At 40.9% G+C, this 144179-nt stretch overlaps 1 long non-coding RNA gene across 1 annotated transcript; it reads left to right on the forward strand.

Moving 5' to 3' along the window:
• Window positions 1-7054: 7054 nt before the first annotated feature.
• Window positions 7055-101829, forward strand: LOC147914018 (uncharacterized). The gene is made up of 3 exons (XR_015555932.1): window positions 7055-7191; window positions 100846-100927; window positions 101623-101829. It is a non-coding gene; the product is annotated as an uncharacterized LOC147914018 (long non-coding RNA).
• The last annotated feature ends 42350 nt before the right edge of the window (window positions 101830-144179 follow it).

The following is a 144179-nucleotide window of genomic DNA, read 5'->3' on the forward strand; positions in this document are numbered from 1 at the left end:
TCCACACGTGCATAGCCTCCCCCATTATCAATATCACTCACCAAAAGTGGTACATTTTTTACCAAGGATGAACCTACATTGACACATCATAATCACCCAAACTCCATAGTTTACCTTAGGGTTCACTCTTGGTATACTCTCTACAGATTTGGACAAATATATCCATAATTATAATATCATAGAGAGTACTTTTACCACCCTAAAGATCCTCTGTGCTCTACCTATTCATTCCTCCCTTCACCCCTAACCCCTGGCAAGCACTGGTCTTGTTACTGTCTCCATGGTTTTGCCTTTTCCAGGATGTCAAAAATTGAAATCACACAGTATGTAGCCTTTTCAGATTGGCTTCTTTCACTTAGTCATATGCATTTCATGTTCCTCCACGTCATTTCAGGGCTTGATAGCTCATTTCTTTTTAGCACTGAATAAAATTTCATTGTCTGTATGTACAATAGTTTATCCACTAACCTACTAAAGGACATCTTGGTTGCTTTCAAGTTTTGACAATTATGAATAAAGCTGCTGTAAACATCCAAGTGCAGGTTTTTGTGTGGACATAAGTTTTCAGCATCTTTGGGTAAATACCAAGGAGCACGACTGCTAGATTGCATGGCAAGAGTATGTTTAGTCCTGTAAGAAATTGCCAAAATGTCTTCTAAAGTGGCTGTACCATTTTGCATTCCTACCAGAAACAGACGAGAGTTTCTGTTGCTTGACATCCTTGCCAGCATTTGACGTTGTCAGTGTTCCAGGTTTTGGCCATTCTAATAGATGTATAGTATCTTATTGTTGTTTTAATTTGCATTTCCCTGATAACATATGATGTAAATCTTTTTGAATATTTATTTGCCATCTGTATATCTTCTTTGATGCAGTGTCTGTTAAGGTCATTGGCCCATTTTTCAATCAGGTTGTTTGTTTTTTTATTGTTTTTTAATTTAATTTAATTTAATTTTTTAATTTTATTTATTTTATTTTTTGTTTATTGCAGTAACATTGGTTTATAACATTGTAAAAATTTCAGGTGTACATCATTATACTTCTATTTCTGCATAGATTACATCATGTTCACCACCAAAATACTAATTACAACCCATCACCACACACATGTACCCAATTATCCCTTTCACCCTCCTCCCTCCCCCCTTCCCCTCTGGTAACCACCAATCCAATCTCTGTCCCTATGTGTTTGTTTATTGTTGTTATTATCTACTACTTAATGAAGGAAATCATACGGTATTTGACCTTCTCCCTCTGACTTATTTCACTTTGCATAATACCCTCAATGTCCATCCATGTTGTCACAAATGGCTGGATTTCATCGTTTCTTATGGCTGAGTAGTATTCCATTGTGTATATATACCACATCTTCTTTATCCATTCGTCCCTTGATGGGCACTTAGGTTGCTTCCAAGTCTTGGCTATTGTGAATAACGCTGCAATGAACACAGGGGTGCATGTACCATTACAAATTGGTGTTTTCAAGTTCTTTGGATAAATACCCAACAGTGGAAAGCTGGATCATATGGTAGTTCTATCCTTGATTTTTTGAGGAATCTCCATACTGTTTTCCATAGTGGCTGCACCAGTTTGCACTGCCACCAGCAGTGTATGTCAGTTCCCTTCTCTCCACATCCTCTCCAACACATGTTGTTTCCTGTCTTGTTAACTATAGCCACTCTGACGGGGGTGAGGTGATATCTCATTGTAGTTTTGATTTGCATTTCCCTCATAGTTAGTGATTTTGAACATCTTTTCATGTGTCTGTTGGCCATCTGTATATCTTCTTTGGAGAAATGTCTGTTCAGGTCTTTTGCCCATTTTTTAATTGGGTTGGTAGTTTTTGTTGTTGAGATGCATGAATTCTTTATATATTTTGGAGATTAAGCCCTTATCAGAAGTATGGTTTGCAAATATCTTCTCCCAATTGTTAGGTTGTCTTTTCGTTTTGTTGATGGTTTCCTTTGCTGTGCAGAAGATTTTTAGTTTGATGTAGTCCCATTTGTTTATTTTTTCTATTGTTTCTCTTGCCCAGTCAGACATGGTGTTTGAAAAGATGTTGCTAAGACCGATGTCGAAGAGCATACTGCCTATGTTTTCTTCTAGAAGTTTCACAGTTTCAGGTCTTACATTCAAGTCTTTAATCCATTTGGAGTTAATTTTTGTGTATGGTGTAAGGTAAGGGTCTACTTTCATTTTTTTGCATGTGGCTATCCAGTTTTCCCAACACCATTTGTTGAAGAGACTTTCTTTTCCCCATCTTATGTTCTTGGCTCCTTTGTCAAAGATTAGCTGTCCATAGATGTGTGGGTTTATTTCTGGGCTTTCGATTCTATTCCATTGATCTGTGTGTCTGTTTTTGTGCCAGTACCATGCTGTTTTGGTTACTATAGCTTTGTAGTATATTTTGAAATCAGGGAGTGTGATACCTCTAGCTTTGTTCTTTTTTCTCAGGATTCCTTTAGCTATTCAGGGTCTTTTGTTGTTCCATATAAATTTTAGGATTCTTTGTTCTATTTCTGTGAAAAATGTTGTTGGAACTTTGATAGGGATTGCATTGAATCTATAGATGGCTTTAGGAAGTATGGACATCTTAACTATGTTAATTCTTCCAATCCAAGAGCACGGAATATCTTTCCGTTTCTTTGTGTCTTCTTCAATTTCTTTCAGAAATGTTCTATAGTTTTCAGTGTACAGATCTTTCACCTCTTTGGTTAAGTTTATTCCTAGGTATTTTATTCTTTTTGTTGCAATTGTAAATGGGATGGTATTCTTAATTTCTCTTTCTGCTAGTTCGTTGTTAGTGTACAGAAATGCAACTGATTTTTGTATGTTGATTTTGTATCCTGCAACTTTACCATATTTGTTTATTACTTCTAAAAGTTTTCTGGTGAATTCTTTAGGGTTTTCTATATATAAAATCATGTCATCTTCAAATAGTGACAGTTTCACTTCTTCCTTTCCAATTTGGATCCCTTTGATTTCTTTCTCTTGCCTGATTGCTCTGGCTAGGACTTCCAGTACTATGTTAAATAGGAGTGGTGAGAGTGGGCATCCTTGTCTGGTTCCTGTTCTTAGAGGGATAGCTTTCAGTTTTTCACCATTGAGGATGATATTAGCTGTGGGTTTCTCATATATGGTCTTTATTATGTTGAGGTACTTTCCTTCTATACCCATTTTATTCAGAGTTTTTATCATAAATGAATGCTGTATCTTGTCAAATGCTTTCTCTGCATCTATTGAGATGATCATGTGATTTTTATTCTTCATTTTATCAATGTGGTGTATTATGTTGATTGATTTGCGAATGTTAAACCATCCCTGCATACCTGGAATAAATCCCACTTGATCATGGTGTATAATGTTTTTAACGTATTGTTGTATGCGATTTGCTAGTATTTTGTTGAGGATTTTTGCATCGATGTTCATCAGTGATATTGGCCTGTAATTTTCTTTTTTTGTGTTGTCCTTGTCTGGTTTTGGTATCAAAAATGTCAGCTTCGTAGAATGAGTTAGGGAGCTTCCCCCCCTCCTCAGTTTTTTGGAAGAGTTTGAGAAGGATAGGTATTAAGTCTTCTTTGAATGTTTGGTAGAATTCACCAGGGAAGCCGTCTGGTCCTGGACTTTTATTTTTGGGGATGTTTTTGATTACTGTTTCGATCTCCTTACTGGTGATTGGTCTATTCAAATTCTCTACTTCTTCTTGATCCAGTTTTGGAAGGTTGTATGATTCTAAGAATTTATCCATTTCTTCCAGATTGTCGAATTGGTTGGCATATAGCTTTTCATAGTATTCTCTTATAATCGTTTGTATTTCTGAGGTGTCTGTTGTAACCTCTCCTCTTTCATTTCTGATTTTACTTATTTGTGCCTTCTCTCTTTTTTTCTTGGTGAGTCTAGCTAAAGGTTTGTCAATTTTGTTGATCTTTTCAAGGAACCAGCTCTTGGTTTTATTAATTTTTTCTATTGTTTTTTTGGTCTCTATTTCATTTATTTCTGCTCTGATTTTTATTATTTCCCTTCTTCTACTGATTTTGGGCTTTGTTTGTTCTTCTTTTTCCAGTTCCTTTAGGTGCATTGTTAGATTGTTTATTTGAGATTTTTCTTGTTTATTGAGATAGGCCTGTATCGCTATAAACTTCCCTCTTAGAACCGCTTTTGCTGTATCCCATAAATTCTGGCATGTCGTATTTTCATTTTCATTTGTCTCCAGGTATTTTTTGATTTCTTCTTTGATTTCTTTGTTAACCCAGTCATTGTTCAGTAGCATTTTGTTTAATTTCCACGTATTTGTGGCTTTTCTGATTTTCTTCCTATAGTTGATTTCTAGTTTCATACCGTTGTGGTCAGAAAAGATGCTTGGTATTATTTCAATCTTCTTAAATTTATGGAGACTTGTTTTGTGGCCTAATATGTGATCAATCCTGGAGAATGTTCCATGTGCATTTGAAAAGAACGTGTACTCTTCAGTTTTTGGGTGGAATGCTCTGTATATATCTACTAGGTCCATCTGTTCTAGTGTGTCGTTTAAGGCCAATGTTTCCTTATTGATCTTCTGTTTGGATGATCTATCCGTTGGTGTAAGTGGAGTGTTAAAGTCCCCTACTATTATTGTGCTACTGTCTATTTCTGTTTTTATGTCTGTTAATAATTTCTTTATATATTTAAGTGCACCTACATTGAGTGCATACATATTTACAGGTGTTATATCCTCTCGTTGGATTGTTCCCTTGATCATTATGTAATGCCCTTCTTTGTCTCTTTTTACAGTTCTTGTTTTGAAGTCTATTTTGTCTGATATGAGTACTGCTACCCCAGCTTTCTTTTCATTGCCATTTGCGTGGAGTATCTTTTTCCATCCCTTCACTTTCAGTTTGTGAGTGTCTTTAGGTCTGAAGTGTGTCTCTTGTATGCAGCATATATATGGGTCTTGTTTTTTTATCCAATCAGCCACCCTATGCCTTTTAATGGGAGCATTTAGTCCATTGACATTTAAAGTAGCTATTGATAAGTATGTACTTACTGCCATTTTTTAACTTTTTTTTTTTTCTCAGTGTTATAGTAGTCCTTCTCTGTTCCTTTCTTCTTCTATACAGAATTGATGGTCACTTTAGTTTGACCTCTGTCTGAAAGCTCTGCTCTTTAACTCCCCTCCTCCCTCCTTTTATATTTTTGATATCATATCTAACCTCTTTTGTGCATTTGTATCCACCACGTTCTTATCATGGAAATAGATAATTTTTCCTATTTGTGGTCTTCTCTTTTCCCCTTAAATCAGTCCCTTTAACATTTCTTGCAGCACTGGTTTCTTGGTGACAAACTCCTTTAATTTTTGCTTGTCTGGGAAAATTTTGATCTCTCCTTCCATTTTGAATGATAACCTTGCTGGGTAGAGTATTCTTGGCTGTAAGTTTTTTCCTTTTAGCACTGTAAATATATTGTGCCATTCTCTTCTAGCCTGTAAGGTTTCTGCTGAGAAGTCAGCTGATAGCCTTATGGGGTTTCCTTTGTATGTAATTTGACATTCTCTTGCGGCTTTTAGAATTCTCTCTTTATCTTTAATTCTGGACATTTTGATTATGATGTGTCTTGGTGTGGGTCTCTTTGGGTTTATCTTGTTTGGGGCTCGCTGTGCTTCCTGTACCTGGATGTCTGTTTCCTTCCTTAGGTTAGGGAATTTTTCATCTATTATTTCTTGAAATAGATTCTCTGCCCCCTTGTCTCGCTCTACTCCTTCCAGCACACCTATAACACGGGTATTAGTGCGCTTGATGTTGTCCCAGAGATCCCTTAGACTGTCCTCACTCTTTTTAATTCTTTTCTCTTTTACCTGTTTAGCTTGGGTAATTTCTTCTAGTCTTTCCTCCAGCTCACAGATCCGTTCTTCTGTATCCTCTACTCTGCTTTTGAGTCCCTCTAATGAATTTTTCATTTCCAGTATTGTATTCTTCATTTCTGATTGGTTCTTTTTTATATCTTCCATTTCTTTGTTGACATTCTCACTGAGCTCATCTATTCTTCTCCTCAGATCAGTGAGCATCCTTAACACTCTTAGTTTGAACTCTCTGTCAAGTAGGTTGCTCATTTCTGTTTCACTTAGTTCTTTTTCTGGGGTTTTGTGCTGTTCCCTTACTTGGAATGTATTCTTTTGCCTCCTCATTTTGCCTCTTTCCTTGTGCTTGTGTCTATGTATTAGGTAGGTCAGCTACGTCTCCTGCTCTTGGATAGGTGACCTTATGTAAGTGATGGCTTAGGAGGCTTCCAGTGTGCTTCCCTCAGTTCTCAATGTTCCAGGGGTGACCCCTATGTGGGCTACATGTGTCCTTCTGTTGTGGCCTGTTTGCCTTCCCTGTAGGCACCAAGGGAGGCCGAGTTATGCTCCTGGCCATCTGTTGTAATGCTCAGCAGTTTGTAGTTGTTGTGGGCCCTTCAGTCTCTTTATCAGGTGTGGGGAGCCCCAGCACAGTTGGCTGCAAGTTCTAATACCACATTTGTGTTGCAGTATTTCTTTTAAGTGAGTAGGCCCCCCAGCATGGCAGGTTGTTAGGCTCAGGGCCTTACAATTGCTGTAAACCTCTAGCCTATTAGGTCTCTTGTCAGTTCTCTGAGGATTGCAGCTGGGTGGGGCTGGCCTCAGGCACAGGAGCACCCAATTGTTTCAGGCTTTGGAAGGTGGGGCAAACCCCCTATGTGGGTCTTTGAGAAGCACAATTCTTCTGCAGCTGACAGGCCCTGCCGCCCACAGGTCCAAACACACAGTCAACACAGTCCTGCCCCAGGTGCGCGCCCCGACCACCCCAAGTAGACCCAGTCTCTCCACGGCGGGAGCCCCACACACTCTGCCACTGCCCCACACTCGCCACCCACACCTTGTGCACACCCTGCCCCACTCAAGTCGGCTCAGTTGCCAAGCTGCAGAGAATCCAGTCACCAATCTATGTAGGTCCACAAGTTGCCTGAGGGCTTGTTGTTGGGTGGAGCCAGTCTCTAGGGTGGGCTGCCTACCCTGGCTGAGCTGGATTAAATCAGTGCTCTAGCGGGTGGGGCAGACCTGGGCTAGCAGGCCTCAGGGAGAACTCCAATGGCGTCTGTGTCAGCACGCTCACACCAGGCCACAACAATGGCCGCCGCCAATGTCCCAGTCCCTGGAGAGGTCTCACCTCTCACCAAGATGCACTCAGGCCCTATTAGGTGAGTCTCTTTTCACCACAGCACTGTGCACCTTTCTTTCTGGTGATTTTAGGATGCTTTCTGAAACGGGTGAGTTTGCGCGCGGGCCCTTTAAGAGCCGGTTTTAGTTTCTTTGTGAACCGGGTTTTCTGGTGGTGCTCCCCAATGTTTTAGTAGCAGGCAAAGTCAGATATTATGCCGCTGGTCTCGATTGTGCTGGGTCCACAAAATGCCCACAGCGGGGGTGCTCCCCGGCTCAGAGCCCTGCTACTCCAGGGAGGGCTGGGGACCTGTGCGCTGCTCCTGGGCAGCCATGACGCTGGCGGCTTGTGAGGGCAGCGTTTTTCCTCTCCAGAAGGGAGTCTCTGTCTCTTCTACCTCAGTTAGGATTGTCCGTTGTTGCAGGATTTCCTCTTATCCAGTTTTCAGTTCTGTCTCAGGGGTAATTTTTCCACGAGTAGTTGTAAATTGGCTGTGTCCACGGGAGGAGGTGAGTTCTGAGTCTGCTTACGCCGCCATCTTGACTCGAGATCTCTGTTTTTTTATTGTTGAGTTGTAAGAGTTCTTTATATATTTTGGTTAACGGTCCTTTTTCAGATGTGTCTTTTGCAAATATTTTCTCCCAGTCTGTGGCTTGTCTCCTAATTCTCTGACATTGTCTTTTGCAGAGCGGAAGTTTTTAATTTTAATGAAGTCCAGCTTATCTATTATCTCTTTCATGGATCATGCATTTGGTGTTTTATCAAAAAAGACATCATCATACCCAAGGTCATCTAGGTTTTCTCTTACGTTATGTTCCAGGAGTTCTATAGTTTTGCAATTTACATTTTGATCTATGACCCATTTTGAGTTATTTTTTGTGAAGGGAGTAAGGTCTGTGTCTAGGTTCATTTTTTTGCATGTAGATGTCCAGTTGTTCCAGCATCATTTGTTGAAGAGACTATCTTTGCACCATTGTATTATCTGTGCTCCTTTGTCAAAGATCAGATGACTATATTTATGGGAGTCTATTTCTAGGCTTTCTATTCTGTTCCATTGATTTGTTTGTGTATTTTGTTATCAATACCTCACTGTCTTGATTACCATAGCTTTATAGTAAATCTTGAAGTTGAGTAGCATCAGTCCTACAACTTTGTTTTTTTCCTCAACATTGTGTTGGATATTCTAGGTCCTTTACCTGTCCATATAAGCCTTAGAATCAGTTTGTTGATACCCATAAAATAACTTGCTGGGATTTTGATTGGGATTGAATTGAATCTATAGATAAATTGCAAAGAACTGATATCTTAACAATGTTTAATCTTACTATCAATGAAGATGGACTATGTCTCCATTTACTTAGTTCTTCTTTGATTTCATTTATCAGAGTTTTGTGGTTTACCTCATATAGATTTTGTACATATTTTGTTAGATTTACATAAGTATTTCATTTTTGGGGGGTGCTAATAGAAATGGTATTGTGTGGAGGAAGATGGGCATGGATGTTAGCTCAGGGCCAGTCTTCCTCAGCAAAAAGAGGAAGATTGGCATAGATGTTAGCTCAGGGCTGATCTTCCCCCCGCCCCCCTCCCCCCCCCAAAAAAGAAATGGTATTGTGTTTTTAATTTCGTATTCCACTTATTTATTGTTGGTATATAGGAAAGCAATTGACTTTTGTATATTAACCTTGTATCTTGCTGTCTTGCTATAACTGCTTATTAGTTCCAGGAGGTTTTTGTTGATTCTTTGAGACTTTCTATGTAGATGATCATCTGTGGACAAAGACAGTTTTATGTCTTCCTTGCCAATCTATATACTTTTTATTTCCTTTTCTTGCCTTATTGCACTAGTGGGGACTGCCAGTCAATGTTGAAAAGGAGTGGTAAACATTTCATTACATTTTCAACAATATCTTCTTAAGATTTTTTTTCATAATATCTTCTCATAATCTTTTTAATGTTTTATGATGTTCCCCATTTCATACCTAATATTGGTTATTTGTGCCTTCTCTCTTTTTTCTTGATCTATTTCATGGAGAAGATTATCAAATTTATTGAGTTTTATAATGAAACAACTTTTGGTCTTGTCAATTCTCCCTATTGTATATTTGTTTTCTATTTTTGTAGTATCTATTCTTATCTTTTTAGATTTACTTACTTTATTTAGGTTTATTTTACTATTCTATTTCTGACTTTGTGAGATGGATGTTTAGCTTATTGATTTCATCTTTTCTTCTTTTGTAATAGATATCCTTCTTTTGTAATGAATACTGCACATTTTGTTCTAAGAATGGGCCTGGCTGCATTCTGTAGTATTTCAATCATTGGCAGTTAATCATATAATAAGTTTACTTATTAATTCAAACATATATGAGGATTTTCTAGGTTTTTTTTTTAATGATTTCAAGCTTAATAGGACTGTGGTCACAGAACATATTCTGATCATTTAAATCTTTTAAAACTTGTTGAGTTTTCCTCGATGGCTCAGCATATGGTTAGTTTTTACTGATACATAGTGTGTGATGGAGAAGAATGTATATTCTGCAGTTGTTGAGTATCACTTTCTACAAGTCAATTAGTTTGTCTGTTAACCATGTTGTTCAAATCTTCTAAATATTTACTCATGTTTTCTCTACTTCTATCATTTACTGAGAAAATGGTGATTATGTTTTCCACTGTGATTATTGGCTTTTCTATTTCACCTTGTAGTTCTGTCTATGTTATCTTTCTATATTTTGAGGTTAAGATATTAGATAAATGCAAATTAAGAATGGATTAATGTGCTTGACCCTTTCATATGATGTTTCCCTCTTTGTCTCTAGTTATGTGTTTATCTACTTTATCTGATATTAGTATAGTTTAATCAGCTTTTTGTTTAGTGTTTGCATACTGTATCTTTTCTTTTTATTTTCAACTTTTTGTTTCCTTATGAGATATATTATTTATAATCAGCATATAGTACATTTTAAAAGTTCAATATGACCATTTTTGTCTTTTAATAGGAACATACAACTGCTAATTGTGTTTAAATCTCCCATTTTGTATTTATTTTCAATTTAACCTAACCTTCTTTATTTTCCTATTTTCCTTCTTTCTTGCCTTGTTTTTTGATAGATTATCTCTTAATATCCTATCCTTCTCCCCCCTGCCCATTAACATGGGCTTGGTAGCTATACAATTACTATTCTTTCAGTGGTTATCCTGGAGAATACAATGTCTATCTTTAAATTATCAAAGACTAATATTGCTTGGTTCTTTTGTCCATTTTCTTGACATTATAATGGTCTCAAAATACTTAAACTCCATTTATTCCCCTCTCAACTTTTATGCTATTTTTTGTCTTGTATCTCAATTCTATGCACTGCTCTTTTGCCTTTCTGTGTTTCATGTTTATTATTTTCTTCTTACCTTACTTTCAAAACCAAGAAAAAGCCCTATTTTTACAGAACTTATATTCCTGTTGGGGAGACAGTCAGTGTACAAATAAATAAGAAAATGTATAGTGTATCAGATGGTAATAAGTATTTCAGAGAAAAACAAAGCAGGGAAGGTGGATAGGGAATGTTGGGAAGCAGGGTTGGAATTTTAAATGAGAGTGATCAGGGAAGACCTCCCCAAACAACTGAGGTTTAAGTAAAGACCTACAGGAGTCGAAGGGGCAAGCCATGAAGAAATCTGGTAGAAGAATATTTCCAGGCACAGGGAGCCGTAAATAAAAAGGCTCTGAGGCAGAATTGTACCTGACGTGTTCCAAGATCAGGCAGGAGGCTGTTCTGACTGGAGTTTAATGAGTGTGGGAGAGCATAAGTGGATGATATCAGAGGGGTAGTGAGGTCTTTATAATGAGGTAGTGAGATGGGAGTAGAGTAATGCCACTAGGATCTTGTAGGAGGATTTTGGCTTATTATTATGACACAAAACACAATTTAAGAGAAGTAATAGCAGTTGAATGCAAAATACAACTTTTTTTCTTTTAGCTTACATCTTTAAAGGGCTTGTTATATGGCAGGCACTGTATTAAATAACTCACATGCAAGATTTTATTTCATACTCGACATATAAGAAGCACGTGGATTCCACACAGGTTATTAACTTAACCCCAGCTCGCAGCTCATGTGCAGCAAAGCTAGGAGTGAAGTCCATGTGGTCTCTAAACTGTAGTTCTGTACGTCTCTGGCTCTTGTCATCTAACGGCAGAAAATTTACCAATTTGGAGAGATATAGCTCTGCACTCTGTGGATGAGATTTTCTACTTCCTCTTCTTTCAGTACTCACAGCATCAGCAAATGATCCCAAGAGACTTGGTTGGTTTGCCATGTGAATCATTTACCTGTCCTACGTTTTACTGACAGATGTTACACACCTAATTCTGGGCCATTTTTTTCATAAGTGCCTATTGCCAGTCCATAAGGAGGGAGAAAGACACCATGAATGTATATATCCAAATTAAATAGCATTACTAAAAAAAAAAATCATGTCCCATAGGGGACATATATACGAGTCATTTTAACCTACTATAAGATCTTTTGTTTACATCTGAGTGACCAATTATGTTCCTTTTTTTATATAATATAAAATAAAAAATTAAATGGGTAGACTATAAAATAAAACCGTGTACTTAGACTAATCCAATGTTATACTTGTAATGTCACAAATGAGTAGTTTATACATTCTTTAGTTTATAACCTTTAAATTCATGCCTGATTATCCCTCCTCAGAAGGAGGGATGTTGGCTAACGCAACTCCTGTGGAACAATCAGGAGGTTGGGCAATTCATTTTATTTTGTACACAATTTGGCTAGAAAGCTGAAGATTTATTGATGCAATGTAAAATATTAGCTGGCAGGTAAAAATAAGCCTGTTAATGAACGTGATTAGAACAGCAGCTGGAATGAATTGAAGGGTTTGCAACATCAATAGAATTAATAGACCTTAAAATATTCAGGGAATCAATTAAAAGTCTTCTTTGGGATTCAAAAAATGTGTGTTCATGTGCTTAATTTTAAAATGAGCACCGGGAGAAGAAATGGCCAAACCTTCTGTCAGAAAAGCGTTTAAAGATTCAAAGGGCGTCTGACTGTTTCTGGGCCCAGCCAGCTTCTGAGGGAAACCCTGGTGGGCTGAATGGTAGGCGTCTTGGAACATAGGCTCCAAACCGTGCTTCCAAGCATTAAACAAGAGAAGCACGTGAGAGCAATTGCAATGGGTGTCTTGGCCACACTCCCTTAAGGTTTTGCAACCTTGTTAACCTTTGAGAAGAGCACAGCTTCCAACCAGGATGAAAGAATAAAAGAAGGTGATAGTTTCTTAAGTAAGTTCTTCTCTAATGGTCACCCTAAAGACCTTGAAAAGTTTTGAGCCAGAAGTTTTGAGCTAAATAGTCTTGTATAAAAGTCCTTGGGAGGAATTAGTTGGACAGCATAATGTACAAGCAACTGAACATAGATGTTATCTAGCATTCCCAAAACTAGATTAATTAACCTCCATTTCCCGCCACTAACAAACAAATTAAATAGGCTTTTTAAAGCTATGCCTCTGTGCTTTTACCTCCAGGGAAGAGCCAAGGGAAGCATCCACTGTCTTCGTAATTGTTGTATAGTACAAAGTTGAAGGTTTCTCTTCAAATTAATATAAAATAGAAGCATACAGTAATAAAGCTGGGGAGATGATTTAGTTCAGGCTATGGTTGTCTAAAACATCTATTTTAATTCTGGGGATATATTCATGCCCTATTTCATGTCTAAGTCCAAAAGATGGTACTGTTCATAGGTTTAATATATCCTATACAGTTTTTGTGATGCTTTTTTCTCATCATATCAGCAGGAAGCTGGGCAGAGTCAGAAATCCTGCAGTCACAACTACTGGTTTTGTGAAGATGACATCAGGGTTCCCTACTGGTTTCTTATTGCTTATATGGCTTAAGCTTCAAAGTCACCCCTAGACCCAAGCAGCTAGGGTCCTGCCTTGGTCCCACACTACTCTTGGACATCTTCTGGCTCTTTCTGGGGAGATGAGACAGTGGGGAGATGGCTAAGGGGATGCGCCCAACCAGAGCCTAGACTCCTCTTCTAGACCATGCTTTGGGGACCTGGGACCTCAAAATTCCTGCTTAAACCTGTGATCTGGCTTTCAAGCCTACAGTTTGTGCTACAAGAGTGGACTATAGTGCTGTGGGTGTGTGTATCCAAGATCTAAGGGGTAGATAGTGGATGGCTGTTTATGAGGGGAGAATGAGCACTAGCGGTGAATGGAGCTTAAACATATAGCATACACCCAGGCCTCTCAGGGGACCAAATGATGGAGGGGCACTGGGAAAACTGAGGCTGACCACACAGTCAGGGAGCCTCGATTTGTATCCTTGTACCCATTGGCCTGCCAAGCTGCTGCAGCCAGTCCCAGTCATGGCCACACCAGGAGATGAGCTGTCTGTGTCTTGGGTCCTTAACGAAAGGCACTGGAGACACCAGTTGCCTTCTCACCAATTTTCTCTAATTGTTTTCTTCAGAAATTGAAACACCTACTTCATATTTTACTGCCGAGGTTATCAGAAGCACCAAGGGATGACCTCCCTGTTCATTCTACCTTAGTTCTAGTTTCAGCAGCTTGTTTCTTATTTTGGCATTTCCTAAGGCTCCTCCTGTTTGCATATTCCTTTTCTGGCGATGTCCCCCCTTTGCAATCCAGCCATCATACAATACCTCTATCCCCTCCAATACCCATTCAGGTTTTTTCTTGTGGCATTACCTCTGATGATCTTCTGCTTTGGCCCCACAAAGGGCTTCTGTTGTCTTTGCCTTAGTCTAATCCACTAGTGCTTGCAATGGTGACAATTTCAGGTGGAAGGAGAGTGTGGTGTCATCATACTGTGTATATGTGTGTTTGTGGGTAGCAGAGGGAGGAGAGAGGAGGGGAAAGCACAGTGTATATTCTGCAGTGGATACCTTGAAACCACAGAATCTTGAGGCTGCATGTTCTTCTAGGGTTTATGATATTTGTCAATCATTTGAAGACTCATAAAAGGAAAAATGCATTCCCTGTGAAGAGCAGTAAGGAGAGCAAATAATTTTTTTCAGACAGAAAATGAAGAGTTAACATATAAACATCTTAACCAAGAGCTCAGATCCTGATCTGGGGACAGGAGGGATAGGCAGGTAGAGGATAGGTCTAAATCCTACTACTTCAGGGAAAAAAGAGACAATTTGAGGCCAAGAAAGTACATGCTTTTGAGTGGTGAAAACAATACATTGAACTATCACGGAGTAGGAGGACTTAATTCTGTCTCTTATCGCCAACTACCCATATGACCTTGAGCAGTTTACCAAACTACTTTCACCTTCAGGTTCCTCATTTGTAAAATCAGCATAATATCTTCCCTGATTCCCTGGTTGTGAAGATGAAGAAACAATGAATGTGAAAACACTTTGTCTAGTGGAATATGCTGTGGACACATGTTTGAGCCCCAAGTTCTCTCCTAAGCCCTAAGATCCAGACTGGTCAAGGCTAGCAAACATGGCAGTGCTTGTGCTCTTTGTTCCGATTGTCCCATAAGCCACTGTCCCCAGGTAATACAAGTTTGTTGGCTAAATGAAAATAATGCAGGATAATGTTCTTCTGCTTCCGTGATGCAGTCTTTTATCTCATTTTGTTTGTTTGTTTTGTTTTGTGAAGAGAGATCTACGTATATTCTGGTGAGCCAACAAGAGCGTGCCAAGGATCCCCCAAAGAGCCCCTTACATGGGAAGGGTAAGCTTTGTCTCCCCCAAGGAGCCTAGTTCTCTGAGATATCAGTGGTTTAAGGGTTAGGACACGAGCTGTGATGGACCTTGGGCATCATATTACTTAGCCTATTGGAACCCTAGTTTCCTCAGTTGTAAAAGTAATATTTTCAATAACATAATTTCTAGGATCTTTTCTAGCTCTAATTTCTAGGATTGTAAATCTACCACACACACATGCTCAGCTTTTCTTTTTCTTTTTTGAATGATGAATAAGTAAAAGCAAAACCAACCAGAACCTAAATAATCAGAATAATTAACTGATTAATTAAGGATTTTATCCATTCAACAATTGTTTCTTGAATATCAACGTTATGCCTGGTCTAGGTACTGGGGACACTGAGGAAAACAAATAGACACAATGCCTGCACTTATGGAGCTCACTGCTTTGTAGGAAAGACAACAAAGAAGCAAATAAATAAGAAAGATGTTGAATAGAGACTTGGGCTATAACATGAGAAATTTTACGTTCACCAAATTAACCATACATTTCCTCTCCCCCAAATCCCAAGATTTCTGATTAAGTATAGTCTTTTAAGTAGATTTGAAGCATTTAGTTTGTCTGCATGGAAACGAGGAAGAGAAAATAAATTCAAAGGGGCTTAGAAAATTCTGAATCTTTGAAATGGTTAGCTCTCTCAATTTTGGGGGCAGAAAATCTAGACACAAAAATGAGCAACTCTTGGTCTTAGATATAGCTTCAAACAGATGAGGTTTGTGTATGGGGAAAACACTAAAGCATATATTTATGGACTTATGGTGGGTCACCATTTAGACATTCATTTGTATCTTGATTGAGTATATTGATAGGAAGAGATCTCAAATGTGATGGAACTAATTTGAAAGCTCACAAAGCCTTATTAGTGTAATGAAACTAGTCACTATATATTTAAAATTAAAAAAAGAGAGAGAAAACAATACGTGTACAAAGCTAGTAAATAAACAAAACAGAAAACTTAAAAATAGGTAAGAAATAGTTTTGAATTTATTTTGAATGTCAGCACTTGAAGCAAATCGGTTAAACCAGAGGAACATATGATACTAAGTTGGAGAGAGAAGTCTTTGCGGGTGTTTTGAAAGGCTCAGTGGTGGAGGTGATAGTCTGTTATTACGCCATGTTTCACTTCTAAGCATATGGCTTTCCTTTCCCTCGGTTTACGTATGTCATGGATGCTATGCTTACGCTGTTTGGTCATGACTGTACTCATTTTATTTGACTCATAAATGGGACAAAGTAAAGAGGAGAAAAAAGAACATAAACATTTTCCGAAGTAATAGAGAAAGAGTTGAAGGAGGGTTGGGAAGAAGGAGGGGATTGAGGGAGATAAGCGTGTGTGGATACTTCAGAAAGAAGACCTGACATGCAACGAGTAGATTAGTAAGTCCTGGAGATCTAATGCACAGCATAGTGATTATAGACAATGATATTGTATTATAAACATCAAACTTTCTAGGAGACTAGATGTTGATTATTCCCACCACAAAAGAGAAATGATAATTATGTGACATGATGGAGGTGTTAGCTAATGCCTCAAGGGCAATCATATTACAATCTATAAACGTATGAAATCGATGTGTGTACACCTTAAACTTACTCATGCTATGTCAAACTTATTTCAATAAAGAAAGAAAGAAGACCTGTCTAAAATCTGCCAAGTTGTGAGAGGTGAAAGGCAAGAAACAGGAGAGTGGGGAGAAGAGGTTGGGGAAATAAGGGTATTTATCTCATGGGCAGGAAGGAAAAACCAGAAAACTGCAGCTGGGTTGGGGGAAAACAACTCTGAGCAGTGTAATGGTGCTTGGTGCTAGTGACAGATTGCAACCTATGACTTATATTTAGGAATCTTTGTAAATCAGATATTGGCATGTTGAAGTGTACTTACTTTTTGAATATTTGCCTTGGATCTACCAGTGTTTTTAGCCACACTGCATTTTCTTTTAAGACAAATTTAATGCTATGCTATGTCATTCACCAAATCTACTGTCAGATGTGGATGATTTGCTGACATTTTAGCACCAACTACAATCTATTTTTCTCACTGAATACTGAATTAGAGACTTGATGCACACAATATGGATTTAAGAAATTTCCCTGAAGAGGTTAATGTGCTTAAAGGTCAATGGAGTGGGGTGTGTTTTGGAAGAACATAATATAGAGCATTTAAAAATATGTAGATTTGACAGGTCTTTTGCAAGCTTTATTGTCTAAAATGTAATGCTTAGCTTCTGTGAGATTAACATACCCACAAAAGAAATCATTACTGGTACCTTGATGGACTGAGTTGTTTCTGAAGCTACTGTAACACCACATCCATACTGAGTACAATATGCATGGGCAGCAGCAAAGCTATAACTCAGCCCTGTGTGATTATGATGTTTAAGTAGAAAGCAAGATTCAGGGAAAGTGTTTTGCAACAATGTCCCCTCCAAATAACAGAGTATTTACTGATTCTCCAAGAAAAAGCCAGTGCTCAAAATGACTGCAAGTTTCACAAGCAATTAGCGTGTCTATGAAGGATCTTCTGCAATTCCCAGAGAAGACAGGAAAATGTTATAGAGCATGTGAAATGTAGGGGTCATTTCAAAAGTAATGGATACCGACATGGAACTACAAACAATTTTAAGGTTTACACATCACTCAAAGAAATTGGATTAGAGCCAGAGAAAAAGATGTTTTATACTACAGTTTCAAAAGAAAAAAAATCTTAAGGGCATTTGGTACAAGACAGCATAATATTTACCTTCTTTTGAAATGTAATGTACATGAAGGCAAAGGGTTGTATGATTTCTAAGGTAAAATGTTACCATTTTGAGCATATTTTGTTCCAAAATACTTCACATCAACAATAGTCTGTACATATTAAAATAGTTTATAAGTGGCATGTAAATAAAGTACCCAAAGCCTAGTGTTCAACAGTGTTTTTATCTCCTGCTGAAAGAATTGCTCGTCAGATGTTTCACAGCCATTGTCTAAATTCTCAAATAGGAGCAGACTGCCATTTGCTTTTCTTGGAAACACATTTAACAAGTTTAGTGTTTTGACTCAGACTTGGAATAACATTTGTGGGCGCTGGTTGGCTTGGGAGAGTGATTGATTCTCCGAGGCAGGGCTCTGGTAGCCATCATGGAAGTTACCTCTATTTAGTGGGCATTATAGTGCTTTGAATGGTGGTGCCCCAAAAGATGTATTCACATCCGAATTCCTAGATATATTGCACATCCTGTGGACAATACCTTATTTTGAAAAAGGGTCATTGCAGATGTAAAGTTAAGTTAAGGATCTTGCGATGAAAAGATCATCTTAGATTATCTGGGTGGGCCCTAAGCCCAATGACAAATGTCCTTTAAAAGAAAGGCAGAGGGAGATTTGAAACAAACAGAAGAAAAGACACAGAGGATAAGGCAATGTGAAGACATAGAAGAGATTGGAAGGGTGCAGCCACAAGCTCACGAAGTCGAGAAATGCCAGCAGCTACTAGAAGCTGGAAGAGGCAAGGAAGAATTCTCCCCTGGAGTCTTTGAGGGAGTGTGGCTTGGGGGACACCTTGATTTTGGACTTCTGTCCTCTAGAACTGTGAGAGAATAATTTCTGATTGTTTTAAGCCACCCAGTTTGTGGTAATTTGTTACAGCAGCCACAGGAAACTAATACAGGAACCTTTAACTCCTATGGTTCCTACATACCAAAGACCATAACAGGGTGCCACGTAGAACATGGTCTAGACCTGCTCATCCTGTGTGTCTCATTCTGCACTCATGTGAGGTGACAGTAACACACTGGGAGGTGACAGCAAAGATGGAGAGGGTAGTTCTAAACTCCAAATGCCAGATTGTTAAGGTATCTTTAGTTTTCAGGTGAGGAAAGATAGGAACAATTTCTAGTCACATGCTCACCACAATATCTCTCGCTTCCTTTTTCCTTGCCTCTGGTCCACCATTTTGGCCTTGGGAAGAGGACAGGAGAGACACAGGAAGAGATTAGGAGGAAACAAGGAATAAACTGAAAGTAGTAAGAACTCTTAGTTGACAAGAACGTACAGTTATGGTATATTGATTAAGAAACCTTGAAAAACAAACACATAAACAAAACAAAAGAGACACAAAGCCGGGAGAGATATAAACTAACAGTGAAAGAATAATATGACTTTTTTCACAACCTTAACATTTGATGTAGATAGATGATACCATCAAATTGGGAGATAAAATATTTCTCTGTGTCTTGCCAAAGTTACTGTATAAAGATACACAACAATGACTGTACATAGTATCATTTAATATTGTACAGATTATTTTTCTGTCTGGAACAGTTTGGAGTTTAAGTATAGTGTTTTGACCTTTATTGAAGTCAAAGACTTTGTTCTTGGTCCCTAGTTCTCTGTTCTCTTTCTCTCTCTTTGTTTTTTTTTTCTCTTTAGCCATACCTTGGAGGTGGGGTTCCTCAGAGTTTTCTTAAAGGGAAGGAGCCTTCTTGATCTTATTTCTAGGTGTCCTCAGTCAATTCAATTTAGGATATTAGTTCAGCCTATTCACTTGTCTCTTAACTAGTGCATTTTAGCTTTTGACCCCATGGATTTAAGTAGATTACATATTGATGTGTTATTAGGCAAATTTGACTTCATATAGGCTTCATAAAACAGCAGCCCTGTCCTCTAAAGTCTACAGCAATGGAGCTTCCCTAAGTGAAAAGAAACACACATCTAGACACCCCTGCAGGCTCACTTGGGCTGGCTCGTATCCAGGTACCATGAGGGGACTGGTCAAGTTTGAGGATGCACGAAGGTACTTGCTCAGAAAGCTGCTGCTTGTGAGGAAACTCTCTTCTTCTTTCGGTTAATAAGAAGCGGGTAGTGCTGTCAAAGTGAAGACGGATTCAATTTGCAGTTGTAGGGATAATTCGCTGAGTCAGTACACTGTAAATGGCTTTGGGTAATGCCCTCATGGTGACTCACAGATGCCCCAGCAGATGTCTGCTTAAACAGCTCAGCTGCTATTGCCTCACCCTGGATCTTAAGGTCTCCCTGATCTGTCCACCATTTTTCTTTCCTCCACTATATTCCTCTGCACACCTGCCACTTTGACCAAGTCTAGCCGCTCAACAGTGATATGAAGCCCCTGGGACTTTGTCAGAGACACCTCTGCCCTCATCCCTGCGTAATTGAGATCCTAGTCATTTCAAGGCCCTGCCTAACTCAGACTTCCCAAACATAGTCACCTACTTCTTCCTCTGCCGTCATGCATATCATACTGCCGGAACCTCTGTCTTGCCCCCTCCCTCTTTCATCTGCCTTGTTTCACAACTGATGCTTTTTCTGACTGTCTTCCACTGGACTGTGACTTCCTGGGGGCTTATTTCTTAGTCATCTTTGTATAACTCGTGGTAACTGATTGGGGACTTTTTCTCTTATAGCTGTTCGATAAACATTATTTAATGAATAAAAAATATCATAAGGAGCTTCTAGAGAAAAAGATGATTTGTACATTCACAAAACAATTTTAATTTCCCAGAGTTGCTGGAAAACTCTGAATGAATAGTTGCCTGGAATACCTAGAAATCAAGTAAATGTTTGAGAATCAAGAGAGCAATTCGTTGTTCCATAAGTATATAGACAAAAATATTGGAATTAGCTCAGGATTTAACTTGTGCAAGTTACTTTAGATGGGGAAACCAAAGATCATTGTTGCCAAACTCTTAATGGTTTAGGGTGTCTTGCTTGGGTTGTGGCAACAACCTCCTAATTTGTTTCCATCTTCCATTGGCATTACCTCCAAACCACAGTCTGCACAAAGGAATATTTATAAAATGGAAAGCTGACCCCGCCTTGAGCTGCTATCAGGACGAAGTCCAGATGCTGTGGCCTGGCGTGTAAGGCCTTTTATGACCCGCCTCGCCTGCCTTTTCAGTCATGTCTTTACAGATTGTTCATGCTCTCATTTCAGATTCATTGCTTATTCTCTGATCCCATGCTGTCTTAGGCCTCTGTACCTTGGGATTTTGTTTTTTCCTGGAATTTTCTACCTTTTTTCATCCTTCAAAATAACTCCTTCTTTCAGGATCAGTTTAGCAAATTCTTCAGGCTGAGTGTGCTCCATGTGCAGATGCTATCATAGCACTTTCTAGCATAGCATTTCCTACACTCTGTCATCACAATTGATACTTTTGTCTTGTTACCCACAGAGGGCCAGGATCATGTCTTATTCATAAGTCTGGAGCTTTGGGAATCCTCAGCACAGAGGAGCAGTTTCAGGCAGCGATGCAGATAAGGGTCCCCAGGAAGAACATGTAGACTAAAAAGGGCATCAGGCTGAGAAAGGAGACCCCAGGAAGACCAGCCTTCAGAGTCAGCAGAGGAAAAGTACCCACCAAAGGAGCCTAAAAAGGAGGAGGAGAATCAGAAGCGATCCATGTGTGGAATCCTAGGGAGGAAAAAGTTTCATGTTAAAAGAATGTTCAGCTGTGTGAAATATTGGAAAGCAGTCTAGTAAACATTGAAAGGTACTCGTTGGATTTGGTGCTTAGGAGCTCATTGGTGGCCTTTGTAGTAGATCACGGGTCTTTTTCAGGGATTTAGCATGCACGCAAATACCTTCCCACACCAGATACATACCATATAATTCTGCCTTAAGACTCTGGAATACCTGGGTTGGCATGTCTACTACACTTTTGTTGTTACGGACATAGTCCAGGTTCTCAGCACAAAGAGATATTTGGCAAAAGTTGAAGAAGGAGGATATACTTCTGTGCTTTGGATATGATTTTAATCCTAACTCCTGTAGTATGCTATGATCTTATACATCTCATCAGATTCTCAAAGCCTCACCTGCTTGCCAGGCCCTCAGCTGCTGCAGAGACTGATTGATCCTCTGTGGGCCTGTGCAATTTTGACCTGAGTCTGGCCAGCTCACTCCTGGGTCTCCGGCTCCTTCAACCACTTCCCGGCTTAGATGCAGCAGGACACTGCAGCATGGGGATGGGCTTCTTCAGCAGCTATTGAGGGAGTGGGTGACATGACTTGGAATTTGGGAAGAGGAATTCCCTATGTGGTGAACCTAGGAGATTGGAGATGGGAAGGAGCCATGCAGATAGATTCCCTCTCCTTCCGTCTTGGAGGAACTGCTTTGAGCAGCTTCTCTGAACAGCCTGTCTGGAGACATCCCAGGTGGCTGAGTGGCTGCACCTGCTGAGCGGCCAGCTGTGTGTCTTTGAGGCTTATGGTAAAGCAGTGGCCATTGCAATGACATGCTATGGCTATCCACCCTTCCCTGTCACACTCCTCCTTTCATTAACTCGCACTGCCTTGGGACTCCACCTTCAAAAAAAGCATGCCTGTCAAGGCTCTGCTTTCAACTGAACCTAGGCTGAGACATTTCTTTGTCTTCCACGTCTACTTAGGATGCTGGTGATTGTGGCAATACCAACAGCAAAGTCCAGACTTTTCCAGTCAATAGCTGACCTGTCTCTCCCTCCCAACTGCATGGCAATTGATAAAGCAAGCATGTCACATGATTTGAATGACATGAATAATTGGCCAGGATTCATTTTGACTGACATCCTGCCTGTTCTGCACAAGTTAGAAAACCGACTTGAATAAAGAAATTACTGTCCATTTTGGGAACCAGAACCCAAGATCTACACGCCAGCTCGTCACTGGGGCACCAGGCTCTGACTTACCTTTCTTGGCTGCATATGAGAGGAGAATGGGGCTATTCACACATCACAAAGAAGAAGATGATTTTGTCAAGACTCCAGCAATCTGGTGAGTCCACTGTCAGCTGGGCCCCATCTGCACAGATGTGAAATTGTATTCCTGTTGAAATTAGGGTCCTTTCAGTTAAAAGCAATAAATATTATCTTAACTGAGAGGTTGTTAAGATTGTCACTTAGGCTTTTGGCAAACACCCCAAGAGGAGAAGTGAATTCACATGTCCTGAAGGAGAGGGAATAAGTGAAATGCCAGGATCTGGAGCAAACCCCCGAGCAGCTGGACGAGAGCTGAGAGAGTGGGGAGATCCTGGGTAGGCCTTCCCGCATAGGGCCACAGATCGAAGGCAGAAGACAAAATCAGAAGTGCCAGATTCTATTTCCAGAAGTCTGGTTATGAAAGTTAGATTACATAGGACGGTAACTAGAGGCAGAAGCTAGGTCAAGGTTTTTGTCTTCTTGTACTTCACTGTTTCAATATTGGGCAGACTTTTGTTTATTTACATGCTGAAGGGAAGGAGCCATCTGTTGAGTTAGAGTGTAGCCACAAAGAGAAAACGTTTCCCTTGCTATCCAGATGACTCCTGGGATCTCATGTGAGATCTGAAATTTTATGGTCATTTTGCCTCTCCAGGCCTCAGTTTCCCTTATTTGTAAATGAGGACTCTGCACCAGGTGGTCTTCAAAGTTGTTATGATGAATGGAAGTTTCATGCCCATTCATTTTGCCATGTAAGCTGTGTTATGGGGCCTGTATTGACTTGTTTTCAGGTCCCCCACTGTTTCCTCCATCCCTAAATTTCCGAAGCAAAAGTACACATACCACTCACTATCCTTATTCTGACGTCAAAGTTACCATTCTGAACACTCCACATGAGGAAACATTAGGGTGGGATAGTAACAAAACATTTTTAAAAAAGAATACTTTGATAGATTGGCTGCACAGATTCAGAAGTCCTGATGTGCCCAAGGAAGATGGCTGAAGTGTAGATGAATAGAGGTTAGGCCAACTGGAGAGATAGAGAGGGGTGGGGAAGGAGAGGGGGACAGAGAGAGAGAGAGAGAGAGAGAAAGACTAATGTCTTTACCACAGAGATAACAGCAGGAACCACAGGTTCTGTTCCCAGCTGGGCAAAGCTACACTAACTCCCAGACCTACCAGGCCTCTCTAAAACTCAAGCTGTCACATCTCCCTTTTGTCTCTCTGCAGCTTGGTGGGAAAGCTATGCATAGTCAGAGCCTTGTAACTTTTTCTTGGTTATTCTCGTTCATTGTCCCAAACAGTTTCTGTGACTGCTGGCTGGCTGATGCTGCAATGGCTAGGGACACAATTGAGATAACCTCTCAAATGGGTCAAAATCACCTATGATTTGGGTGAGTGGGGGTGGTAGGGTGACTAGCTTGGTTATATTTGCTGACAGCCCACAATATATCAAGCTCTGCACCCCAAGCTGGCATACAGCAGTGAACAAGACTAACGGGCTCCCCGTGCTCATGGGGCTTCCATCCCTGGATCAAGCTTTCTCTTGGGCACCTTATCACATATTCTGTGTAACATTAAATAAATCTTTCTCATTCTTCTTAGATAATTTAGAAGAATGATGCAGATTTTATTCATTCATTGAATGAAACTTTGTTGAACACATACTATGTACTAATGAACTTTCTAGATGTTGGGGATAAAATGTAACAAGATAAACTCTTCCTGCCTCCTTGGAGTTCATGCTTTAGTGTGGAAAACAGAGATTGAACAAATAATTCTATGTGGTTTGGTAAGCCTTGTGAAGAACTACAGAGTATTGAGAGGCACACATGGGGGTGTTTAACTGGAAAGTGAGAGAGCAGTTTCTGAAGAGACCACGTTCAAGAAGATTAGAGCTTATTCTCAATTATTTGAGTTTGTAAAATTGAATGCAGAGTAAAATTTTAATCTCTCACTTGACTTCCTACTCTTCCTAGTTCGGATATGGGTCGTCTCCCTCTAGATCAGTGGCTGCTTTCTAGGGAGCTGCAGCCTCATTTAAATGTTAATATAAGCAAAACATTATGAAGACGGTAACTTTGATGTAAATAAATAAATAAAGGGTTCTAAAGCCAAATACTAATTATTTAAAAATTATCTCTGTCTTCGATTATCTGTGCCACTTTTTATGAATACGAATAGTTGAGATCTGACTGTAACATACTATTTCTAGCAGCTAATTGATCTCCTCTGTAGATCAATTTAAGTTTTCTTATTTGTGCTTAATTCTTAAAAGAGAGTTAATGTTTTCCCAATTACTTTTCTGTGTATCAAATTAACCATATCCTATGATGTTCTATGAAAGCATTTCTTAAATTCTGGCTTGAGATGCTAATGACTCACTTTCTGTGACTGTTAGCTGGCTGATGCTGCAATGGCTGGGGACACAATTGAGATAGCCTCTCAAATGGGGGGAAAGTACCTATGATTTTGGTAAGTAGGGGTAGTAGGGCTACTAGTTTGATCAATACGTGATGCTTTGAGCTAGCATTACCTTTCAGGAAGCAGCTAGAACAGGCATCACCTAATCTAATTGTGGATACCAGATAGAGGCCACGACCTTGGAAGCCCAGGAGCCAGAGATTGAGTATCAGGAAACTAGACCACTTGGGCACGCATTTTATGTCAAAACACAAGTTCAAAAAACCTGTATATCACAATTCACTGAAAAGAGTTAAAATATAGTCAGAGCAGAGGTGACCTCAATAAGCCACCAAGTTCTTAAAAAATGTAAGTTTCTATAACCTAGAAAACTATATCCTAAATCTCAAAGCTAACTTTTATCTTCTCCAGATCTAAACCATTCATGTCCTAGAACCATGTCTAAAGGCCTTTCTGAAGCGTGGTTCAGTCTGTGTCCCATCTCTCCGGTCTACTTTAAGAAAATCAGCTGGGTACTGACCAATGCTTCATCTGGAAAAGACAGAAACCCGATCTAAAGTCAAAGTCTAAGATTGTCCTGGGCTTCTAGAAGTTCTCTGATTTGGGAATAATTTTAACTTTTTTTGTGACTCTAATAAAAACTGTGGATTCTTTCCTCAGAAAAAGGCACCTGTCCATATAGACATAAAATGTTGCTTGTTCTTTTTAGATGACTGTAGACCTCAGGTTAAGAACCCTTGGCTAAGAGGTAAAATGGAGCCCAATCACTCTTATTTGGACTGGAATATTCTCCAATTCAGTCTTCTTTGGTATTGACCAAACAAGTCTTGAATCATTTGTGGAGAGTTCATTTTCCATTCTATTCACTTTGATATTTATAATTTCCAGTCAGTTTAAGGTGATAGAAGTTCCTGTAGTCCCATTCAGTCCCAAACACAGTATCAAATAAATTCATAATATATCAAGCCTGGTGTTATAATAATAAAAAAACTCTGACCTTGATTTAATGTTAACTTCTTTCCCCTCAAAATGTGGAACTGGAGCCTGGGTCTGTTTCAGATTGGAGGCCCAAAGTTTATGACTAGGCAAGGGTTTTGACTGGTCTCTTTTTATTTTCCTCTGCATGCTCATTGATTCTCCCTGATCTTGTCAGCTGTGATTTCTGAGCCCTTGAGGGTTGGAACAAGGTGAAAAGAAGAGGAGGAAGGGAGTCAGGAAAGATCCCGTTGACAGGTTAGCTGGCTTCAAGTTGATGGTACTGTTGCTTCTCTACTTTCCTACAGGATTTAGTAGACTCCTTAGGAGTAGAGTGAGGTAATTTTTTGACAGCAGATGCTGCTGCTAGAGGTTTGATGAATTATTACCCACTGTGGTTAAGAATCAATGAGCTCCACGAAGAAAAGGAATCCTTATTGATGTCTCTGGCTTGGCTTTGCTGTGTGGTTCGGAAACAATAGCCACTCAATCCTCTGGCTAAGGCATAGTTCAGCATTTTGAAAGTGAAGAGGGCAGGCATCTCCAAGACTGTGACAACCTGACATTATTTGCCTCTTGATGTGAAATATTGCTGCCTCTTAACACTTCATTTTTAGGAGTTATTTGCTGAAGTATTTAAGGGCAAAGTGTCATGATATCTGCATCTTTCAAATGGTTTTCCAAAATAATACACACATATATACACACAGGGAATGAAAGCAAATGTGTCAAAATGTTAATGGTAAATCTAGGTGAAGTGCATATTGTACTATTCTTTCAATTTTCCTGTACATTTGAAAATTTTAACAATAAACAGTTGGGCAAAAATTAACCAAAAAATTCTTACAAGATCAAAAAATATGTGGGGAGGGTAGGTACAGAGTAGGTACTATTATTATACACATAAATGGTATGTAGAAATGGGGGCACAGAGATATTAGGCACTCATTTCAAGGTTATCCAATTAATCAGCAATGGAATTGTTATTTACTATTAACAATTAATAGGGAACCCAGGTCTTTCTGACTCTTGGTAGTTATTCTTACCATATTTATAGTCATCCCATGAGATCCCCTACAGCATCAAGGCAAGGTGAATGATAGAGTCTTCTCTCTGCCTCTCAATTCCCACTTCTGTTCTTGGGGGCTTTTCTTGAATTTTTTAAGGAGAGTCAGAAATGTTTATTTTAACCTGATTTCATTCACATAAAAGTGGACTCAGGATATGGAAAATCTCTGTGCTTTATCCTAGACTTACATTAAACGGGGCTTGCCTAGTGTAAAGGATTCAGATCCTCTCTTCCCAGAGAGTGGACATGTGTTGGTGGCACATAAGATACAGTGAATGACACAGCCCCTGGCCACACTCTGCCTACTTAATGGAGTTGAGCAAATCCAGGGAGTCAACACTCTTGTTGCTTTTAGCATTTCTAGATCAATGGGGAAGAAAGCATAATGAGCAGGAGGACTGTAGGCTTTGGAGAGAAAAGAAACTGTGTTTGAACCTACCTTTTCCCTTTACTGGTTATGGAAACTTGATGAGTCATTTATTATTTCAGCGGTTAGTTTTCTCATTAGAAAAATGAGCATAATAATAACCACTCACGGCCACACTGGATAATCAGAGATAATGTTTATAAGGTGTCTGACACTTGGTAGGCACTCAATGAATGGTAACTATTAAGACTCTTTTGAAAATACATCCTAAATCCTGTTAGTGCAGAGGCTTATAAGCACAGCACATCCACGTCCTTTCTCAGTCTGTATCAAATATTCAATGTGGCCTCTAACACATTTACTACTTTGAGAAGAAAAATAATATTCAAGCTGAGGTTATTTTTCTCTCCCACATGTGGTTTCTCATAGTTCTACATGTGTGGCTTGGTTCTTGGATTCCACTCAATCATTATGCAACATCCTGATGTTCCAAAGATGCTGTGTTGGAGAGAGAGGTACATTTAAAACAGACACAAGTAACAGAGTCAGACCCATGGTGGTGGTGGGAGATGAACTTGACCAGATGTTCCCAACCTCCCACAGGCTGTGAGTCACAGGTGGCCCCTGGTGCCGTGTGCAGCAGCTCAGGGGGTAGCCTGTTCTCCCAGCTGAGTTCTCCATCATGGTTAGGTCAAAGCACAGATTTATGAGCTCCTGGCAAGGTGGAGTACAGATGGAGAAAATTTCAACTTTAGCTTTTGTGAGAGGATCAGGAAGTATCTTTAGGAATTGTCACTGCCATGCCTTAGAGAGTTTACACTTCTGAACCCTTTCTCCTGCGAAGCTCCCCACTGTTGCTGACTTCTTCCCCTTCTGCCTCGCCACAATCTCTAATTATGCCTGCGGACTGAACCCTTATACTTGACGTCCTTTGCTTTTGTTATTTGCTGGAGGCTTCTTTTATCTACCCTTCTGGATGGATCTGAAATTCCACATGGACACACATATTCCCTCTTGATGGCAGAACTCAGAGTATGTGATTGCGTGACTCAGAGAGCTTGCAAATGGAAGTTGTCTTAGCTTTCCCTCCCTTGGAGGTCTTGACCACGGTCTTAAACCAAGTGAATTGCACTTCTTGGGTGTGCCTTTCAATGCTGATGAAATGTCCTGGTATTGCACAATGTATCTTGCCATGCATTTCTTTACCCTTGTTCTGGAAAAAAAAAAAAAGAAAGAAAGAAAAATAGGAAAAAAAGTTAAAGTGAGTTGCTTGTTTTTAAATGGGAAATAAATTAAATATTCTAATAGTCCGTGAAATAAAAAAAGGCTCAGATTGGGAATTAGAACTCACTTTCCACAAAATTCTGACACATCTTCTAGGAACAGTCCTGTTCCACTGCTAGCCTTTTTGGTGTATGACTCCTCAGCCTCTGTTCTAGCCAACAGCTGCTGGCAATTTTGCAATGAATCTCCCTTTTAATTAATCAATTGGGGTCCACACAGAGGAGGTCTGTATTTAATATGTCAAAATTTTGACAAAAGCATGCATGCAAGGAAATCAGGCATGCACAGAAAATCCAATTTCTTTTTGACTGTATTCAAATAGTAATCTGAAAGCTGCACACAAGAAACATACAACTGCCTTTGCATAGATAATGAATGTGTCATTTTTTTAAAGGGGGGCATTCTTCAGTTACTAGAATAAACATAACGGTACTATAAGATTAAGAACAGAATAATATGTTTAGGGAAGAAAAACCAAGTTCATAAATCCAAGAACTGGAATAACTGAGCATTGTTAGAGAATAAGAATCATGGAGGAGAGGGAGCTTTCCCATTCTACCCCAACATAAGCAGAAACATAAGCAGAAAATATGTCTTGTTCCAGAAGTGCTATTAACATGGGACAGTTTTGCTGACAGAGAGTGAAGGACAGTTGGGGAACAGGAAGAATATGAAGCCCACTTCCTGACATCCTGGAAGGCATGTGGAATATAGGAGAATGAACACACTCATCTGCAAAGGCAGCAGGGGACGGGGTGGTCTCATGTGAGAGCCAGATTTCACTGAAGATGGGCGGGGAGAGGGGTGTTCAGTGAGGGAGTTTAGGGTAGCAGGGCGTTTGTTACCATGGAAAAGGCTTCCAGAGGGGGCAGCTACACCATAGAATGCATTGTCCTTTGTTATTTGCCACATGCCCATGTATGTTGCCATATATGTGTGCCAATACATATGTTGCCAATATGTGTGTTATAACCACATATAACCAATATGTGTTGCCATATCCTTACTGCTTTATCAATTTTATTAAAAAAATAAAGTTTCCACAACCTCAAAATATTTGGAAAGGCTAGAAAATCCCTTTTGCCAAGATAATGTTTTTGATCATAAAATAGCTGAATTAAAACAAACCAACAAACCAAAAACGAAAAAAATAACTGAATATGGTACAATATACTCTCTGGATAAATTTTATACATATCTTATATATATTTATATATAAATTGCATGTACTCCCTCTCTATATAAATTTTCATGTATATGTATATGAAAATGCTGGACAAAATAAAATAATGGACCTCAGGAAGTAGATGGGGTTGAGCAGCATGTATCTAGATTTCCAGCGTTTGGCAGTTACATGGTTTCTGCTTTTTCTAATCCTTGGCCTCCAATGTCCATCAGGGCCCCTCCAGGACGTCTCGCTGCCACAGGGAGTCAGGAGGGGAGAAAGGGCGCAGACCCCTGCCAGGATATTTAGGGTCCAGCCCCTTGGGTGGGTTTTTGTCTTTTTCTTCTGCTTCATATGTTGTTTCCCCCTCGTTAGAAATGACATTGCTGACAGTGTTCTTTCTCGGCAGTGTACACGCCGCAGAATGTGCTGAAGGTGTCTGGCAGCGTCCACAAGGAGGGCAATCATCCTCGCAGAGGCCGGTCCTCCAGCACCAGCGCTTGGCCCAGCGCGCAGGCATGCAGGGGCAGGGGCAGCGGGTCCTCACCCCCGGCCCCGCTCCTCCCCGCTCACCGCGAGCTGGGGCCGCTTACACAGCTCAGCAGCAGGCTGGCTGCTTACTTCCCACACGGGAGTGTGCAGAGGCACTCGGGAGAAGGGGCGGGAGACCGAGGCTTTGCTTATCACTGTGCTGTTGCCTCCTAATATACTGGGTTCCTGGGAGTGCGTGAAGGCTTCTTATATGAAGAGGAATGGGGCTATTTTACACAGCAAGATGAGAAAACACTTAGCTCTCTAGCTAGGGAGGACCAGAATCCAAGTCAAAACTACATGGTAGGAAGCACCTTTCGTGTGCAGGCACTAACTTCTGTTTCTTGTGGAATGTTCTCAGAAACATCACCAAACATTTATTCCAAATAGGGAGCGAAGTTGTTGCTTGAAACAGAGAGGTAGTGCATCAAATGTAACAAGTAGTTCTTGAGTCTCCTGAGCGCTGTCTCATCCCAGACACTGCCGGGGAAAACCGGCTCTTGTTCCAAGGAACCATCCACCGAGAATGTTGGAGACAAGATCTTATTTTCTATTGTTATAGAAAATACGCGCTCTAAGAATTAAGGGGAGGGTTCACTAGCTGAGTGACATGGGTTAGATGCCAGAACCGGAAGGAAAGGTAGGATTTACATAGATTCAGAGAAGGAAGGATCATGAAACAGGCAAAGATTTCAGAATCTTCCAGCCCCTTTCAGATGCTCTTGCAGTTAGGAACCAGTACTAAGTCACGGGGTATCTTTAACCGAACAGAATGGGAAGGGGCGAGCACTAGGAGGTCTTACTATATAATACATTTCCATCCATGTAAAGACATTTCAGACGGTGGGAACAAATACGCCGTGGGAGAGGGAGAGGTGGGAGAGGAGGAGACAGAGAGATGAGGGGGTGGGGGTGGGGGACTAATCACTCCAAAAAGGAGAAAATGAGATTTTGAGTTGTTCTTGAAAGGCTTGAGAAAATGTAACGGTAGTGTTTAACAGGTGTAAATTCACTTGCTTAACAACTGGAAAGAAGCATGGAAAAGGAGTACCTGTTCTGGACTGCAGCTTGAAAGAAAGAAGGTAAAGAAAAGAGAAAATGAGGGAACTAGTGTTGTTGTGAATGGCATCAGGTGTCTGCCCTCTTTGGTTCTAGGACTTTATTTATTTTTTTAAAGATTTTATTTATTTATTTTTTCCCTCCAAAGCCCCAGTAGATAGTTGTATGTCATAGCTGCACATCCTCTAGTTGCTGTATGTGGGACACGGCCTCAGCATGGCTGGAGAAGCGGTGCGTCGGTGCGTGCCTGGGATCCGAACCCGGGCCGCCAGCAGCGGAGCGTGCACACTTAACGGCTAAGCCACAGGGCCGGCCCTAGGACTTTATTTTTAAACTACCTGGAAATTGCTTTATCTTATTTAGAATTTTTAAAAGTTAACTTAGCTACTTTATCGTCTTGTTCCAGTAAATAATACCTTTCCTTATTAAAAATGCTAGTGAATAGGCTGTATGGTGTAGAGCTACCATTGTTTTGTTAATGAAATTTAAATTTCTAGGCCTGTTTTACAGAAACAGGCACCTGAAATCATTATGGTAACAGGCAGATGGGAATGCATCCTCCCAGCCCCGCAGCTGCCATGTTTTACTTTTCCTTTCCCATTGCCTTGCATCTAATGGGGTGTCCTCACAACATTTCTCCTCCTCTCCATGCCCATGACAACTGTCCATATGAAATACCCCTCCCTTTCCCCTGGACATCAGCATATCCTCATTCATTCCAAACACCACCATTTGAGCTTTAAGGTAGGAGCTGGGATTGCAACTATGCATGAGACACAGTCCCTGCTTTTAAGTTGCCCTTAGTCTAGTTATGGAGCAGGACAAGCCAGCTGACTACGTAAGTGCTATTTTAGAGCAAAGAAGCCGAGACATTTTCAGCACACAAAGACGGGCCGCCCAATGCAGGCAGACATTTGGGGTGATTTTCTGGAGAAGGAAAGGATGCCAAGCTAGTCAGAGAAAGCTGGGTGGGAAGAGAGTGACAGTGACCTATGCACTGGTTTGGAGGTGTGAGCAAGCATGGCACATTTAGGGAACTGCAAGGAGTTCAGAATAATGTATCTCTGGGAAAGGGAGATAATAGTAAGACAATAGCTAAGCAAGTAGACGGGACCAGGCTGTGTTGGGTCTGTGTTTCATTTGTCATTCAATCATTCATCCTTTCATGGTTTGAGAGTTTACCATGCACAAAGCAAGAGATTAAGCGCTATGTGTTTAAGGAAGCTGAGAATAATTTCAAAAATTTGTTGATGAAAGAGGTCTACAGGTGAGGGGTAGTGTGGCACTGGATGTAGAGAGGAGAAGGGGGTTGACGCCTGACTAATGTCCTGACCAGCGTTGTCCTCACAGCCCTGCTGTTTCCCAGACCCCAGCTGCAGAACACAGCTTAAGTGACACTCTGCAACTAAATGTCAGGTTAACTTTGCTCTTTCCTTGACTGAAAATATAAATGTAGGAAGGATGATGGGGCATTCAGCAGTGAGGAAATGAGTCAGGGATTAAGTAGAAGCAAGCTAGATGGTTGAGCAATTTTCTTAAATGATATATGAAAGGAGAATCTTGAAAAGGAATAGGGTTTGACTTGACTTTATATTCAGAACTTATAAAAATGCCAGGCAACGTGCACTCAGCAGAGCATTAGTGCATTAGGAGCCATAATCTAGTTGAGTTTCTACAAAGTAACTCCAACCAAGAAATGAAAAATGAGGGTGTTCGATTTCTGCAGAATCAATTTTTGGGAAAAAAAAGGTAGTGAATAATGGATGCAATAGAATGGAATAACTGTATAATACAATGGGAAGAAATTAGGAGCAAAAAGGGAAAAGAAAGTGCTCAAAGAAAATCTGATCCATGGCAAAGGGTTATAAACTACCATTTTTAGCAATAAAGGTACTTTGGGGCCTGGGAAAAAAATAAGAAAAATAAAAAGTAATTTAAGATGAAAAAAAGAGAAACGTGAAATATTAAACACTTGGGCCATGCAATATTGAAAAGACAGAGCAAAATTAAAATAATATATAAACTTTGACAGTTTCCACTTCTTTCAAAAGCCATGTTGCCTCAGCCTGGCTCCCAAACTACTGCCGCCTTCCTGGTGGCCCTTGCTCAAAGCCCTGGGGGAACATGAGTACTGCCAGCCTCTCCTGTACCTCTCTCTTGAGACAACTCAGAGTTACCCTTTCTCTCTGCATCTACCACCCCAGCCACTCAGTTGGATGAGTTCCTGTTCAATTTCAGGTGCTGTGCCCAGTTCTTGGGAATCTGGGGTGAAAGAAAGTGCCTACTTAAGACAGCATGGCCAAGGTTCTGGAGACAAAATGATGAAGTGCATTAATGGAAAGTGAACTCTAAAAAGAGATGTGATCATCTTCTTCTGGAACCTGTGTTCTAGTGCCAGCAAAGTCTCTTACCCCTTTGATCTTTTCTCTACCTCAGTGGCCCTTGAAGTACAGTTCTTGGACCAGCAGCATCAGCCTTACCTGGGAACTTATTAGAAATGCACATTTTTCAAGCCCCATCCCAGACCTACTGAATCAGAAACTGATTCTGCACGAGGCCTAGAAATCTGTGTTTGGACGAGCCTCCAGCCGATCCTGATGCACGTTCACCTGTGAGAAGCCGCGCTCTGTCTTTTGGTCCTGATTATCTTGACCATTCCTTCCCCAGTGCAGCCCAGCTGGAGCTAGAGGCTTTCACACACATTCTCTTTTGTAATCCTCAAAACAACCTTACGGAATATTTCTTTGTTACTTGCCCTTTCCACAGAAGACAAAACTGAGGCTTAATTTGATAAAGTTACTTGCCCAAAGTCTCCATGACAGTAAGTGCTAGAGCTGGGATTTGAATCCAGGTCTGGGCAATTCCAAGGTCAATGCTCTTTTCTCTATATGTTGTTATTTTTCTCTGAGCATCACAACCTTTACTATTCAACTTTTTATTTTTCAATCAACAGTTTCTCCCTCTGTTGAGTCTGCTGTACCCTACCTCAAAATCTGTCTGTATTTGTCCACTTTTCACTGACTCCTGCTTGGAGAGAGAGAAGGAGGCTCCTTTCTAAGGATGACTTCCAGGCTCTGCTCTTCATTGTGGCTCCTCTTCCTCCCTCTTCTCTCTGCCATTTTCCATCTTTTCCTCTCCTTTACGTTCTTTTCATTAGCCCTTCTGATCCTGTTTATCTCTTCCAAAAATTAGTTGTCTCTTTCATTTTTAACCGTCACTCGCCCTTGTCTTCCCTTGTTTCATATTCTCTCACTGAGTATCTCACCCATTCTCAGGATTTCCCTTTAGATGAAATCCAAATCTGAGCCTCTAGTCTTGGCCTCTTTCTCAAGCTCCAGACCCATGGGTCAAGCTTCTTGCTGGATGTCTTATTCAACCTTAGCTCAATGTGCCTGACGCAAAGCTTAGTCTCCTCCCCAAATCTGCTCCCCACTTGGTTAGTGGCATCATCTCCATCCAGTCTTCCAGGAGGAAAAACCTGGCCTTTTCTGTACTCTCCTCTCTCTTTCACACTGTATCCAATCCCTGTGACCTGATAATTCTTCCTTAATTTATCCCTCAGATCTGCTCCTCTTGATTATATCCCCTACTAGATTACAAGCTCTTTGAGGGATGGACTGAATCTTATTCCCCTGATGTCTCTACATGTAGCTCATTGCTTTGGATGTTATAGGTGCTCAAAAATATTAAGTGATTATATAGAGACATTATGAGGAACAAAAAAGTAACAATCATTATTCTCATAGGATTGGGAGAGAAATAGCAGATACTCTAAAGGCAAGTTAAAATAATTTATTGACAGCCAAGGTGACTGTTAAAATGCTTGCTGAATTGTTAGTCCCAGAGGAGCAAGAGGATGGAGACCTGAAAGACTTATCAAATAATGAATCAAAGGATGGTCCCTGTAGCCTCCTGTTAAGAGGCAGAGATATTTCAACATCTCAAGAATCAAGTACTACAATCTTTTATGAGACTAGAAAATCATTGTAAGTCTCATAAATTTCCCTCTTCTCGTTGTTCCAAAGGCTTAATTTAGGATGAGTCACTCCATAAATCTAGACAAAGATGACTAATGATTATAATAACAATATCATAAATTATATAGTGCTTTTCCTCCAAAGGAAAACTGTATCTAATTTATTCTCACAATATTCCTCATTGGTTGCTAGGGCCAGGGATCATTATCTCTATTTTTCAGCTACCTGGGCATGGAAATGTGCCTACCCATTTATCCTCATTGTCATGCCATACCCTATGGCTGCATCTTCATGTCTAGCCAAGCTTACTTCCAAGTGGATTCCTACTCCTTCCTCACCTTCTTCAGTCTCCAAGCTTTGCTTAGTTTTCTTTCCTTCTACTTGTCATACCACATTCCCAACCTTATATAAGAAAATTTTGTAGCTTACTCATCATCTAATTCATTGCCCCAGAAATTCGGAGAACCTAACCAAAGGGGAATAAAAAAGGTAAAAAACTATTAAAAATGAATTTTAAGTCAATGTCCTGATAATAATTATAATGCTAGTTAACTCTTTTCCCATAATGGATATTTAAAGCTACTGCAATTGCAAGTTTCCTTTTCGGTATAGTGTTCGTTTCAGATAGCCCAGCCTACTCTCTTCTGTTGGCTGCTAACTCCAATAAAAGAGGAAATATGCATGTTTTAAATATATCCTCAATCACTGTTTATCAAATTACACAAGATGGATATTAAACACTTAGTTATTTACTAAGTGATTTGGTTAAAGTCACAGGTTCAATAATAGTGTGATCATGGTATTTGGGTCATTAGAACATGAATCCAGATCTTTTGATAGTAAGTTTTTTATTTGGTCCATAAATCTATTATTGTGTAAAGATTTAATTATAACTTAGGATTTTTTTTTCCTAGTAAGACTCTATCAATGAGTTAATCTATGAACAATTATCTTAAGAATATAATGGCAAAAAATAATGCCTTGAATTTTAAAAATTATTTCCTTATGAATTCAAATTGCTTTGTATGTATTATTTTAAATAACTTCATAAGATGGTAAGGAAAAGAACACTGATATTCTTGTCTTTCCCTTCATAGATGGAGTTGACAATAATCTTCATTCATCCATTCATTTATTCAATAAATATTTTTTGATTGCCAGCTGTACGCCAGGAACTCTGCTGGGTGCTGAGTGTATATTATGAACAAATCAAACAGTCCTTTTTCTCGAGGAGCTTGGAGTTTAATACAAGATACAGACAGGAAGCCAAGAGACACATAAAGGGATGCACACTTGCAGATTATGTTAAGTGTTGTGAAGCAAAGGAATTGAGAGGGACACAGTTTACAATGAGGAATCCAAGAAGGCCTCTTTGAGAAAGAGACATGTGTTTTGAGATTGAAGGGTAAGAGTTACACAGATGAATCAACACGTGTGAATGACTAGAATGCGACTGAGAACCAAAGCAGAGAGTGCAGCCTGATGGTAGCGAGAGGGGAGAGTGTTACAAAACGAGGCAGGGGAAGGAGCCAGGGAGGGCCCCTGCCAGCTGGTGCATCATCTTATTGTCTACATTAAGGATTTGAGATGTTATGTTTTTATTTTTATTTTTTACAGAGAAGGATTGCCCTGAGCTAACATCTGTTGCGAGTCTTCCTTTTCTTTTTCGCCCCGAAGCCCCAGTGCATGGTTGTATATCCTAGTTGTAAGTCCTTCTAGTTCTTCTATGTGAGCCGCTGCCATAGCATGGCTACTGACAGATGGGTGGTGTGCCTCCCCAACTGTGAAATGAACCCGGGCCGCTGAAGTGGTGAGAACGTCAAACCTTAACCATTAGACCATCAGGGCAGGCTTGAGATGTTATTTTAAGTGCAAAGGGAAACTGTCAGAAGGGTTTTAAGCAGAGGAATAAGAAGAAGCAAATTTTTATTTTAAAACACTCCCTCTAGCTATTCTGTGGGAGTACAGGTTAGAGAGATACAAGAGCGAAGGACCTGTTAGGAAGCTCTCAAGTTAGTCCAGGTGAGTAAATATCAGAGTGGCCCCTGTAGAGGTGAATGGATTTAAAATGTATTTCAGAGTCAGATCAGTAGGACTTAGTGGATTGGATGGAGCTGGGGTGAGGGATGTAGGAGAATGAGATGCTCTAAATCATTGGGTCTCTGTTAGAGCTAGAAGGAACCTTAGATAATACCTGATTCAATTCCCCGTTTTAGAGAAAACAGAATTGAGGTTTCGAGAGGTGAGGTGATTTACCCACACAAATAGTTACTTTACTATAGGTAAAAAAAATGAATGATGTTCAAGGCCAAAAGGATGAGCCGATGGAATTAAATATAGTGTATTTATATTTAATTCTTACCTCTAAGAAAAATACAGGAATAACTATTATGAGGAACTTGCCATTTATTTTATAAATATCTGCAACGGGTCTGAGCACGTGGGAAAAGTTTTCAGTTCCTTTTCTTATATGTGTAAGTGACTCATCAGTTGGGAGAGCCACCTCCTCACCTGGTCAGTTTCGTGGTCTAATGACACTGTAAAATGATTCCTTGATATTCAGCCCAAATTTTCTGCTTGTCTAATGTTAGACATTATATTTCATTTGGAAATACAGCCATGCATCGCTTAATGATGGAGATATATTCTGAGAAGAGCATCGTTAGGCAATTTCGTCATTGTGCAAACATCATAGAGTGTACTTACAAGCCTAGATGGTAGAACCTACTACACACCCAGGCTATATGGTACTAATCTTATGGGACCACTGTTGTATATGCTCTCCATCATTGACTCAAATGTCATTATGCGGCTGCATGACTGTATAATAGAAACCAATGTTTCCTGACCTGCCCCTAAAAAGAAGATAGGGAGCTTTATTTTTTGTGCAGTATGTTCATGCATGCAAATTTTTATTTTTTTGTTTCTTTTTTACTGATTCAACAAGAACTGACTGCTGAGAAATGAATCCTAGTCCTTAGCCCTGTTTGGTTGATGTGGCATATTCTTTGATTATTTGTTAAAATAAATGATAATTTTAATCATTCTCTTGGGAGAAGTAGGCTTGTATTCAATGATAATAATAATAATGTTTTAATGATGATAGCTAATACATACAGACCTATTTCCTATATGTTGGGTACAGAACCAGGACTGTTAACATGCACTATATGCTTAAAGTCAGACAGCTAACTGTGACAGAGCTGAAATTCAAGCCCAAGTCTATCTGATTACAGAGCCCGTGTTCAAAGACATTCTCCTGTATGTTCATTTGTCCATTCAATAAATGTCAAGCAGTTGTATGCCCCAAGTGTTGCAGGAGCTGGGGATATAGCAGTGAATAAAATGGACAAAAATCCCTGCTGTCATGAACTTATATTCTATTTTGGGGTGGGAAAGGGTAAGATAATAAAACATGATAAGTAATGTATATAGTGTGCTAGAAAGTGATAAATGCTGTGGAGAAAAATAAATCCAGGTTAAAGGATGTGTTGCAATTTCAAGTAGAAGGGAGGGGCAGGCATCATCGAGAAGGTAACATTTGAGCAAAGACTGCAAGGAGACTAGGGTCTGAGCTCTGTAGCTATTGAGGGGAAGAGCATTCCAAGCAGAGGGAATAGCAATGCAAAGGCTGTCCTTCAGGAGCTGCCTGGCATGTTTGAGGACTAGCAGGGAGGCCGGTGTGGCGGAGCGAAAGGAGCAGGCTGGGGCGGTGGGTCGTAGATGCAGTCAGTAGATCCAGGAGGCTGGATCGGCCTGGAGGGCTTTTCAAGCCAGGGTGAGTGTTTTTTAATATATAAGATACGCAGTCGTTAAGTCTTGTCTAGGAGCGCCGTTTGTCACGCTATCACGTGTGCACATCGTGCAGGGTGTCCCTGAGAATTGATAAAGGACAGTGTCGCTGCTCTCTGGGAACGTCTGACCCACTGATGAAGCGGGGCTGACTCGGGAAGTCAGTTGTGTGGCTGAATTTTTGGTAGCCAAGAGTCAGATGGGTTTTGCTCAACTTTGCAACTAGTCTGTAAATCCATTTTTATAGTGCTTTAGAGCGGTGTTTCTCAAACTTGAATATGTCCATTAATTACCTTAGGGATCGTGTTAAAATGTAGGCTCTGCTTCAGCAGGTCTGAGGCGGAGCCCGTGAAGCTGCATTTCTAACAAGCTCCCAGGTGAAGTCTGCGCTGCTCGCCTGTGGTCCAGACCTGGAAAATCAGGGCTTCAGAGTTTGCGGAAGAATTTCCTATACCTCATCTCACTGCAGTCTGGCTCTTCATCAAACCCTGAGTTAATTGGTTCAGATAGTATCATCTTCATTTACAAATGAAGAAATTGAAGCTCAGAGGGGTGAGATGACCTGGCAGAGGTTGTCTGGCCAAATGACAGAGCTGTGACTTGAATTTAGTTCCCTGGCTTCTAGACAACAGCTGCCTTGATGGCTTTTAAGCTCTAATACACAAAAGCACGCTAATTAATGTTTTCGGCTGGTGAGTGCATGCGCGCACACACACACACACACACAAGCACACACGTACAAGGCTGTGGGGTGGGGGGTGGGGACAATGGTAAAGTTTTACTAAAGCTGCAGCTACGAAGAGGCCCGCCTTGGCAGTTGTCTCTGGAAAGGATCCAGTCATCACAACATGCCCTGGAAATCTCTTCCCGTGTGCCTTTCTCCTGCGCAGCGCGGGCCCCCACCCCCGATGGGAACCTTTTCTTCACGTTTACTCTGCACATGAGCTAAACTGCATTTCATCTACCTCTGAGGTAGTCTGGCCCCGTGCTCTTGCCCAAGTCAGAAAGTTATTTACTGTCAAGCTGGAAAATACTGTTCTCACCCAAGGAGAGCACTGTTCCCAGAGATGAAGCACATCACTTCACACTGAGCTCCAGCTTTCCGGGACAAGCAGAAATCTTTGAAGCGTTTCCAACCAAATCCTTGGAGAGGTAAACATATTTTTCAGCTGCAGGATTCCAGGTTAAAGAAGTGTGTCGCCCACTTGTTTACAAAGCAGTGCAGCAGCTGTTCAGAGGCCTCCACCCCCTGGATAGACACAGGCATTTGGAAGATGCACGGAGCCCTACCAGACAGTCTGCTCAGGCCCGCCTCTCCGGGAAGCCCTTGTCACCATCAGCCGCCGCAGCTCGGGGAGCTCAGTACGAGAATGGCACAGGAGACACACCTGGCTTCTCTGATTCAGTTCTGCTGTGCTCTTTTTATTAACGTTAAAAGAAATCATGCCACCTCTCAACTTTGTCTACAGAAGATGGTCAAAATAAAGCTCCTACCTGGACCCTCTCCTAGTGAGAAACACGGCTTCAGAGACGTAGGCATGAGTTTCTTGGGCACTGCAGTGAGAAGCGCTCTACTTCCTTCCCTCTGCCTGTGTGCCCATGCTTAAAAACTCAGTCATGTCCTGTGTTCTCTGTGACATCCTCCGGGGACACACCGGTTCACAGGGATTGCTTGCTTTCCTAATTCCTGGAGCACAAGGTGTTTTCACTACTCACTGGACGTTTCTCCGGTACTGCCTTGGATGGTTGATAATGATAACAGTGAGAACAATAGCTAGATGTCTAGTGTGATTACTATTTGTTTCACACTGTGCTCACCACTTTACAGACATCACTTAACAACAGGGATGTGTTCTGAGAAATGCATCGTTAGGTGATTTCGTCATTGTGTGAACATCATAGAGTGTACTTGCACAAACTTAGATGCTACAGCCTACTACACACCTAGGCTATGTGTACTAATCTTATGGGACCACCATGGTATATGTGGTCCATCATTGACTGAAACATCATTATGGGGTGTATGACTGTGTATGTATTGTCCCCTTTATCCTCAAAATGGACATCATAATGTTGATATTATTATCCCCATTTTCAGATGAGAAAATTAAGGCATAGAGAAATTAGGATTAGAGTTTGCCCAAGGTCATTCAGCTCATACGTCAGAGTCCAGACCAGAGCCAGGTGTGTTTGGACACTTATCTTTTAAATATGTAAAGATAATGTCTCTTCTCCTATTAGGCTTGGACAGGAGTCAGTAAACTCTCTGTGATGAATAGCAGTCCTTAATAAACATCCCTGTAGTTCAGCAAAAACCACTCTGGAGGCACTTCCACCTTGGTACTCCCACCTAATACCACTACTATTGTTAGAAATGATAGGAGCTCCAAATGATCAGGCAGGAGTGTGTGTGTGTGTTTGTGTGTGTGTGTGTTTGCTTGCTTACTTCAGATATCTTTGGAGGACCCACCCTATTTCCATTCTTAATCCATGTGATTGGGGGAGCAAGAACTTCCCCTTGCCCCCTCACTCCAAACCTGGCACCCACTCCTTGCCAATTAGAATATTACATACTACTGGACATAGGGATAGATTAGGGTCAAGCCAGTCAGAGACTGATATGCAAGGTGAAATTTGAGATTGTGGGTACTAAGAATTATATGAGCCTGAATCCACCCGGGGCCACCTATGCCCCATATGAGTACAACCAGCATAAGAAGAAAGCCAACATAGACGAGAGTAGGGGTGAGAGATGCAGAGATATAGCTTTAATGAGAGATTTGAACTCCTGGATCCAGCTGGCCTTTATTCCTAGATTTTTCAGGTATAAGAACAAGTAAATTCTCTATTTTTGCTTAAGCTGTTTTCGTGTTGGATTTTTTTCCCTTGTAATTGAATGAGTCCTGACTGATACAAACCATAAGAAAAAAAAAAAAAACTCACATCAAACTAACACTAAAATCGAAGCACATGGCCCCTTTTCCTTTAAATAAGAGTTATTTGATCAGCAAGGGTTTGCTTCTTTATCCAGACTAGCGCTACCTGAGATGACTGAGATGTTCAAGAAGTGGTCGGGATCTGCACTGTCTAATACAGCAGCCACTAGCCATGTGTGCTATCGAGCACTTGTAAAGTGGCTAGCGCAACTGAGGAACTGAATTTTTAATTTTATTTACTTTTTTTTTTTTTTGAGGACGATCAGCCCTGAGCTAACATCTGCCAATCCTCCTCTTTTTTGCTGAGGAAGACTGGCCCTGGGCTAACATCCGTGCCCATCTTCCTCCACTTTGTATGGGACGCCTCTACAGCATGGCTTGCCAAGCGGTGCTTCGGTTCGCGCCCGGGATCATAACCAGGGAACCTGGGCCGCTGCAGTGGAGCGCGCACACTTAACTGCTTGCGCTACCAGGCCGGCCCCTATTTACTTTTCATTTAAGTTTAAATAGCCACATGTGGCTAGTGGCTTTTGCATTGGGCAGCAAAGATCTAGATCATCTCTGCACTACGTGGATGAATATAGGAACACCTGATGACTCCCCTGTAGTAGACGGAATGGCCAAAGAATTATAGCTTACTGGATCTGTTTCCGGTGGGTTCCCAGGAGTCCTTCTATCTGTCTGTGTGAATCCCAGACTCGTGCTCTTTCTCCTGAAGGAGGCTCAGAGAGGGGAATAACTTGCCTAAGTCTTCTAATAGCAAATGCCGTAACAGCTCTGTTTGTGCAATGGCAGATGAAGGAAAACTCTTAATTTTTGAACATGGCTATCCCACTGTGGTCTGTCCACCCTGAGACCTGGTGTGAGATGGGCCCTGGGACGTCGTCGTCGATGGAACTTCTCAGGGTCTAGATTATGCTAACACTTGTGGTAGAAATGAATAAAGAAAAACAGACACGGCAATAACCAGATTGCTCTTATTATTTTCTAAGTCTTCATCTAAGTTTGCAGAAAGAAGATGGAGACAAATCCTAAGATATTACTTAACTAGAAACTCAGCTAGTTGTCAAGGGCTTTTGGAATCAGGCAGCCTGGACGTAAATCCTGACTGCTTCACTTGGCACACGTGAGACCTTCGTGGAGCCGGTTATGCTCTTTGAATGGTGAGTTTTTGCAGTTGAAAAAATGGGGATAGTAGTACTTGCCTCATCGTGTCTCAGTGAGTGTTAAGTGAGACAGTACCTGTGAAAGAAGCAGCAGAGTGCTCTGTGTGTTCACTGTCATTATTGTTTCCTACTGTTATTCGTATTCATGGGGTAAAAAAAACACGTTGACGGTTCTCTCACCACTGTCCACGGTAGGGCTTTCATGACCCTGCAGCACCCTTTCAGACGGAAATTGAGCTGCAAGTCTGAATGAAGTTCCTCTCCACAAAGTACTCAGTCTTAACTGAGGTAAATTAAATGAAGCCCCTGGTCGGAAAGAAGAGTGCCTGCCTGGCATTCTTGCTGCTTTCCACTGCTTGGCCTCTTCCTTTTCATCGTGCAGACATCTCGAGGGTTCTTGCTGGTGGGGTTTGAAAAGAGTCGTTGCTCTTCCTTTCCCGAAGGCCACCGTGCTGAATGCCCTGACAGTGACATTAGGTGGCAGCTCTCCGAAAACCCTGGTGAGGAGGCCATGTCCCCACCCAAACTGCCTGCCTAGGTACTCTTGAAACTAATTAGACTGGAGTTCAGGAAGCACTTATTTTAAAAATATTTATTGCATACCTCCTACTTTCCAGACACTGTACTGGCCATTGAGGATACAGTAATGGGCAAAGGAGACACAATCTACAGCTACCCTCATGGAGTTGATAGTCTAAGGCTGTTGCCTGATGAGTGAGACTGGGGGATGTTTTAGTGCCTTGTTTATAGGATACTGGTCATGTCCACAAAATCATTTTTCTCATTAAGAGACTACTGTTGATGAAGCCTATGGGTATGTATAAATGCGTTGAGAGAACATTATTTTTTTAGATGCTGAAGCATCTCTTTAGTTTTCTGTTCTCATCATGCAAAGGAAACTTTGTTCACGTTAAATACTTGAATGGCTGGATTCATGTATAATGACACAATTCCATCCATTAGAGGAAGGAGGAGCCTTGTAAGGTCATATTTCAGTCCCACAAACTGTCAGCTCATTTTATCCAGACTTGTCTTTCATACTTGCTTCAAAATAGAATGGACACATCTCAGCATATAACCACTGGGAAGCAGATTCATCAGCATCAAATATCTCAATAGCTGGAGTAGCCATTTAAAGTGTTCTTTCTGAAGACGTTAACGCAGCACTCATGTTATGGCAGACCCTGGCAGGACTTTGGAAGCATCGAATCTTCTCGATTCTCCAGGAGGAGGCTATTTTCAGTAGCTTGAGAGCAGTACAGTTCTGTGAATTTACACGATCACAAAAAATTCTTTTAGTGGGATCCTGTTCTTCATTTCCAAAAATGCTGTATTGGGACTGCAGTAAAAAACCAAGGAATCGATGGGCTGAAAAACCAGGCTTTCATGTCTCATGGTCTATTCTGACTTCACTCCATCACAGGGGACTGTGTATGCAACTGCAATCACTCAAAAGGGACAAACACGTGGAAGTTGTGATTCACGTTTGTTCCTGTTACTCTAGCAGACACTTATTTAGTCACGTGCCCCATGAAGTACCATTAACTATAGAGTACATTTACAAGGATTATCTTGTTCCTTCTCACCACATTCCTCTACAATAGGTACCATATTTGTTGCCATTTTACAGATGAGGATATTGGGAGTTGTAAGTGAAAATGACATGCCCAAGATGAGGCTGCAAGGAAATGATAAAACTGGATTGCATGTGGGTGTATTTGACCCCAAAGCCCATTCTTTAAAGCACTATTCCTGAGGGCATGATTGCATTTTCGACTTCTTTATAGTCCCTGCAATGTTTTGTCTGTGGTTAAGTTCTCAATAAAACGTACTGGTCAGTTATAAGTTTGAGGCTCTGTGGCAGAGTGGGGTGGAGGATGGGAGGGTTGAGCTTTAATTCAAATTTAAAAATGTTTCTTTTCAGTACCTACTTGATCCCGCTGTGACCTGCCATTTCTCTATACCTTTGAAATTCAGATAAACTGGTGTGGAATCACCACCTCCACATCCTGTTTAGTCTCTCTTCCGACCCCAGGTTTCCTTCTCCTGCCTCCATGCGGATTCTGTTTCTGAGCTGACTTGATACAACATTTACCCTCTGTAAGTTTCCAGAGGACATCTAAGCTCTCAATGTCATGTTTTTCTAGTACTTTTCCTGAAGGTTTGGGGGTCACACTGCACAGTTAACAATATTTTGCTAGTATCCTGCTAGCAGTTGACCCTTAAACTCACTTTCCCCTTCTACTGCTTGGTAGCCCCAGACCCCCAACATTGCACACACACTTCCTGAGTCTTCTACAAGTCCAAATGTGAGCACCCACTGGGATACCCTCTTCTTGCAGCTTCCTGAGGAACGGCATCATTCTCCTGTTTTTCTTTCTTTGGAAATCTGGGAATAAACTCTTGTACATTTCTACACTAATAGGTGCTTAACAATTTTATATACGTTGTCATTTAATATTTACAATAACTCTATGAGTTAGATATTTTGTCCTCATTTTATGATGAAAAAACAGACTCAGAAATGTGATTTGTCTCAGTGCAGCTGTCACTGGGGGAGCTGTGTCGGGAGACTTCGCCCTCTACCCAGACTTGGATGCTGTTTCCATTCCATCCTGCCTCCCTAGTCTGACAGAGGCAAGCAGCAGAGAGGGAGAAGGGCTCTCTCCTCCGGTAGCCAGCTCTGCCAGTGCTTCCCAGTGGAGTGCTGTTGACATTTTGGGTAGGATGATTTGCTGCAGGGAACTGTCCTGGGCATTGCAAGGTGTCTGGCACCCTGGTCCTACCCATGGAATGCTGGTAGCATTCTCTAGTCATTGAGGCAACCAATGAAATGTTCCTATTCATGTCTGAAGGTCACCTTTTGGGGAGGGGTGGTACCTCCCCCATGGAGAAGAGCAGACGATCTCTAGAGATCAGTGGACTGATAAATCCTCATTTCCATACTATTCAATTAATTGGAGGGCTGGTATGAATATAGCAGCCCCTACTAATGTTAAAATGGCATCATGAAGCAAATTAGGGAAGAAGAGAAGACAGCAGGAAAACAGCAGCCCTCCTCTCCGCACATTTAACACACGGATCCCGGGGAAGGCCCAGTTGACATGGTCATTCTTAACCCTGGTATCAGGCTGTGGGTATCAGACAGCAGGGAAAGCAAGGCCAGAAAGTGGTGCTTTGGGAAGCAGCTAGAAGGCAGGAACCAGCATTTAGTGGTGGAGAAAACACTGGGCAAGCAGCAGGAAGTCTGGATCAAGTCTTTGCTGTGTCATCTTGAGCACTCTCCTCCTGACCTGCAGAATGAGAGAACTGGATCAGGGGATGGCTAAGAGTCCTCTCGGCCATGTTTCTCAGTTCGGGGACCTAGCGGGACCAGAAATGCTGGTCATTTTGTTTACTGAGAGTTCTTAATACTTTGGTTGTTGTGTACAGTTTGGCCTCCTAATGATTTCCATATTTCTCAGCTCCTTCAGCCTGAGTCATTCTTATCCCTTAGGAGGAAGGAAAGTCCCAGTCCATGATTTGATTCTGTTCAGAAACCATAACCCTAGGGCCCAGGCTCAGGGCCTGTGCTGTCCTATTTATGCCTGCCAGCAGGTCACAAGCTCTGGGTTAGGAAGATACATGATCTTAATCATTAGCAGAGTCACATGTGCTCAACAGAAACAGTCTGGCTAATTCACAACAGATTCTCAGCCCTCTTGGCTGTCCTCCAGAAAAATCATGTCTAGTAGGATCTCTGCAACAGATCTGATAGTTGCTGACTTGGGGAACTTGTAAGCTGTTTGTGAATTCATGGTGAATGGTCCTAATTCCAGACACAAATTCCCATCGATAGTAAAAGACTAGAAATGTACAGAAAATGCATTGAAAGATTATTTATGAAATATGTGTATCTCTGTGTGCGTGTGAATATGAGAGAGAGAGAGAGAGAGGGATAGTGTATGTGACATAAAAATAATCTAGGTTGGTGGTGGCTGGATAACTTCTAGAAGGAATATTTTGTAATGATGCCTATGTTGGGAAGGAAAGTAGATTGGAAAAATGAACTCTAAAGATTTTCCTAACACAGAACATAACTGAACCTCACAAGACATTCTACCAAAACATAGCATGCTCTACCAACAGGCTAGTGTATAACATGATAATTGAGAGAAACAGGGTAGGCAAACATAAGATATAGGAGAGTTGATAAAATTTACCAGAATTTACAGATTGGTTTTGTTTATTTTGTGTTATAGAACATCAGACAAACTTTTTTGGTACAAGATCAGATTCTTTTCTAAGGATTTTTTTCTTTTTTGAAGCATCAATGACTTTTTGTTTTTTATACATATTTCATAGGGCCTGACTTTATCCCAGATACCATGCACACATCACTTTCATGTGTACGAGTTTGTGCATGTATGTGTGGTGCAGATGGTAATTTGTGGAGTTAGGAGGATAGGTGGGAACTGGTTATTTTAATATCTTATGTAGATTTTCTGCTTGTCTCTTAAGTAAGGATTCCAAAAGAGCAGAGGAAAAATAATACTAATACCTGGTAATCTATTGTGTGCCTTACCATCCATTCATCAGCTTTTTGCTATTAACTTCTCTTGAGAAACAACTTCTCAGGGGGGCAGATGCATGCATACAGTTGCGTGGACAAATACATCCTTGCTTCTTTGAAGACTAAATAGAGTTTGAAGAGACATCTAAATTCTTACTATGAGTCTAGAGAAATGAAATTGTGCGAGTCTACTCTTAGATGGGTGTTGCTGTTAAGTTTGGAGAACTAGAACTTAACTAGGTTTACTGGTAGAACATCTCTTCCCAGATTGTGTTACTTGAAGACTATGTTAGGAGCCTTTAGAAATATGTTAGCTCTTTCAGATGACTGGTTAGCAGTGAACACATTTATCTAGTACTAAGTTAATAACATCTAAATGGAAACTTAATGGCCTGAAGGAGTTAAAATAACTCCTATTGTTCTATCAACTGACTTGTTAACACACAGGCTGACTGCTCTTGAGTCAGTAGGAAAAAGTCCAGTAAAAAAAAACAAGAATAACAAATCAGGAATCAAATCATTTGTTTGAGTGTCTTAATACTTGTTCTGGTTATCTAATGTTATGTACCAACCATCCCTAAATGTAGTGGTCTAAGATAATTTATTATTCTCTCTCATGGCTCTGTGGGTTGACTGGGCTCAGTTGGATGGTTGCTCTTGAGTCTACTCATTTAAAGGCTTGGCCAGGCTGACTCACTCACATGGCTGGCAGTTGATGGTGTCCGTGGGCTGTGAGTTTAGCTTGGATTGTCGACTGGAGGACCTACACGTGTTCTACTGGCCCCTCCATGTGGTTTGAGCTTCTCACAGCCACGGAAGTTGGGCTCCCGAAAGAAGCATCCCAAGAGCTAGCATTCCAAGGACAGTAGCTGCAAGTCTCCTTCTGATCTCACCTCTTAGGTCCCAGGATGTCACTTTTGCTGCATTTTATTGGTCAAAGGCAAGTCAGTAAGGCCAGCCTAAATTTAAGGGGAGGGAAATTAGATTGCACTCCATGATGGGGTGTAGCAAGGTCACGCTGCAGAAGAACATGTGGAATGGGAGATATTGTGGGCATCTGTGGAAAATACAATTTGTCATAACACTTATAACTTGGTATTCAATAACTTGGTATTCAAATTGTTTTATACATATGAATGAAGTCTTTATTTTCAGAAAATCACACTGTCACTGTTAAGTCCTGCTTGGAAAAAGGATAATGGTAAGAAGATGTAACACAGCAAGATAAAAGCAGAATGGTGGAGTGGCCTGGTGTCATGCTGACTTGCTTTTGAATTCTGATATCACTCCCCTAAGACCTGTGGGACATCGGTCAAGACCAGCTACCTAATATGTGGGTCCGGTGCAAAATGAGCTGTTTTTCAAAACTTAGGAAAAATTTTCAGATGGAAGCATCAGACCATTAAACTTGAAGTGCAGGGCCTGGTGTGACTACACGGGTTGCACACCTATGAGGCACTCCTGGTCATGGTCCAGAACCCCCCGGAGCCTCAGTCATGTATTCAAATGGGGAACAATACTATCTACCTTGCAGGGTGATTGTAAAGAAAATTTGAAACCATATTATGTGACAGTGTTTATCAAGCTTATCAATATGCTTATCAAGCTTATTAAGCTCACATTAGGTGCTTAATAATAACAATATTAAAGTGTAGTAGCAATAAGTTGAATTAATACATAAATGAGAATTTATTTGTAGGTTTTATATCAAGAGTTTTTTTTTTTTGGTGGGGTGAATCATTTTGCTAAATAATCTTACTTTTGCCCATGATTTTTCTTTTCGGATTAATTTATTTCCCATTCTATTAATTTCCTGTTCAAAGAAATAAGAGCTTGGTTGCAGGCCACATGTGTGCCCCAAATCTATCCTTGAGTAAAAAATACATAAAATTTAGAGAAATGCTTGACTTACATGCCCAGTCATTCACCTTATAATATTTGCAATCATAAAAATGTCTACTCAGATACTTTCAACTTGAGTAGAATTTCTTTTTCATGAAGTACCATAGACAAGCAAGGTTCCAGGTTCTCAAATTTAGATGCTTTAGTTACTTGAGCTATTAAAAAGAGTGTTTTATATCCAAAGCAGAAATTGAATATTTCTCTTTAATATTTAACAGCTGAAATGATTTAAGCTCAAATCTCAACTTCAAACCCCCAAAACACCTTTGGGAAGAGACAACAATAAGAACTTTTAAGTCCTAAAGGGCATTTTAAAAAGTTACATGTTAATGAAAATAGGACCATTCATTTTCTGAAAAAAATTCCTTTGATATATTTTCCTTACCTGGAAAACAGTTGTTGAGAAGTCATATAGTTTGAAGGTGAGATATCTGTTATATTTCCATTTTCCTAGTGAGTTATCAAGACAATATTTCAGAAAAAAATAACTAAAAATCTAATATTTTATTTAAATTTAGTTATTAGGGATAGAAGGGGATAAACCCTAGGAAGTGATTATATTTTCTTTCTTTTCCTTGCAGTTGTCCTCTTTTTTCCCCCTCCTCCCTCCCTCTCTTCCTCATAATTTAGGGGTTATAAGTTATCTCCAGAGTAAGAGTTTCAAATGTTTCTATGGTGATATCACCCCTAATTCGTAATGGTACTGTTAAAATCTGGTCAAGAATCCAAATATCAGTCTTTTGCCTTCTGCCCAGGAAGGCCCAGAGGATGAATACATCCATGAAGCTAATCTTGAGGATTTGAAGGAACTTCCAGCCAGTTCATGGAAAAGCAGGTCCTCCCAGTAAAATGCCCAAGCCCCAGAGGCACTAACCCCAAAGACTCTGGGTAGGTAAGGACACGCTGTGTCCTTAGTGGGGTAAGGACCCCACGCTGTGGGGTCAGGGCCTATATGATCAATCCTATCTTTTAAGGTGTTGACTAAGGAAGATCTGAGTCAGGGTAAACCAAAGGGTATTAAAACACTCTGATCTTCATCAAAAAAGATTCCTGCGTCTTTCTGTGTTACTTCAGAGCCTAGCTCCCAGCTGTCCACTGATGCTATCTGGGACCGCAAAGTCTGTCTTCTCAATTGCTGGCCCCTCCTTCTGTTGCCTGCTTTCATTTGAGCTCTGCCAGCAGTTTGTGCCCTCTCACGCCTGGTCTTGCCTGTGTCATCATGCCTGTGGACATCATATCCACCTCTGCCTCACATCCCTGGCAGTCTGCCTCACGCCACGTCCTACTGACCTAACCTCCCTCCATGCAGCAACACCTGGTCATTTCCCCTCTGACTAGTGAGAGCTTTTTCTTCCCATACACACTCGGTTAGATAGATTCCTCTGGGCACCTATTATGGGTTGGATTGTGTTTCCACAAATTAATACGTTCAAGTCCTAATCCTCAGTGCCTTAGAATGTGACCTTGTTTGGACATAGGGTCTTTGTAGAGATAATCAAGTTGGAATGAGGTCCCTAGGGTGGGCTTTAGTCCAATATGACTAATGTCTTCAAAAAAAAGGGAAATTGGGAGATAGACTGACATACATGGAGAATGCCATATGCACATAAACGTAGTCATCTACAAGTTAAGGACAGAGTCCTGGAACAGATCCTTCTCTCACAGCTTTTAGAAGGACCAATCCTGTGGAGGACACCTTTATTTTATTCCAGCCTCCACAACTGTGAGTCAATCAATTTCTGTTACTTAAGCTAGCCAGTTTGTGGTACTTTGTTATGGCAGCCCTCACAAACTAATATAGGGCCCTTTCCAAAGCAGCTCTCGACTCCTTTTCTGGGTTCTCCCACAGCCTTCAAAGCGTCAAAGCCTGTGTGGGGACAGTCACTCTTTCTCTGCCTGAGAGCATGTTGCCATCCACAGGGAAGGTGTATTTCCATGTCCAAAGCACACAGCTTTCTGAAATGTGTGTGGCCTGTGCCCTGCAGGTCTCTTTGCTTTCTTGAAACCATATTTCTGAAGGGGCTCCTGGACTGATGTCCACATCTCTAGTTATATGTCGGACCTGGTCTTTCCTTTGAGTATAAAGCATTCAGTTAATCTCTCCAGATCATCTTTTCTCCCTTCACCGACTTCGTCCTAACTGGAGTGAGTGAAAGCAAGTCAGCTCTCACTTCCCTTCCAGCGAGAACAGTTGCCAGTGTCTGGCTCTGCTGCTTCATCACGGACGGTGACACTGGGGCCAGTCATGCCATCAGGGCCACTAATCAAACGTAGACGATTCCTTGCAGTCAGATACAATATTGTTTTCTCTGCCCTCCTTACGAGCAAGTGGTCAGAGCCATAATTACTCCTGATGGCAGGTGGCAGGTCTACATCACATCTTGACATTCGCTTTTAGCTATTTTTTTTATAGCTGCCAGTGTGCTCAGTCAAATACCTGTCTGTCATCACAATCAGACAGGTCTTAATGTCTCTGCATTACAGAGGAGGACCTCGGCTCCCTTCCAGCCCATTTGTTATGGTCCCAGCATAGCATTTTATCACGTATTCCTTACGCATAGCCTCCTCTCCACCTCCACGGAAATCTTCCAGGTTGGCAGCTTTAGTGTCTACTGCCATTAATCTTCACTAGGCTGGGATCATGGGGCAAAGGATGATTTATTGCAATTACCTGTTATAGTGCAGAGCTCAGGTGAGCTGGGCTCACACGCATTTCCTGGGCCCCTTTCCATTCTCCCACAGTCAAGGAGTAACATGTGTCTGCTTTGTTTCTATGTATATCTTCTTGCATTTAGCTCATCGAATGTTAGTTAATTAACAGAGAAGGGGGGAAATAGATTCAATAGTGTTAGGGTCATGTACAGACACGGTGAAGCCTGGCTGTTCAAAGCCAGAGCTGACACTGACATTTGACAGTCCATTTAATTTCTTTGTTGTTTCTGCATTTTAAGAAACATCCAGGGCCGGCTCTGTGGCTTAGCGGTTAAGTGCGCGCGCTCTGATGCTGGCGGCCCGGGTTCGGATCCCGGGCGCGCCCCGAGGCACCACTTCTCCGTCCAACGCGAGGCCGAGTCCCACGTACAGCAACTAGAAGGATGTGAACCTATGACATACAACTATCTACTGCGGCTTTGGGGGAAAAAAATGAATAAATAAAATCTTTAAAAAAAAAAAAAAAAAAAAAAAAAGAAACATCCAAAGGAAATTCGAAATTGCACTTACCTGCCACGTTCTGCACCATCTGTTCCAGGTGATTAAAACCAATCTGCATATAGTGTGTTTCACTTCCAATTTCTTGCTCCCTGGGACGGCAGGGGGCAGTGCATGAAGTGGGGATAATGTGTGCTTGGGTTCTGCTAGAGAGGGAGAAAGAAGGGGTGGGGGTGGGATACAGGGGAGAAGACAGTTCCGTGATAAGCGCCTTGCAGCAGAAACAAATGTGTTCCTAAACGTGGCCCATTGTTTTCCCATGACCTGCTCTGATGGCAGCTTCTTGTCTGCTGTAATTGGTGGGAAAGTGACAATTTTTAGGATAAATTAATGGAATTAAAAAGATTTTTTGCTCTTGTATCTGGGATCTCTTCATTCACAAGTTGGATATAATCTGTAGGAGACACTATTTGGTGTCCCTACTACAGACAATAAATCATATGTTTCCTACTGGACCAGGGGTTGGGAGGGGTGTGTGTGTGGGGGTGGGGATTTGAACTAAATGACCTCTCTCCCTCTCCCTCTCCCTACCTCCTTCCCCTCTCCTTCTCCCTCTCCTCATTCCCTTCCTCCTCCCCCTCTCCCTCTCTCTCTGATAAAGGTATCTGCCATGTTGTGAGCTGCAGAGAGGCCCATGTGGCAAGGAACTGAGGGTGGCCTCTGGCCAACAGCCAGAGAAGAGCTGAGGCCCTCTGACCAAAAGCCTGTGAGAAACTGTGAATCCTGCCAACAATGTGAGCTTGGAAACAGACCCCTCTCCAGTTGAGCTTTGAGAGGATGGCAGCCCCAGCTGGTGCCATATTGCAGCCTTGGGAAAGGCCCTGAGCCAGAGCATCCAGCTAAGCCATTCCCAGATTCCCAACTCACAGAAACTGCAAGACAATCACTGTTGTTGTGTTAAGCCATTATATTTTGGGGCATTTTGTTATACAGCCATAAATAACTAATACAACATGGAAAACTTAAACACACAGGAGCAATTTGGGAGAATGTACATTTGTTTTGGAATCCTGTAAAGGGTACTAAATGAGACCAATGAAGAGATAATGATAAAAATATTTAACAAATCTAGTTGGCACAGACACCAACCAATTAGAAAGTAGCTGAGCAAGGTGCTGCAGGCATGCCGCCATGCCAGGGCCATGGTGCTCTTTAGTTGTTGAATTGTGGAGGGCTCTAGGTGGTTCTGGGAGAAGAGGTGGGGCAACATACAGGTACTTGTGGGGCTCAGAGGAGGGGTTAATTGTCAACTGGGATGAGTATGTCCCTATTTTAACCATCAGCATGCCCATATTAATACCTGCCTCCTGGATATCAGCCCTGGGCCAGTCAATAAAGCTCATTTCAGGTAGTATCATCTGAATCAGAAGGCACAGAGCCTGGGAGGGGGTGGGGAGGCAAGAATCCCTTTCTGTTCTTCCCTCTGACTTCCTGAAGAGACAGTCATAGGTCCAAGCCTCCAAAGAGCCATGATCAGCTGCCTCTTCCATTTGTAGATTGGTAAGTAGTCTATTACAAGCCCAAAGGTTTCAGAGAACATCCCCTCCCACAGCTGGAAGCCCAGGTTGGCTCTGACATCCTTTCTTCAGTTTTCGTGCATTAGTGAATGTAATTCTGCAGTATGCAGGGGCCTGGGCAAAGGCAGGTCTTTTCAACATTCAGCTGTATGCTTGAACTGGGGAAATCACAGCTGCTTCTCGCTTTTGATAATGCCAGGGAAACTGGTAAATAAATAAATAACCAGGGCCCAGGGTTCATTTACTAAATACCCCAATATGTGCAAGCAAGCCGCATCAGGCACATCAAAGGAAAATAAAAGCATAATTTAGTAATAACATGGTCTCCTGCAGCCTCCTGCTTAACTCGTGTTAAGTTAAAAGAGGTAAATCAGGGGTTTTGAAGCACAATTTTATACTTAGTCTTCTTTTTCTTTTTTTAAAAAAAGAAAGGATCTGGGACCACTTCCTATGTTAGCAGGATCTGGCACATTTTCCTTCCCATGAAAGGGGAGACTTTTAAAAATAATTGTTAACAATTATTCTTTATTTACCCTTCAGCTAGGGAATCCCCTCACATAAGAAGTGTGCCAATGTTTCAAGTGTTTGCAAGTATTTGAGGGACTTCACATCCCTCACAGCAGGAGTTGGTTTTCAGTTTGGAAGAAACAGTGCAGAGCCCATGCCCTTTTTTTTTTCACAAGGGAAAAAAGGACACGTGCTTGGGGAGCGAGATAAATGCAGTGTCTCCTGGGACAGCTTCCAAGTTGTCTGCCTATTCCCAGGGATGTCCAAACCTTTGGCTACCTGATGTCAGGGGACAGACGGCATAGAGACAGCAGTGGAACACCCGCAGTCAGCCTTTAGTTCCTTCTAATCAGCCACAGTTGGTGCGCAGTCACTCCCGTCACGCTGCCCTGCTCTCCGTCCTCCAGCTTCTCACCTCAGCCCCAGAATCCCCCCACCCTGGCAAGCCTTCCTGGATTCATCACCCTCCAACTTTGTGGCATGATCCCTCCCTTGGATCCCACTTGCTTAACCCTGGCCACACCCCTGTGATCAGCTCCATTTTGCCCTGATTTCTCACTGCCTGCCCTCCGTCTGGGTGCGGGGTCTTCTCACTTCCAGAAGACTGCATGGTTCAGTATTTAAAACTGTTCCCTCTGTACCCCCTCCCAACTGAAATGCCGTCTTCCTGCCCATCACGTCCTTCCCTGAATGCACCTGCCATGTGGAGATGCATGCATTCTCGAGTCAAGCTTCTGGGGTTCAAATGCCGGCCTTCCTACTTATTAGCCGTGTAATCTCAGGCACATCACTTGAATTTGCTAAGCCTTGGCTTCCTATGGTTAAAATGGAAATTTCTCCAAGTCTCAACTGTTTTCTCCTTAAGATGGGAATCAGTAATCCCTAACTCATAGGGTTGTTGTGAGGATTAAGTGATATAACCCGTGTAAAATGTTTCACATGCTGACTGGCCACATAGGAAGCCCTCAGTAATTGATACGTACATATATGATTTCATACTACTCACTACCATTGATGTTTCTTTGAATATTAGATTATTTTATCCTCTTAACCCCCCTACTAGGTAAGTACCATTTTTATCTTCCTTGCACAGGAGGGGTTAAGTAACTGGCCCAAGTTCATACATCTGTTGAGAGAGGTTTAACTGTAGGTCTGAATCCAGAACTTGCCTCCAGGTTCTTTTAAAATAAATGATTTGCTTTCTTTCTTTTACTCTTCATTTTGGCCAAAAGCTGATGAAGTGTTTATGCTTCAAATGGTTTACCCATACAAAGGGATAAATAGAGAGAGCTGAGAAGTCAATACAGGTGTAATTAGGCAGATCATCTGCTGTTGATAGCGACTCTCCCAGATGTCAGCAAAACAGGCTCTTAAACAGAGTGGATGCTGCTAGTAAACTTGACAGCAAGCCGTGTCTTGGAAGATCAAGAATCACTGCTAATGGGAGGGAGCAATAGCAGAATTAATTCAACACATGAATAAATGGGAATTTAGATTTAGATTTAGAATCTATTTGATACCCATATTGGTTCAGGTGGAAATGTTTAACGCTTCAACCAATTGGAGAAACCATAGCACAAAGATCACATCTACCAGGCTGGAAACCTCTCCCTCCCGTGTTCTTCCCACCTTCACACCAGAGGTGATGCTACATTTCTCGTTAGGGAGGTTCCCACTAAGTTTCACGTCTTCCACATACCTTCTTGGTGATTGAAGGAAAGAAAGAAACTTCACTTCATTTTCTCTTAGAACACATCTGAAGGGGCTGCCCGAGGGCCTGGCGACGTCCTGGGCTTGTTCTCCTGCTCAGTGCAGTGGGCTGGGCATCAGGTGCCTCCTCGAGATCAAGTTGCTCTTGACCTCAGTTTTGTCACAGAAAAATGAGGAAGTCCAAAATTCAAAATCTCTTTACTTTCTAGATTGTGCTGGGCTGCAGAAGGAATGTGCAAACCAAAAGAGAATGAGAGAGTAAGAAGAGTGCCTAGAGTGACAAAGAGGTCAACAGGCAGAGTCCATAAAAAGTCACTGCCAGGTCAGAAGGTCTTGGGTCATGTGTGGGACGTGCAAACCAGAGGCATGTAGATATTACTAGGTTTTAGTTTGTTTGGGCTGCAGATATTTTTAAAAATAATTTGAATTGCATTGCTAGTATTATAAATTGGGAGATTTCGTATGAAAATCTGGATGTCTGCTTTTGCTGGAAAAATAGGAAATTCAGGATACAGTGGGCCTGCATTTTCATGGACAATGATTAGTTGGGACTGAGCAACAGCTGGCCCCTTAGACAGAGGCCGGACTCCCTGGTTCCACCCCGTCCTGGGTAGGGCACTTTCTATTGTCTCCTGGCTCTCAGGATTAGTGCGTTTGCATTCGCTTTATTGTTTTTCTTACACTATATTATTTTTCATGTACTTGACTCATTTACATTACTGTAGACCTCTTACTTTGTGATCTCTGCTCTAGATAAATATCATATAAATATAATTCAGAAGTTTAGAATTGGCATACCCAACCAGGAAGAAGATTCTCTATGAGGAGGGTTACTTCCTGGTCTACCGAGTCTGGGTACCAGAGAAGTGACTTTAAATGCCATTTGGGTCTATCTAATTCAGCTATCTCTCCCAAACACCTGAAAGGGTTCTTTTAATTTAGGACTTTATAAGGACATGTGTATGTACGAGTGGAGAATGCTAAACATGGTGCATGAAATGGAATGGCTAGATAGTTCACTTGAGTATTTATCTGTCTGTAATACTTAACATTGCTCTGTGCCTAGTAGTGTACTCAGCACATCAAATCCATATCTCATTAATTCCTCATAATAGTCCTATGGTAATATTGTGATAACTGATAATATTAATATTGGGTAGGACTTGATACTAACTAACATTTTATAGATGAGGAAACTGAGGAACTGATAGCATTAGTAGTCGCCCACATCACCCAGCTGGCAAGTAGCAGAACCAGGGATCCCAAGCCAGCAGCTGGACTCAAGAGACCACTTTCCCTTTTTTTGTGTGTGAGGAAGATCAGTCCTGAGCTAACATCTGATGCCAGACCAGTCCTCCTCTTTTTGCTGAAGAAGATTGACCTTGGGCTAACATCCATGCCCATCTTCCTCTACTTTATATGGGATGCTGCAACAGCATGGCTTGAGAAGCGGTGCGTCTGTCCACGCCCAGATCCGAACCTGCGAACCCCGGGGCCACTGAAGCAGAGCATGCGCACTTAACCGCTATGCCACCGGGCCGACCCCAAGAGCCAGCTTTCTTAATCACCACCTTCCCCACCCTCCTGTCTGCCTGGGAGGAGGAATTGATAGGGGCTCCCTGGCACATCAGGCAACCTCCTCAGGTGGGGAATTTGTGAAGAGTGAGAGGAGTATCACACATAATACCTATCTGAAGATCCTACGTTAAAGGTGGAAAATATCAGCACGTTGCCTCCCCTGGTAAATTAGATTCTGCGTAAGCCCTGTGGACTCTCACAGTAACAGGTAGAGACATGGGCTGAGTTTCCAGCTGCTGTCTGCATAGCCATCTACAGTGAGACACTGGGTGAGACTGAAGCAGTAGACGCCTGGGTCCTTGTGGGACTCGAACACCACATTATCTGGCAGCTGTTGGTGTTTTGTGGAGTGACGGTTTGGCCTCCTCGGCTGTGAGGTTTGCTGGTAACGCTGGTGCTCGCAGCAGCCCTGGCCTTGCCGATTAGTGGGCAGCTGTGCTACAGTGGAGGGTATAAGATCTCGCTAGGCTTTACTCGCTTTGTGCTACAGTGCTGATCATGCTGATGGATAGCTTGTTAGAAACCTCACCACCACTGCCCCACATCCTGCTGTGAACGCAGAAGGCCTCAAACACTGTGTTGCTAGACCAGGAACCGGTGTGTTAATGTGATCAAGAACATGATCTCAGGGGCTGGGTGGACCTGCATTTGAATCCCAGCTTTGACATTTAATAGCTGTGCAATTTGGGGCTTGTTAATTTACCTCCCTGAGTGTCAGTTTTACCATTTATAAAATAAGGACTAATGTAAGTACCCACTCTGTAGTATTATTTTGATGATGATTAAATGAGGTGATTTAAATAAGTTACTCAAGGGGGCAGGTCCAGTGGCACAGCGGTTAAGTGCGCCTGCTCTGCTTCCGAGGCCCGGGTTTCACAGGTTTGGATCCGGGTGTGCACTGACGCACTGCTTGTGAAGCCATGCTGTGGCAGGGTCCCATATAAAGTAGAGGAAGTTATGGGCATGGATATTAGCCTAGGGCCAATCTTCCTCAGCAAAAAAAAAGAGGAGGATTGGCATGGGACGTTAGCTCAGGGCTGATCTTCCTCACACACACAAAAAGATTGCTCAATATAATATCTAGGTATATAGTAAATACTTTGTTGGTGGAAATTTTATTTTAAATATGATTAGGAGCAGATGGAAACAATTTGTGGTCTCTTATCTAGTACCTTCAGAGGAGCTGTTAAACCACACTTCTTTGATTCCAAGTCACCCCTGATCGAAACATCATCAAATTCGTAACTTTTGGGGATAAAAAGAAATACTAACACACTGAACCACTTATAGAGTGCATCTTGACTTCAGGCATGAAACTATGAAAAAATTTCTATCTTAGAATCACATAAATGTGACAGTAAATCTGAGATGTAGCTGATCAAAAAGACTTTGCTTTATTATTCTTTCCAAAATAATATCCAAAGAAGTTGAGCTAACTGAAGACTTTGTCTTTGTCATTTCTGTCACAAAGCCCTTGATGTGCACTTGTCTGTTCTGTTTCACACACTGTGGTACGGCTGAAAGAACACGCACTCTTCCTGTTTATGGATACTTTCTCTCGATGAGCCTCAGTTTCCCCATCCATAAAATGGGATACTACCCCTCCTGATAGGGTCGTTGTGAAAATTAAATGAGGCAAGATGGACGAGTCACCCGGCCTAATTCCTTCCACAGAGAACGAGCTCCACGTATTCTTGTCTGCTGCTTCTTGTTTTCACACGACACACTGTGTGCTACGTGAATTAGAGCCAAATGAGCTGTACTGGGAGGAAGTGGCATGAGATGACATGGAACATTTCTGAATCTAAAACAATTTGGACCGTTGAGAATGCTCAGCCTGTGTATTTAGCCAGCACTCATTGTGTAATGAACACCAACGTGAGAAGCTGGCTACAAAGCCCCCAGATTAATTACACTACCGGATGGGAGGTGGCCTAGAGACTGTCTCTAGCTGGGTCAGCAGAAGGGGGCTCCTCTGATGCACCGATGAGTCTGTGGAGGCTCTGAGAGGCCAATGCAAGCACGAGAAATGGCACCGCTCTTCTCAGAGTCAGACTTTTCATTCATTTGTTCAACTATTTTTTTATGTTGTATAATTATTTAGTGAATATGATTTTTTATTTTGTTTTATTTTATTTTTTTATTGCAGTAACATTGGTTTATAACATTATCTAAATTTCAGGTGTACATCATTATACTGCTATTTCTGCGTAGATTACATCATGCTCACCACCCAAAGACTAATTCAACTGTTATTTTTTAGAGCGCCTCCTTTGGGCGAGGTATTGTGCTAGGCTGGGTACACGTGGGGGGATAACAGAGACACGCGGCCCTTGCCCTGTGAGGCTTGGAGTCTAAAGGGGAAGACCGGCAATAAACAAGAAGACAAATTAACATAGAATTATAAATTGGGATAAGCGCCACAAAGGAAAAGAGCAGGACTCAGGGAATAACAGGAGAGCGTGGGATGATCAAGGAAATACTCTCAGTGGGGCTGACATCTAATCTGGAAGGAAGGCAGGGCGAAGCACAGAGAGAAAGGTGTTCCAGGCTGAGGGAACAGCACATCTGAAGTCTCTGGGATGAGAAAGAGCTTGCTGTGCTTCAGACCTGGAAACAAGCCACTGGGTAGGAGCACGGTAACCAAAGGGACAATCTGTTCTCAAACAACTGATTTCTTATTACTTCAGTGACATGTTGAGCTGAATCTAAAAGAACAATTATAATCTTACCAAAATACTTCAACTTCCAGGGAGAACACGCAGGAAACGGGTAATGCTGGGAAGCTGCATTGTTTTCCCACAACAGACAGAGGGGGATCGGTCATCTTTTTCTTTGCGTGGTGCCGTATGTTAACACGTCCTACGCATGTCATCTCTGCGGCGATTCAAGTGAACTTTGCTCCTCCAGAAGTGCAGGTCCAGAGAGTGAAGTGGATGCTCACGGGGTTTGGTTTCTTCTGCTGGTACTCATTTTATCCCAGCTGCACATACTGGTACTGGCCACTGGAATTGAACCAGATCATTCTGGAGGCAGTGAGTTAAGAGCCCAGCAGAGTATGAGAAGTTTTTCTCTCACTAGCAGGGTATTTGAAAATAGTTTCTTTTGCTTTTCCTTGATGGATCAGTGCTCCTAGAGCAGTGCATGTTTTAACAGGTGCGACAACCTGAATGTTTGTGTCCCGCCAAATTCACATATGAAATCTTAATGCCCTATGGGATGGTATTAGGAGGTGGGGCCTTTGGGAAGTGATTAGGTCACGAGGGTGGAGCCCTGGTAAATGGGATTAGTGCCCTTATAAAAGAGGCCTCAGAGAGCTTGTGAGCTCCTTCCACCATGTGAGGACACAGTGAGAAGGTGCCGGCTGTGCACCAGAATGAGGGCCTTCACTAGAACTCAGCCATGCTGGTGCCTTGATCTTGGACTTCTCAGCCTCCAGAACTGCGAGAAACAAATTTCTGTGTTTATATGCTGCTCAGTCTGTGGTATTTTGTTATAGATAGCAGCGCAAACAGATTAAGATCCTAAATGTTGGATGAAAAAAGGTCTACTAAAAAAAAATAAGTTTAGGAAATCTTGAGGGGTGCTGAGGGGTGGGAGGTGAACAATGGCAAAAATACTTTATTTCAGGACTTTCTGGAGCCTTTCATAGTCTTGAATTTCCTCAAATAGTGTAATAAATGTTTATATTTCTGTTGGGGTAAATATTAATTAAAGGGAAAAGTGTAAAAATGCTGTTTAAAATTCCTTTAAAATAAGATATTGAGAAAAGATCCAATTTATTCTAACATATGCCAGAATAAGATCAATAGCATTAGACAATTAGGAGTGTGAAGCAAATATGTGCCACAATATAAGGAATTAATGGAATGGAATTTAAACTAGGACATTAAAGGCAACCATATTTACATAGGTTTTAAATTAATTTCCCTCAGAAGTGAACTACATAAGCCATCGTCAGCAAGACACATACCAGTGAGTGTGTGAATGCAGAGGAACCTGATGTAACTGGAATCATGGGTACATTTGCAAGAACGGGTGGTGTGAGGGAGAGTCTATAAATAAATGTCCTCTGTGAAAATAGTATGAGTTGGACAGTAAGAGAGAAGGAATTATTAAGAGAGAGGGTGGAGTTGAGCCTAGCCATATGGTCAGTGCCACAGCTGGGCAAGCCTGTCAGGGGTAGGCATGCTTGGAATGCAGGCGACAGGAATTGTCCTGCAAGAGCCACAGACATTCCGCCACGAGGAAATGAGGCCAGAGGGCTGTGGGCAAGAGTCCGCTCCTGACTGACACTTGCGCTGATCGGAGCCAACACTGGATGTTGAATCATGTCTACGCAGAGGTGATTAGGATGGATGGGAGCCTTCGAATGCCCTGAAAACATTCAATCCGGGACAAACCAGACTCATCTCAAGTGCAGTACACAAGACTGGCTTCTGTTTTGCGATGTATGTAACTAGATTTACTCAACTGATTAGAGGAATATAAAGAGATCTTCCAAGACAGTACTCTTCCTCTAACCACTCCCCATCCCAGATGTCTCCCTATAGCTATCATTTATCCATTTAAAAATGTTGATTATATTAAAACTTCAAGTTTTCTAGATTAGATGGAAAAAAATGTTAACTTTAGATATGTGACTCTGCCTATGCAGATCTGTACCTTGTTGCTATGAATATGTTAGAATTTGCTAATGATATTGGTGAAAAAACATTGTGAGCCATCAGCTTCCCATCCTGTCAGTAGAGCATGAGCATGGGGTGGTTACAAGAGACTTGGCAGTTGATCATCCCTCTATTCTCTATCATGCTGTCTTTCTGCATGCAACACCGATGAAAATGCAACCAGATAGCTGGACAACTACAAAGGACATACGCATAACTGGGTATTCCAAACTAAGTCGCTCTCTTGGAGTAATAGGTGCATATTGATTCAGACTTCTAACTTAAAAAGAAGAAAAAAGATTCTAGCTCATTCAAGTTTTTCTTTGCCCCCTACTTACCCCCCCGCCCTGCTTGACATGGCTCTTTCATGACAAATCACTAACCCCCGAGATTCTCAAGCTAACCTAATGGGCTTAGCATTGTTAGAGAATTAGTCTCACTTGCACACACTCACACATAATCACACACATACATTATACTCTTCTAATGTTCTGCTGGAAGCATTACTTGAAATTTTTGCACAAAAGAATAATTATCACAGTTATGGTCATATTATAATATATACAAATGACCTTAATGTCATGTAAAAATGCATATGCCTAGGAAAACTCTGGTTTCAAATCCTAATAGCAAAAATTGATATTATGAAACAAGGTGTTTTATAACACAATAATGGATTAATTTCCTCACAACGTCCTATAAACAGTTGCTAAAGGTAAATCATCCTTTCACTGCTGCCAGTGGTTTAAAATATCTTGCCTAAATATGTTTTGTTGTACTAGAATATGTAATATCTGGTATAGTTTCCTAGAGACAAATTGTTTTCTTTCATATATAGGTAGCAATGAAAATATTTTTTCACAGTAAAATCCAGTTCTTCTCTTTGTACTTAGGATTTTAACATGTGTGGTTCTCAGGGGATGGAGCATGTTATTATACTCAGTTTTCTCCTGTAATGTCTGTGATGTCTTCTTAGTAGACCCAAGGAAGGGAAGAGTTTGGTGCAGAGTCAAGTACTCAAAATGACCTTGGGTGATGCACTCAACTCTCTGGTTTGAGGACATAATTTGCGACAGTAGATGATGTTCTGGTGTTTGGACTGGATGCCAGAGCACTCTTGGATGGTGAAGATGTGTCTCCTCTGTCTTACCTGTATATACATCTTCCTTCTGGTCAAGAAGCTGTCTCCTATACTTTCTTGTTTATCAAGTCCTTCTGGATCTCTGCTGCTTTGGCTCTAGGAGACTTGACCCAATTTGCCTAACATTGATGCTACTATTCAATTTTATACTTGTGTCTGAATAAAAATATTAAAAACTCAGCAGCATAAAGCAGGTTCAGGCAAGCATATCACTTAATCAGTGCATAGCCACACATGAAAATCTGGGATTCCCATTTAAGCCCATACAATTCCTTGACTATAAAAGGAAAAAAAACCCAACTTTTCTGAGACTGTGACCTGATTTGCATGTCACTGAACCCGGTAATTTGTCTACATTATAGTGGGCCTAAGAATTGTAGTCTACAATTATACAACTGATAAACTTTTTGAGAAATGCTCCAGTAATTTTTAGAAAAGCACATCTCTCTTCTTTTTTTTTATTGCAGTAATATTGGTTTATAACATTATATAAATTTCAGGTGTACATCATTATATTTTTTTTTCTGTATAGATTACATCATGTTCACCACCCAAAGACTAATTACAATCCATCACCACACACGCGTGTCTAATCATCCCTTACCCCTCTCTCTCTCCCTGCTTCCCCTCTGGTAACCACCAAACTAATCTCTGTCTCTATGTGTTTGTTTGTTGTTGTTTTTCTCTTCTACTTATGAGTGAGATCATACGGTATTTGACTTTCCCTCTGACTTCTTTCGCTTAGCATGATACCCTCAAGGTCCATCCACGTTGCTGCAAATGGCTGGATTTCATTGTTTCTTATGGCTGAGTAGTATTCCATTGTGTATATATACCACATCTTCTTCATCCATTCGTCCCTTGAGGGACACCTCCTCAAAAAATTAAGCATAGAACTACCATACAGTCCAGCTATTCCACTGCTGGGTATTTATCCAAAGCACACGAAAACACAAATGCGTAAAGATACATGCACCCCTGTGTTCATTGCAGCATTAGTCACAATAGCCAGGACTTGGAAGCGACCTAGGTGCGCTGCTCCCTTCTACGTTATAGAAGCTGCACTTTTCTCATATTTATTTCTGATGTAGATGTCTAAGATTATTGGTCTTGAATGCCCCATCGAGCATGCTTTTTTTCTGGCTATTTTATGTGGCTTTATGAAAGTGCCTGTTAGGAACAATAATAATTAAAAATTAAAGCTCAGGTTCTCCATTTATTCTTTATTCCCAACCTACAATCCAGAAGTTTATTGCTGTTTTACTTTGAATTATTCAATTCGACTTGTGTTTGTAAAGCGCCAGCTGTGCAGGCAGCCCTCAGTGGGGTGAGCAGTTCCCAAAGGCATTCAAAACTCTGTCTCTGTTTGGAAATTTACGGGACAGTTGGGAGGCAAGACTCACTTACATTAAACAACCAAGAGATCATCATTGTAATGTGGTGCCAACACATACGATATAGTGACCTCCGTTCTCCAAGTGGGAAACGTGGACCAGCAGTATCAGCATCACCTGGGAATTTGCTAGAAAGGCAATCTCCATTTTAACAAGATCTGCACACTAAAGTTTAAGAAATTCCCATATGAACAGTGAGCAGCAGGGAAAGCTGGCTCTGGGAGAGGTTGGTGTAGACCGGAGCTGTGGGGAAACTTGAGAGAGAAGAACAGCGATTCCTGGACGGGGGTGGGAGCTGAGTAATGTGGACCACCGTGCCTTAAGTTGTCACTCGCATGAAGGCCACGCCCCGGGGTGCTTGTTTAAAATGCCAATTCCTGACCCTCCCTCCCCGCTCCTTACTGAGGGAGAGTCTGTAGGGTGGGCCCTAGGAAAATGTGCTTTGAGCAAGCTCCACGAGAAACTTTCTGAACTAAATTTGAGAAACACAGATGCAGATGAAAGGGAGTGCGTTCAAGGTAGGGGAAGTTTGCACGTTGAAGCCACGCCAGTTTTGCTGGCTGTGTTTCTTCCCTACTGCCCTTGCCCGCGTCATTTCTCACCAGTCCCCATTCTAGTTTATCCTCCTTACTGTTGCCAGAGTCAAGTATCTAAAGACAAATTGGAACACATATCTTGCCAACTGCAAAACTCTGCTGTTGCGTAAAGCTAGATTCTTAGCGTGGCTTAGAAGGCCCTTTGAACGCTGGCCCTGCCTTTTCCTTCCACCTCTTCTCCCAGCACTTCACTCCTACGTCCAGGCAAACTAAACTTCTCCCCCTCCAGAGCACAATGAGCCTTTTATGCCTTGTAATGCTCTTCTATTCTTTCTCTGTCTGGCGAACTCCTTCTTATCCCTCATCCTCAAAAGTACTTCTGGCAAGGATAAAAATAAGTTGTCTTTTTGCAGAGCTGTTTGCTCTTCATATTCTAAGGTTGGCAACTGAATTCAGCTTTGGAAAAGATGGTGCTTCTCTTGCAGGGGGAACATAACTTAATGGACTTTTGGTTATGCAAAAGCCTGGCGTATTCTGGAGGGGAGAGTGGGAGCACTCAGGAGCTAACCTGCTTTTTTTTTTGGTGAGAAAAATTGGCCCTGAGCTAATACCTGTTGCCAATCTTCCTCTTTTTGCTTGAGGAAGACCAGCCCTAAGGTAACATCCGTGCCAATCTTCCTCTATTTCATATGTGGGATGCCGCCACAGCATGGCTTGATGAGTGGTGTAGGTCCGTGCCCAGGATCCAAACCTGGGAACCCCAGTCCAGGCTGCTGACGTGGAGCATGCCAAACTTAACCACCGTGCCACCGGGCTGGCCCTTAAGCTGCTTTTTATAATAAAGTATGAGTGTCTTCTTGGAGACAAGGTTGTTATGATGTTACCTTTTTGTTTGTGTGTTTACTTGTTTCCTCTATGTGGCAAGGGAAGCCAGTCACATGGGCCTGGGTGAGACGGGAGAGGGGGAATATTCTGATCTCCCAGTAGTACTATGGCAAGCCAGATATAAAAACAGAGAGCCAGCTGGGGAGTCCCTGTGAGGGGCATAGATAGGGTCTTCAGTGACAATCTGAGAACCAGTTTTAACTTAGTCTTTTCCAAACTGCAATTCCTGTATGTTATTCTCAAGTCTTCATTTAAGTTTGTTTGCTGTTATTGCCCCCTCTTGGTCTTAAGTTAGCACCACTGGTGGAATAAAAGGACCAGCTGTATCCCTATTTTGTAGCTGCAGCAACGTGGAGAGAGGGGGAGGATTTGGCAGACTTAATCGAGGAAAAAGTCTGAGCATTGGTCTGGAGACAGAAAACTCATGGAGTAAGCGAGCAGGTAGACACTTGTCATGAGTCTTCAGAATCATTCATTCATTGATTCAATAAGAATCTCTCGAGTACCTACCGTGTGTCTAGAACTGGTCACTTCTCTTCTTCACTTCACTGAGGTCCATGGAGAAAATGACACAATTCTTCCAGCAGTTGTCAGACTTGGTATTTGATGCTCAGCAAATCTTTTACTCATCTCTGAGTGGCTCAAATTTTCAATCCCCTATAGCAGTTCAAATATTGCGTGATTCTCATTAAGTTATCTATTCCCTTGATCCTTGCCTTGTAGTTCACTGAAAAGGAGAAGAATTTCCTCTGATTCCTGCCCTTCTGCTGCAGGGTTTTTCTATTTCTTTTCCCATCTTTATTTCTCCCTTCTCAAGGAAAAGGTGGCTTAGGTCTTTTGAGTTAGTATAGCTAAATCAATAAGGAAGGACAACAGCTCAACAATGAGTGGGTAAAAGCACGAGAGAGCATTTCTCATATGAAGAAACCCATATGGCCCATACATACGTGAGATGACCACAGCTGACATGTCCACTTTGCCCAGAGTCCCATCCCCTCTGTCTCTTTGGGAACTTTGCTCCCATCCCCTGTCATCTCTGCATTTTTAATCTCTCCTGCTCCACTGGTTCCTTCTGCTCAAGTCTTTACCTTCCCCAAAGCAGCAGGTTTCTATTCAGTTTCCCCGAGTGCTGTTAATTTTTCTCTTTCCTTTTGCTACCACAATTTTCGAAAGCCCAAACACATTGCCTATTTCCTCATGGCCTCTACAATCCCCATCCCCCTGCAACCCAGCTTCCATCTCCATCACTCCCTGGAAACTTCTCTGGCCAAGGCCATCAATGACCCTCTCACTTCTAAATCCAAGACTCTTTTTAAATCCTCACACTATTTAATCCTTAAATCTTGATCTCAGCAATATTTCAAACTGGTCACTTGCTCACTCCCTTCTCGAATTTTTCTCTCCTTCGTTTTCTTCCTACCTCTTTGTTATTTTTCTCAGTCTCTTTCAGTACCTCTCCAGCCCACCTCCGCATGCTGCTGTGCCTAGAGATTCATCTTTGCCTCTCTGCTTTTATCTCTCTCTATCTCTCATTTAAATACTTTCTCCAAACAAGTCTGTCCCCTCCTCTAGGTTTTGGCTACCATCCATATGCATTTGATTCTCAAAACTCCAGCTTTTCACATCTAGGTCGTATTTATAGCTGCAATGGAAATAGTTGTAAATAGCAACAATAAAAGTAACTGCAACTTAAGGTTGTTGTTGGGACAAACTGAGATAGCGACTGTAGAAAGCTCAGCACAATGATCGGCACATTGTGAGTGTTCCATAACTGTTAGGTGTTTCATCTTTCACAGAAGTAAAAGGATGACAAAAATCTTCATCACCCATATTGGCAGCCAAAGAAAGGCACAATACACAAGGCCAGTATCAAGTAGATGAAAACTCCAAGTCAGCTGTCAGCTTAAAAGCAAACTGCAAAGGTCCACTGAAAGAGTCTTGGTGATGTGATAATTAATGCTCTTTACTGAATATATCCAGACCTCTGCCTCTGGGCACATGATAGAATGGTATTTCTTGGCCTCCTGGGGTTGGTAGGGCTCTGTGACCAGCTGTGGCCAATGAGATGTGAGCAGAGGTGATGTTGTTACTGAACCAAATGGGCTCTCCTCCTAGTGATTTAAATAAGACTCTACACCAGTGGAAGTTGTCTCACAAAGTAAAGTGTATTTGCAGCAAATAGGAGGCCAGAGGAATCATTTCCAAAGTCATGGCGTCCCCAACAAAGGGAAGGTTAGGGAATGAATATTCAAAAGGGAGAGGCGGGTACACTGCAGATTATGGTAATGAGGCTTAATCTCCTCTCGCAGAGATCTTCGCATTAAAAATAAGGTAAGGTCATGGGCGCAGCCCTTGTAGGGAGGCTTAGCTTCAGGGTGGCTACTGGTTGTCTTCTTAACATAACAACAGTTAAATGCTTCCAAACCCACCCTTGAGTTCCTCGGCCCACTACTCGGTGACAATGTGTGTCATTTCTGGACCAAGCTTTTAATTGCTGGTGCAAGACTCTTTAGAGCAGTCTTTTCTCTCTGCCAAAATGTTCCAGATAATGGCTGCTCTACTGGCCAGGCTTCTTGGCTCCGATGGACAAATGACATGCAGGTTCAGTTCGCTGCCTTTCATTTATATGACTAGGTGAATTACAGAAGATTTGTAGATTCAGTCTACATAAAGTGACATGAATGCCTCTCTAGAGTTTGGAGTGGCAATTCACTACTCCACTGAGTGCTTTGGCTGCTTGCGACACTACAGAGCTCACTCTGTGCAAGTCCTCACCCAGCTAGCTGGGATGCTTGAAGTTTGGAAAGAATCCCTTATTGTCGGTGTAACTGGGTTGGTTGTTGCTTGCAGTTTTTATTCTAGTTGTTAATGGTCAATTATTATTAACTTGGTTTCTTCACATCAATTTAATTGGTGGCAGCTTATTGAACCACTGAGTGTGTAGGACGCATATTCATGTCAACAGTATTTTTGGCCTGTAATTTTATAATAACTTGACTTTAAGGTGTAATTGTATTATAGTTCAAATGTAAATAATCTGTATATTTTTCTTAAAGACAATGTATACATACTCCATCAAAACCTTGCTTGCAAAGTAACACTTCATTGGTAATATGCTCCCTCTAAATTTGTGCTACTTTAAACACTAAAAAATAAATTAAATAATAAGTGTAACAAGATGACAATGCTATTTTTAATTTATAAGGAATTTAAAATACACTTAACTTTATTTAGTGCTCACAACTATTCTGAAAGATAAGTATTCCCATTTTTCAAAAATGTCTACAGAGAGAGGTAGAATGAAAATTTTATGTGTAGGATCATGTTTTTCTCTATGGAATAAACGATGAGCAATTAAATTATGCTCTTAGCAATAAGTTTATTGTAACTTTTAAATTTTGATCCTCTGTAATTGTTTTTCATTACTAAGTTCTGGACAGTGGGAAGGGTTGGTGATGTTGGTCACGGGATCTTTGGCCCTGAGATGGAGGCTGGAATAAAAATGTTTGAGAGTCACTGACAGAAGGCCTCTTTAGTGACCTGGCGAAGGGCTCAGTCTTTGGTGTAATCTGGTTCAAAACATCATCAGGCTTTAAGGGTGTGAAGGGATGCAAAAGGAGAAAGATTGAATTTATCTTATGTGGCTCCAGAGAGAGGTTGCAAACTCAAGAGATATCCACAGCCAGTAGGCAGGTAGTGTGCACGATTGGATAGCGCAGTGGAAGACAGCAGGGAGTTCTGGGGATTGTGAGGAGCGTATGACCTATTTAAAAGCATTAAAAAATGAACAAACGAACAAATGACCCAAAACATAGCGAAACAGGCCTGCAGGCTGAATTGAGTGCATGGACACACAGCTAGCACTCTCTTCTAGAGGGCAGACACAAGTCCACAGAGGGAGAGAGCGTTGTGGAAATGTTGGCTTTGGTTTGATATTAAGACACAATTTCTAGTAACTGGTGCTTCATGAAGTTGAAAAGGGAGTGCATGGTATCTTACCAGAGAGAGATGCCAAGATCTACTCATTCTTGATCCTAAGACTCTAGAAACTTCATATTTTATTTTTCCTTGAAAGGATAACTATAGATATATTAACTAACTTTTTTTCTCAATAATTTCTGATGTTCCTGCCCTTTCTCCCTTTGGGTAGCTCAACTTGCAGCATTTGATGCTTCTGGTGAGGCAGGATATATCTTGGTTCTTATTTGGAATTTGGGGAAAACAATTGCTTGATTTTTTTCCCCTCTAATTTTGATTTCTCTTGGATTATTTGCAATGATTCTGCAATTACATTAGCAAGTTACTGGGGATGAAATATATCTGGGAGTGGAAACTCCAGTTTTAAGCAGCTATAAATCATCCTTATTTACTAGAACCTCCACAACACTTGGCAGTTTGAAAATTATTTTTCTTGGAGGGAAAAAATTAGTAAAATTGGAGATGAGTCCTTCTGCCTTTTCTCTGTCATCCTCTCAACATTTTATCACCTACTCCAAGAATGGGTCATCCATTTCTTCATATTTCTTTCTCCCATAAAAATTTAAGAACATTTCTGTTGTCCTTGGCATGTTCCCCAAGCCTTGGCTCGTTCTGGACTTAGCCAAGTGAACACGGATTCCCCTGCTTCCTGCTGTTCCTCCATCATTTGATGACTTACACATTTTGATGAAGATCTGTTAGAATCCAGCTTCAGCAGAGAAATCCCTTTGTAGCCACATCTGCTTCTTTGATGCCTTCCCTCTGCTGCTGCCCCTCCTTTGACTATATTTAACTTGACTGTCAGAAATTTGTTCGATTATAGCATCCCATCCGTAGAGTATAATGTCCGTGGTAATATATCTTTTATTCACCCCCCTATGCCTTTAGTTCTTTTTATTATAATTCAAACTTGCTGTCAACACGGTCACTTTCTTTCAGCATTATCAACACTTCCATACTATCAATAAGTTCTCTAGAATGAGGTCCATACTCAGTGGGAGGCAGTCTGATATGGTGGAAACAGCACGGTTCTGCCTCTAATAAGCTGTGTGACCTTGGACAAATTGGTCAACCTCTCAAAGCCTCAGTGATTTTCTGATCTGTGAAATACAGACATCTACCTTTGCAGTTATCATGGCAATTACGTGAGAAGTGCTTTTAGCAGAGTATCCGTTATGATATAGGAGTTCTGTAAAAGGCAGCCAATATCTTCTTTTAAGATAGAAAACTTTCAGCACAGTGAATCAAGAGTTTACCAGATGCTTTACTTTTAGCAGCAGAAGAAAATTCTCTTCTGAGGATGAAGAGGATGATGGTAATTATGACTCTAGGTGCCATTTATTAGAACACTCACTATGTGCCACTATTTACTCCTAATAGCAGCCCTTTAAAACAAATACTATTATCATTCCTGTTGTCAGTGTGGGGGGAACTAAGCCCTAAAGAGGTTAAGCAACATGCTCCATACATGACATTTCCCTATGCTTTTGTATTTTCCAGTGTGGTTGCCACTCTGCTGTGTTGATCTCCCCGTTCCCACTTTGCACTTATCTCAATGAAATCTCAGTCCAGTTCCACAAGTTTCTAGTCCCCTTCGGAGATTAACACAGTTTCAGTTTAGTAATTAAGATTCAGTCATGCTGATTTCTAAGCTCCAGTCCTTGATTTGATTCAAAGCTCTTTTCTCTCAGAACAGGGAAGAATTCCCACAGTGAATCTACGGCAGAGTGGGGGATTCTCTTTGCTCTCCCTTCCTTCTTCTCTGCACTAAGGCCTTTGGGGTTGGGACAGGAAGAAAGAAAAGGAAAGCAGCCTGTCATTTTGTCTCATTATCTGTGAGGTTCCTCTTCTCTATCTATGTGTCATCATCACAGCACAGTGGATAGTAATAGATTGCAATGGTTAATTTAATGTGTCAACTTGGCTAGACTATGTTGAGCCAAGGTTTGATCAAATACTAGTCTAGATGTTGCTGTAAAGGTATTTTTAAGATGTGATTAACACTTACAATCAGTTGACTTTAAGTAAAGCAGACTGCTTTCCATAAGTGGGTGGGCCTCATCCAACCAGTTGAAGGCCTTAAGAGAAAAAAACTGAGGTTTCTTAAAGAAGGAATTCTACGTCTTGACTGCAACATAGAAATTTTGCCTGAGTTTCCAGCCTTTAGGCTCAAGACTGCAGCACCAACTTTTACCTGAATCACCAGCCTGCTGGCTTGCCCTACAGATTTTGTACTTGCCAGCCCCAACAATCATGTAAGCCAATTCCTTAAAATCAGTCTCTTCCTCTTTCTCTCTCTCTCTATACATATAGATAGGTAGATACATAGATACATAGATCTAGATCTAGATTTAGATATATCTATATATATCTATAGATCTAGGTCTATACCTATATGTTCTGTTTGTTTGGAGAATCTAATATAGTAACCATCCCTCAAATAGGATATGTAAAATGGGTGGATTTTATGTACCAGGAGAGGTTCAAGATGTTCCTTTGGGATGCTACAAGAAAATATTAGAACTTCTTTCTATCTATAGGGGTTTTTTTTAATCCAAAGGAAGAAAAACTCTGCTTCACTAAAGTTTAATATGCAGATTGACACCAGCACGTCCCCTGGATCCATATAGCAGTTGGTTACATTTCATGTCCAGAAGTTTCGTGGACAAGAAGGGGTGCTCCACAAAGTGAAGGGCTTTCCAATGGTGCCTTTCCACATTCATCGGCTTTTAGTGTATTCAGGTAATTTGCAATTACCTGATAATATTATCTAATTTTATCTAAACCAACCCTGATACAATGGATAAAAGGTTTCAGATGATCTTTGTAAAGAATCCATGGGTTGAAGTGAATGCAAATAATGCAAGCCCACACAAACAATGGAAATGACATAGCAGATATTTTTCATGTTGATACTGAACCTCTTAATCTCAGGTCCGAGCCTGATGCACAGTAGCAGCCAATTACTGAGACTTCAGTGCTTGGAGGTAGAGAAAGGTTCATTTGAGTTGGCCAGAATGAGAAAACAGGAGAGCAAGTTCTCTCAGATCTGCCTTAACAAAAGAAGAAAACAAGTGGTCTTCATAGGGCTAAGGGGCTTGGGAGGTGGAGTTACAGGGAAACAAAGGGAAAGTCCACATTTCTTTCCCTTCAGATAAGACCTTGAGCAACTAGACTTCTTGGTGCCAGCAGCAGCTGGGGTTGAGTCATCTCTTGGTCATAACTTCCTTAAGGGTATTCTTTTTCTTCTGCAAAACAAGCTCATAAATCCTTGTGACCACTGACTCGCCCCTCTGGTTAAGCAAGAAAACAGAAAATTAGCTGGATATAGTTACATGTGGGCTGTGAAGCAAGCATTTGGGCTCAACAAATACATCTAATGGGGATTGAGGTTATTTATCTAGGATTTCTTATTTTATTTATTATCTAGGTTATTTATCTAGGATTGTGTACTAACTTCTTTTCCTCTGTGGCTGTGTTGGGAACAAGCTCGAAGGGTAACCATATTCTTATTGAATATTTACAGTAACCCTCAGGTACCTGGCTTCAGTGTCCCCAGTACAAGTGCTTCTTCATCTCTATTTCAAGGTAAAGATTGAGAATCGGAGACACTCCAATCTGATACAACAAAAAGGCAGCCAAAAAAGTTTTTTTAATTATCAAGAAGACTATTAGAAATATGGATTTATGGTCACATCTTAGCTTAAGTTTCTTTACTATGTAGTCCCTTTCTATACATTCTAAGTGAAATAGTTGAAGCATAAGTATCTCCTGATCCAGTTCTGTTGCCTGCTTCCTTTATTCTCTGATATTATATGAATAGATGGAAGGAGGGTAGGATTCCAAGATGATTTCAAAGTTTTAATCTCGGGTGAAGGGATGAGTTGTGATGTGGAAAGTTGAGAACGAAAGTGTGAATGATGCTTTTTGGACAAGTGAAGTCTGAGATCAGAAGATATCTAAGAAAAAAATGGAATAATACACAGATACACACACACACGATAGTATAAATAGAGATAGATACTTAAAGAAAGAGTTCCATTTTGAAGAATTTGAAAAGATAGATTTGTAACTTCAAATTTCTATAAATGGAAATGTATTGCCACAGTATGCTGAAGCAATAAAAAAAAATACAGATGTTAACTGTTGAATGCATTTATAAATAATAACACTTTTTGAGGGGGAAGTGTCCATTCCAAAGTGGTGGTGCATAAAATAATGCAAATATTGTTCCATTTTAATTGCACATTTTGCAAATAAAACACATCAAATGTTTTTTGTTCAAAATGTTATTGGTTGCTTGTTTATGAATTTTACAAATCTGATAATTTAAAAAGTACTTCCTCACTTTAGGTACTTGGGCTGGTGAGAGAATAGAATGATAATGCCATTGTCAGCTCAGCGTGGAGAAAATCCAGAGGCCACCTGGGAAAAGCACCATATCTAAGCTAAGCTGGATACATTTCACGACCCTGCAAAATCTGAACCCACTCTAGAGCAACCTTTCAGGCTGAGATCGAATCTTGTTTTCCTTTGGCCTCTCCATGCTCTTTGCCTCTCCCCTGCCAAGACTTCTCTCCCTGCACACACACATTTACAGACTGCTCAAGTGCTGGACAACAAGCAAACAAGAAGGAATCGAGTCAATCTCAGTTAAGGGCTTTGGGCCCCATGAGGGTTAACTAGTGGGAGTTCATCTTACTCCTTTAGCTTGGTTAAAATTCTGCAAATGTATAGCAGCAATGAGAGTCCAGGGGCCTGTGTGGCATATGTGTAAACCCTGAATGCATTGATTGTGCAGATCTAGTTCTTTAAAAGAAAAAAAAAAAAGAAAATATCCCAAATCACACAGTACTGAGGCAAAATATCTGATTACAGAGTCTAAAACTGCTTTGTGTATGTAATTTTTGAAGAGAAAAAAATTACAAGCCAGCAGCCATGAAGTGCTTAGTGCAAGATTTCAGTTTTCAACCTTGCAGCTATTACATTTCAATCTAAGCAGCAGGAAGATTCTGCTGATCCTAAGCTAACGAATGTCAGAAGGAAATAGCTTTCTTTCTTCTTTTAGCAGGTGGTTATTGTTTTAAAAATGAAGAGCCGCAAACCTGGCTGGAATCCAAAGCATGTCACAGAAGCCTGATCTAGAGATATGCAGTGAGAATCCCCAGCCCCCAAATATTTGATTAGAGCATATGTAAATGGTCCTGTGTTCTTGGCATGGGCTGAATCAGGAATGACAATGTGGATTATGATGTTCTTATGCAATCAAAGGTTATTATTACTGTTTTTTTCCCCAAAGGAAGTAAAACTTGTTTAGTCGGGAGGTCTGATGCTTCTTGGTATGGCAGATAATTTCTGCTGATATTCAATAAGGAAATAAACAATGAATGTAACAGTTCATGACATTTTATAAATGTAACTTAGATTTCTTGAAAAGTTAATAGAATAGCCAACACTGAAATATGTAGTCACTCAAAGAAGTATCAGCAATTTTTTTTTGACCCCAATTTCTGAGGGCTGTGATAACTGACTCTGAGCCCCAAATCAGAAAATTAGATTTCAGAGCCTCAAATATGTATCAAAATCATTTAGAAACAGTATAGTAGCCAAAATATGAAAGAGACACCTTTTCTTGTGTAATTAGTTGACAAGGAATTTCAACATTTTATCTGCTATGTGTATAGAGCAGCATCCAGAGAAGTAAAAATCGCTGTAATCTTAAATGTGTAAGTTCAAGGGTTTGCAGAAAACAGCTCCATACTCTCAGTAATGTCGCTTGTCTGATCTCATGGATCTGGCTATACAGAATGGGTGCCCTAACCCCAATCTAAATATAGTTAAAATAATGCTAAGGAATACTTTTCTTATCATAATGATAAAGACACACAAGAGACATGAATTTACCAAGAAAATGGCATTGCTGTGATTTAACACAACAGAAAAATGGAATTATATATGTATAATATAATATGCCATCTACAGAGAATTTCTCTTTGTCTAGAGAGCAAATCCTGGGGTGTGGACATTTCACATATATCTCATGCATGATGGGGATAACAACCAGAAACATGCTTATGTCCCAAAGTTGCCAGTTTTCAAAAAACAATGCAGGTGAAATCTTGTCGGATTAGCTTTAGAAGTAGTTAAGTTATTGGATTAAAAGTGTTTTTTACTGATAAGAATGAAGAGGGGGATGGGATAGAAACCGTGTGCAGATAAGAACCAGTCTTGCCTGGAGGTAGAAATGTGTGCAATGCCTCAGAACAGACAATGGGAAACTAATGAGGGAAAAAGTCTGGCACGATCGTGATCTGATTTTCACAGATTAAACTAATGTCAATGAGGAGAAAACAAGAATGAATAAGCCTAAATGGCTTTGAGACACCTGCAAATAATTGTATTTTCAGCGATCGATTGTTTGGGCTTTGTTTTATACAGCGTTGTACAACAGAAGGAACAGGAGGGAGATTTGGAGAGAGGTAGTCTTCTTTACTCACAACTCCTCCCCACTCCAATTATGCACCCCTCACCATGAGCCCCCACAGCAATAGATGTCCCAGAAAGGAGCTGCCCACTGATCCCTCTGCCTGTTTTATAAACTTATAATTCTATTGATAAGAAAATAAAATCATTAAAGCTGGAAGCTGCACCCCAATTTTTAGAAAGTAAGAAGATTTCTATTACTAACATTTTGTGTGTGTGTGAGGAAGATCAGCCCTGAGCTAACATCCACGCGAATCCTCCTCTTTTTGCTGGGGAAGACCTGTCCTGAGCTAACATCTATTGCCAATCCTCCTCCTTTTTTTCCCCCAAAGCCCCAGTAGATAGGTGTATGTCATAGCTGCACACCCTTCTAGTTGCCGTATGTGGGACACCGCCTCAGCATGGCCAGACGAGCGGTGCGTTGGTGCGCGCCTGGGATCTGAACCCGGGCCGCCAGTAGCGGAGTGCACACACTTAACCGCTAAGCCACGGGGCCGGCCCCTCTAGTACTAACATTTTACAGCATATCTGTACAGTATATGGGTTGTAATTCTTGGCAGAATTATAAGGGCTACTTTTGATTCATTCATTTTATTCTCTCTTCTTTGAGCCCTTGATCAGATATTTCTGGGTACATATTTTACTCAGAATTCAATTCAAGTGAGATCCTCTTGAAACCAACCGAAAATTTTGACTGACAACCCCATGTGAGGGGACATATTCCCATTCCTATGGGCAACACCTATAAACGAAGCTATAAACATTTCTCTAAGGGCTAGTTGAAGATGCAAAAGAGATAAAATCTATATAACTTTGCTTTAGACTTGAAATCTTTTGCTACGATTCAGGAAACAATGAAAGTGAAATGGTGATCATTGTAAGACCATTATACTATTTGGACTCTCTGGTAATTAATCACTGATATGATAGTTAAGTAACGAAAACTTTATTTTAAAGTTCAACCATATTCAATTAAGTGTCTGATTAGCTTAATATATTGACTTCATTTAGCAGGAAATGGTTTGAATTGCCATGGAAATACAATTTGACTTTAGAGGAGGAATCACAATCCAAGCAGGGTGACAAACTCATGTTGACTTTTCCGTGACTTTTTTTTTTGTCGGATTTATTGAGCTATAATTTGCATAGAGTAAAATTCCCTCTTTTGAGTGTGAGCTTTGACTAACATGCAACCATATAAGCCATGAACAAGACACAGCATAGCTGCCTCACCGGCAAAAACTTCCTCATGCCCCTTTGTAGTCATCCTCCTCCCTTCTACCCCCAGCCCTTGGCAACTGCTGATCCGTCTTCTGTCCTGTAGTTCTATATTTTTGCCTTTTCTAGAATGTCATGTAAATGGACTCATACAATACATAGTTTTGAGTCTAGCTTCTTTCATTTAGTATAAATGTATTTGAGATTCATCTATGTTGTATGTATCAGTAGTTTGTTTCTTCTTATTGCTGACTAGTATTCCATATGGTTGTACTTTTTCAATAGGAGTACATCTGGTGGCTAGTCTTTCCATTTGGGTTATGATAGAGTCAAGGGCAGACAGAGCCTTTATCTGGTGGCAGTGGGACCCTCTGTGCAAATTCTCCAATGAAAAACCCCTAGACAATACCTTTTAGCCTAGGAGAACCCAAACCGAAGAAGCATGATGGTTATATACATGGACTGTGCTCTCATATCATTTGGGGAACAATTCTGATGAGAGAAGAGTGGCTGGAACTGAGGCAGATGCAAAACTAAAGTTCCAGTAGTACCAGGGATTGATTTTTTAAAAAATAAAGCTCTGCAGATAAACAACATTTATGGTTTTCTGGAAAAAAAAGAAAAAGAAAAAGAAAGAACGATTTAGAGAGACCATTGGGAGAAAATCTTAAAAGATGATTACAGAGGTCATTGACTGATTAAGATACTACTTTTCAAAATAACAGTGTGTGTAGTTGTCTAGCAGTTTCTTAATATTTAAAGCACTTGCTATATGTGCTATATCATTTAATTCCTGTAGTGACCCCTGAGGTCAGCAGCGCAGAGGCTGTTACCCATAACGCACAGATGAAGAAGCCGCGAGTCCGAGGACACAGCAGCTGCTCAAAGTCAATTGCCAACACTGGTTCGAAAGCCTGGGACTCCTGACTCCCCACCCGGTGCGAACTGACAGGACCGAATTTTGAGTAATGAATTTCAGCAGGACTAAATATTGTCAGAACTTAGTATTTAGGGTGGTAGTAGCTAAACTCATACAAAAATTCAGCCACGAGTCTCTTGTTAATTCATAAAAGATTGGAATTTTAAAAAAAGTACAGTCTCACCATGTTATTAGGTTAAGCACTTCTAAAACAAACATGCAAACAACGATGTATTGTAAATTAGACCATTTTGGAATTTGTGCAATTTAAATGGTTGAGTTATTTTATGTGAGGGAAGTGACTGCACAATATTCATTAGCTAATTTTCATGATGTTTTGGTTTTTTTAAAAACACATTGGGCCAAATTACACTTTCAGAGATGCCCGCAGAATTTTAATTAACGTAATAGGTCTAATTTCAGTTCTTTATATAGTGGCTTCCTTTTGATTCAGGGAGGTGTTGATCATTATAATTCCCCCTTTTGTGAGGGAAGAAAATCAGTTTTTGCAGGCTGAGTTATATACCCACAGTCCAACAATGAATTGTAGAAGAGTTCATCAGTGGCATGGTTTTTATGAAAGTGAAGTTTCTGCCCTAATAACTTGGCCAATGGTGGTAAAATCCACGTTTGTCCCACTGAGTGGCTTAGTTATGCCATCTTCCCATCTTCCACTCCAACCACCTCACCTGTTCTCTTTTTGTTTTGTGGAGATGTAAGAATCATGGAAAGCATGAAGATCTGACTATATTAAATGAAACTGTTAAAATATTTGCTGGAAAATACTGTAATAAAAATGAAAATTTTATTGTTTATATTTAAATGGCAGCATGTTTCACCAACACTTTGCAAAGACTTTAGCATTAATTGTCACCATCTTCCTGGGAGGTCAGTAGTAGTATTTATAAGCCAATGGGTTTATTTAAATTTACTTTTACACATGTGTATGATTTTTACTCAAAGGAGCTTGATGATAAAAATAACACTCCATGAAAATAACCTGTCCTGTGTCACTTTGATGCCTGAGGGTTTCAAGGTTTGAGTATAAATGTGTAGCATCTCACAAACTGCATTTAGGGTTAGGAATTCCCAGGGAAATAGAATCACCTTTAGCATCTTAGAGCTGTTATCACTTGTCTTGTGGATCTATAGTTTAAGAAAAAAAATATTCTCAGGAGCTAGGGAGCATTAGATGCTTAACACAAGCAGCTGTTAATTATAAAACAGCAGTCATTTGTGTTTTCCTAAAAACGTTGATACGGCTCTCAAAGAATTTGTAGGAAGACATTAAACCCCTTTCATCTCTGCATCTGATTTCTACATTTGCTACCTTCTTTCCCCTAAAGAATGCCTATTCTCCCTTCAGAGTGCTATCAAGGCTCATAAAACCAATAAAATATCTTTTTGGAGGAAGCCAAAACGTATTTGAAGGAATTAGGGTTGATCTGGGAGATGCAATGCTGGTGTTATAGCAAATTAGTTCTGTTAAATACGAGTAGGATGAGTGTTCTGTATATTGTTCTGCAATAAAATATGTGGTCATGTATGCATGTATACGAGTGCAGCGCACTGACAGAGAGGCCGCTTGCGTGTATCAGTAGGTGTTTAATCACAGTAATGCGGCAACAGAAACAAAGTTTGGCCAAGGACAACAGATATTGCTGTAGAAGCGATAGACACCAGTACAGTATAAGATATATTTCTTATATTCAAGTCTGTCTTTTATTTTGTTTACACAACAAAGTTATTATGCTAATTACATGGTAATATGCTGCCCCTGAGGACTTTCTACGTTGATAGCATATACTTGAGGATGCAGATTTGGAGCCAATATGTGATTATTACTATTTCAAAATGACATGATCAGAATGACAGTTTCGCCTTCTAAGGGAGTCCTCGCTAGGCTCTGTGCTGCTGGGTATGGGGTTTAATAATGAATAGGAGGAAAAATCCAGGAGATTTTGGGGGACTTTTTTTCATGTTGTTTTAAAAGAATGTGGGGCTAGACAACATTTTGGACTAAAGCGTCAAGTCTAAGACTCTGTGTGTGTGTGTGTGTGTGTGTGTGTGTGTGTGCATGCGCGCACGCAGGCAGGAGCTCACACTAATGTGTGTGCAACCTCACTAGGGGGAGCTCTTGGCTGGCTGTTCAGAGGCTTGACCATTGTCTGGAGGAGACAATTTTTCTTTGTTTGAAAATTTACAAATCATCAATGAAAATGCCACAGAGATGACAGAAGCTTTGGGACTAAGTCACTGGCTCCCAGTTCTGCCTTCAGGTGGGGATGCATTTGCCCCCTCTGCCCATTGCCCAGCAGTTATTTTTCTATGTTCCCATCATTTAACAGATTTCAGAGCTACTGTAAATATTTCTTTTCACCCAGAGACGGAGCTTCTCACAATCCATTCCTTCTGAAAGGCTCTCCACTGAAGCTTGGGGGTAACAATGAAAAAGTATGCATTTACAAAAGCCTTTTCTTTTCAATATGAACTCAGATCAATTCATTAAATGATGATAGAAATGTGATTGCCATGAATGACATTGTGATGCTGATTTAAAAATTGGGAACTTTGTGATTACAAATGCACCTGACTAAAGGGTCATTGAGGGGAAAATGATAAGCTGAAGAGAGAGAAAAAGTATTTGAAAATCTTTATAATGTAATCAGTTTGGGAAGCGAAAGAGAATATGCCAGCCTGAAGATAATGGTCACACTGTCTTGGACAATTTTATTATCCTTGTTCTTCAAATGTTTTCCTCGTACCCCTCACCAGGACTTTTTTCTTTTTTTGTCTTTTTAAATTGGAGGAAAAAAATAAAGCAAAGTGCTTTTTTCCCTACCATGTTTCTTTCCTTTTTTCTACACTCTAATGACATTTGGCAGGCTCGGCTGTGTAATGCTTGACTGGTTTTATTGTTGTCTGTTCCCAGTGGGGAATAGTTGACACTGCTCTCTGTTTTCAATTGATATCCATTTTCAACAATATTGCTTTCTATTAGATTCCTGCACAGTTTGTGCCAAGCAAACTGAATATTTACTGGGCTGACCTCAAAGCCTTCAAATCAACAAACACTAGAATAAGCAAAATATGCATTTTTAAGATCAAATGTTTTCAAATGTTCCTTTCAAAATTATTATTTGTAAATGCACTGTGAACTGAAGATTAAAGGATATTATATTGCCACTTCTGTCAGCCCATTTTTATTTATTTTCACACATTAAATAATTGGGATTAAACATTGAAAGAATAGTTGTATATGCTACCTAGACAAGATTAAAAGCAATTCAATTTTTCCATGTTTAGCAATCCCTCCTTCTAAGCAATAAAGCATGTTTGCTCATTGCTTATTAATGTAGATGTAGTTAAGAGTGGCATATTGAGCAGACCAACTGAGTCTGACAAACCAGAAGACAGACAACCATTTTAAGGCTTCCTCAGTGGTCAGGGGCTCTGCGTTAGAACTGAAGAGTAGATGATTGAATTTAGCCATAAAGAAAGCCAAATAGCCAGTGAATTATGTGTATTTTTCTAGTATCTTTCCTTAATTTGCTAAGCAAAGTTTTCAGAACCTTAATCGTACACCCTACCTACATCACAGTGTATCTGGCTGCAGATGGCATATAGGAAGGAAAGATGTTTGGTTTTTGGAGATAATCAAGAAATGGATTAGAAAATAGAAAAGGATTGCTTTTATAATGAGCCCCTCAGGAACTATTGCAATATTGTCAAATCTATTTAGTTACTTTAAAAAGGCTTGTAATTCTTTTACATTAATGTTGAAACAAACCATAATAGATGATAGAATGTGTCCGCCTAAAATTTATTGGTTAGGTTGAGGTAACTATTGGTAAATGAAGCAAAGAAGCCTGCACAGTAAGGTGGGAGTTGACTTATAGTAAGGGCAGTGTTAAGAAATATTACAGCCAAAATATACAGTTTCATGTGATATTTAGACCACTAAGCCCCCACATTACAGAAGATAAAAACTAGCTTATAAGACTCTAACATCATAGGAAAAGCATAGAGAGCTAAATTTTTCTTTAAAAATTTTTCTCCCTCTCTTCTTTTTTCCTTCCTTTCTTCCATAAATATTTATTGAGTATCTACATCATCAGCCTTATCTCTTTCTTGGAAGAGACCAATTTCTCTGTTACCATTTCTTGTACCTACCAGCTAATCAGGACCAAGTACTTTCCATACATATCATTTACCCCTAACAATAACTCTATGCTCTGAACCCTTTATTTTACTACCTCTCAAAGTGTGTGTGTTTTGCAATTGAAACACAGCAGAGGCTTTAATGATCATCTGCCGTTTGAAGCATCTTACTCAGAAAATGTGGTCATCTAGAGATTGTGCAGGCCTGGCAAACAGTGGCCTGGGTCTGATATGCCGGGTGGTGCTGGGGAAATCCCTTACTCAGCTTCATTTTTCACCATCTGGGTCTCAGTTTTTCTATTTGTAAACCAAGCATAATTAAAACTGCCCACTGGGCCTTTCACGGGCCTGTTGGGAGGATTAGCAAGCGGCTGCAGCCTTTCCTGAGCTCTTGGAGAAAGAGGTGCTACAAGAAATTCAAGGGAGGTGCCTTTCATACGAGGTGTTGGCTCCATTTACATTTAAACCTCCACTTTCTGAAATTCAATATGGCATTCTTTGGCTTGAACAAGCAGCACAATTAGTCAGTAGAGTCTCAATCAAAAATATAGTTTTCATGGATTCTAGGAATGCCTGGAAGTTCATGATCAGTATGGAACTAGGATAATAGGCTGATGTGATGCTGGTGTTCTGGATGGGTGTTCAACAAACTCAGGTTCCAATCCAATGCTGTCACTCACCAGCTGTGTCAGCCTCGGCAAGGGACATGACCTCCTTCAGCTTCCTCACTTCAAAAGCAATGTGCTATCCAACTGCCTCACGGGGTTGTAGAGGGACTGAAAGTAAGGAATGTATGCAAGTATTGAAGATGGTAGAAAGCATTATTTGTGTGTAATATGTGCTATTGGTGATTTTTGAAACTGGGATGAGATAGTCCCAAATTTTCCTCTTTGGCTAATTGAAGTTACATTAAAACAATACAATACCCATTATTTAAAGAGTAAAGAATCCCGTTCTCTTCATTGTTCCTTATCCAGCATTTTTGTCATTAAATTTTGATTGTCTTCCTGGTTGAGCATTGAGGCAGCTACAATACAGCTATTTCTCCCAATGTTTTGTTCCTGAAAAGTACCCTCAGATGGAAGATGCATTTCACTCTTAAAGAAAAAGTGCATGACTTGTGATCCGAGAGTGTTTTCTTTCGTGAACCCTGACCAGGAATCTGCAGATAAAATATACAGTGTGTTAGCTGCACAAATGATTTTCTTAGTGTCCCCAGCACCATCTTAACATTTTCACTCCTATAACCATATTTCCCAAGTGGGATCAGAATTCAATTACACTTCACTTGATTCTTCCCCTTTCTAAACGCCAATCATTGTTTATCAAAGCAGTGAGCGTACAAATGACAAAAGAGAGAAGATCAATTTCATTGAAATCTGTTACTTTGGAGAAGATTTCATTTAAATTGGATTGGGAAGATGAAACTTCCATCTTCTCTCCATGAGTTGCAGGCCACCTCGGGAAGCAGACTTGGAGCAAGGTCACCTGGGAAGGTTGATGGCCCAAAGTTTCTGGGGTCATCTTCGTGATGGATACTGTAGGTACATGGGGGTAAGTTATTGTAAAGACAGAAGAAAGGTATTAGGCAAGGAAATAGAATGGAAGAAATCATAGTGTGTTCCCTAATTCCACTTAAGTAAAATTAGGTTAAAATGAATTCCTCTATCTTAGAGGAGAGAAAAGACAAAAAACAGTTAAAAATAAAAGGCAGAAGGGCAATTACATGGCATGTCTCTCCCCTTCCTCCTCATATGCCATGAAGCTCTATTATTCCAGTTTGTTAAAGTGTAGGTCCAAGCCATTGGGTTTGTTTTGTGTCATGCTTTGGTGGGGTTTAGAGTCCCCACATCTCCCTTGAAAGTGTTCAGAACCTGGGATGCGGCCATGACCTGGAGTATGCTACCAGGTAATAGGGGCTTTGTAGCCCAGAGAGGACGGAGCACGGCGCTAGAAGTAGCAAAAGATGAAGGCAGTGGGTGTGGAGAAGGCATTTGGGCTCCAGATGGAGAGCTGCACTGTCTAGTGGCCAGGCCAGAGCAGGAGGCGGGAGGCTGAGGACTCAAAGGCACAGGCAAGAAGTGGGCCTGAAGCAGTCACTCACTCAGTCGTCCTGCTAACTAAGGCGAGTACCTTAACTGTTAGAAGTTCAGGGTCTGCAGCTCCAGAAGGAGAGTTAAAAAAATAAAAGAGAGCGAGATCTTCAGGAAAGTTGGAAGGAACAAGTGGGATAGTATGTGTGAAAGCATTTGTACAAATCATCAAATAATGTGCAAACACCAAGCCCTCTTAGGATTAAATGTGAAGGCAGCACAGTGACAGAAATAAGAAGGGCAGCCTGAAAGGGTCTTCTTGGGTCTGCAGTCACGGCACCCCTCCGCCGTCCTCTGTCATCAAGGGTGTCAGCGGGCAATGTGCAGTGGGCATCTGGGCTGCCAGACCTCTCCCTGCATCCCCTCGCAGGTGCTGACCCTGCATGGAGCCCCCGTTTAGTAAGAAGAGAGGGACTGTGAGCACGCACTTACTTACAAAAAATGGCTTAGGGATAGAGCTTCACAACCTAACCTTAGCCCCCGGAAAGCGCACCACCCATGAAGTGACTTGAGGGGAAAGAGGCAGACTTTAAAACGTCTTTACAAAGGAAGAAAATATTACCAGCCCAGAGACAGATTCAGTAAAGACATAGTTTAGTGTCTGTGGTTGGCTGGATTTCATAAAATGAAGAAAATCAAACCAGAGGCCTGTTTGTGGAGTTGAGGCGTGATTGTATTTTTAGTTTTCTTAACTAAATAAATCCATCAGTTGACAAAGAGGAGAGTGTAGTGGATTAGACAGAGAAGGTATGATTGAAGACTTGAAGGCAGGGTCAGCTCGAGATACATTGATCACAGTCTCATTAGGCATGGAACTGAAACAAAAATGAATTTGAAATGTGACGAGAGGGAGGCGGAGGACAGAAAGGGGACCAAAGGGAAATATTGGTACATTTTCCAACAGTGTGATTCATAACACACTGATGAGCTCAGACAGTGAGGCGCAATTCATCGGTTAAATTCCCGACAGATACTGAGCCAGGGTAAAATGTTTCTATCATCCCATCTTTCTCTCTCCGCTTCCTTAGTAAAGTACCCTGAAATAATTTTTATCCCATAGAAAAGGGGTTCTACTCCTGATAAGTATTTGTACGACTGTACAACTGTACGCTGCAAAATGTATTCCAAGTAAAGTCAAATAAAGTAAGGGTGCTGGGAGAGACAGGCAAGTAAGAGCAGGGGACCATTATTACTCCCGGTAGGTCTTTTCTCTGATTTAGATATTAAGAAGCATATATTAGCAATAAAAGAAATCTATAAAAGAGCCGACTATGTATTTCATTATATTGGAAGTGAAGCTGATCATAAAATTTAATATTAGGAGGAAGCAGAATAATTGGCACAAAATTAAAGTAATTGTTATTAAAAACTTAAATTTCATCTTCAAGGTCCTTTATCAGCTGCCCCACTGTCCTGGCCCTCCTCAAACTCCATCCCTCTTTATTTTCCATTTGCTTGAAAAATTTAGGTATATTCCTCAAACTAATCTTCCTTTTCTTGCCCCCTGCATCCTTTCTTTGCTCACAATGTCTTTTACCTGCCTTTTCATTCTTTTTGATTCTGTTCCCATTACATCCTTCAAGAGCTGGTGGAAAGCTTTCTTAGGCAGCTCTCCTAGAGTAATCCATTCTGGGATCCAAGGGAACCCAGGAATGAACACTTCTCTTCCCCACCTGAGTTCTGAACCCGTTGAGAAATATACAGAAATAGGACAGATGAAGACTAAAATACGATCTTTATTCTAATAAGGTGGAGAATGTGGCAAGTGGATCTCATAATCCTGAATTAGAAGGACATACCCACCTCGTCACAGGCAGAGCCGGCCCACTGCAGAGATCCACCCCTGTCAAACCTCCAGCAAACTTACAACGTGCTCTTAGCCAGCACGCTCACTCCCTAGAGAAGGAAGAAAGGACAGAGCTGTGCAGACCCGCTACCTTATCCCACGCTCATCAATTGACAAGTGAGGCTAGGGGTGGAGAGAGGCCAGGAGGGTTACCTGGTGGGGCTTCCTCTACATGGAAGAAACCTCAGGAGTGGAGCGAAGTGTTATTCCCCAATAGCAGCCCCACTTAGAAACACTTCTTCAATGTTTCAATGTGATGCCATATTTTTACATGCCGTGATTCTGTTGCAGTTCAGTAAGGGAAGCAGAGCTATTAAGGATATTAGAGGATAGGGATTTGTTACAGAAAATGAGGCCTTACACAGTTGTGGGAACAACTGGGGGAATGTAGTCTCAAAGGGAGAGTTGGATGATGGGAGAATCACTAACCATTCATCCTGAAGCTGCAGGGTGGGTGGACTATCTGAGAAGGAAATCTGAGACGCCAACCACATCCAGCTGCCAAGGTGGGACTGTGAGGGGGGGAGCATGGAGAGGCCTCCGCTGGCGGGCCAGGGCTGCTGTGGTCAGCAGTTCCACGAGTCAAGGGGAACTAGACCAGAGGTGGAGGAGAGCAAGGACAAGTGGGGGCCTCCCAGCACCTCTGACCAGTGCGTCACCTCATCAACTGTGAGAAACTTCCAGAGTGATGGATACCGCTTTTCTTTCAGCTTCTCCTTTGGCCAAATCTAGCCTGGAATCAGAGAGGGGAAGTGATTCTAGGAAAAGTAGTTCTCGGCTTAAACAAGTTGATGATAGAAAAACCCAGCACAGTAAACACCTTGATAACTGAGCGTCCATATACTCCTCTTTTAACCATGTTTAACTTCAAAATAAAGACAAGAGCTAAATCCTGTTTCTATTTAACACAATACAATAAAAAATACTGTAACCCATTCCTCAAAAGAACATTCATGAAGTATCATATGCCAATTTACTCATCTTTGGGGGATGTTCATTCCTCTTCTAGCTCAATCATATTCCTCCTATTGGTATCCTGTAACTTAAATATTGAGGTATAATGTTAGCTATTGTGAACATATCTCATGTTAGATAGTAGAGGAATCAGAGAGGGAAAAAAAGAAAAATATATATATATTCATATCAAAGTAAGGAAGAAAAACTCGTAAGTATTACAAGTCTCTTTTCTGCAACTGGTCACACAGTCATTGCTGGCGTTTATAACTTCCCTCTTCCTATAACCATGCCATATTCCCTTTGCCCCAAGCAAGTAACTCAACTCATGATGGTTCTTGTCTGATGCTGGGAGGGGGACCCAAACCTTCACTTCTGAAGAGTCTGTGCTATTAGCTGTCCCACCTATAAGGGGTAATTGTAGTTTTCTGTTTACTTCATCACAGAGCATTGGGAGTATTAAAAGGCTTCTGCTCCCATTGTGTAGTAGTGTGGTACAATAAGAAAAATATTTGGTCTTTGTCCCTGGTTCTTGGCACAGATTTCCTAAAACTCTTGGAACTTCCTGAGTGATAAGAGTGATAGGACTGGCTTTTGTTCTAATGAAGGGACCCTTGGTGAGCCCCTAGATAGGTTCAGGATAGGGGCTGATCACCAGAGGAACCAATCATGTGATTAGAGGGTTGAAACTTTCAGTGCCACCCCCCAAACTCTGGGGAAGAGGGTGAGGCTGGAAGTTGGTTTAATTACCAATAGCCAACAATTTAATCAATAATACTTATGTAATGAAATCTCCATTAAAAGCCCCTACAGGATGGAGTTTGGGGATCTTCTGTTGGTGAACACATACATGTACCAGGAGGGTGGTGTACCCCAACTCCACGGGCTCCTCCATTTAGGACCCTTCCGGATGTTGCCCCATATGCCTTTATCTGGCTATTCATTTGTATCCTGTGTAATAAACTGTAATAGTAAGTATAGCATTTTCCTGAGTTCTGTGATTTGTTTTAGTAAATTATTGAACCTGAAGAGGGCAGTTATGGGAACCCTCGACTTTGTAGCTAACTCGGACAGAAGTGTGGCTAGCCTAAGGACCCAATACTTGGAACTGGCATCTGAAATGAGACCAGTCTTGTGGGACTGAGCCCTTAAACCTGTGGAGTGTGAAAGGCTAACTCAGATAGTTAGTGTTGGAATTAAATTGAAGTGTAGGACACCTAACTCATGTCAGAATTGGTTGGTGGGAAGAAAAAACATCTCAAGTAGCAAGCCCATTTCCCCTTAATAGAACACTCACCCCAACCAATAAAGTAATCCTCTTCTTTGACTATTGGTTTGCTAACATGAAGATCCCAAGTGGCCAGGTGGTCCTCTCAGCTTCCAGTTTAATGAAACTGTTTTTTTGTGCCCCTGGAAGCATTCCTCCTTAGCAACAAAAACTCCTAAACCAGCAGAGCCCAAAATTGTGAGGATAGGAAACAAAAATTTCCCCAGCAGATGGTTAGGGGTAATATGAGTGGAGCCACTTCTGTTTCCATCCCTGGTTCTCAGGCTCCTGAATCCTGTCTATGGGAGGAACAGTACAATATTAGTCACTAACCTGGAGCCCTTACTGCATCCTGGAGAATATCACACCATGCCTGCAAAGGATTGGCACTCAGCTGGCACTGTAACTGAGTCTTCAGAGGCCTTTCCAGTATTCTGTCAAGCCAGCTGCTTCAGGGAGATGAGGACTGTGGTAAATCCAGTGAATTCCATGAGCATAAACCAATGACCCACTTTATGTGCTGAAATATGAATTCCTTGATCAAGAGCAATACTGTGAGGAGTACTATGATAGCAAATAAGGCGTCCTGAAAGTTGATGGATGGTAGTTTTGGCATAAGTATTGTGGGAAGTGAAGGCAAATTCATATCTAGAGTAAGTGTCTATTCCATGAGAACAAAGTACTGCCTTTCGTGGAAGAACACATGGAAGGGGTCCAGTGTAATCAACTTGCCATTAGAGGGCTGGCGGGTTCTGCAGGAAATGGTGCCATATCAGGGGCTCAGTGCTGGTCTCTGCTGCTGACAGGTTGCATAATCAGCAATGACAATAGCCAGATTAGCATATTGTTGGGCCCAAGACTAATTGTTGACCCACAGAACTATGAGAAATAAATGTTTTAAGCTGCTAATTTTTGAGGTGGTTTGCTGTGGAACAGAAGCTAACTTAAACAGAAATTGGTACCTAGAAATGGAGTGCTGCCATCACAAAAACACGAAACAAGTGGCAGTGGTTTGGGATCAAAACAATTGGCGAAACGATTGCATGTGGTAATTTGGAAGTTAGAAAATATACCTGATAAATTGTGGATCTGGTTAAGGAAATTTTCAGGCAGAATGTTGATAACACATAGGAAGAAAGAGATGAACTAAAGAAAGAACTATTCAGTTTGCAAGCAGAAAGTAGAGGAAATATAGAGGACCCAGGACTTTCTGGATTAGAAAATAAAATTATTTTTCATTCCCATTCTCTCTAGTTAGCAAAAGATCCTTGTAAAATCTAATCAAAGGGTGACTTTAAGCACCTTGTGAAGACCTCAGAAAGATTTGTGGTGGTTCCTAGAAGATTCTCTCAACTGGACAAGATAATTCCTAAAGATCTTAAGGACATTAACCCATAGCATCCTGATTTGCTGCCCAAAGAAGAAAGGAGACTGCATCCTAAAGAATTGTGTGTATATCCATTGTCTAATTAAATGCCTATAGCCTGATACAGAGAAAACCCACAAAGTTTTAGAGGGGGTTGTTTAAACTTGCACTAAAAGGGACCAATACAGTTCAAAGTGAAAAGATAACTTTGGGCCCTCAAATCTCTTTGAGCAGGAAGCAGAATTAGAAAAGCTATTTATCTGTAAATAAGGGCTATTTCTTATGGTAATATGTACATGACTGGATTCCTGAATTGCTATGGACCAATGACGCCTATGTCTTTTTTTTTTTGAATGGAAATAACTATGATGATTATCTTGTTGCCTTCTCACCATTGTTGTTGGGTATACCTGGGGAGGGAGCAAACAAACTTGTCTGTTTAGTACACAGATTTCTGGATTAAAAGGAGCCACATGCAAGAAGCTGCACCCAAGGGGCCTCATCCACAGCTGGACCAGATGCAGTTCCTGAGATAGTGGACTCTGAGTTTGATGATAACTTTAGAGGAGACTTTTTGGAGTTTTTGGAAGAGAGTGAATTCATTTGACATGTGGGAGAAATACAAATAACTATAGTCAGTGGGTGGCTGTGGTAGATGAAATTCTTTGTGGCTGGTCGCATAAAGAGATAGAGTTGGTTTCTCCACCTCTTGAATTGTGGCTGGCTCATGACTTGATTTGGCCAACAGAATGGGGCAGAAGGACGATGTGCAAGCTGTGAGTCTACGCTTCCAGAGCTCTTACGGCCTCTGCACTTGCCCTCTTGGAACTTGTACACTCTGTGAACAAGCCTGCCCTCTTTCTCCCATGAAAATAAAAGTCTAGCCACCCCAGACTTGCCAGCTGTCCCAGCTGAGGCCCCAGATACAGAAATGAGCTCATCAGACACTGTGTAGGCCAGAGATATGATGTCTCAGCTGAGCCCAAACCAAATCGCCAATCCACAGAATTGTGAGCAAATAAATGATTATTTTAAGCCAGGAAGTTTTGGAGTGGTTTGTTACCTAGAAAATCCAGTTGAAACACACCTACATTTGCAGCTTCATATATAACTCTTCTGTCTTTCTACTGAAATTGTAAAAACCTTGAGGGCAGTGACTGTATTTTGCAACTTTTGTGACTTCTACAGCCCTCAGCACAGGGCTGGGTACAGATTGATGCTGTTTGAATGCCTTTTATGTGCTTGAAACTCTTATTCCTCTGTTTGGAAATACAAAGTTTGAAAGCAAAAGAATATCAGAAGAAATCCTTAGGCTAGCTTAGGCGTATAGTAGGGTCTACTGCTCCCCTCACTCCTCCCCTTTTCTTTCCAAAGAAGGGGAAGAGGTTTGGTCTTTAACCACTGGTCTTAAACATCAGAGGGAATCAAATTTCTTCTCTATTTCACTGTTACACTCTCAATGGGTAGTGAAGAAGTATGTATTACTTAAAGAGGTAACAATTTAAAAAATAAATAGATAAAGAAAATAACCAAAAGTTTTTGGAAGCGGAGAGTGTTGGTCCCAACTCTGAATCTTTTGGCCAACGCCCATGTCCATCACTGGACCTAATAACCAAAGCAAAGGACTTAAAAGCAGGCCAATGAGAGTCAGAACAATTGCCTGGAATCATCTCGCCTCCTTCCTGATCTCATTCTGCTCTGTTTCTCTTTTCTGCTGCGTTCTGATCTCTGGTTTCCCCTTTGCAACCTACTCTTCCCTTTAAACTTGACGTTGCCATTAAGTTTTCCTGGCTTGGACCCTCAGCAATTTATACAGATGCTGGCGTAGACTCACCCTTTGGATCTTTCCATTCACAGTTGCCTTGGATAGGATATCCTGATCTAATTTTAGCTCCTCATGGGCTGACCACCTGCTCTGGATTTCCCCCAGTGAAGAGGAACTCGGACTGCCAACAGTGTTCGTAGACAAAACGATGGGCCGTGGGGGTGGTGTGAAGAGGAAATGAGATAGAACAGGGAGCGACGAGGAAGGCCCTGTTCACACCTGTGGGCTCTGACAGGGCACTACTTTATTTACTTAGGACTCCAGGGAAATCACCTCCTGGGAAAATTCTTGAAGCTGGAATGGTATGTAACCAGAAGAGGATGCTTTCTTTTTAATCCACTTTCTAATTCTCCTTCCCAAGGACTATTCAAACTCCGAAGGAAGGGATGTCCCCTCCAGGTCTGTCTCATTTATTCTGTGAGGAGACCCTCAAGAGACACTCCAATGGTGAGCTGAGAGGTGGTGAAGGCATCCTGGGGACTGACTTCGTGTCCACCGCTGTGTTTCCCGTGCTGTCGGGACTTGGAGGTAGTCGGCTCAAGTGAAGCCTGGCTAGCCGGACAAAGGGAAAGAAGTAAAATATTCTCCTAACATTTAAAAACTAGGGATGTAAGAGTTCCCTCCCGAAATTATTATGTAACACGCACAATGTATTTTCTCTTGCTGGAGTTTAGAGAGGTGGTTCCCAGGCCGTGCACCTCTTAGAGCAGCAGGTGTCTGCAGAGCTGTGCTGAGGGCTCCTGTCTCCTTGTCTACCAGTCAGCTCTGCTTCGTTCAGCTTTAAATGTGGGTGATGTGTAACAGGACCCTGTAAGAGGATTCTACTGGCCTGGAGAATCCAGTGTAAGGTTTAGATATGAGTTCACATCCTCTTCATTTTTGAAGCCTCGTGCAAGAGTTCATCATAAGAAACTTGCTCAGTAAATGCTTGTTGACTGACTGACTGAATATCTCCTCATTATAATAACAATAGAGTTACTGTAAAGGCCCTGTTATGAGTTATAATTTTGTAATAAAGTTAGACTGTGATTTGGACCCTTTATGCTTGTTTGAAGAGTCACACATGAATCTCTAAAGTGATAGTTAACTAAAAGTGGGGGTGGGCAAAGTCAGCAAATGCCAATACTGCCTTGCTATGTATGAGGCCTCATTAATACTTCAACATTCATCTAAAGAGAGAGAGCTATGTGTCCCCCAATCCTCTTGCCTCCCATTATGTTTGATTACTGCAGGTGTGCAAAAGCCTTTTCCATGTGAAGCCACATGTCTCTGCATCGGATCTTGGCGTTTCGGACTGTATGTATCAAATGCATGCCAGCTCCTGCAAAACTCCCTGAGAAAACTGTAGAACACCTGCATGCTAATGGTTTTTATTGTTGGAATTCTTTACTGCACAATCAAAAACCTACAATCAGACCACAGAAAAATGCTACATGACTCCAAGTACAGAAATTGGCTGTGAACCTCACTGCTGACACTTTATTTCTTGTAATTAAACTTTTACTTTTATTTCACCTATTTTATCCCATAAACAGAAAAAGAAAATAAAACATATGGAGGGAACTGTGGGATGTTGTGGTTTATTCCATGTTTGGTATTTTAGCTGTTCCCAGTGAACCTAAAGGCCTAAAATTTGTACTCGAAGTGTATTAAAAAAAATAACTTCATTAGTTAAGAGATGTTGAAAGAGCTGGCTATATATTTAGGCTAGAATCTTCTCTATTTCCTTGTCCTGCAGAAAGTAACAGACCACAATTGCCTGTATTTTCTTTCGTCTTCGAAACCACTTCTGTTCCAAAGACCATGAACCTGAACTGAAGAAACGACTCTTTCCTGCTGGCATGAGATAATTCAGTCTCCATGATGTCTTAATCCTGGGCCTCCCTTAATTGACTTCTAACTGTGCTGAACTGTGGCTGCTAGGAGTTGCAATGTGGATCGCAATTTATAAGGCATCAGAATCGTTTCTTGTTCTCAAATTAGTCCTGAGCTATACTTGGGAAAGATGAAAAAAAAAAAAAAAAAAAAGGCTTTACCTTCCTGGCTGTCCTGCTACCTCAAGTGAGACTTTCTTACCATTTCAGAATGGATGGTTGCCTTTTAACAATTTAGTTAAGGACAGAATGGAAAAGGAATTGGGGCTGCCCATACCTCGTCCATTTTGTCTTAATGAAGTTGCCTCATGTGGCCTGTCTTGTCGAGGGGGAAAGGAGAACTCCCAATGCTTCTAGACTTTCATGAAGGGGTGGTGATCATTTTGAAACACTGTTGTGTGGGGAATCCCAGGTAGAACAAGGATCACCTCCTTTTTCTTTCCCACGAATGTCTGTGAGCTATGTTTATTAAATAAAAAGTGTTCTAGATCTAAGCAGCAAGGGAAAAAAAATGAAAGGAAGTTATTTCTTCTATTATCCCTTATGGCCATATATTTATTTCTACCTACTTTAGATTAGTTACATTTATTCCTACCTAGTTACATTTATTCCTACCTAGTTTCTTCCTTTCCTTCTTGGGACTCCACCTTAGAAGGCCATGATAGACACACACATGCACACCGATGGGTACAAGCACTCGGTTAACTTGGGATAAATAAGACACAGCTACAGTCCTCAAAGAATTCACAGTTCAAAGGGGAGACAGATGCATAAATGATAGTGATGATGCAATTTAGGAAGATACATGTGAAGAGTGTTTGTGGGAGCATAGACGACGGACACCTATCACTGGGGCTGGGAGAGTAAGGGTGGTTTTCTGGAGGAGATAGCAACTGAATCAACTCTTTACGAATGGAAGGAATTCTTTAATCAGCCAGGAAAAGAATGTTAAGAGGGGATTTCAGGCAGAGGGAATTGATGAGAAAAGCATGGGAAGGTGAAACGTAGTGGATGCAGGAATCACGAGCAGTTCTATGTCACACAGGAATGCAGACAGGTAGGCGTGCATGGGGAGTAATCAGGCCAGGAGGTGGGTAGGGGCCAGTTTTGAGTGGTCTTACATGCCATGGCAATGAGCTTGGACTTCATCAAGCAGAAGATGAGGAGGCTCTTAAGCAGGAAGTGGAACTGGTCAGATTTGTGCTTTATGTATGTCATTCAGGTGGCTGGGCACAGGGGGAATTTGAGCACAGGAAAACTAAGGCTGGAGGTCATACTGGAGGCTGATACTGTTATCCAGGACAAAGCCCTGAACTAGGGCAGTGATAGCAAGATAGCGAGGGGTTAGGGTTGAGAAATAGCTAATAGGTTAAATTGGAAGGACTTAGATTGATTAAGTGCATAGAATGTGACTTAGAGGTTCATTAAGCCCACAGAATTGCCACAGAAAGTACTCTGGCTTCAAAGAGACTGGAGCCTCCATTCAAGGCCTGAAGATCGTCCACCATGCAAGGCTGATTGTATGCCTGTAACTGCAGGGCAAGGCTGGTGGGGCTGGCATTAACAAACCAGAGGAATTCTTCTAAGAATTCCGTGAAGTCTGGTCTTTCTCATTCTCAGGAACCTTGGGGCATCCGTTGGATAACTAATATGGAGAACTGAGGATGAATGGGGCTGGGAAGATCGGGTCTAGGTTTTAGCTATGAAGCCTAGGATTTCCATTTCTAAGTGTTTCCTGATCGAGAACCATGTCTTTTGTCATGGGAATGCCTTTTGGCTCCTAGAATGATTCCTCAAAGCTTTTATGAGAAAGCCAGCGCCCTGGGCTTTGCACTCAAGCTCCTTAGATGGTCTGCCCCATCTTCTTCATTCCCGTCGCCTACCACTCCACACATGCATCTTTTCTGCATGCCTTTCCATTTAATAATTCATGGACCTTTGCAAGTATTGTTCCTACTTCTGAAATTTTATCCCACAGTTTTTCACCTAAACACCTTTTACTCATCTTCGAAAAGCATCTTGTTCTTTGGAAACATTTCCCAAATCCCCACCCTGATTTATTTTTGTTTCTGTACCGAGCCTATCCATACCCCATCCTTGCACTTGTCACACTGCTGTGTTTTCCTCTAGTTTTTCTGTCAGTCCTACTGTCACGACTAGGTGCTTCAAGAAACTCAAAGGTGGGTTTGGAAGCAATTAACTGTTTTTCCGAGTTGTTTCTTTTCCTTTTGTGTGTTAAGGAGATGTAACCACCAGCCATCCTGAAACTGACCAAGCCTCACCACAAGAGCTATGCCCATGACCTTTGCCTTATCTTTAATGCAAAGATCTCTCCAGGAGGAGCTTAGGCCTCATTATGTGGAAACATGTTCTCCAACTGAGCCTGTGCAAGCAAGTACCCCCCTCTCCCTTTGGAATATTCATTCCCGAACCAAATAAAAGTTCCTGCTTTCCTTTGTTCGGGGACGCCATGACTTTTGAAATGATTCCTTATGGCCTCCTGTTTGCTGCAAATACACTTCACTTGTGAGACAACTTCCCCTGGTGTAGAGTCTTATTTAACTCACCAGGAGGCAGGTCGACTTGGTTTGACATCACTACTAGATAAGGGAAAGAACCGCATTTGTGTGTATTTATTTCCAGCAGCGGCTAGCAAATGGTTTTGAATGAATGTGGGTAGATCTTTCTCCTGTCCTATATCAGGCTCAGATTGCTGGGGATTTATAAGTCATAAAAATAACTTAAAACACCCCACAATAAAAACCCCTAGAAAAAATAAAATATGTGATAATGCTTTCAAAAATTTTTTAAACAATTTACCAAAGTATACTATTGTAATGAATGACATGTTTATCTACTTACTCATTTAGCTAATACTTAACTGGCAAAAACTGTGAGCAAAGCACAACTAGAACAGGTAGGGCATGTTTAGGGGACTTATCTGATTGAAGTCCAGATCTTCTTTGGAGGACTAGAAGTTCAGGTATGATATTGAGTGTTTTACTGCCCCTTGTATGTTGTGGAGAGGCTGACTGTGGATTGGGTGTGTAGAGCACTAGGCCTGTTGGAAGGAGATCTGAGCTCTAATTAGCTGATTGACCTTGAGTAAAAGACCTCCCTGAGCTTCAAATGGCCTCATCTGTTTATATGGTCCACACCTCCCAGGTTGTTGTGCAGTTCAGCAAAAGGATGGGAGCTAATGTGGATGTGGATATAGTTAGCACCAGGGACAGCTTCACGAGGGTGCGACCTGAGCAGTTGCACAGGGTCCTGTTTTCGGTTTAATGCTCTGCTGTCACCATCTTGAAATTCTTCATAATTACTGAACAAGGGGCCTCACATTTTTATTTTGCTCTGGGCCCCTTAACTGCAGCCAGTTCTGCCTGACACATAACAGGCACATAAAGGTGCTCTCAAAAGAGCCCAAAATTCTAAACCTGAGGTTGGAAGGGAAGCTGAGGGGCCACCTCTAATGACTGTTGGGCTTTGATGACGTCTTCATTTTGCTCCTCCACTGAAGGTGAGCTGTTGTTCGTTCTTCCCTTCCCACACCTGCTTCCTGTGGAGTATGCAGATTTTCAATTCTGCCACCCACTTTCTCTCATTTGTTTAGAAATTCCTTACTGAAATCATTCTTTTATCTTGACTATTATTTTTAGCCTCCTCTTCCCCCTCTCCCTACCAAGATAAAGACATTGGCTACCCACTGTACATAAAATTAAAAACACAAATTCCTTTTTGATTCCATCAAGGTGTGAATTGCAGTTTTTTTGTGGTGTTAAAATACTTCCCAAACTGTAAATTTTTTAAAAAATAAGAGTAATTCACTGAGATACTTTGATTTTTGTTTCTACCATATAACTTTAAGATTTTAGTATCTTTGTTGATCATAAACTGACTCTGAGTTTTGCTCTGATGAAAATTACTTGTGCCAGAAAGCCACACTGGGTTGAAACATTCTGCCACAATAGTCCTTATGGATTAGAGCATACTGAAGCACAACCATGGGAAACAGAATGCTTCTTTTAAACCACTGAGCCAACAAATGAGGTCATTTGATACTGAGAGACTGTGAACGTCCACAAAGGGGCTGGTTCACTAGGAATATGAAGCTGGTGTGAGCTGACCCATCCCTTAGTTGGTGGTGGGAATACTAGGGTTTATTTTTCCGTCAATGCCCTTTTGCTTTTTTATCCTTCCAAGTTACAAGTTGTAAGATAGCAAACTAAAAGGTGGTTGAATCTCTACATGGCCAAAAATAAGTCAACTTTTGCACAGACTCTATTTCCTTTTAAATTTTCTGTCTAAACGACTTAAAAATGGCAACATGTTAGGCATTCTAAATGGGGAAGATTTCAGGTGTCATTTCTAAATGACAATTCAGAAATATTTGCTTTGCATCTCCCCAAATGCTCTGAGATGAAAAATGGAGTGAAAAGAAAAATGAGAAAACAGAACAAATTGGAATCATGCCTGGCTTGTTTACTTTAGGAAATCTCTTAACACTCATTTTAATCAATTGCAAAGAGATGGTTCATCAGATCATGGAATTTTAGAGCCGAAAGGAGCCTTAGAGATTATCTCATCTGACTCTCTCATTTTATGGATGAGGACACTGGGACCCAGCAAGAGGAAGATGCCTTGCTAGTGTTCCACGGCTAATTAGCAGCTGGGCAGAGAACCCAAGTCTGCAAATGCCCAGTCTCATGTCTTTTCCAGTCTGGATGACTGCCTCATTTTCATACCAATTTAAAGTCTTTATATATTTCCAAATTAAAAAGGCTTATAAAAATAACTTAGTGACCTTAGGAAGAATATCTTTTTCAATCAAATGAAAGCTTTCAAATATGTTTCTGAATATTGACTGGTACTGGATATAAAGCTGTTTTGCACATAGTAGACACTCAATAAATATTTGTAGATTGATAGAACTGCTCAGAAAAAGTTAATTTATTAAAAAAACCTTAAACACATATGTCTAACATTACATAAGGAAAAATGCTTATGTCTAATATCAAAGAAAATAAGTCCCAAAAGAAATAAAATCCTAAATGCAATTTCAGATGTCCTTTCCAAAAATAAGAGGAAACTGAAGTGGTGGGATATTCACAGACTTTCCTGAGGTTGCTTATCAATAGGGTGGACCATACAATTGACTGTCTAAACTGGGTCATTTTTGAGAGTGAAGGCAGACATTAAAATACTTTTGTTGAGGCAACAAGTAAACTGGGACTTTCCAGGGCAGCTAGGACATATGGGTCAGCTTCCACATGAAATGATAAAAAGTTTACATTAACTGAGTATTTACTATGTGCTAGGTAAGGCCTTAGGGACTTCCATACTTCAGTGTCTCTATACTGGTTGAACAGGGAAAGTCTTCAGTGACATTTTATTATAAGAGGTTCACATATTATATTAAAAGTCAGAGGTGTGGGATCTCGTAGTTTTCATTTCCTACAATGAAAGGTCCAGAAGTCTTTTCTATTTATCTAGGTAGACAGCAATGAAGGCTTTCTGTGTGTTTCTCCCCCACTTTTCACCCCCCTCCCACTGCAATTTCTGCCCAAGTCCCTCTTTCTAAGACTTCTTCTATGAGTGGCAAAATTCAAATAGGAGTATTTGGTATTGAATATTTCTCTGAAAACAGCTTCCTCATGAGGAAAGTTTCTTTGTCCTGACAAGATAGGTTGCTGCTGAATTTGCTTTTCTCACTTTTAGTTGGTTTCATAATGGGGTTGTTGAAAGCAATGAACGGTTTAGAAAAACACTCTTGGTGCTGTGAAATAGGGACCATTTCCAAAGCTTGTTCAAAATCTGATTACATTAGCAATTTCTCAAATCCATTGTATTAGCTTTGTAATTTGCTTCTATGACCCACGGAATCTATTGACTCAGACAGCGACTTTTTTTTTTTAAGGAAGAGAAAAAGACCTGTCTCTCTTTGGAAAATACAAACTCGGGAGAACTTGAAAACAATAGATTTCTAGACCGACTGCAAGGTAAGATCCAAATCTACCCAATTTGCTTGCCATTGTTTGCAGTGCCTCTGTAGGGAACTGGGACATAAGCCTAGATAGCTCTTTTGAGCTTTAGACAGTGCTTTGAGTAATACCTGTAGGCTATGCTTCTAGCAGTTCTTTCCTTTTATACATAGAGAGAAACCTTGACATTTGAAAATAGCTAATTTGTTTATTGAACCTAGAACAAGTGCCCAGACCTTAACACCCAAGGCTTTACTTATATTTTCTCACTCCACCTTCCCAACAGTCCTGTGAAAAGGTGAACTATAATTCGCCCCAGTTTGCAGGTGAGCAAGCCATGGCTGAGAAGTGACCACACTGGGAACTGGCAGAGCTGCGATTTGCAGGCAGTTTCATCTAGTTCCACAGGCTGCACACTTGACTCTTAACTAACTACTCTGCTAGGAAATCTTTGAAGATTTTCTTGGATTTATCTTAATATTGAAAGGATTTTCTCCAAGGAAAGCCAACCACACAATTATGAGGACCAGAACATTTGCACGCTGTTATGGGTTGAATTGTGCCCTCCCCCCAAAAGATATGTTGAAGTCCTAAACCCCAATACCTCAGAATGTGACCTTATTTGGAAATAGGGTCTTTTCAGGGGTAATCAAGTTAAAATGAGGTCATTAGTGTGGTTCCTAATCCAATATGACTGGTGTTCTTATTAAAAGGGGGAATTTGGACACAGACAGAGGGAAGACAATCTGAAGAGACACAGGAAGAAGCCAGTCCTCTACAAGCCAAAGCTACAAGCATCTGCAAAGACAAGCCTGGAACAGATCCTTCCTTAGCACCTTCAGAGAGAGCATGGCCCTGTCCACTTCTTAATTTCAGATTTCTGGCCTCCAGAACTGTGAGACAATACATGTCTGTTGTTATAAGCCACCCGGTTTGTGGTATTTTATTACAGCAGCCTTAGAAAACTAATATACACATTCTCCCATATTTCAGTGGGTAGGGACTTGCTCCTATGTAACCAGCTATATTTTCTATTCTGTTCCCCATCTGTGGCTGGTGCAAGGAGACAGTAGAGACCAGGTCCAGGCCAGAAGTGCCTGAGATAGAGCACCAGCTAACTAAACCCATCTCCAGGCTTCAGGACTGAGGTAGACTCCTGGCTGCTCTGCCACCGACAATGGAGGGAGGAAGGAGAGGTGGCCTGTGTGGTGGCTCTGATCTCCCACCTCTCAGACGACAGTGGTTCCAAGCAGACTCCTTTTTCTCCCTCTCCTACTCCCAGTGGTTTCCAGTACTCACTCTAGTGGCATTAATTGATGGGAGAATGATCTGTCACAGCTGTTGAATAATGCACACATTGATGATTTCTTAATAACTTGAAAGCCCTTATGGTGGGGTGAGGAGAAGGAAGAAAACATGTCTCACCTCCTGCAAAGGGGGAACAAAAGCCTTCATTCAAATCATTCACAGAAGGAACCCTAGAACTGCCAGGTGAGACCTGATCATCAATTTCTGGGGGAAGTAACCTGGTTTTATCAAGCTCACCACTACCTCTAAGTGCAACCAGAACCACAACCCTACTATTAGCTAGAAATAATAAAATGCTCAATAAACCAAAAATTATGAAAGCTCAGCCAGGAAACTCTCAAACACTCATGTTTACAGCACACCTGGTGAGTATTTTTACAGTATAGTAGAAAATCTGCTCTTTTAAAGAGCACAGAATTGGTGGCACAGCACATTTACGCCCTGTAAGCTGTAAGCCAGAGTTTGTGGAGTTTATAAACGGCTTATAACCCTTTGCTATAATGTAAAAGTTTAGAAAAAAAGGAGTAGTTTGACAAGCTCTAGAGGTCAAAGCAAACAGCTTTGACGTCTTTGACCCAAAGAGAAGGCTGAATGGGGACTAAGCGGTGCAATGGAATTGCTTTGGCCCAGGGGAAAAAGCCAGTAAAGAGAACTGGAATCAGATAAGTTTCAGCTTCTCTTTGATTTCTACTGTAGAATTGAGGACAAATTCCTAAGGAAGAAAACTTTTGTTGCGTAAGGTGTTAGAATAGTGGTAACCCGTGTTAGGTTGCACTTCACCACATCACTACAGTCATGCCAGCTGGAGGGGACTCTGTAGCCTTTCTCTCTTTCAGTTTGTGTTTCCCCTGTAGACTTGTAATGTTCTGTGGGCCTTTCTTGATTCTAGGATCTTCCACACTCATGCCAAGCCACCCTGTATTCCATCCACTGCCAGTCTTCCCTCAGCCCACCTCCAATTTCTTCCCAAAGTTTGCAGTGATAATCAGTAACCCTGCAGTATGCTGGGCACCCATCACTCCACAAATTCTTCTCTCTTTCCTCTCTGGAGTCTTGGTGGTCTCTCTCCAACGGCTAAATACATTTTTCTGAAACTCCCTCTTGCAGCTTGGGTCCGGGGAAAGAAACTCTGAGATGGAGCCTGGGAAATGCTCTCAGGGTCATCCCCTGTGGAGGAGCAAAGGAAGCAGGATGGGGCAGGGGGAGAAGTTGACTGCGATGCAGTCACAACAAAGGCCTCAGCTGACCCCATGTGGAAGCCTTCAGAGTTGTCCCAAATGGAGGCAAGGGGGCTGGCTCTTTGTAACCCAACATCAAACAGCGTTAGTGGCTGGCTGCCCTGGGGAGGGACACGTCTTGGATAAGGTGTCTCCTTGTGACTAAGGGCAGCTCTCCCCTGGAGAAGGACTCATTTGGGAGACCTCAGCTGCCAACATGCCGAGCAGCTGGGGGAATGAGTGTTTGGTCTTACAAGGGTGGACGCCACTGCATCCACCACCCACTTACTGTAGGATTCTCATTTGAGGGAAACAAAACCTTCTAGAGAAATAAAGGCTGCAAGTAAAGAGGAATTTCATACCTAATTTTTACATTTACAGAAATATAACAATAAAACACATGTTATTAATGATATTTTTACATACCTTAAATCAGTAATAATTAATGCTCTACAATTAATTAACTTATTGTTTATCTCTTTCAGGATCTCCCTCCCCCGAAGCTTTAAGATACTTATAAATGTGTTTTTCTTTGTTACAAATAATATAGTAATAACTGCCATTAACTGAGCACATGCTATATTTCAAATATTTATTATTTTATTCAATATTCATAAGACCCTGTAAGAATGATACTCATTATCCTCATTATGGATGAGGAAAGCAAGGTTTAAAGAGAACAAATTACTTGTCTAATTCACACATAAATGGCAGAATGGAGTTTGAACCCAGCTGCTCCTGGAAACTCTATTCTTTTAACCCTATCATTTTAACTCTATGCATTTTATCTTAATAAATAGTTTATTCTCCTTTTGGGTCCTCTTCCCAAATATCCAATGCCTGTCTGATGTTTGTTTTCCCTCCTAGTGATGGGAATTCATTCCTGAAATCTGATTTCGTCCCAGAAATAAAGACTTGGAAGAGATAGTGGGAACCTGTACTTCACCTTCTAGGAGTAGCCAGGTGGGTGGTCCTCAGAGAGCCCCTCTCCCATTCCTAGGCTGGAGCACGAGCTGTGTACCCCTGGTGGCTTTGCACCTGACTTCTCCTCCATTGATGCAGGACAGTCTCTGTTGGCTTTTCCTCAGTGCCCTGTCTCTCGAGGCTTCACCACGACAGCCTCAATCCGTACTCCACGATTCTCTTCCCCTCCCTGTCTCCTGTTTTCTTCTTCTGGTTATTAGTAGGAGTGACTACTGATGTCTACAAATTCAGATCTAAATTCTCGCGGCAACAGAAAGGAAATAAATAGATATAGTCCCACATCCTAGAATTTCAGGCACAGGGAGGAGTGATTGAGAAGGGACTACTATGTATATAGTGACTTAGAGAGCCATCTTATTGTGTCGTTTTACCAGCACGTTTCACATCTAATACCTGGTTTGGTCAAGACTAAAACTTCCTCAAGTCTGATGCTTCAGGTAAAAAAGATTCCCTTAATAATCATTTCATCATTCAGAAATCCCAAATTAAATAGAGCCAATTCTATGTCTCTCTCTCTCTCCATGTATGTGTATATATATATACAATATCTATATCTACATAATATCTATATTATAAATCTATATATATAATTTGTAAAATTGTAACAAAAGGAATCTTATCCAGCTGGCTCTATCTCAACTTAAATTGTGCCATGTGGGCTTTAGAGAAGAAATCAGGAAGAGATGCTTAGCTGAGGCCTTTTTTATATGAGAATGGTGGAATTATAATCTCATTTTTTGAAATAAAAAAAGGATAGATTTTCATCCGTCTAAGGTAATTTAATATAAGCTACCTGGAGGCAGAGGAGAATGGAGCAAATGATTCTTCTAGTTGTTTCTAGCTTTATAATTATGTTTTCAGAGGGAGAGAATAAAGATTCCTGCTGCTCCACACATTATTATACATTTTGAAGAGGATTCAGAGTTTAATATTTGTCATTCAGCCACTTTCCTAATTTTATGTCTAATTAGCCAAGAAATTGAAATTTCGAAAACATTCTTGATTTGCCAAATTCCCATATGTATCTCAGTTCAGCAAACTTTTATTATATTCCTTCCAGGTGTGCGGCACTTCGTGAGGGATGAGGGAGAGAGGCTGGGGGAGGAGGGCACTGGCCAGTCTTTGCATGTTCAGAGTCAGGTGAGGAGGGAGGACACGTCACAGCCGACTAGAACGAGTTGCTAAGTTAGCAGTATTGTCATCATTTATCCGAAACAGAGCTAGGCTCACTGAATTCTGCTGGAGGTGGGAGGAGCATCCTGGGAAGCGTCATGAGGAGCTGATTTGGAACTGGGTTAAGGGTGAGCAGAGCCAGAACCTCACTCAGGGCATATGAAGGAAGGAAGGAAGGAAGAAAGGAAAGATTCTCTAAGCTACTTCTCCATGGAGACTTTCCCCTGGCCCATTGTGATTAACCTTCATCCACTGTGTCTACTCTGGGGCATGTGAGAGCTCGGGCACGAAAAGCCCAAGATCCTGCCAGGATTCTTTATTTCAAGACTGTCCCATCATTGCTCCCTACTTGCACTTCAGATTAGGAGGCAGCACGCAACTCTGCACTCCCAACCTACCCCAGTGTTTGTGTGTGAGGGCTGTACTACACATCACAAGCTCATCACTCCCTTGTCAGAATGCTAATTCCCAGTAACCCCAGCACTACAGTGGACTCCTAATGAGAATGCTCTCCTTCTCCCCAGACTGCCTTGTCTTCCTAATCTCCAAAAACAATAGTACCGTTGCTCTCAAAACTGCTATTCCCATAGAGATGACTCTCTCCTCCCACATTTATCTTACTTTGCAGGACATTGTTAAAAATATCTTTTCATAAATAACACATTGTATTTATTTCTCCCTTTCACAAGCTTGACGTTCATGGGTATTATAGGGCTGCAAAGGATGAATGCTTCATGGGGTTTGCTGCAAACAGCCATGTGACCACAGCCCCATGCTCGAGGCCAGCACAAGTCTCCAGGTGAAGGAAGTGTACTTGAACTTCAATGCAGTTCACTTTCTTTTGGCTTCCGAGCCACACCCACACTCTTCTGGTGCTCAGACCACCCCTCTCGCCCTCTGCTAGTTGCCACTGCCTCTAAACCGTGAATCCTCAACCTGAAGATGTTGCCTAATTCACAGAGACACAGGCACCGTAACTGGCCTAAGAAGAAACGTTGTAGTGAAGGACCTGCCAGCCACACATCAAAGAGGGCTAAGAGCTATTGGAACTACTGTAAGAGGAGCCTTAACCCAAATTTTCCAAAGGTGGTGGAAGCTGTCTTTTCCATACCCACAAATCTTTGTCAAAAATGTTTAGACTTCCTGGGGCTGGCCCAGTGGCATAGTGGTTAAGTTCACGTGCTCTGCTTCGGCAGTATGGGGTTTGCAGGTTCGGGTCCTGGGTGTGGACATATGCACAGCTTGTCAAGCCATGCTGTGGCAGGCATCCCACATATAAAGTAGAGGAAGATGGGCACAGATGTCAGCCCAGGGTCAATCTTCCTCAACAAAAAGAGGAGGATTGGCAACAGATGTGAGCTCAGGGCTACTCTTCCACACACCCACACACAAAAAATGTTTGGACTTCCCAACTTCTAGATGGTTGGTGGCTTATTTATTTGACCCTGTGAATTAACTCTGTCCCCCACCTCTCTTGGGTTTCCAGATCTTCAGGCACCTAAGACACTGCTTCTTGTTTGCTGATGAAATAGTAACTCTTCAGCTAGACATTTCCTCACCACGCTGCTTCTCTACTTCAGAACATCAGTCTCTGCGTCCACCTGAGCATTCCTCCTGCTCCTCCTCCTCACATCCAAAGCCAGCCCATTTCCCTGTGTTCTGCATTCCACCCTGTACCCCTTGGGAACCTTGTGTCATTGAGTTCTCTCTCTTTCTTGCCTATATCTTCAAAGTATCCCTCTCTTTGCCTGTGTGGGTCTTTCTCATCACACAATGTACTAATCCTTCTCACCTGAGTGCCTATCTCTTTTTCTCTTTGACTCATTGCAAGTTGATGTTCTTCCTCTCCAGTCTGTTTTAACTCTTCTTTCCAACACCACTAATGATCCTCTAATGGTCAACTTCCAGGGACTCTTCTCAGTAATGAAGGACTTCTCAGTCATCTTATTTGGTTTCCCTGCAGTATTTACCGCTGCTGACAATGCATCCTTCTTAAACTTGCTTTCTTCATTTGGTTTCTTCATTGAGCTCCTTGTGCCTCTCCCTGGTCTTCTTTCCAGGTGTCTCTTCTTCTATAACATCCTTAAATATTGACATTGATTTAAATAGTCGTATCATAAATCTCGCATCAGCCTATTTCTCTTCTTTAGTCCTTCCTGGGCTGTCTCATTTACTCCCATAGCTTAAAATCCATCTTTATGCTCTTGAGCCTGAGCCCATATCTCCCACTCAGACCTCTCTCCTATGCCCCAGACATATATGTTCAAGGGTCTAATGGGCATCTACACCAGACAATCCAGATACCTCAAACTGGCTACATCCCAAAGTATGTCGCCCCTTTCAACTCCCTTCACCGTACTCTCTCTCTCCTATATTCCATGGGAGGGGCCTGGTGCCACTATGCACACATGGTGCTACTGGATTTATTCCGCTCCTTCACTGACAAAGCTAATTGAATGACAAATATCACCAGGTGTACCAGCCCAAGACCTCTCTTGAGCATGCCCTCTTCTACTTCCTATCGTTACTGCCTCCATTCAGGCCCCGTCATTTCTTATATGGACTTTTTTTACTGCTTCCTGTTTCTAATCTTGCCCCTCACTACCCATCCACCACAAATATCACCCATCCACCACACATATCACCCATCCACCACACATATCACCCATCCACCACACATATCACCCATCCACGACGAATATCACCCATCCACGACGAATATCACCCATCCACGACGAATATCACCCATCCACGACGAATATCACCCATCCACCACGAATATCACCCATCCACCATGAATATCACCCATCCACCACAAATATCACCCATCCACCACAAATTTGATTATGTCAATGCTCAGTCAGGATTTTTTGAGGTCCCTCATGGCTTAGAGCAAGGAAAACTATGGCCCATGGGCCAAATCTGGCCCATCTTTTACTTCTGTACAACTAAAACTCATGTGCAAACTCAACTCTTCCATTATGTGAAAGTAGCCATAAACAATGAGGAAGAGTTGAGTATTCGTGAGACAGTAAAGGGTCTGCAAAACCTAAAATATTTACTATCTTACCCTTTACAGAAAAAATTTGGTGGCCTCTAACTTAGACGATTAACCCAACCTTCTTAGCATAGCACAAAAGATCCTCTGACATATGTTCTCTGTCTGCCTGTCCAGATTCATGTTCTTTAACTCCCCCTTTACTAGAAAGCAATATTGGATTTTTTTTTTTTTGTACATGAGGCTGTGCAACATGGTAGTTAAAAATGGGATGTATAGCCAGTATATCTGGGTTGAATCCAGGATCTGCCACTAAATATCTGTATGATATTGGGCAAGTTACTTAACCTTTTTATAGTTTAGTTTCCCCATATGTGAAACGGAAGTTCCTGATTCAAACTTTTCCTAATTCAGAGAACTTTGGAAACATTTTATTTGTCTGTAACATAGAGCTCATAAAATTGTCCTTTGGTTGATAGTTCATGGCAATAGGGTGTACCAAAATCTGTTTTTGAGCGCAATGTTAAACATATCAAAATATTCTCACTTGAATAAATCAACTTTCTTATCTTGACTGGCTTATCTGACATTTGGTAGGAACAAAAATTCACATGTCAATGCAAAGAGCAAAGAAGTGAGAACAGGAAAATAGAGATATTTGTGAGGAGTTTTAAAATTTATTGAAAAAGGTAAAAGATCCCTCTTTAAAAAACAATTATCCCACCTGTATGTGAGTGCTATATAAACTGAGAAGAACCATATATATGGAAGCTATTAAGTATAGACTTTAGTGCTCACCCTTATCTGATTCTCTTCATCTAATTTCTGGGAGGATGATGTTTTCCTGCCCTCTTGGAATTAGGTGAGGTCATGTGACTAGTTTGGCCAATGGGCTGTGTCAGTCATTACCTCCTGGATGAAGCATTGGACGACTGGTGTGAGACTAGTACTTTCTTCCCCTGCTGGACAGACAAGGTGGACAATATTCCAAATGGTACATCCACAAGAGGGTGACACCTCTCTCCGCCCGGATTATTGAGTTACTATATAAGGGCAAGTTGCTTCAGAGTGTTGCCTGGACCCACAATGGATTTTGTGATGGTGAGAAATGAACTTTTGTTGGATTCAATCAGAGATTTGGGGGTTGTTTGTTGTTACACATAACCTAGCCTATCTCGGGTTATATTATATAAGAGAATAATACCTTTCCCTCCCCTCATGTTCTTAGACAGGAGAATTAAGTGGATGCCCTGGAGGGATAGAGCAGGCTTCCCAAGACCAAGCCTCGCATGGAGCCCTGGAAGGAGCTGGTTTATTGTTCTATGCTAATGAGGAAAGGATGCCCCTTTGTAATCACTCCTGATTGTTTTCTCTCTTTTAATTAGCAGCTTTTGTTATTGTACTTGGGAGGCAAAGCTCTAGGAGCAAAGGCCATGGCTTTAATGATAAATGCCTCCTCAAACATTTCTAACCTGAAAATAAAATAACATAAAACCTCGCAAATGAATGTGGTAGCGAGCTGCAAATGTCAATTCTACCATTGTATGGATTTAAAATCCAATGTAAACAATGTTTGAGGAAACAGTGACCTGAATCAGTCTTTTTTCACACTAGTAATTAGTTCTCCAGCAGCAGGCTCAGGCTGAAAGCTGGGTCAGTGTCCCTCTCCCTTAGGAGGCCGAGAAAATTCTCACTGCGACCAGACCACAAGACAAGGCCCTTGGGGATGATGTCTGCTGCTGTTGTCACTATGCCCACTTCTGGTAAAGGTCAGGTTTCTTGGCAAATGCTCCTCTACTTTGATTTGCAGGGAGTGGGTAGAAATTCTTTCTCTCTTCAGTGTGGGCAGTAACTGGCGTGGGGAGGCTGGAGCAGGAATGAGGGAGGCTGAAATTCTAGAAATCAGACGGCAGACTTAACCAAGATCAGGAATATCAGAACTGAAAAGATATTTTAATGTGAAAAAAGGAAAATGGCCACAATGTTATATACCTTTTTCATATTCTGGAGCACAGTACTGATAAATGAAGCCAAATTATCCGAGGGTTTCTTATTGTGATTTTTATTCTGCAGCTTCTTCAATAATCAGAAGTTTTGATAACACATTTTCCTGATTTCATAAAACAATGGGTAAGGATGGATATTTTAAAAATTTTGACACTGAATGGCCAGTTTAAATTTCTCACAGTGAGCACTGTCATTTTAGGTCTAAGAAACACATATCAAATTGTGTTTAAAAGTGCAAACCAGTTAATAAATGAGAACTTGAACCTCGGGAGCTATTACTCAGACCTTTCTACACATTCTGACCCATCCTTGTGAATGTCCATGCCATTTCAAAGTTTATTTGAGAGTCTTTGGTTAGGAAAATATTCTCAGACCATCAAGATCATCTTCTCTGTTTCTAACTCACAGAACTAAAAGAAAATATGACTCTACCTAATGAGGTGGAAAAATCATTTAAAAATCAGATAAATACCAAAGACTTCAGTATTAACAATTTATTATTATAGTATTCACTAACCTTGGGCAGGCTGGATAGAAATGTTCTCTAAAGTGCTAAGTAGAAAGAATTTAATGATTTCAGTTTAATTCCCTGCTGCACTGAAGTCCATTCTGGAAAGAAAAAATAAAAACCATCAACGTACTTTAAATTAAAGGTCTGAGTCTCAAAAGCAGCTCTAATCTTTAGCTGGAAAAACAAAGTATCTGAAAATGTGTCCTGAGTCTACTGAAACTCCACCATTCTTGAACCAGTCTGCCTTTATCAATAGCCAGTTCCTCTGTGATGACAGGAAATTAAAATACTATTCTTTGCCTTAACAAGAAAAATGAAGAAGAAGAATAAGAAATTTAAATGACTTTGCTGAATCAATTCTTTTGCTTGCCTTTTCTATCTTCTTCCTTTGCTGAGGCCTTAAATCTGATCTCCTTCAAATAAGCAGGATGGAGAAGAAAATGGCTCTTACCTGTCTGCTCTTTTTCTCTCCTCGGATCCTTCTGGTCTTTGCTCGTCATTTTTTTCAGGTCATTACATCCCTTCTGGATTAATTTCTTTAATATCCCATTGGCTGGGCTGCCAAAACTCATTTCCTCATTACTGTTCTTTGCTTAAGGGTGGCAGTTGTTGAATCCTTTGCCACATCCCCTTTGATCTGCCTTGGATTTTATTTTTTTATAACATCTATTTCTTTTTTCTTCGTTGTTTATCCCAGTGGCAGAAAAGGAGGATTAATTATTTCTCTGAAGCCAGCATTCTCTTTGTGTCAAAGTGCTGGCAAGCAGAATACATTTATTTCAAGAAAGAGCATTTCCCCATTGGTTGTGATTTGGGGCTCTATAAGTTGGACATTGGATTCACTGAGGGCAGGGTCTCTGTTTGCAGATTCTCTTGGCAGAGCCAGTCTAACAGTGACAAGTGTCTGCAGGCCTAAGTCCAGCTCCTGAACAAGCTTCCTTGTCTCTAACCTTGCATGCCCCCAAACTCATCCCAGAATCATCTTTCTGAAACACAAATGAGATGTTACTTCTCAGCCCCTATCATTTCATGTGGTCTCCATTGCCTTCAGGAAAATCTCAAACTCTTTAGAATAGCACAAAAAACACTTTGTTTTTTCCTACTTACTTCATCTCTTCTCATTCTTTCCCTTTCTAGTATCCGACATTTTAGTCATATGGAAATATATGGGTTCCCAGACTGGGGGCCTTCTCTTCCATCTCTGGGCTTTTGAACCTGCTATTCTCTCTCATGAGAATGCCCTTCTTTCCCTTGTCTACTTGCAAAATCCACATACCTTTTAAGACTCGGCCCACGGTCAGCCATTCTGTGAACTTTCTCCCGTTTGCCCAAGACCCACAGCATCGCTATCCCCACAGTCCTTTATGTTCCTCTCCAATGTTGTCCTCATCACATTCAATGTCAGTGTCTATTTGCCTGAATCATCCACTAGGTTTTGAACTACATGAGGACAAGATCTCTGTCTTATTTATCTTTGGGTTCTCCATGCCCTAGTAAGCAGCCAGGAATATCACAGTGGCTCAAAAATATTGTTTGCTCAGATATGTGAATGAATGAATGACTAGATAGTAAATTAACTCAATATTTCTCATTAGTTGCATGGCATAAATTATGAATCACTCTCGTTCTATTTTTCTTTTTGGTAGGCAATGAGAGTATTCCCGGGCACAGGTACTTAATAGTTGTTACTACTGTTATTCTAATTAATTAAGACTCATACTTTTAATAATATGAATTGATTGTGTACTCAGTCTTAATTTATCAGGAAATTGTGGCTTCCTTTTTATAATTTTATAGAATGTCTCATCTTTTTCCTCGATAAGCCACACTTCTGATGGTTTTCTATAGAGAAAATAGGATTTGGACCCTGTTTACTTTAAGAATGTCTCTTTTCCTTCTGAGCTCTAAGGAAAAATTGCATTAATGATCTGAATTCATCAAGGTAGCATTGGATTAAAAATTGGGGTCATGCCATATATACACAATTATTTTCCCATATTTAATTTTATTGTTTTATTGTGAGCATTGTACCATGTTATTAAATACTCTAGGTAAATATAATTATTGACTGCATAATACATTATTTTTTGGTTATACTTTTCTTTCATTTCTTCATTCCTACAGTCATCATCACTTATTGAAGTATTGTTTTTTTAAGCTTTTCTGTGTGTGTGTATACTTTTATTTATACATTTATATATTTGTACTGTGTCACCATGTAAAATGTATTTCTTATTATGGATTAGAGTCAACAAAATTTGAAAGCCACTGACTTACTTATAGAGTAGTTCTAAGACTACCTATTGACCTTTTATTTATTTATTTTTTCACAAAGGGAAATCAGGTTAAGATGAACCTCAAGGAGGGCAACTTTGAAGTGTGTAACAAGTGTAAGGTATGTGAGTAGAAGTTAGAATAGTCCTGCTACAGAATAATTAAATCTATGATGGATAAATATATTATACTTGATTTTCTTGTGGTGCTTATGGAAATTATCTTATTATTTTTAAACTTTAAACTTATTATTTTATTTTTTTATTTTTAATTTTTTGGGGGTAAGAGCGGCCTTGAGATAACATCTGCCAATCCTCCTCTTTTTGCTGAGGAAGACTGGCCCTGAGCTAACATCCATGCCCATCTTCCTCCACTTTATATGGGATGCCGCCACAGCACGGCTTGACAAGTGGTGCATCAGTGTGTGCCCGGGATCTGAACCTGCGAACCTCGGGCCGCTGCAGCAGAGTGCGCCCACTTAACTGCTTGCGCCAACGGGCCAGCCCCATAAACTTATTATTTTAAACTATCCCTACTTACATTAGGCCTCCTGACTTGTTCTGCCTCCCTGAGTCCCTGTCCCTCTGCCATTCACCACAGCAGACTGGGGATCCCTCAAATGAGGAGCCCAGGGCAATGGACTCAGTTTAACATGGTCAAGCATTGTTTCTAGCTTTGTCTAGCTAGCCTGGACTGTCTGCGGTCACTCTCACTGTGTTCTGACATTGTCAAAACTGAGGCATGTTTCAAAAGTGAGCAGCTTCAGTTACAGAAATCAAGATGGTGGTCCCCACTTTAAAAAATTCCATCCTACATTCCTGCTCAGCAATGTGACTGTTGATTCAGAAGCTGGATATCTTCAGAACTCTTGAACCTTATTTTTCTGCTTTAACACCTAACGCACCCCATAGACACATGGCCTAGTAACTCCTCTTGCATAAGTTTTCCACAATTAATCTTCATGATTCACCATTTCTAATGTTAGTAATTTACAGTAATGAGCAATGAGCTGACACCCAGGCTGGATGAGACAGAGGCAACATTCAATCTAAAGCAAGCGGCAAAGAGTACTTAAGGGATACATTCTCTGCATTCTGAAAGCATCTTAATGATCCTAAGTGCTTTGGATGTTTAGAGGAAGTTCAAAGGCACTGAATCAATTGTACATCATTTTAAAAATACAGTACATAAAACTTGGAAGCTGAAGGAATGATATCTCTTTTCCTGCAAAAACTGAGGAGGTGGCAGGATAGGAGAGTGTTGAAGTAGTGCTTTTGGGCCCTGGAAGCATGGGGTAAATGCATGTTTCTTTATGTGTTAATGGCTGGGTTACATATGCACCTGGGTAAGGATGAGTGAATCCAGGCACATTTGGGAATCATAGAAATCCCCATCTATTGTTTTTTCAAATGTCTTGCATTCAGCAAAACACTGAACATCTTTAGCTGAATGCTACTTCATATTTAACTTTTAATTTGATTAATATATATGAGAAGACAGACTTTACATGTTTCCAAAGACATATTTTTTATAATAAAGGTAGTTGGGTAACTTTAGGACTGTGTCTTTTATAACAAATTATTTTTCTTGTGATAATGAGAATGACAAATCTATAGTTATTGGAACATACATATTATCACCATGTAGATTGAAACACTCAGTTCAGAAGGTCAATTTCTGGGCCGGCCCCGTGGCTTAGCGGTTAAGTGCGCGCGCTCTGCTGCTGGCGGTCTGGGTTCGGATCCCGGGCGTGCACCAACACACTGCTTCTCCAGCCATGCTGAGGCCTAGTCCCACATACAGCAACTGGAAGAATGTGCAGCTATGACATACAACTAACTACTGGGGCTTTGGGGGAATAAATAAATAAATAAAGTTTAAAAAAAAAAAGGGTCAATTTCTTAATATAAGAACATAAGCCAACAATTTGATGAATTGCATTTTCCTTTCTCTTAGAGTAAGCCCTTTAATATGGCTTCATTATTGAATGGAGTAGAGAATTCTAGTGCCAGAAAACTCCTGCCAGCTAGTTTTAGACCCACATCTGTGTTTTTCTCCAGTACCCATAGAAGGCATCTGAGTACCTACAGAATGGAGGAAACTTGGCCATTGGCTTCAGATAGCACCGGGTCTGAATCCTGGCCTTGCTGCTGACCGGCTGAGTGGCCCTGGGCAAATCACTTGACTTCTTTGAGACTTACTTTTCTCACTTGTGGAAAGAGCACAAAACCGTTCTTGGCTGTGTCCTTGTGAGAATTAAGTTTTTGGTACATGCAAAATCTCTAACGCAGGGCCTGCTGGGAGCAGGGACTCAGTGAACAGGAGCAAGTGGCTCCGAGATGCTGCTCTGATCCCTCTCTTCAGTCGGTGGTGCAGAGGTCGATGCGGGAGGTGTGCTGCTTTCTCCACCTTGGGCACTGCTGCCTGCCTTGTTTGCTAGTCCAGCACGATAGCAGCTGTGCCCTTTGGATGTCAGATAGGCCTCAATCCTGCTCAAAGTCAGCTGTGCCCTCTTTGATGGCCACACGACATGGTTGTATTTTCTGAAGCTCCTAATCACAAGTTTCTGCCTGTGCTTTCTTTGCCTTTCTACGATTTCGTCACTGTGCTCCCACTGGCACCCTGTTAGCAATGGTCTTTCCCTTCCTGTGCCGAAGGATGAGGTAGCCTGAGAGAGAACTGAGTTCTTTGTGTAAAATGCATTTCCCTCTCTCTGTTACACTGGTTCAGTGCTCACAAGTATTATAAGGATAACGAAAGTGTAGAGGCTGGAAGTATAACTATGTCTGTCTAGCAGACAGACTGGAGACTGAATGTAGAAGTAGACAGCTGGTAGAACCAGCCTTGTTATGAATTGGGTCTTCCTTCCCTTGTCTGCAGACCAGACCTAAGGGAAAAGTCATTCCTACGATATGATACATATGATATGATAGATCACTCAACCCTCATCATTGACAGACTCCATATTTGTGAATTCACCTACTCACTAATCAGTACTCCTGGTGCTTTCACAGTCATTCACAGACATATGCAGAATGCGAAAAATCTGAGTCACCCCCATGCACAAGTTCCCAGCTGAGGTCGAACAAGGTGTCCCTCTGGTCATGTCTCTCATACAGAAGGAACCAGAGCATGGAGACAGGAGGGGCCGTGCGGCGTGGTGAAGAAGCTCCACCTTTGGGGCCAGTTGGATCCAGTTTGAATCCCAACTCTGGCACCTGTTACTGGAGCGGCTTTAGGCAAGTCACTCAACAGTTCTGAGCCTTGTTTTCCTTTTGTAAAATAAAGAAAATAGAATCTGCTGATCTGAATTGTTTATAGGATTTAAAATTATGTTCTGCGTGATATACATATACACATATACCTCTCTAGGAGCAATGGTTCAGTAATTCACTAATTCAGTGTTTGCAGAGACTTTATAGAACACAACTACCATGAATAATGAGAATTGACTGTTATATGTATATTGTGTGGGTGTGTGTATCTCCCTTTCTCTCTGTATATACATCTCCCCACGGAGGAGTAGACAGTGAATGATAACTAGACCTTGGCTTCAGTTCCATTTCTATCAATAGGCTCCATTGGTATGTGAACTGAGCCAAGTTACTTTACCTCTGTGCCCCATACTTCCCTAATATGTAAAGTTAGGGTCAAGGTGTCTGCCCTCCCTAGAACAAGAGGTTGTTGTGAGGATAAAATGAGTTTAACAGACATGATCTTTCTTAAAAACTTTTAAAGCACTCTAGTAATGGAAGGCATTATTATTATCTGACTCCCGTCCAGGCAGCAGGAGCAATCAGGAGGCTGACATGGTCATTCTATGGGGCCTCTAGTCAATGGTGGACAGTTCTAATCTAGCGTTCATTCGTTTGTTTATTCAGTCTTTCATTGAACTTATATTGAAAACTGATTATGTGCTCAGGACTATGCAAGATGTGCAGGATACAAATGAATAAGCAACATCCATCTCTCAAGATGCTTACTGTGAAAGGAGACAAACATTCTATCTGGATTCTAGGATAGGGGTAGCCCAGGCTTCCATTCTTCCACCAGACCCAAATTCTTCACATGGCCCTGGGTCTCCACCTGACTGTAGGGATTCTCCCCTACTCGTCCAGTTGTGTGTTTGTGTGTGCTTGTGCGTCTGTGTGAATAGGTATGAGTGTGCCCAGAGAGAGAAATGGGATGCAAAATACCCTGGTACTTTCAGTAGGTGCGATCTCCTCCATGTTCCTCTTTCGTTCATACTCATTCCCGTGGAGTCTCCTGGAATGTGTGGTCTTTTCTCTGGGATCTTAGTCATATTCCCTCATGCTAGAGCTATCAGCATATGGAAATTCACACGTGTCCAGATGATGATCCCTGAGAGTTAAATGCATCAGCTGAATAAACTGCATGCCCGTCCGATGTGCGCTGTGTGAGGCTTGTTGGGTTCTTTTTGTGTCCAAAGCCCAGACGTCCCAGTACAAACAAACACACTAACACAATTCCCTCTTATCATTATTTATCTAGCAACTTTAATTCCCTGATCTTATGTGAAAGCAATTCTTAGACAATATCTGTGTATATGAGCCACAAAAATGTTTTAAAGTTTGTAACATTGCAACTGCCCTTTCAAATTGTCTTCATAATGTATGTAAAATAGGGAGAAAAATTACAGACTTCCCTGGAAAATGCTTTGACACAAGATTTGAGTGGACATAGAGTCTGTCTTAAAAGAATTCAAGAAAACTTAGGAATCGTATGAGCCAAATCCTTCCGTTCACAGAGAAGGTCTAGAGTGATGAAATAGATAGTCCAATTTTTTGATTGCTTGCATGAAAATATACTGCAATTGGTTAGTATAAAATATACTTCACATCTCTTCCTCCTATCCTTCTCCTTGGTTTTTCCCTCATTGATTTGCTGTAGCTAATCTTTCATTCATTTATTCATTCTTTTATGCATTAGTTTGTTACTAAGAGTGAATTAGAAGCCTATACAATGTTCAAGGCACTGTCTGAACTGAAATTCCTCTCCTGGAACATATCCAGTTGGGATAAATGAAGTAGATATCCTGATGTGTAGTATTTTCTGTGTAGTTTTTCAATATTATATGTCTGCTAAATTCTAGTAGACTCTTTCACTTTTATTAAAGGTTTCAAATATTTTCCTCCCAGTCTATAAAAGGTAAAAAAATCTTAGCCAAAGTAGGGTTGCGGTTTCCGTTCTAATATCTGTAAATTTTAAAATGTCATTCCTGGCTTCTGGCAGGATAGTGAGAAGGTTAAGAGGGTGGGCTCTGAAGTCAGACTGCCTGGATCTAAACTCTGGCTTTGCCCCTTTCTGTCTGTATAACTTTGGGCAAATTACTTAACTCCTTTACACCTCAATTTTATTGTCTGTAAAGTGGGAATGATGATATCTACCTCATAGGGCTCTCCTGGCTATTAAATGAAAGGCCCTATAAAGCACATAGTACAGCACCTGAGCCGTGTTAACCGTAGTCAGTACTTGATAGATGACAGTTGTTATTTTTGCTGTTGCGTAATGGAAGCAGTTTCTTTGGTTCTTGCAGTGATTTGATAGCACATTGTATATTCTCCAGAGAATTTATGTTTCCACTAATGTGACACATGATGCTTGTTTGGATAATCTAGGGCCCATGAATTAATTATTCTTAAAGCCCTAAATGCCAGGATGGAGCTATAGAATTGATGGGCCCTATTCCCCACCAATGAGGGCTAGGAGGGTTACCACTTGTAGGTGTACCTCTAGGAAAAAATGTACTAAATTGTAGAACCTATGACTGGTAAAATGGGAACATAAGGAATAAATCTGGGGGAAATTTCACTCAAATTCTTATATCAAAGAATATGTTGATAGTTTTACAACCTTAGCCTTGATTGGAATCTGGGAGATTTTTTAATAATATAGATTTCTGAGCTCCAATTAGGACCTAATAAATTAGAATTTCCTGGAATTTCCATTAAAAAAAGTTCCTCTCGGTAATCTGTATGCAACTAGCTTGATAGCAGCATATGAGAGGTATTGGCATACACTATAGCTGGTGGTTGATATCTGAATGCCATTATTAGATAGACATTCTGGACCAGGTAGAAGGGAGGATTTCCACCTCAATTTGGTCTTCATGGAAGGCATTCCAGGGCCCGTGTACCCTCACTTCCGGACTGGGTGACATCAGAGGACTGGGAGGAAAGAGACACCTGGAAGGGCTGTTGTAATTCGTGTGGATAGCCTTTGTTCTCTGTGAATCTCTTGGAACTTCATCTTAGAACTTATAAGAAAAGGTCTCACCTATCACCCTATAAAGATAGCTCCTGGTTTTATATGTAAAAGTTCCAGCAAACTTGCAGCTCATGGTTATAACATCTGGTTTGACAAAAAAACACTGGGTACCCGAAAAGCAAAAATAAAATTTAAAACACTGGGACAAACCACCATTACCTCGAGAAAACAGTTCATTTGAGCATTTTAGACATTACATTTTGTAACTGGGAATGTGGCCCTTTTTGTTTTGACTACTAGAAAGCTCAGAGCCAAGTTTATGGCTCACTTTTCACAAATACAGTATAGGATGTTCTGCCAGGCATTTTATGTACTTGTCTCACTCTTGGACTCTTTACATCATTTTTCCTACCCTTATTTACCCTTTGCCATTATTTTGTCAGTTATCCATTTTTTATCCTCTTATATCATATATAGTACAAAGCATATAAAATCATTTTTTGCACAAGTTGGGATTTGAGTGTATAGACAAATATATGGTAGGCAATTGGCACGTAAGATTATTCCTGCCCTAATTTACACAATTTAGTAGCCAGAGAGTCATAGAAACACATAAAATGAATTGCAATGCAGTTTCTCAGTGCTATGAAGGTGGTGTAGACACAACACTACAAGGCACACGACGGAGGAAGCATCACTGATTTCTTTGGGAGCTCTTATTCTGTGCCTGGGATGTGCCAGCAATTCTCCTAGGTCCTGAAGATGTAAACTCCCTTAGCCCCAAGGAGTTCAAGTCTATGGGGAAGAGAAACATGTAAGCAAATAACTATACTCTAATGTGACTCATTCTAACACCAAGTATACATAAAATGCTGTGAAAACTCAGATGAGGGGCAATTAATTATATCTGGGAAAGGAAATCTCCAGGAGAGAGAGCTATGGAGAGGTGATGACATTTCAGCTTGATCTTGTGCATAACAAATGACTTCCTATAAGATATTTTCCACCTGTTTTGAATTAACTAAAATGATTAGGTCTTAGAATTTATAAAGGTCATCTCTACTAGAATGGAAAAAGTGTATCACTCTTGTAAAATAATCATTGAAAAAGCACTAACCTGATTTTGGACGGCTACCAGAATGAATTAATCCTAAAGTTCATAAGAAAGAAGGTTTTTGCAACTGAAATGGGGATAAAATGATCAGGGATTTGATAAAAATAGTGGTAATAAATAATTATATACAATTAATTATAAATAATATAGTATAAAATAATTATAGCTTCCTTCTATACCAGATTGACTCTTAGTTTGTGCTCGACTGATTTAGGTCTAAGTTTAGGGAAAATCCACGAATTAATGAGATCAACAGAAACATTGCTAACACTCTGTGGCAGAAATAATGCTATGTGTTCTCCAAATCTACTTCATTTTCCTTCTCTTCTATTTCCCATTATCCTTGCTGATATCTGCCACTTCCAGAACTGGCCTATAAAAATCTCTCATGTTGGATCTTTTACTCTCTGATTTTCCCTTCCATGGGGACCATATGTTGAAGACAATGGTGTCAGGAGATGGAAGGAGCTTAGGTCCCTGGGGCACACTTAGAGGAGAGCTCCCTAGGAAAGCTAACTAGAAATATCTGCCCTAGATTTTGCATGAGCGAGGTATTATCGTATATTGTGCAAGGCCATTGATATTTGGGATTGTTTGTTATAGCAGTTATTCTATCCTAGTACATCTTCCATGAAACACTTTCCTTTAAAGTGTTTTCCTTTAGCTCCCCTTCATTTATCCTCATAATCATATAACACACTGTGGTTAATTCAACAAATGTTTACAGAATCTATGAATTAAGGCGTTTTCTTCAGACATTGAACAAGATTGATATTACAACTTCAATCTGTCAAGTATGCATAAAATAGGTCATGAAAATAAGCAGATCATTCAGTTCTCAGAGGAACTACGTCACATTGGCTGTGATTCATGTAACACATGTATGGGACCCCTCAGAGTACGATCCCTGTGCCAGACCCAGGACACACACACATAACATGAGGGAAGCATGCTCTGCACTCATGGTGTGAACATGTTTGGAAGAGGGCCACCCAGCACGTAAGGAATGAGTCAAGTCACTCGGCCTTAGTCCTGAGAGGCCTGGATTTGTTTGGCAGAGCAGTAGTGTTTTAAAATAGCTGTTTCCATTTGTGAGTTCTGAAATTATTTCCATGACATTCTAGTGCACCTGAATGAACAATTTATTCAATCGAGAATATTTCATGAGCATCTCCTGCGTATCAGCTAAGCATTGCTCTAGTTATTGGGACTAACGTAGTGAACAAGATAGATTTGGCCCCTGCTCTCAAGAATCTTATAATCTAGGAGAGGAAACAGACATTTAAAATATAGTGATGAGGGCCGCCCCGTGGCTTCGCGGTTAATTGCGCGCGCTCCGCTGCTGGCGGCCCGGTTCGGATCCCGGGCGCGCACCGATGCACCACTTCTCTGGCCACGCGGATGCCGTGTCCCACATACGGCAACTAGAAGGATGTGCAGCTATGACATACAACTATCTACTGGGGCTTTGGGGGGAAAAATAAATAAATAAATAAGAAAAAAATCTTTAAAATATAGTGATGGGGCCAGCCCCGTGGCTTAGCGGTTAAGTGCGTGCGCTCCACTGCTGGCTGCCCGGGTTCGGATCCTGGGCGCGCACTGATGCACCGCTTCTCCAGCCATGCTGAGGCCGCGTCCCATGTACAGCAACTAGAAGGATGTGCAGCTATGACGTACAACTATCTACTGGGGCTTTGGGGGAAAATAAATAAATAAATAAACATTTAAAATATAGTGATGGGTGTTTTCATGGAGGCAAGAAAGAGTATGTTGCATTTATTTTCAGCATTTCCTTTCCTTCTGGACAAAATGATATTGTTATACTTCTATTTTTTAAAGCTAAAGCAACACCCAAATGAATTTCTTTGTATGCAAAATTAAATTCAATTATTAAGGTCCCGAAATTTGTTTTTGTCTCCTTGGTTGTAGTGGATGAAGTGTGGGTAGAGAACTGGGAATGAGTGGAGGGGATATTTTTGTATTAAACATGCTGATTGATTTAAGACTCTGATGGACCACGCATATGCATTTATCTGTGAATAGGTAGCCGTATATCTCTATGTAGGCAGCCACAGATATGCGAGAATTTCCTTTTCTATCCCTACTACTGGGTTGCTTGATGGCAAAGACTTCATTAATTCCTTAGTTAATTCCTTAACAGAGTGTTGAAAATAGTGAATTATTGAACCTGCTAGTATGCCTGGTTTTCTTGTTTTTTTTTGCTTGAGGAAGATTAGCCCTGAGCTAACATCCATGCCAGTCTTCCTCTGTTTTGTATGTGGGTTGCCGCCACAGCATGGCTGACTAGTGGTGTAGGTCTGCGCCCAGGATCCAAACCCGTGAACCCAGGCCGCTGAAGTAGAGTGTGCTGAACTTAACCACTATGCCGTGGGGCTGGCTGCATGCCTGGTTGTCTTGCATTCCAATTCCTATGCCTCCCAACACATCACTCACATTGCTCTGAGATTACTTTCCCCAAGCTCATCTTATTCTATTTACCTGTTGAAAACACCTTCACGGACTCTCATTGCTTTTGACTTATATCCAACTCCATAGTAGTGTTTCAATACCCTTTCTGTCTGCTCCATGTAGATTTCTAATCCCATCAATAGCACCCCCCTTGTCCCTCACCACAGACCAAAGTCCTGAATGCTCTCTCAGTCCCACACACTCCTCAGTGCCCTTGCTTACTCACACCTCTTCACAGTATCCCAAGGCTGTCCCAGGACTCCTCACCCAAAGTGCTTCCCGAGCTCCAGCTGTCCTGCAGAAATGTCCGTTGTCAGGGATTGGAGCTGCAGGGTAGGCTGGCTGTGCTCAGCACCTGCAGATTGATCACTGGAGGAGATTGCTGCAATGATGTCAGAGGGCATCTGTGGATCTTCATGTAAGAGATGGACAGGGGGATCTACTCAACTCCACCCTGGCTGATCTCTCCCTAGAGGGTCTCTGACTGTTCCTCAAAGTCAACATCTTCGGATCTGCTGTCTTCAGAAGAATGGGTATGGAGGGATAGAGACTGGGCCAGGGATACCTAAGGGTTCAGGATCTGGAAGTTTAGCCTCTTCCTAATGGCTACTGCTAGTCACCTGCTTCAGCATCATCTGGAAATTATAAAATGCAGAATTCCAGGCCCATTGCAGACCAACCAGAGCAGAATTTCCAGGGAGAGGGGTAGAGCTCATACATCTGCACTTTAAACAATATTTTGTGTAGGTGATTCAAGTCTGAGAGCCACTCTCCACAGACGGGCAGACAGTCTGTGAGAAAATCCTGGTATCAGTCCTGTTACGGCCACAATCAAAGTTATTAGTGTTTGGCCTCCCAGCTACCATGTGGATAGCAGGAAAGTGGAGTCCAAGGAGGGGTAGAGTGAGGGCAAATCAGCGCAATACCTCCATGCAGGTACAGTCCTTGACAGTCACAACGAAAGAAATAAAGTATTATTTGAAGGGATGGGAAATTACACTGATAGCCTCAATATCCACTCACTATTTTCTTGAGCATTAGCATTTGAGGCAAACCTCAAATGTTTGCACTCCCTGATGCCTCCTACTTCTTGTCTCCCACCCCATCTTGGTCCTATTTCTATAACCTTCATGCTTATCTCTAAATCTTGGCAACACTGCTGTAACTGGTGGTGAGATATGGGAGCAATATAAAGGAACATATAATGATATTTACTTATTGTCACATTCTAAGTTTTTATTTTTGCATGTGTTTTATAATGTATATGATATATAGTGGGTCATATATATTTATAAATGATAATACATACATTCACATAATACATATGCTCACTTTGATCGTGTACACTTTCAGAAAACTTTACTCTCTTGACAAAGCTTGATCCTCTCAGCTTTAGCATACCACTGGCTCCTCTTTCCTGATGACTCTCTAAGGCCTGGGAACTTCATGTTTTGGACTCTCCCAGGGCTTTAATGAATTTCCTCTTGATGCTCGTCCAATGGAACCAGCATTGCTATTTGACATTTTGAATTTTTCATTTCAGCATGTGACCTTGTAGGGTGTTGTTTTGAAGTAACCAAATTCTGATCTTAATCTAGTGAGTTTAACCCTTGCCTGTTTCTCTACCAAGGTCATGGCCAATTAAATGCTTTGGTATTCATATAATGCACCAGAAAATTAAAGCTAGTCCTCAAGTAAAATTGCATCCTCTTCCACCTATGGCCTAACTCAAATTATTTTGTTTGACCTTATGGATGTGAGGCACAAAATGTTTATATTCTTAGCTTCTTGAACCCCCACCAATTAAATATATCGGAATATCCAGTAATCATTAAATAGCAAATACCTGTCTATACATACAAAGTGAAGTATGTTTATGTACAATCCAGAGTCATTTAATTTCTTTTTAAGTTGGGCTCTTTTTGGTCCAAGGATCATTTTTTTAAATAATAGATCTAAATTTATACCAGTTGGTTAGTACTTCCAGGACAGCCTTGTCACCGACATAAATCATCTCATTTCAGCAGCTACACTAAGTAATTGGGCCCCTGAGACATTGTTTTCCATCTTCTCTGCAGAGAGCTCCCTACAACCTCTGGGTTCTCCCCTGGGTGTGCAGGGTGATGGTGCTGTTGCCTCTGGCCTTTTCATTTATTATTTATTTCATTTATTGCAGGACTCAGAACAAATTGGAATTGGCAAAAAATGGAGAGAGAGTCTGTGGAATGATAATGTCCAAGGTTCTCATGATTACCAGAAACTGCAGGGAGAGCAGAATGTGAAAAGTGAACAAGAGAAAAACAAAACGAAATACCATTTCAAATCAGAACACTTAAAAAACTTGTAACCTAGTGAATTTGCAGGTCTCAATAACAAAAGGCTGGTTTAATAAAGCTTTTTGTTTTGTTTTGTTTTTGTAAGTCAAAACACAACCTCAATTGCTGGAAGGTTGGGGGAGTGTAGGGTCCAGACTAGGAGCTCTATCAGGAAATTGACAGACTTGCAGCATTGCCTCCCTGGGGCTAAGCTTCTCCCCTCTAAGCCTCCATGTTTCCGGTAGCAAACACCCATGGATTGATTACTTTTCCCAGTCCCTGGAGTATAAAAGGGTCAGCTCACTACTGGGTTATAAGAAAGCTTTCCCCTTGGTTTCTGGTTGATGAAATACTTTCCAGCTTTTGCACAAAGATTAATTTGCTGCAATAGAACTTAATTACAATTCAGCTTTTAACGTACAACTTTCATCTGGGACTAGTTCTTCTAAAAACAGGGAGCTTTTAAATAATATGATCTCAATTGATATCAAGTAAGATTTTACTCAAAGGCAGCCTAAAATACGCAAAGTACCTATCTGGCCCCATGGCTAAAATAGAGTAGATGCTTGACAAATAGTGTCTCTCTTGTCTTTATGTATGTATGTACGTGTGTGTGTGTGTGTGTGTGTGTGTGTGTGTATCTGTCTTCCAGAATTTTAGAGTTGGAATGGATCCTAGAAGTCATGTGGTCCAGTGATGTGTCATCTTGGGCACAATAATAGGTAGGTACTATTATTATCCATATTTTTCAGATGAGGACACTGAAGTCTAGAAAGGTGAAATAATTTGCAGAATCACCTACCTAGGATTCAAACCCAAACCTGTTGAACTCCAAAACCTCTGTTCCTAACCACAATGTTAGACTGCCTTTTAGGTCAAATTTAAAACACATGCCATCCACTTGAAAGAATTAATTGTCTATTGCTGTATAACAAATCACCCCAAAACTTAATGACTTAAAAGAGCAACAATGACTTATTTTCTTGCATGGTTTCTGTGGGTCAGGAATTCAAGATTATCTTGACTGGGCTGTTATCACTAAGGGTCTCTCATGAAGTTGCAGTCAGATGTTGGCTGAGGCTGCAGTTAGCTGAAGGCTTTATTGGGGTGGAAGATTCACTTCCAAGGTTGTTCATTTCACATGGTTGGCAGATGGTGCTGGCTGCTGGCTGGGGGCTTCCTCTGCTCTCCATGTGGATCCCTCCACAGGGCTTACAACATGGTGGCTGGCTTCTCCCATAATCTGCAATTCAAAAGATCAAGGCTGAAGCAGCAATGCTTTTCACGTTCTAGCCACAGAAGTAACATACTATTACTCGTGCCATATTCTATTGGTCACGCAGCCAACTCTGATTCGACGTCTGAAGGATATATGGGAGTGTGACTACCAAGAGGCATGATCATCATGGATTGTGGGCCATCTTTGAGGCTGGCTACCATAGCAAACCACTTCTTACTCTCTTTTTTCATAACTCCCTTCCTACCCTGACTCTGGTCTACTCTCTTAGTCTATATTGGCCTATCATAGACCCTCAATAAATATTAGCCTAGCCAATGAACTCAATAAACATTTGGATTCATGAAAGTGAAAAAACTCAGTTTTTTGAGCTGTTGCTAGAGGAATTACATAATTTGGGCCTTCACCAATAACTCTATTTTTCCATCTGCTTTTTCTTTTCAGAAACTGCTGGCCTACCTTCCCTGCAAGCCTATCATCCAGTGATTGTGTAGAGAACCTCAAAACTGAGGCTGCTCCATCTGGATCCATTGAGAGAAACAAGAATATGTTTGGCAGGTTGGTGCTTCTCAACTGATCAATCTTCTTCCTGATGATGTCCCGAGAGAGCTTCTACAGTCAGCTCTAGTCCTAGGAACAGTCATGAAACGGGTCTCTTAGATACTTCATTTCAGACCCAACCATGCATCAATTCTATAATGTATAAAAAGCTATAAATATCACCATGCATTAATAATGTTTATTGGGTGATATATAGAAATATAGCATATTGAAAAATGTCTCTTTGGAAAGAAGGCCATTTTATTTTATCATCTCTAATTTACTAATATTCTTCATCCTGTATATTACTTAATGAAGATAAGCCACTGAAGCACTAGTTAGGAACTGTGTCTTTCCAGAAACGATGCCTGGTGTGATGTTTAAAAATACAATACTCTTTCAGTCCCTGCTCCTTTCTTGTTCCAAGGATGTCATTATCAATACTAATATAAATTTTTCATTGCTTGAGCCATTACAATATACAGGGAATAGATTTTTCAATTTTTCAAGTTCCACTGAGTATATTAGCAAAATTATTTGTCTGTCAGCAGGCGTGTGGTGATGCCAGTAGCATCTTTGATTTTGATTGTTCTAAATCTTTTTATTTTTATAGGTTTCTAGTTGAGAAAAGGCCAAGGATATATTTTCAAACCCTCCTCCCCACCCCTTCCTTTTGATCACTTTCTTACGTCTCTTATTCTCTTGTCTGAGTCTCTAAAATGATAAATACCAAAAACAATCTAAGAGATAAGATATTGTATATTTCATTGGTACAATTGTGAGCTTTTAAAAATCATGCTTTAAGGAGCTGTATTTTATTATTTTTAATATCCCTATAAGTTAGGGCAGAGAGTTTATTAATGAGGAGGGTCTTGGCCAATGCAGAGTTTTACCACACCTTAGAGGCAGACTTGGAGTGGAGCCGTATTCTAATACTCAGTTTAGTGACAAGTCTGGATTCATACACGAATGAGGTATGGCAGCTTGAACTCTCAACTCCTTTGTAATCTTTCTGAACTACAAATGGTATGCATGCCTCGAGAATGAATTTTAGATTTCAGTGTGGGGCAATATGTAAGAAGAACCTAGGAGAGGGTGTGGTGGGAGGAGCAGATCAGAGCATAACAAGCATTCTTAATTGAAACGGTGAAGTCTCTCAGGCTAAGTAATAATATGATGGGGCCATGGAATAGTAGATTTGGGAGTAGCTCTGGGATCTGCTTCTCAATCCTTTTATATTGAATGAAGAAAGAGAGGGCAAGTGCGTGGTCTGATGTCACAAGGCTATAAAGTGGTGAGTGGGCCTCAAATCAATATTTCTGACTTTTGGTCAGGGACTTTTCCCAAAGCACTGCATTATCTCAGAACAAAAAGAAGATGAGATTAATTTTCCATGGAATTTACTTTCTTTAAATTTAGATTATTCAGGGGTAGAGACTAAAGAATAGATTTTTTGTTTGTTTGTTTGAAATATCTGGTTCAAGTAACTAACTGCATAGATTGAGTTCAACAAATGGTCCTTTATTGTTGTGTGTTGTTTATATCTGTCCATTGAGCTTGATCTTGCAGTGTAGTATCAATAGCACTTCATAACTACATCATCATGAGGCCACCTTATCAATGAACCTGAGGTCATTAACGTCTGCATTAGTTTCTTATTGCTGCTGTGAACAAATTACCACAAACTTAGTGGCGTAAACAATACACATTTATTATCTTAAAGTTCTGGAAGTCAGAATTCTGAAAATAGGTCGTATGTGGCTAAAAGCAAGGAAGATGTTGGCAGAACTGGTTCCTTCTGGAGACCCTAGGGAGAACACATTCGTTTCCTTTTCTATTTTTTAGAAGTTGCCCGCATGCCTTGGCTTATGGCCTCCTTCCAGCAGTGGCATCACTCTGACCTCTGCTTCTGTCATCACATCTCCTTCTCTGACTCTGACCCTCCTGCCTCCCTCTTATAAGAGCCTTTGCAATTCCATTGGTCCTTTCTGGATAATCCAGGATAATCTCCCCATAACAAGATCCTTAATCACATCTGCCAAGTCTGTTTTGCCATGTCAGATAACAAACTCACAGGTTCTAGAGATTAGAACATGGACATCTTTGGGGTGCCATTATTCTATCATAACATCTAAATTTGATGTTCAGTTTGAAAAAAGGAGTATGATGGTGAGAGCCTTGCAAAGAGTCTGAAGACTTCAGTTTGAGTCTGATTTAGAACACACCAACTGGATGACCTTGGGCAGCTTACTTAACCTGACCGAGTTCGTTTCTCTATCTCAAACGAGTGGATAGAAATAAGAGCCAAAATATACTACACGCTTAGTATACTCACTCATTTACAATTCTTTAAAAAATATCACTGCACACCTCCTTCACGCCCGGAAGAGTGCTAGGTGCTGAGGATACGGTGATGAGCAAACACTGACACGGGGCCTGTCTCAGGACCTTACAGCCTGGTGAAGAGGACAGTTCTTAGTCACATTTGTAGTTTGTAGTCATACAAAGAATTGTAAAACTTCAAACAGCACAGCATTCTACTGTACATGGACTTGTGTTACGGGAACTTACAAGGACGGATTTGATCTGCAAGAGAGCTTGGGGAAGACTTTCCTGAGGAAATGACTCCTGATTTGAGATCTGGAGAGTATGTAGGACTTAGGGAGGCAGAGAGAGGAGGGAAGTGCGTTGCAGCAGAGGGACCAGCGGGTACAAACAAAGAAGGGAGGAGAGTGTGTGCAGAGGATGTGAAGAGGGCTAGTGTGATGGAGGGAGGGTGAATGTACCCCGCATATTGTGCCCACGGTTTACAGTGCACCATCCACACTCCCACTGACTTAGGCAGGTGGCCTCGGGCAAGTCATTTCACTTTGCTAAGCCTCAGTTTCCTCACTGATAAAATAGAGATAACAACTGTAGCTTTTAGGGAGCGTGCAGATTAGATAAGAAAATGCACATAATCGCTGTGTGCTCAGCACTGGAATCTTAGCAATTTTCCTAAACGTTAACTCCTTTATCCTTGCATCAACCTTATGCTGTAAGTATTATTAATGCTATCTTATAGACGAAGAAATTGAGACAGAGAACGCTAAATAACTTGTCCAGGGTCATACCTCAAGTAAGTGGCAGAGCAGGGATTTGAGCCCAGGTCCATCTGCCTGCATGGAGCTGGTCCTCTCCACCACCGTGTCACTCGTCCCAGAGGGTGGCTTCAGGGATAAATGGGATAACACAGGCATTTTGTAAAGTAAACCTAAATCCATAAATAAAAGGCTTGTGATTATTCATACTACCCTCCCAACCATTATTTTTCCATCTGTTATTATTCACATTATAAGAAAGGGAATGTAAGCTGGCTGAAGCTGATCCATTTTATTTCTTCCCCTAATTCATTTTCTCTCTAAATAAATTCCAATAAAAGCTACAGAGAACAGGCATAAGGAATGCAAAGTGCATCCATGTCTTCACTGACTCTGCAGCCTCATTCCTTTTGGCCTGGGTGCCAGAGCTTATTTCTGAGGTAACAGTAAAGACAGGAACAGCTTACTGTCTGTTATGTTCTGATATTCTGGAAATCAATCAGGGGCAATTAAATAATCCAGTAAATTGAGAAAACCAAATAAACCATTTGAAGTTTACCTAATTTCAAAGACTTGGAGTAAAAAAAATACTTATCAATAAAACTATATATTTAATCTTCCTTTAATAATTTTGAAGATGCTTCAGAACCATGCTGTTTCTCCGAGTTCCCATCACCATGTCAATTATCATTGTCCTGATAATGTGCAAGAGTGCTGGCTTAATAGTCATTTTTAGTCTGTGGAATGCCAGATAATCATCCCTTACTAGAAACTGTCATAGATTGAAGTTTGAATTCAATTTTTTTATTAATTCTGTAAATTTAGAATAACGCAGTGAAGGTGTGGAATAGTCTCCTTTTAGTTTCATCATTAATGTGAAACAGTAAAAAGGATTATATCTTAAGTGGAAAATGCATAGCCCCAACACGCTTTCCCAACCAAATCAAGCAGATGTGAAATGAAGAGAGAAGGAGCTTCCATTTGTCATGTTACAGATTGTTTTTATCATTCATACTGATTTCTGACAGTGTCAGAACATAAGTCTTTAGCAAATATGATGCCAGAGAGGTATTCAAAGACAGATCTATTTTCATAGATACCCACAAAAAGTGTATTTGTTTTTGTTGTTTTGAGCTTATTTGGCATTTAAGATGAATCCAACATCAATCGACACTTAATTTTGATGATCCTAGATCTCAAATCTCTCCTACAAATTCAGAGCAAGAATTCAACTAATGAAAAAGTATGGCATGAATCATTAGGATAAGTTGTATCTTCTTGTAAATTTCTGGATTCAGAATCTCTGGTCACTGAATAGCTGGCTCCAGGACTAAAGAAGGCACTGACAGCTTGGCGCCCAGCTCTCAAAGTTGGAGCCAACAGCATATCTTAGGCGTTTTCTGAAATAACACAGTGAAATACCTTTCTCTCTTAACAAGCTTCCTCCAGTCATGAAATTCCCTTTGCTATATTGCAACCCCAATGTAAAAAGGAGAACATGTTCAAATATTGAAAAACCGTAGGCCATTACCTACTTTATCACTCATATCAAAGACACTGGAAAGATAGCACATGTACAATTGATGGATTATTCTCATCATGAAAGTCTGATGACCCCACTTGGGTTTTCAAACAAGGCATTTAATAACCACTGCCTTGTTAAAAGGTGGAAAATGATCTGGCTGGTGGCCTGATAGGACGAGCTTTTATTGATTTTACTGAGGCCCTTGACTTGGGAGATCACAGGCTTCTTATGGGCAAACTTAAAAGGAAGCATTAAGATGGATGAGTAATTACCTGTGTGATGGATGTCATTCTGTAAACATCAGGGTTGGGTAGCTTCTCCTTTGGGTATCCATTGATGGGAGAGGGAAAGACCATAGACAAAGTCTCATTTCAACTACTTTCAGTTCTTTTGCATATTTATGAATTAGCTTTGTTCTATTAGAAGCATTGGGTATAGATGATTTTTAAAAGACAGACCTTTGTTGTTTTCATTTAAATTTTGGTTTCCAAGGAGGGAATAGATAGATCGTCATGGGTGCTAGAACAGCAAAATGATATTTCAAATGTTACTGGAAAAAAAAAGAAAGAACTTTACAAACACCTTTAGCCCCTGTGGTTCTGTGTCTACCTGGGAGTGAGGCTCCCTGAAGCCTGAGGCTCCCAATGGGCCAGGCTGAGCTTGCGACAACATCAGAGAATGGACCACTGATGGCAGACTGGGAAGGGAGGGACTGAGTGGGAATCAGTGCCAAGGAGATTTGGATGCTTCATAGGGTGCTGGGGAAGGGAGGTGACAAAGTAGCGCTCTGAGCAGTAGGACAGGAGTGTGGGAGCACAGGGAGTGGACTTCTGAATGAGCGATGTTCTATGGGTTGCGAGATGGCTGCCTGAGAGGCTGTGCAGTGGGATTCTCAGGAACATCCCCTTGGCTCTTTCCCTCTTTAATTTGGTGTCACTAACTGACTTAACAAGGCTATCCAGAGGGTAGAGAGGGAGTGGAGGAAGAGGTTGTGTTTACTGGAAACCACTCTGCTATTCAATCCAGGTGATGCATGAAATTCTTTTAATGTTAAAACACCGAATTGAGCAATCCTTTTGATGTAGGGAAAAGAATAACTTTTATCTTATCTGTTGGATATAGTGGAAATGATGTAAGTTTTGGAGTCAGACAGGTGGAGTCACCTGGTTTCCAGTTCTGGCTCCATGCCCTATATGTGAGACTTGGAGGAAGTTTCTTCATTTCTCTAACCTCACCTTTCTCTCAGTTATCTATCATTCATTTATTCATTTATTTATCAAACATCTATTGAGCAAATATTATATACCAAGTGCTAGAATCATCATGCTATGTCATAGATATCAACAATGATTTAAACATAATTATTGTTCTCAAAGAGATTCTGGTTGAATAGGGATGGTCACATATGTAAACAAATAAATGCAATATTACTAGAGGTGCTGTCCTGCCCTGGATAGAGGACATACTGGACAGAGTGAGAGAATATAAAAAAGGGAGTGACCGAATTTTCTGAACAGGGCCCGGAGTTGGAAATGATTCAGGGAGGAGGTAATGCTTAACTGAGTCTCGAAAGAGATTAGCAAGGAATGTGGTTGCGGGCAGGTGCTGAGTCATGGAGGGGGCTGGAGTCATCAAGGTGCAAAGAGGAAGCTCCTTGTTGGCGATGTCTTTGTGTGGGTGATAAGGGGATCTGTATAAACAATCTGGGGAGGGAGAGGGTAGGTATCTGCAAAACAAGTTTTCCTTGGGTGAAAGATTATATCAACTTGCAGAGATTCCTTTATGATTCCAAATTCTACCGGGAAGAAACACATGGCCTTATTTTTGACATCTTTGTCTATTTTATTGATCTTGGGCAACTAAGTTTTTGCCTTTTTGTGGGTATCACAAATGGATATTGTACCGTAGTGTTCAAATAATATCCTGGGTCTCCTCTGCTAAGAGGAATTACTTGGCTCTTAGGCAGGATGTCCTCTGAAGCAACAACTGAGACGATCTGCTGCAGTTATTTTTCTTGCAGGACATGCTAACTCTTCCTACTCATTCAACAGGTGGAAAGTTTTTGCTTTATATACAGGTGTGTTTCTGCTGGCTTCTGTTTTGTGGGTTAAAGGACAAAGGTTTTGTACATCATATAGCAGGACAAGTCAGCCACCAAAGAGCTCACTGTGATATGTGAATTATTTGTAAAATATCATACAGGTTTCACTTGATTTATGCTAGACGAAAGCATCACCACAGCATGGGTGAGCATTAGAAGAAGAGAGAAAATCCCTTGCTTTATTTCCTACTTGGAAATATATATTTTTTTTCCTGAGGAAGATTCACCGTGAGCTAACATCTGTTGCCAATCTTCCTCTTTTTTTGCTTGAGGAAGATTAGTCTTGAGCTAACATCTGTGCCAATCTTCGTCCATTTTGTATGTGGGTTGCCACCATAACACGGCTGAGGAGTGGCATAAATCTGTGCCCAGGATCCAAACCTGTGAACCTGGGCCACCGAAGCAGAGCATGCCGAACTTAACCACTACGCCATGAGGCCAGCCCTGGAAATAGGTTTTTTTAAAAGGTCAGATCCAAGAGTGAAAACATGGAGGTGAGGTGTTAAAGATATATATCAATTTCCATCGTTAAATGAACTAATGATTTTTGTACAAGGGAGAAAAATGCATGGGACAGCACTTGGGAGGATAGTCTGTTAAGCGTTGTAATGACTATATTGCAGTTATATCCAGTGATATGATACTGTATATTAGAGGAATATGTGGGAGATCATATTTATATGTGAGGAAGTACTCAAATGACTAGAATACATTTTCATCATACAGATTTTTATATATTTGTGTAAATTGGCTTTTTCCCAGAGAAAAAAATTAATTCATAAGGTATTTCACTGTCAGAAGCAATCTATAGTGAAGTATTGTTATAAATAGTGAATGTGTGCGAATGATATTTGAACTGTTTTTTTCTCCTTTCTCTCTTGTAAATGCTATAGACTATAACACTATCACAGGGTAACTTATTTTGGAATAGTAAACTGCCAGAAATTTCTTGATATAACACAGAAAAGAAGAAGGATGTCAAAGACCAATTTAATGTATTTTTCTTATTTTCATTATTCTTCTCTATATTAAGCCCACTGCTCATTCCTCAGCTTAGAACTTTGATTCCAGCCTATCCAGGGGCTCTTTCCTAATTGTTAATATCTGTAGGATAGAATTGATCGGAAGCCCTACTCATGTGGCTGTGATTTAGCCCAGGAAGATAATTCTCTACAATGGGTTATTTCATGTTTCGCTGATGTGGAAATAATGCATGTTGTTGAAAAGCAGATCCTATATTCCAATGTGTTCATGAATGCTAGTCCATTTGGGTGGACATCTGTCTAATGAAGATGTTTTTGGGAACAATTTTTATGAACAATGTTTAAATTTGAGCACATGCAATGTTTTTATTAATAAAATTATCTATATCTGTTTTTTTTCCAAAACATATCCATGAAATAGTAGAGTCTTATGTGTGATGAAAAGCAGTGTTTCCTGAGATGAGTGACGATTGTGAAATGCAGGTGCCCCAACAGCTTGATTGGAGACAACGTGAGGCCTTATGAAAGGCCCAGAGAATTTGCAGTAAGTTGGCCTGAGCTCAAATCCCAGTTCTACCCTCTGTGAGGACTGTGTCATATTACATGAGCTCTTTAGCATCTGTTTTATCAGTAAAATGGGGTTAATAGTAGCTAATCAAAGGATATTTATAAAGCTCCTTACCCAGTGTCAGTCACATTGTGAGTTTTAACACATGATGGTTATTATCATTAAATGTAAATTCGTGAGTAACTTTGAAAGAATCTCATCTCTCAGCATGGTACTTTACTGCCTAGATTATATGTAAATAACTTAGTTTATTTTCAGAATAACCCTAACTTGAGGCTTTCTGAGAGTCTTGTTTTTACATAACCTGCTCAGGCGGCTGTGGTAGTTCACCTAGCAGCCCAGAGGGACAGTTTTCCACATGATAAGTTGACTTGAGCCATATCACATTGCCCTCCAACAACTCAAGCATCAATGGTTAAGAAGTACTAGACCAAAAAAGAAAAAAGAAAATTTATAATTAAATTTAAATATCAAACTCTAAAATATCATTATATAACATTAAAATGATAACTTCTATTTTTTCTCACAATATGTGCTTATTATAGAAAATTTAGAAAATACCAATATCAAAAAAAGAAGAAAAAATCTCCCTTTTTCCCATTGCATGGTTGTAATTTACAACTGTTAACATTTCAATATATAGCTGTCTATTTCTTTTTCTAAACATATAGCATATTTTTCCCAACAAAAATGGAATCATGCTGAACATATTTCTTTGAAATATGCTGTTTTGATTTAACGGTATATTGGAATCATATTTTCAGGTCTTTAAAGTACTCTAAGATATTTTTATGGATGTATAGTATTCCATCATACTCTGATCTGTCCTCTATTTTTGGATGTTTCTGTTGTACCCAGGACTCTTCACTCTGTCTGACGGGTGAGCCCAAAAGTGGGAAGGCCCAGGGAACAGAAGCAGAGCCACTGGACTACGTCAAGGAGCCAACCTGCTCAACCTTTTCACATCTAGTTATGTGCGTCAGTACATCTCCTCATTTCTAAAGCAGTTTGATTGAGATTTTTGGTTACTTACAGCCCAACTCACAGCCCAACAACATCAACTGATACGGGAATCAAAATGTAAGGCTTTTAGTGCTTAAAATTCTGATTTTAATAATTTTAAAATCAGAAAGTGACCTCCAGAAAGTTCATACTAATTCATTCTCCTACAGACAAGCAGCACAGCATCTTGAAACACACACAAAAGCTTATTTTGTGCTCCGTGAAAATAAGCTTATCACCAAAGTACGTGACAATCTATGGCTCCTTTCTGTCACTGTTCTGGGAGATGCAAACTATCTTTTCTCCAAACAAGTTCTGTCTATTGCTCTTCTCCCTCTTCCTCTCTCTTCCCTCACCTGTCTTTATTTACAGCGCTTGGTCTAAAAGAACTTGAACTGGTTACCAAGGGTCTCATGTTCAAATTCCCCCATTCGCCATTAATTCTCTCTGTGGGGTTCTATAATTCATTAACTCTCTTTCACTCACTTTCTTTACTTGCCCTCTAACTTGCAGTGTGCTTGTGTGGACAAAAGGAAGCAATAGATTCAAAAGCACTTTGAAAAAATACACAAGTACTATCTATTTATTTTTCATCTTTAGCCCTTCTTATTTCTCTGGCTTTGTTTTAAACGACTCTTGAAAAATTACAACTTCAGATCCCTAAATTCCAGAAATTGTAACTGTAAGTTGTTCTACCTTGGAGATGACACTTGAGTAAAACACTGAAGGAAATGAGAGAGATCTGAGGGAAAAACTTTCCAGGCAGAAGGAACAGCAAGTGCAAAGGCCCTGAGTCAAGACCATGTCTCAGTAATTGTAAGTTGTTCTGATGGGCCTCTGCTACCTGCCACGTGGCCTCTACCATTCTCTTTCTCCTCTGCTTTGGCTCATTGTAGTCATGTCTTCCATCACTGCTGATACCCAGGCCACAGGGGTGCCGGGGACACACCCCAGAGCACTGCTGTTAGTGCTGTCCTCATAGAAGCCAGTGCTCAAGGACTGACGTTGTAATACTCTTCCCTGGAAAGGAACAAATGCCCGATTTTGAGAGTGTGGAAGGTGTGGCCATCACTACCATCGTTTGCCAATGGTTCAGATAACAGCGGCACCAATCCCACTGAGCCTTCTCACATGTTGTTCTTTGGTTCTAAACATTTCTTCTAGTCCATCTGTCCCAAACCCACCTGGCCCTAGCTAACTCTTATTCTTCTTTAAGATGGCACCTTAAATGTCACCTCTTCTGAGTGTAAGCTCTCTGCGCTATCCCTCTCCTGTCATTACTAAGATCGAGCATGTCCTTACTGAGATCATGTCACTGCTCTGCTCAGACACTTCAGTGGCCTCCCATCAAGTAAAAGTAGATGTGGTCCCATTGGCCCAGTGGGTCGTACCTGATTGGCCTGCCCTCACCATTCCACTCTGACCCCATCTTCTACTATGCTCCGCCTACTCACTCTGCTCCCTGAACGCATCAGATATGGTCCTGATGCAGGGCCTTTGCACTTGCTGTTCTCTCTGCCTGGAAAGCTTTTTCCTCAGATATCTCTCATATCTTGCAGTGTTTTACTCAAGTGTCATCTCTCAGACAGAATTTCTCTGGCCAACCTACCTAAAATGTCAATACATCTCCTTAGTCTCACATTCCCTAGCCTGATTTATTTTTTTCCCTTTACAATTAATTACCTTATAAAGATAGTACATATTTTACTTAGATATATTCTCTCCCCACCACTCTCCCTTATTATAAGGTCGAGGCAGGCAGGGGTTTCCGTGTCCTTCGCTGAGGTAACCGCTGTATTCTCAGTGCCAGGATCTCAATAAATATTTACTGAATGATTGAACATTGCATCTATGTATGCATTTATATGCATTTATTATCTACTTACTTATTAACTTTACTCTGTTTTATTGAAGATTCCTTTTCTCAAGACCCAGGCAGGAGGCCAAGAAGGTCGAGGCAGAGAATAGTCTGAATGAGGGTTGTCTTGCTGAACTCAGAACTGCTACCTACCCTGTTCCAACTCCAAATATCATTCAAGGAAGCTCTTGATTCCATTCACCCTGTCCCCATAATCCCCCAGATATTTCCAGGAACACCCAAATTCTGGGACACAAAGCAACTGAGTCCCCTAGTGCATTAAAATTCATAGAATTGAATGAATCTTCATGTATGGTAGGGATAAACTTCTATTGTGACAAGATTTAGACATAAGATAGCAATCAATTCTGATACTTTCATCAAATTTGTAAAAAAAACCCATATATTGGGATATACGTATGATGGAAAAAAAATCCCCCTTTTTTCCTCAAATGTTAAAAATTCCTTTTATAGTGAAAAATCAGTACAGTAGATCTTTTATTCTATTTAAAGGAAAAACTTAGCATGCAGGAATGAAAAATCTAGTAGGTTAAAATTTATAATAATATTTTTTTAAAGACTTGAACCATAGACTTTTTGATGGATATGGGCAGGTTGTATCTTTCAAACAGAATTAGTTTTAAAAATTCCTGTGATGTTAGTGGAAATTGCTCACTACTCTGCCTTCAAATGGCATCCTTGGCTCTTGAGAAGGATTTTTGAAAGCCTTTATTTGATTTTTGACAGCTGTGCATTCTTCCAGGCTGCCAGATGAGACTCTATCTTGTCTAAATGTAAATACCTGGTTGCTTGACTCCCTGTCATGGAGGGCAGTTCATTCTTTTTGTAGGAAGCCTTGATTTTAGAGAAAGAAGGGACTACAGGCCTTCATTAGCAGGCAGGCTTCAGACTGTTTCCAGATCCTGTGTTTACTCCTACAGAGCAGACTTTGTTTTCATGCCCAATAAGTTTGAGAAAGCAGTAAAATTGGTCCAGTAAGCAAGTCGCCGACACAGAGCTGCTGCTATCGCGGGGACATGGACACCAGTGGGTGAGTTGCGGGGTGCTCCAGCCTCCCCTTGGCTCTGGGCAATTGGGATCACAGAGCACTCATCACAGTAGGTAGAGAGGGGCAGGGCTGGAGGAGGAGGAGCTTTGACTTAGTCTCGTGCCATCTTAGGCTTGAATGAGGGAACCTTAGAAATGCCTCTAATGAAATACACAGGCACACGTCACATATACATTCATAAGGCCATTAACTGCTCCTTTTTTTCTTTTTCTGATAGGGGTGTACGTGGGTGTGAAATTGCACAATTTACACTGTCATTTCTGCAGCACTTCTAGTGAAGTATCTAGGTGTTTCTCCTAATGTCTCCACTGCAACTTCCAAATCATAGTCTTCTTGTCTGAAGAAGTCTTTCTTAGCTGAAAGCATTAAAACCAGAAATTACCATAATAGTGCTATTTACCCCTCATTTATGGAGCTACTAGTGTAATTTTTCCACTGACTTTACAGAATGCATTTCAACCAGCAGTATTTTTGGTCTGGTTGATGAAACTCAATTGTACTTAAAAAACACAGTTGGGCGTTGTATCCAAAGTCTAAACCAGCAGGCTTGTCATTTCACAAAAGGGACTTGCAGAGGTTGCTGAGCATGCGGAGAATATCTCATTTGGTGTTTGAGGCTGTGGATTAATGCCTTGTTTCACAGCTAATCATCTCCATGTGCTTATGTAACTGGACCAGTGTTTGAATGAAGACTGCACATTTCAACAGCACCAGAAACTAGGTGTAAGAAATTCTCTTTTGCTTTATGTTAAAACAGACCTGAAAGTGGGGGTGAGTGGGGTGTAAACCCTGGAAGAGCTGCTTAGCCTGAACCAAAAGAAAAGAGTGGTGTGTGTGTGTGTGTGTGTGAGCCCTGAGGTTGTTAGCACAGTTTTACTTCATTGATGTTTTGTTCTCAGGCATAGCACTTAGAGACACTCTCTGAACTCACAAACAGCCCTGATTATGGTGTTTGTGACAGTGCCACAGGGTCTTTGCATTATTTATCCCAGTCTGCTTCACTCCTCCAGCTTTCTGGGAATATTTTCAGATGGAATCACTAATTAGCACATATGTGGAAACTTCTCAAAGCAGTTCGGCCCCCTCCTCATTACTTTTTAATTTTTTTATATTTGCCTCGTGTATGTCAAAGATAAAATTTAAAATGATGGGTTGGGGAAATTTTCAGACTGAAATGCACACATTTCATGGAAAAAAAATTAGTCAAGCAAGGGACTTTTGTATGACCAGATAGAAAGCAGTTCAAATGTGCACTACCCGAGAATGGCATTGGTTTGGTTCATAAGGCGTTGTATGGAGGATTTTATTAATTAACCTCTAGGAGAGCTGTCTAAAATTGCCACACAACTATTTTAACAATCCTGTCAACTGTGGCTTTATTTATCAGCGCACATCCTGACTTCGCTAGGCTGCACTGCGGCCTCCTTCTACTTCCTTACCATGCTTTGAATTCTATGCATTTTGGGTACGGTATTTTCCCAGTTAAATCACAATCCACATATGTAAGAACTTGCCTTAATTTTTTTTTTTCCGTTTTAAAACACTAAGAACGATGTGAAACGAAGGTCTCTGAATCTTTGCATCGTCTTTCTTAGTTTCTTCCTATCAATCACTCTATGTCAAAAAGGAAATTATTTCCCATGTCACACAGCAAATGCATGGCATGTAATGTGAATTCTTAGGCAATGGCATTTTTAAGATGACAGAAAAATTTAGGTTGAGCCAGAACAGAAAATACTTCTACTGGGGGGTGGGGTAGGGGGGAACCCATAGGGATATTTAAAAAATAGATTATCAAAATAAAACAAATATCTTAACCAAAGAATTCAGACTTGACAAAACTATTTTGAATTAGGTAGGATGTTATTGTCTGACTAACAATAGGCCTACCAAATATATATTTTGTAAGGAGAGCAGCAGTATTTATGTGAGAATGATTGGACTGTTGCCTCTAAGGGATCTGCTACGCGGTTTATTTACTACAGCTGCATTTGCTTTCTGAAGAGCTCAGTGTAAATGTGTGTGGAAAACCATCAGAGTGTTCTCTGCAGAAGCCCAAAAACAAATAAGGTCTTTTAGATGATTCAGTTTCATGTTGGGTATAAAATTTTAGTTATTTGGTCAAGTGGCCCAGTTACTATTGCCATCTAGAGGACCTAATAAGCGAGATTAATTGAAGAGTTTTGTTTTTTTTTTAACTATGGATGGCTTCTTTGCATTATATTTCTAGTGTCTTAAAATCTAGTGTTTAAAGCTCAGTCTGGAATGGAGACCCGAGATTTGCTTATCATTTGTAGTTTTCAAGCAGTGCCTGTCTACCTGGGACAGCACAGGGACTCCTTATACGCCAGTTCCAACCTGAGAGGGGCTGCCTGCAGACAGTGGGAAAGCGTGTTGGGATCTAGAAGTAATATCTGTAATTGTTACACTAAGGAGTTTGTGGCAGTAACAATACACATGCTAGGCATTTTCCACCCCTCATCTAAAAATTTACACTCAATTGTGCAAGCTTGCTATTTTAACAGCTGATTTACAGATGAGAAAACTACATAGTATTTTGTTTCAAACTTCAGCTAATTTAAGATGCTCTAAATCTGTGTTGTCCAATATGGTAGCCATCAGCTAAATGTGGGTATTGAGCACTTGAAATGTGTGGCTGATCCTAATTGAGGTATACTGTAACTGTAAAAATACATATTGGATTTCAAAGACTTAGTATGAAAAAAGAATGTAAACATCTTGTTAATATTTTTTATATTGTTACATGTTGAAATGATAATATTTTGGATATATTGGGTTAAATAAACTATATCATTAAAATTAATTTCACCAATTTCTTTTTACTTTTTAAAAATGTGGCTCCTAGAAAACTTAAAATTACATAGGTGGCTCACATTTCCAGCTCACATTACATTTTTTTGGGATCGTGCTCTCAATTAGCATGTCTTCTTTCCTTTCATTAGCGCTAATGTTTAAATATTTTAAACTTTAAAGAGAGATTGTGGTTTCTTTTCTACAAATATGTAGAAAGAAATTCATTTTTTTTTTCAAAATATTTAACTTATTTTCCAGGCTGCTTTATGCCTTTGGGGCTTTGTTCTCACTCGTTCTTCTGTTTGGAATGCCAACAGACCCTGGTCCAGCCACCTAGTGAAACCCGCTCACTTATTTTTCAAGACTTGTCTCAAGTGTCACTGTGATTTAAGGCCTAAATTAAGGCCCAATATTCTGTGCTGCCTTGATGTCTGGTGAAGTTGGGAGGGCCTCCAATGGCACATCCTCAAGTTCCCCTCCCTGCTCTGCTCCTGCAAATGAGGTCCCCAAACCAAACACCTCTCCCCATCAAGGGCGCCAAGTGCATTTCTGCTTATCTTTGAGTAGTAGGTTTTAGTTCCCTGTCAGCCACAGAATTATTCAAATAAGCCAAACCTATCCTCCTGTGGGAACCAGGGCGGCCCCCTACCCTCTTGCTACTATAAAGCCTGCCTCCCACAGCCCCTGGTTGTTTACCGTGTTCCAGAGGGCAAGCCCCGTGTGACCCTGCATGGCATGTGGTATTCTCCTCCCCTGGACTGTGAGTGTATGTAACTAATAGACTATTGTCAATCTTGCCTGTCCAAGGTTGGATGCCATATGTTCGGCCATCCCCATAACCCTAGGGTGGAATCTCTCCTTCACCAATAGGGTGAATAGGAGGTGATTAAAACAATTGCCTCTCTTATAAGCCTTCCCTCACTCTCTTCTTCCAAGGTAGAATTGGCCATCCCCCTCCTTTGTCACACTCACTGTGTATTGTGTATCCTTCTACCTTAGTAACCAGACCTCTCAATTGCAGTAATTTGCTTATACACCTATGTCCTGTTAGAAACTGAAAGCTGGTTTAAGGAAGCAACAATTTCTCATGTGATCTTCTATTTCTGGTTCTGAGAACAGTGCTGGTACATAGTAGACACTCAGTAAATGTTTGATGAATGAATGAATTTTGAAAACCATTACATAGTTGATGCTGGTATTAGAAATTTCCTACTTTTTAAACACAGAGAACTAAATTGATTTTTTCTCAGTCTAAAAGTTGCCAGTGGAGGAGTAGGGAAAGTATCTGTTTATGCTGCAATCTGCTACGGAAAACAGGAGATAATTTGAGGTAATAGGAAGAGAACTAGTGGCTTATATCTTTTCTCCACTTGGAATAAAGCAGAGGAATAAATTCAGAGAACCACCATGAAAATAAAATTGTTTGATCAACCACAATCTGCCTTTTGGGGAACCATAATTTAAATAAACAGATATTCTTTTTTAAGGGCAAAGAAAATGCTCAGTGTGATTATGGATAACTCAGATCTGTTTCAGAAGAGAGGAAGGCCGTATCAGTGGAGGGAAGAGGCCTAAAGTAGATAGCTATTTAGTGGGAGAACAACGAGATGAATCTAATCTCACAGAAAAAATCGAGCTGAATCCAACGCAGCTGGCAAGCCAGGGCCTGTAACTGATAAAGCTTTTACAAGGCCAGGTCTTGCTCTGAAGCCTCTTTGGCACCTGCACTATAGGGACATTAGGACGTGCAGAGTTGTGGGTGGAAAGAATCACAGTGAATCAGTCTGCAGACTTTCTATCCACTTCTTCCAGGCTCAGACATCTGGTCTCCCACTGCCCCTCCACAGACCTTGCCCAGGAGACGGGAGGGGCGTCCGAGTCCAAGAGCGCTGCAG

Source organism: Ceratotherium simum, chromosome 23 (genome assembly GCF_057802395.1).
Source record: "Ceratotherium simum simum isolate JZ-2026a chromosome 23, ASM5780239v1, whole genome shotgun sequence".
In the NCBI taxonomy this organism is placed as follows: Eukaryota; Metazoa; Chordata; class Mammalia; order Perissodactyla; family Rhinocerotidae; genus Ceratotherium; species Ceratotherium simum.